The sequence below is a fragment of the Salmo salar genome, chromosome 01 (genome assembly GCF_965601325.2).
Source record: "Salmo salar chromosome 01, fSalSal1, whole genome shotgun sequence".
Classification (NCBI taxonomy): domain Eukaryota; kingdom Metazoa; phylum Chordata; class Actinopteri; order Salmoniformes; family Salmonidae; genus Salmo; species Salmo salar.
The window spans coordinates 123,004,065-123,148,243 of NC_138291.1; positions in this window are offsets into that span (position 1 = coordinate 123,004,065).

Here is a 144,179-nt window from a genome sequence, read left to right on the forward strand (position 1 = left end):
TCAGTAATATTTAGGATCCTTTTATAGTGGGTTGAGGTTACGATTCAGTATTATTTATATACCTTTTATAATGGGTTGAGGTTACCATTCAGTAATATTTAGGATCCTTTTATAGTGGGTTGAGCTTACCATTCAGTAATATTTATATACCTTTTATAGTGGGTTGAGGTTACCATTCAGTAATATTTATATACCTTTTATAGAGGTTTGAGTTTACCTTTCAGTAATATTTATATACCTTTTATTGAGGGTTGAGGATACCATTCAGTAATATTTAGGATCCTTTTATAGTGGGTTGAGGTTACCATTCAGTAATATTTATATACCTTTTATTGGGGGTTGAGGTTACCATTCAGTAATATGTATATACCTTTTATAGTGGGTTGAGGTTACCTTTCAGTAATATTTAGGATCCTTTTATAGTGGGTTGAGGTTATCATTCAGTAATATTTATATACCTTTTATAGTGGGTTGAGGTTACAATTCAGTAATATTTATATACCTTTTATAGTGGGTTGAGGTTACCATTCAGTAATATTTAGGATCCTTTTATTGTGGGTTGAGGTTACCATTCAGTAATATTTATATACCTTTTATAGTTGGTTGAGGTTACCATTCAGTAATATTTATGATCCTTTTATAGTGGTTTGAGGTTTCCATTCAGTATTATTTATATTCCTTTTATAGTGGGTTGAGGTTACCATTCAGTAATATTTATATACCTTTTATAGTGGGTTGAGGTTACCATTCAGTAATATTTTAGGATCCTTTTATAATGGGTTGAGGTTACCATTCAGTAATATTTATCTACCTTTTATAGTTGGTTGAGGTTACCATTCAGTAATATTTATGATCCTTATATAGTGGGTTGAGGTTTCCATTCAGTCTTATTTATATACCTTTTATAGTGGGTTGAGGTTACCATTCAGTAATATTTATATACCTTTTATAGTTGGTTGAGGTTACCATTCAGTAATATTTATATACCTTTTATAGTGGGTTGAGGTTACCATTCAGTAATATTTATTTACCTTTTATAGTGGGCTCAGGTTACCATTCAGTAATATTTAGAATCCTTTTATAGTGGGTTGAGGTTACCATTCAGTAATAGTTATATACCTTTTATAGTGGGTTGAGGTTACCATTCAGTAATATTTATATACCTTTTATAGAGGGTTGCGGTTACCATTCAGTAATATTTATATCCCTTTTATAGTGGGTTGACGTTAATATTCAGTAATATATATATCTACCTTGTATAGTGGGTTGAGGTTACCATTCAGTAATATTTATGATCCTTTTATAGTGAGTTGAGTTTACCATTGAGTAATATTTAGGATCCTTTTATAGAGGGTTGAGGTTACTATTCAGTAATATTTATATACCTTTTATAGTGGGATGAGGTTACCATTCAGTAATATTTATTTACCTTTTATAGTGGGTTGAGGTTACCATTCAGTAATATTTAGGATCATTTTATAGTGGGTTGTGGTTACCATTCAGTAATATTTATATACCTTTTATAGTGGGTTGAGGTTACCATTCAGTAATATTTATATACCTTTTATAGAGGGTTGAGGTTACCATTCAGTAATATGTATATACCTTTTATAGTGGGTTGACGTTAAGATTCAGTAATATATATATCTACCTTGTATAGTGGGTTGAGGTTACCATTCAGTAATATTTTAGGATCCTTTTATAATGGGTTGAGGTTACCATTCAGTAATATTTATTTACCTTTTATAGTGGGTTGAGGTTACCATTCAGTAATATTTAGGATCCTTTTATTGTGGGTTGAGGTTACCATTCAGTAATATATATATACCTTTTATAGTTGGTTGAGGTTACCATTCAGTAATATTTATGATCCTTTTATTGTGGGTTGAGGTTTCCATTCAGTATTATTTATATACCTTTTATAGTGGGTTGAGGTTACCATTCAGTAATATTTATATACCTTTTATAGTGGGTTGAGGTTACCATTCAGTAATATTTATATACCTTTTATAGTGGGTTGAGGTTACCATTCAGTAATATTTATTTACCTTTTATAGTGGGTTGAGGTTACCATTCAGTAATATTTAGGATCCTTTTATAGTGGGTTGTGGTTACCATTCAGTAATATTTATATACCTTTTATAGTGGGTTGAGGTTACCATTCAGTAATATTTATATAACTTTTATAGAGGGTTGAGGTTACCATTCAGTAATATGTATATACCTTTTATAGTGGGTTGACGTTAAAATTCAGTCATATATATATCTACCTTGTATAGTGGGTTGGGGTTACCATTCAGTAATATTTATGATCCTTTTATATTGAGTTTCAGTTTAACATTGAGTAATATTTAGGATCCTTTTATAGAGGGTTGAGGTTACCATTCAGTAATATTTAGGATCCTTTTATAGTGGGTTGAGGTTACCATTCAGTAATATATATATATTTATATACATTTTATAGTGGGTTTAGGTTACAATTCAGTAATATTTAGGATCCTTTTATAGTGGGTTGAGGTTACCATTCAGTAATATTTATATACCTTTTATAGTGGGTTGATGTTACCATTCAGTAATATTAATATATCTTTTATAGAGGGTTGAGGTTACCATTCAGTAATATTTATATACATTTTATAGTGGGTTGAAGTTACCATTCAGTAATATTTATATACCTTTTATAGTGGGTTGAGGTTACCATTCAGTAATATTTAGGATCCTTTTATAGTGCGTTGCGGTTACCATTCAGTAATATTTATAAACCTTTTATAGTGGGTTGAGGTTACCATTCAGAAATATTTAGGATCCTTTTACAGTGGGTTGAGGTTATCATTCAGTAATATTTATATACCTTTTATAGTGGGTTGAGGTTACCATTCAGTAATATTTATATACCTTTTATAGTGGGTTGGGGTTACCATTAGTAATATTTAGGATCCTTTTATAGTGGGTTGAGGTTACCATTCAGGAATATTTTAGGATCCTTTTATAATGGGTTGAGGTTACCATTCAGTAATATTTATTTACCTTTTATAGTGGGTTGAGGTTACCATTCAGTAATATTTAGGATCCTTTTATTGTGGGTTGAGGTTACCATTCAGTAATATTTATATACCTTTTATAGTGGGTTGAGGTTACCATTCAGTAATATTTATATAACTTTTATAGAGGGTTGAGGTTACCATTCAGTAATATGTATATACCTTTTATAGTGGGTTGACGTTAAAATTCAGTCATATATATATCTACCTTGTATAGTGGGTTGGGGTTACCATTCAGTAATATTTATGATCCTTTTATAGTGAGTTGAGTTTAACATTGAGTAATATTTAGGATCCTTTTATAGAGGGTTGAGGTTACCATTCAGTAATATTTAGGATCCTTTTATAGTGGGTTGAGGTTACCATTCAGTAATATATATTTATTTATATACATTTTATAGTGGGTTTAGGTTACAATTCAGTAATATTTAGGATCCTTTTATAGTGGGTTGAGGTTACCATTCAGTAATATTTATATACCTTTTATAGTGGGTTGATGTTACCATTCAGTAATATTTATATATCTTTTATAGAGGGTTGAGGTTACCATTCAGTAATATTTATATACATTTTATAGTGGGTTGAAGTTACCATTCAGTAATATTTATATACCTTTTATAGTGGGTTGAGGTTACCATTCAGTAATATTTAGGATCCTTTTATAGTGCGTTGCGGTTACCATTCAGTAATATTTATAAACCTTTTATAGTGGGTTGAGGTTACCATTCAGAAATATTTAGGATCCTTTTACAGTGGGTTGAGGTTATCATTCAGTAATATTTATATACCTTTTATAGTGGGTTGAGGTTACCATTCAGTAATATTTATATACCTTTTATAGTGGGTTGAGGTTACCATTCAGTAATATTTATATACCTTTTATAGTGGGTTGGGGTTACCATTCAGTAATATTTAGGATCTTTTATAGTGGGTTGAGGTTACCATTCAGTAATATTTTAGGATCCTTTTATAATGGGTTGATGTTACCATTCAGTAATATTTATCTACCTTTTATAGTTGGTTGAGGTTACCATTCAGTAATATTTATGATCCTTATATAGTGGGTTGAGGTTTCCATTCAGTCTTATTTATATACCTTTTATAGTGGGTTGAGGTTACCATTCAGTAATATTTATATACCTTTTATAGTTGGTTGAGGTTACCATTCAGTAATATTTATATACCTTTTATAGTGGGTTGAGGTTACCATTCAGTAATATTTATTTACCTTTTATAGTGGGTTGAGGTTACCATTCAGTAATATTTAGAATCCTTTTATAGTGGGTTGAGGTTACCATTCAGTAATATTTATATACCTTTTATAGTGGGTTGAGGTTACCATTCAGTAATATTTATATACCTTTTATAGAGGGTTGCGGTTACCATTCAGTAATATTTATATCCCTTTTATAGTGGGTTGACGTTAATATTCAGTAATATATATATCTACCTTGTATAGTGGGTTGAGGTTACCATTCTGTAATATTTATGATCCTTTTATAGTGAGTTGAGTTTACCATTGAGTAATATTTAGGATCCTTTTATAGAGGGTTGAGGTTACTATTCAGTAATATTTATATACCTTTTATAGTGGGATGAGGTTACCATTCAGTAATATTTATTTACCTTTTATAGTGGGTTGAGGTTACCATTCAGTAATATTTAGGATCATTTTATAGTGGGTTGTGGTTACCATTCAGTAATATTTATATACCTTTTATAGTGGGTTGAGGTTACCATTCAGTAATATTTATATACCTTTTATAGAGGGTTGAGGTTACCATTCAGTAATATGTATATACCTTTTATAGTGGGTTGACGTTAAGATTCAGTAATATATATATCTACCTTGTATAGTGGGTTGAGGTTACCATTCAGTAATATTTTAGGATCCTTTTATAATGGGTTGAGGTTACCATTCAGTAATATTTATTTACCTTTTATAGTGGGTTGAGGTTACCATTCAGTAATATTTAGGATCCTTTTATTGTGGGTTGAGGTTACCATTCAGTAATATATATTTATTTATATACATTTTATAGTGGGTTTAGGTTACAATTCAGTAATATTTAGGATCCTTTTATAGTGGGTTGAGGTTACCATTCAGTAATATTTATATACCTTTTATAGTGGGTTGATGTTACCATTCAGTAATATTTATATATCTTTTATAGAGGGTTGAGGTTACCATTCAGTAATATTTATATACATTTTATAGTGGGTTGAAGTTACCATTCAGTAATATTTATATACCTTTTATAGTGGGTTGAGGTTACCATTCAGTAATATTTAGGATCCTTTTATAGTGCGTTGCGGTTACCATTCAGTAATATTTATAAACCTTTTATAGTGGGTTGAGGTTACCATTCAGAAATATTTAGGATCCTTTTACAGTGGGTTGAGGTTATCATTCAGTAATATTTATATACCTTTTATAGTGGGTTGAGGTTACCATTCAGTAATATTTATATACCTTTTATAGTGGGTTGAGGTTACCATTCAGTAATATTTATATACCTTTTATAGTGGGTTGGGGTTACCATTCAGTAATATTTAGGATCCTTTTATAGTGGGTTGAGGTTACCATTCAGTAATATTTTAGGATCCTTTTATAATGGGTTGATGTTACCATTCAGTAATATTTATCTACCTTTTATAGTTGGTTGAGGTTACCATTCAGTAATATTTATGATCCTTATATAGTGGGTTGAGGTTTCCATTCAGTCTTATTTATATACCTTTTATAGTGGGTTGAGGTTACCATTCAGTAATATTTATATACCTTTTATAGTTGGTTGAGGTTACCATTCAGTAATATTTATATACCTTTTATAGTGGGTTGAGGTTACCATTCAGTAATATTTATTTACCTTTTATAGTGGGTTGAGGTTACCATTCAGTAATATTTAGAATCCTTTTATAGTGGGTTGAGGTTACCATTCAGTAATATTTATATACCTTTTATAGTGGGTTGAGGTTACCATTCAGTAATATTTATATACCTTTTATAGAGGGTTGCGGTTACCATTCAGTAATATTTATATCCCTTTTATAGTGGGTTGACGTTAATATTCAGTAATATATATATCTACCTTGTATAGTGGGTTGAGGTTACCATTCAGTAATATTTATGATCCTTTTATAGAGAGTTGAGTTTACCATTGAGTAATATTTAGGATCCTTTTATAGAGGGTTGAGGTTACTATTCAGTAATATTTATATACCTTTTATAGTGGGATGAGGTTACCATTCAGTAATATTTATTTACCTTTTATAGTGGGTTGAGGTTACCATTCAGTAATATTTAGGATCATTTTATAGTGGGTTGTGGTTACCATTCAGTAATATTTATATACCTTTTATAGTGGGTTGAGGTTACCATTCAGTAATATTTATATACCTTTTATAGAGGGTTGAGGTTACCATTCAGTAATATGTATATACCTTTTATAGTGGGTTGACGTTAAGATTCAGTAATATATATATCTACCTTGTATAGTGGGTTGAGGTTACCATTCAGTAATATTTTAGGATCCTTTTATAATGGGTTGAGGTTACCATTCAGTAATATTTATTTACCTTTTATAGTGGGTTGAGGTTACCATTCAGTAATATTTAGGATCCTTTTATTGTGGGTTGAGGTTACCATTCAGTAATATATATATACCTTATATAGTTGGTTGAGGTTACCATTCAGTAATATTTATGATCCTTTTATTGTGGGTTGAGGTTTCCATTCAGTATTATTTATATACCTTTTATAGTGGGTTGAGGTTACCATTCAGTAATATTTATATAACTTTTATAGAGGGTTGAGGTTACCATTCAGTAATATGTATATACCTTTTATAGTGGGTTGACGTTAAGATTCAGTAATATATATATCTACCTTGTATAGTGGGTTGAGGTTACCATTCAGTAATATTTTAGGATCCTTTTATAATGGGTTGAGGTTACCATTCAGTAATATTTATTTACCTTTTATAGTGGGTTGAGGTTACCATTCAGTAATATTTAGGATCCTTTTATTGTGGGTTGAGGTTACCATTCAGTAATATATATTTATTTATATACATTTTATAGTGGGTTTAGGTTACAATTCAGTAATATTTAGGATCCTTTTATAGTGGGTTGAGGTTACCATTCAGTAATATTTATATACCTTTTATAGTGGGTTGATGTTACCATTCAGTAATATTTATATATCTTTTATAGAGGGTTGAGGTTACCATTCAGTAATATTTATATACATTTTATAGTGGGTTGAAGTTACCATTCAGTAATATTTATATACCTTTTATAGTGGGTTGAGGTTACCATTCAGTAATATTTAGGATCCTTTTATAGTGCGTTGAGGTTACCATTCAGTAATATTTATAAACCTTTTATAGTGGGTTGAGGTTACCATTCAGAAATATTTAGGATCCTTTTACAGTGGGTTGAGGTTATCATTCAGTAATATTTATATACCTTTTATAGTGGGTTGAGGTTACCATTCAGTAATATTTATATACCTTTTATAGTGGGTTGAGGTTACCATTCAGTAATATTTATATACCTTTTATAGTGGGTTGGGGTTACCATTCAGTAATATTTAGGATCCTTTTATAGTGGGTTGAGGTTACCATTCAGTAATATTTTAGGATCCTTTTATAATGGGTTGATGTTACCATTCAGTAATATTTATCTACCTTTTATAGTTGGTTGAGGTTACCATTCAGTAATATTTATGATCCTTATATAGTGGGTTGAGGTTTCCATTCAGTCTTATTTATATACCTTTTATAGTGGGTTGAGGTTACCATTCAGTAATATTTATATACCTTTTATAGTTGGTTGAGGTTACCATTCAGTAATATTTATATACCTTTTATAGCGGGTTGAGGTTACCATTCAGTAATATTTATTTACCTTTTATAGTGGGTTGAGGTTACCATTCAGTAATATTTAGAATCCTTTTATAGTGGGTTGAGGTTACCATTCAGTAATATTTATATACCTTTTATAGTGGGTTGAGGTTACCATTCAGTAATATTTATATACCTTTTATAGAGGGTTGCGGTTACCATTCAGTAATATTTATATCCCTTTTATAGTGGGTTGACGTTAATATTCAGTAATATATATATCTACCTTGTATAGTGGGTTGAGGTTACCATTCAGTAATATTTATGATCCTTTTATAGTGAGTTGAGTTTACCATTGAGTAATATTTAGGATCCTTTTATAGAGGGTTGAGGTTACTATTCAGTAATATTTATATACCTTTTATAGTGGGATGAGGTTACCATTCAGTAATATTTATTTACCTTTTATAGTGGGTTGAGGTTACCATTCAGTAATATTTAGGATCATTTTATAGTGGGTTGTGGTTACCATTCAGTAATATTTATATACCTTTTATAGTGGGTTGAGGTTACCATTCAGTAATATTTATATACCTTTTATAGAGGGTTGAGGTTACCATTCAGTAATATGTATATACCTTTTATAGTGGGTTGACGTTAAGATTCAGTAATATATATATCTACCTTGTATAGTGGGTTGAGGTTACCATTCAGTAATATTTTAGGATCCTTTTATAATGGGTTGAGGTTACCATTCAGTAATATTTATTTACCTTTTATAGTGGGTTGAGGTTACCATTCAGTAATATTTAGGATCCTTTTATTGTGGGTTGAGGTTACCATTCAGTAATATATATATACCTTTTATAGTTGGTTGAGGTTACCATTCAGTAATATTTATGATCCTTTTATTGTGGGTTGAGGTTTCCATTCAGTATTATTTATATACCTTTTATAGTGGGTTGAGGTTACCATTCAGTAATATTTATATACCTTTTATAGTGGGTTGAGGTTACCATTCAGTAATATTTATATACCTTTTATAGTGGGTTGAGGTTACCATTCAGTAATATTTATATACCTTTTATAGTGGGTTGAGGTTACCATTCAGTAATATTTATTTACCTTTTATAGTGGGTTGAGGTTACCATTCAGTAATATTTAGGATCCTTTTATAGTGGGTTGTGGTTACCATTCAGTAATATTTATATACCTTTTATAGTGGGTTGAGGTTACCATTCAGTAATATTTATATAACTTTTATAGAGGGTTGAGGTTACCATTCAGTAATATGTATATACCTTTTATAGTGGGTTGACGTTAAAATTCAGTCATATATATATCTACCTTGTATAGTGGGTTGGGGTTACCATTCAGTAATATTTATGATCCTTTTATAGTGAGTTGAGTTTAACATTGAGTAATATTTAGGATCCTTTTATAGAGGGTTGAGGTTACCATTCAGTAATATTTAGGATCCTTTTATAGTGGGTTGAGGTTACCATTCAGTAATATATATATATTTATATACATTTTATAGTGGGTTTATGTTACAATTCAGTAATATTTAGGATCCTTTTATAGTGGGTTGAGGTTACCATTCAGTAATATTTATATACCTTTTATAGTGGGTTGATGTTACCATTCAGTAATATTTATATATCTTTTATAGAGGGTTGAGGTTACCATTCAGTAATATTTATATACATTTTATAGTGGGTTGAAGTTACCATTCAGTAATATTTATATACCTTTTATAGTGGGTTGAGGTTACCATTCAGTAATATTTAGGATCCTTTTATAGTGCGTTGCGTTTACCATTCAGTAATATTTATAAACCTTTTATAGTGGGTTGAGGTTACCATTCAGAAATATTTAGGATCCTTTTACAGTGGGTTGAGGTTATCATTCAGTAATATTTATATACCTTTTATAGTGGGTTGAGGTTACCATTCAGTAATATTTATATACCTTTTATAGTGGGTTGGGGTTACCATTAGTAATATTTAGGATCCTTTTATAGTGGGTTGAGGTTACCATTCAGGAATATTTTAGGATCCTTTTATAATGGGTTGAGGTTACCATTCAGTAATATTTATTTACCTTTTATAGTGGGTTGAGGTTACCATTCAGTAATATTTAGGATCCTTTTATTGTGGGTTGAGGTTACCATTCAGTAATATTTATATACCTTTTATAGTTGGTTGAGGTTACCATTCAGTAATATTTATGATCCTTTTATAGTGGGTTGAGGTTTCCATTCAGTATTATTTATATACCTTTTATAGTGGGTTGAGGTTACCATTCAGTAATATTTATATACCTTTTATAGGATGTTGAGGTTACCATTCAGTAATATTTAGGATCCTTTTATAGTGGGTTGAGGTTACCATTCAGTAATATTTATATACCTTTTATTGGGGGTTGAGGTTACCATTCAGTAATATTTATATACCTTTTATAGTGGGTTGAGGTTACCATTCAGTAATATTTATATACCTTTTATAGTGGGTTGAGGTTACCATTCAGTAATATTTATATACCTTTTATAGAGGGTTGCGGTTACCATTCAGTAATATTTATATCCCTTTTATAGTGGGTTGACGTTAATATTCAGTAATATATATATCTACCTTGTATAGTGGGTTGAGGTTACCATTCAGTAATATTTATGATCCTTTTATAGTGAGTTGAGTTTACCATTGAGTAATATTTAGGATCCTTTTATAGAGGGTTGAGGTTACTATTCAGTAATATTTATATACCTTTTATAGTGGGATGAGGTTACCATTCAGTAATATTTATTTACCTTTTATAGTGGGTTGAGGTTACCATTCAGTAATATTTAGGATCATTTTATAGTGGGTTGTGGTTACCATTCAGTAATATTTATATACCTTTTATAGTGGGTTGACGTTAAGATTCAGTAATATATATATCTACCTTGTATAGTGGGTTGAGGTTACCATTCAGTAATATTTTAGGATCCTTTTATAATGGGTTGAGGTTACCATTCAGTAATATTTATTTACCTTTTATAGTGGGTTGAGGTTACCATTCAGTAATATTTAGGATCCTTTTATTGTGGGTTGAGGTTACCATTCAGTAATATATATATACCTTTTATAGTTGGTTGAGGTTACCATTCAGTAATATTTATGATCCTTTTATTGTGGGTTGAGGTTTCCATTCAGTATTATTTATATACCTTTTATAGTGGGTTGAGGTTACCATTCAGTAATATTTATATACCTTTTATAGTGGGTTGAGGTTACCATTCAGTAATATTTATATACCTTTTATAGTGGGTTGAGGTTACCATTCAGTAATATTTATATACCTTTTATAGTGGGTTGAGGTTACCATTCAGTAATATTTATTTACCTTTTATAGTGGGTTGAGGTTACCATTCAGTAATATTTAGGATCCTTTTATAGTGGGTTGTGGTTACCATTCAGTAATATTTATATACCTTTTATAGTGGGTTGAGGTTACCATTCAGTAATATTTATATAACTTTTATAGAGGGTTGAGGTTACCATTCAGTAATATGTATATACCTTTTATAGTGGGTTGACGTTAAAATTCAGTCATATATATATCTACCTTGTATAGTGGGTTGGGGTTACCATTCAGTAATATTTATGATCCTTTTATAGTGAGTTGAGTTTAACATTGAGTAATATTTAGGATCCTTTTATAGAGGGTTGAGGTTACCATTCAGTAATATTTAGGATCCTTTTATAGTGGGTTGAGGTTACCATTCAGTAATATATATATATTTATATACATTTTATAGTGGGTTTAGGTTACAATTCAGTAATATTTAGGATCCTTTTATAGTGGGTTGAGGTTACCATTCAGTAATATTTATATACCTTTTATAGTGGGTTGATGTTACCATTCAGTAATATTTATATATCTTTTATAGAGGGTTGAGGTTACCATTCAGTAATATTTATATACATTTTATAGTGGGTTGAAGTTACCATTCAGTAATATTTATATACCTTTTATAGTGGGTTGAGGTTACCATTCAGTAATATTTAGGATCCTTTTATAGTGCGTTGCGTTTACCATTCAGTAATATTTATAAACCTTTTATAGTGGGTTGAGGTTACCATTCAGAAATATTTAGGATCCTTTTACAGTGGGTTGAGGTTATCATTCAGTAATATTTATATACCTTTTATAGTGGGTTGAGGTTACCATTCAGTAATACTTATATACCTTTTATAGTGGGTTGGGGTTACCATTAGTAATATTTAGGATCCTTTTATAGTGGGTTGAGGTTACCATTCAGGAATATTTTAGGATCCTTTTATAATGGGTTGAGGTTACCATTCAGTAATATTTATTTACCTTTTATAGTGGGTTGAGGTTACCATTCAGTAATATTTAGGATCCTTTTATTGTGGGTTGAGGTTACCATTCAGTAATATTTATATACCTTTTATAGTTGGTTGAGGTTACCATTCAGTAATATTTATGATCCTTTTATAGTGGGTTGAGGTTTCCATTCAGTATTATTTATATACCTTTTATAGTGGGTTGAGGTTACCATTCAGTAATATTTATATACCTTTTATAGGATGTTGAGGTTACCATTCAGTAATATTTAGGATCCTTTTATAGTGGGTTGAGGTTACCATTCAGTAATATTTATATACCTTTTATTGGGGGTTGAGGTTACCATTCAGTAATATTTATATACCTTTTATAGTGGGTTGAGGTTACCATTCAGTAATATTTATATACCTTTTATAGTGGGTTGAGGTTACCATTCAGTAATATTTATATACCTTTTATAGTGGGTTGAGGTTAAAATTCAGTAATATATATATCTAACTTGTATAGTGGGTTGAGGTTACCATTCAGTAATATTTGTGATCATTTTATAGTGAGTTGAGTTTTCCATTTAGTAATATTTAGGATCCTTTTATAGAGGGTTGAGGTTATCATTCGGTAATATTTAGGATCCTTTTATAGTGGGTTGAGGTTACCATTCATTAATATTTATATACCTTTTATAGTTGGTTGAGGTTACCATTCAGTAATATTTATGATCCTTTTATAGTGGGTTGAGGTTTCCATTCAGTATTATTTATATACATTTTATAGTGGGTTGAGGTTACCATTCAGTAATATTTATATACCTTTTATAGTGGGTTGATGTTACCATTCAGTAATATTAATATACCTTTTATAGTGGGTTGAGGTTACCATTCAGTAATATTTATATACCTTTATAGTATGTTGAGGTTACCATTCAGTAATATTTAGGATCCTTTTATAGTGGGTTGAGGTTACCATTCAGTAATATTTAGGATCCTTTTATAATGCGTTGAGGTTACCATTCAGTAATATTTATATACCTTTTATAGTGGGTTGAGGTTACCATTCAGTAATATTTATATACCTTTTATAGTGGGTTGAGGTTACCATTCAGTAATATTTATATACCTTTTATAGTGGGTTGAGATTACCATTCAGTAATATTTATATACCATTTATAATGGGTTGAGGTTACCATTCAGTAATATTTATATACCTTTTATAATGGGTTGAGGTTACCATTCAGTAATATTTATATACCTTTTATAATGGGTTGAGATTACCATTCAGTAATATTTATATACCTTTTATAATGGGTTGAGGCTACCATTCAGTAATATTTAGGATCCTTTTATAGTGGGTTGAGGTTACGATTCAGTATTATTTATATACCTTTTATAATGGGTTGAGGTTACCATTCAGTAATATTTAGGATCCTTTTATAGTGGGTTGAGCTTACCATTCAGTAATATTTATATACCTTTTATAGTGGGTTGAGGTTACCATTCAGTAATATTTATATACCTTTTATAGAGGTTTGAGTTTACCATTCAGTAATATTTATATACCTTTTATTGAGGGTTGAGGATACCATTCAGTAATATTTAGGATCCTTTTATAGTGGGTTGAGGTTACCATTCAGTAATATTTATATACCTTTTATTGGGGGTTGAGGTTACCATTCAGTAATATTTATATACCTTTTATAGTGGGTTGGGGTTACCATTAGTAATATTAAGGATCCTTTTATAGTGGGTTGAGGTTACCATTCAGGAATATTTTAGGATCCTTTTATAATGGGTTGAGGTTACCATTCAGTAATATTTATTTACCTTTTATAGTGGGTTGAGGTTACCATTCAGTAATATTTAGGATCCTTTTATTGTGGGTTGAGGTTACCATTCAGTAATATTTATATACCTTTTATAGTTGGTTGAGGTTACCATTCAGTAATATTTATGATCCTTTTATAGTGGGTTGAGGTTTCCATTCAGTATTATTTATATACCTTTTATAGTGGGTTGAGGTTACCATTCAGTAATATTTATATACCTTTTATAGGATGTTGAGGTTACCATTCAGTAATATTTAGGATCCTTTTATAGTGGGTTGAGGTTACCATTCAGTAATATTTATATACCTTTTATTGGGGGTTGAGGTTACCATTCAGTAATATTTATATACCTTTTATAGTGGGTTGAGGTTACCATTCAGTAATATTTATATACCTTTTATAGTGGGTTGAGGTTACCATTCAGTAATATTTATATACCTTTTATAGTGGGTTGAGGTTAAAATTCAGTAATATATATATCTAACTTGTATAGTGGGTTGAGGTTACCATTCAGTAATATTTGTGATCATTTTATAGTGAGTTGAGTTTTCCATTTAGTAATATTTAGGATCCTTTTATAGAGGGTTGAGGTTATCATTCGGTAATATTTAGGATCCTTTTATAGTGGGTTGAGGTTACCATTCATTAATATTTATATACCTTTTATAGTTGGTTGAGGTTACCATTCAGTAATATTTATGATCCTTTTATAGTGGGTTGAGGTTTCCATTCAGTATTATTTATATACATTTTATAGTGGGTTGAGGTTACCATTCAGTAATATTTATATACCTTTTATAGTGGGTTGATGTTACCATTCAGTAATATTAATATACCTTTTATAGTGGGTTGAGGTTACCATTCAGTAATATTTATATACCTTTATAGTATGTTGAGGTTACCATTCAGTAATATTTAGGATCCTTTTATAGTGGGTTGAGGTTACCATTCAGTAATATTTAGGATCCTTTTATAATGGGTTGAGGTTACCATTCAGTAATATTTATATACCTTTTATAGTGGGTTGAGGTTACCATTCAGTAATATTTATATACCTTTTATAGTGGGTTGAGGTTACCATTCAGTAATATTTATATACCTTTTATAGTGGGTTGAGATTACCATTCAGTAATATTTATATACCATTTATAATGGGTTGAGGTTACCATTCAGTAATATTTATATACCTTTTATAATGGGTTGAGGTTACCATTCAGTAATATTTATATACCTTTTATAATGGGTTGAGATTACCATTCAGTAATATTTATATACCTTTTATAATGGGTTGAGGCTACCATTCAGTAATATTTAGGATCCTTTTATAGTGGGTTGAGGTTACGATTCAGTATTATTTATATACCTTTTATAATGGGTTGAGGTTACCATTCAGTAATATTTAGGATCCTTTTATAGTGGGTTGAGCTTACCATTCAGTAATATTTATATACCTTTTATAGTGGGTTGAGGTTACCATTCAGTAATATTTATATACCTTTTATAGAGGTTTGAGTTTACCATTCAGTAATATTTATATACCTTTTATTGAGGGTTGAGGATACCATTCAGTAATATTTAGGATCCTTTTATAGTGGGTTGAGGTTACCATTCAGTAATATTTATATACCTTTTATTGGGGGTTGAGGTTACCATTCAGTAATATGTATATACCTTTTATAGTGGGTTGAGGTTACCTTTCAGTAATATTTATGATCCTTTTATAGTGGGTTGAGGTTATCATTCAGTAATATTTATATACCTTTTATAGTGGGTTGAGGTTACAATTCAGTAATATTTATATACCTTTTATAGTGGGTTGAGGTTACCATTCAGTAATATTTAGGATCCTTTTATTGTGGGTTGAGGTTACCATTCAGTAATATTTATATACCTTTTATAGTTGGTTGAGGTTACCATTCAGTAATATTTATGATCCTTTTATAGTGGTTTGAGGTTTCCATTCAGTATTATTTATATTCCTTTTATAGTGGGTTGAGGTTACCATTCAGTAATATTTATATACCTTTTATAGTGGGTTGAGGTTACCATTCAGTAATATTTATATACCTTTTATAGTGGGTTGAGGTTACCATTCAGTAATATTTATTTACCTTTTATAGTGGGTTGAGGTTACCATTCAGTAATATTTAGGATCCTATTATAGTGGGTTGAGGTTACCATTCAGTAATATTTATATACCTTTTATAGTGGGTTGAGGTTACCATTCAGTAATATTTATATACCTTTTATAGTGGGTTGAGGTTACCATTCAGTAATATTTAGGATCCTTTTATAGTGGGTTGAGGTTACCATTCAGTAATATTTATATACCTTTTATAGTGGGTTGAGGTTACCATTCAGTAATATTTATATACCTTTTATTGGGGGTTGAGGTTACCATTCAGTAATATTTATATACCTTTTATAGTGGGTTGAGGTTACCATTCAGTAATATTTATATACCTTTTATAGTGGGTTGAGGTTACCATTCAGTAATATTTATATACCTTTTATAGTGGGTTGAGGTTAAAATTCAGTAATATATATATCTAACTTGTATAGTGGGTTGAGGTTACCATTCAGTAATATTTGTGATCATTTTATAGTGAGTTGAGTTTTCCATTTAGTAATATTTAGGATCCTTTTATAGAGGGTTGAGGTTATCATTCGGTAATATTTAGGATCCTTTTATAGTGGGTTGAGGTTACCATTCATTAATATTTATATACCTTTTATAGTTGGTTGAGGTTACCATTCAGTAATATTTATGATCCTTTTATAGTGGGTTGAGGTTTCCATTCAGTATTATTTATATACCTTTTATAGTGGGTTGAGGTTACCATTCAGTAATATTTATATACCTTTTATAGTGGGTTGATGTTACCATTCAGTAATATTAATATACCTTTTATAGTGGGTTGAGGTTACCATTCAGTAATATTTATATACCTTTATAGTATGTTGAGGTTACCATTCAGTAATATTTAGGATCCTTTTATAGTGGGTTGAGGTTACCATTCAGTAATATTTAGGATCCTTTTATAATGGGTTGAGGTTACCATTCAGTAATATTTATATACCTTTTATAGTGGGTTGAGGTTACCATTCAGTAATATTTATATACCTTTTATAGTGGGTTGAGGTTACCATTCAGTAATATTTATATACCTTTTATAGTGGGTTGGGGTTACCATTCAGTAATATTTAGGATCCTTTTATAGTGGGTTGAGGTTACCATTCAGTAATATTTTAGGATCCTTTTATAATGGGTTGAGGTTACCATTCAGTAATATTTATCTACCTTTTATAGTTGGTTGAGGTTACCATTCAGTAATATTTATGATCCTTTTATAGTGGGTTGAGGTTTCCATTCAGTCTTATTTATATACCTTTTATAGTGGGTTGAGGTTACCATTCAGTAATATTTATATACCTTTTATAGTTGGTTGAGGTTACCATTCAGTAATATTTATATACCTTTTATAGTGGGTTGAGGTTACCATTCAGTAATATTTATTTACCTTTTATAGTGGGTTGAGGTTACCATTCAGTAATATTTAGAATCCTTTTATAGTGGGTTGAGGTTACCATTCAGTAATATTTATATACCTTTTATAGTGGGTTGAGGTTACCATTCAGTAATATTTATATACCTTTTATAGAGGGTTGCGGTTACCATTCAGTAATATTTATATCCCTTTTATAGTGGGTTGACGTTAATATTCAGTAATATATATATCTACCTTGTATAGTGGGTTGAGGTTACCATTCAGTAATATTTATGATCCTTTTATAGTGAGTTGAGTTTACCATTGAGTAATATTTAGGATCCTTTTATAGAGGGTTGAGGTTACTATTCAGTAATATTTATATACCTTTTATAGTGGGATGAGGTTACCATTCAGTAATATTTATTTACCTTTTATAGTGGGTTGAGGTTACCATTCAGTAATATTTAGGATCATTTTATAGTGGGTTGTGGTTACCATTCAGTAATATTTATATACCTTTTATAGTGGGTTGAGGTTACCATTCAGTAATATTTATATACCTTTTATAGAGGGTTGAGGTTACAATTCAGTAATATGTATATACCTTTTATAGTGGGTTGACGTTAAGATTCAGTAATATATATATCTACCTTGTATAGTGGGTTGAGGTTACCATTCAGTAATATTTTAGGATCCTTTTATAATGGGTTGAGGTTACCATTCAGTAATATTTATTTACCTTTTATATGGGTTGAGGTTACCATTCAGTAATATTTAGGATCCTTTTATTGTGGGTTGAGGTTACCATTCAGTAATATATATATACCTTTTATAGTTGGTTGAGGTTACCATTCAGTAATATTTATGATCCTTTTATTGTGGGTTGAGGTTTCCATTCAGTATTATTTATATACCTTTTATAGTGGGTTGAGGTTACCATTCAGTAATATTTATATACCTTTTATAGTGGGTTGAGGTTACCATTCAGTAATATTTATATACCTTTTATAGTGGGTTGAGGTTACCATTCAGTAATATTTATATACCTTTTATAGTGGGTTGAGGTTACCATTCAGTAATATTTATTTACCTTTTATAGTGGGTTGAGGTTACCATTCAGTAATATTTAGGATCCTTTTATAGTGGGTTGTGGTTACCATTCAGTAATATTTATATACCTTTTATAGTGGGTTGAGGTTACCATTCAGTAATATTTATATAACTTTTATAGAGGGTTGAGGTTACCATTCAGTAATATGTATATACCTTTTATAGTGGGATGACGTTAAAATTCAGTCATATATATATCTACCTTGTATAGTGGGTTGGGGTTACCATTCAGTAATATTTATGATCCTTTTATAGTGAGTTTCAGTTTAACATTGAGTAATATTTAGGATCCTTTTATAGAGGGTTGAGGTTACCATTCAGTAATATTTAGGATCCTTTTATAGTGGGTTGAGGTTACCATTCAGTAATATATATATATTTATATACATTTTATAGTGGGTTTAGGTTACAATTCAGTAATATTTAGGATCCTTTTATAGTGGGTTGAGGTTACCATTCAGTAATATTTATATACCTTTTATAGTTGGTTGAGGTTACCATTCAGTAATATTTATATACCTTTTATAGTGGGTTGAGGTTACCATTCAGTAATATTTATTTACCTTTTATAGTGGGTTGAGGTTACCATTCAGTAATATTTAGAATCCTTTTATAGTGGGTTGAGGTTACCATTCAGTAATATTTATATACCTTTTATAGTGGGTTGAGGTTACCATTCAGTAATATTTATATACCTTTTATAGAGGGTTGCGGTTACCATTCAGTAATATTTATATCCCTTTTATAGTGGGTTGACGTTAATATTCAGTAATATATATATCTACCTTGTATAGTGGGTTGAGGTTACCATTCAGTAATATTTATGATCCTTTTATAGTGAGTTGAGTTTACCATTGAGTAATATTTAGGATCCTTTTATAGAGGGTTGAGGTTACTATTCAGTAATATTTATATACCTTTTATAGTGGGATGAGGTTACCATTCAGTAATATTTATTTACCTTTTATAGTGGGTTGAGGTTACCATTCAGTAATATTTAGGATCATTTTATAGTGGGTTGTGGTTACCATTCAGTAATATTTATATACCTTTTATAGTGGGTTGAGGTTACCATTCAGTAATATTTATATACCTTTTATAGAGGGTTGAGGTTACCATTCAGTAATATGTATATACCTTTTATAGTGGGTTGACGTTAAGATTCAGTAATATATATATCTACCTTGTATAGTGGGTTGAGGTTACCATTCAGTAATATTTTAGGATCCTTTTATAATGGGTTGAGGTTACCATTCAGTAATATTTATTTACCTTTTATAGTGGGTTGAGGTTACCATTCAGTAATATTTAGGATCCTTTTATTGTGGGTTGAGGTTACCATTCAGTAATATATATATACCTTTTATAGTTGGTTGAGGTTACCATTCAGTAATATTTATGATCCTTTTATTGTGGGTTGAGGTTTCCATTCAGTATTATTTATATACCTTTTATAGTGGGTTGAGGTTACCATTCAGTAATATTTATATACCTTTTATAGTGGGTTGAGGTTACCATTCAGTAATATTTATATACCTTTTATAGTGGGTTGAGGTTACCATTCAGTAATATTTATATACCTTTTATAGTGGGTTGAGGTTACCATTCAGTAATATTTATTTACCTTTTATAGTGGGTTGAGGTTACCATTCAGTAATATTTAGGATCCTTTTATAGTGGGTTGTGGTTACCATTCAGTAATATTTATATACCTTTTATAGTGGGTTGAGGTTACCATTCAGTAATATTTATATAACTTTTATAGAGGGTTGAGGTTACCATTCAGTAATATGTATATACCTTTTATAGTGGGATGACGTTAAAATTCAGTCATATATATATCTACCTTGTATAGTGGGTTGGGGTTACCATTCAGTAATATTTATGATCCTTTTATAGTGAGTTTCAGTTTAACATTGAGTAATATTTAGGATCCTTTTATAGAGGGTTGAGGTTACCATTCAGTAATATTTAGGATCCTTTTATAGTGGGTTGAGGTTACCATTCAGTAATATATATATATTTATATACATTTTATAGTGGGTTTAGGTTACAATTCAGTAATATTTAGGATCCTTTTATAGTGGGTTGAGGTTACCATTCAGTAATATTTATATACCTTTTATAGTGGGTTGATGTTACCATTCAGTAATATTTATATATCTTTTATAGAGGATTGAGGTTACCATTCAGTAATATTTGTACACATTTTATAGTGGGTTGAAGTTACCATTGAGTAATATTTATATACCTTTTATAGTGGGTTGAGGTTACCATTCAGTAATATTTAGGATCCTTTTATAGTGCGTTGCGGTTACCATTCAGTAATATTTATAAACCTTTTATAGTGGATTGAGGTTACCATTCAGAAATATTTAGGATCCTTTTACAGTGGGTTGAGGTTATCATTCAGTAATATTTATATACCTTTTATAGTGGGTTGAGGTTACCATTCAGTAATATTTATATACCTTTTATAGTGGGTTGGGGTTACCATTAGTAATATTTAGGATCCTTTTATAGTGGGTTGAGGTTACCATTCAGGAATATTTTAGGATCCTTTTATAATGGGTTGAGGTTACCATTCAGTAATATTTATTTACCTTTTATAGTGGGTTGAGGTTACCATTCAGTAATATTTAGGATCCTTTTATTGTGGGTTGAGGTTACCATTAAGTAATATTTATATACCTTTTATAGTTGGTTGAGGTTACCATTCAGTAATATTTATGATCCTTTTATAGTGGGTTGAGGTTACCATTCAGTAATATTTAGGATCCTTTTATAGTGCGTTGCGGTTACCATTCAGTAATATTTATAAACCTTTTATAGTGGGTTGAGGTTACCATTCAGAAATATTTAGGATCCTTTTACAGTGGGTTGAGGTTATCATTCAGTAATATTTATATACCTTTTATAGTGGGTTGAGGTTACCATTCAGTAATATTTATATAACTTTTATAGAGGGTTGAGGTTACCATTCAGTAATATGTATATACCTTTTATAGTGGGATGACGTTAAAATTCAGTCATATATATATCTACCTTGTATAGTGGGTTGGGGTTACCATTCAGTAATATTTATGATCCTTTTATAGTGAGTTTCAGTTTAACATTGAGTAATATTTAGGATCCTTTTATAGAGGGTTGAGGTTACCATTCAGTAATATTTAGGATCCTTTTATAGTGGGTTGAGGTTACCATTCAGTAATATTTATATACCTTTTATAGTGGGTTGATGTTACCATTCAGTAATATTTATATATCTTTTATAGAGGATTGAGGTTACCATTCAGTAATATTTGTATACATTTTATAGTGGGTTGAAGTTACCATTCAGTAATATTTATATACCTTTTATAGTGGGTTGAGGTTACCATTCAGTAATATTTAGGATCCTTTTATAGTGCGTTGCGGTTACCATTCAGTAATATATATATACCTTTTATAGTTGGTTGAGGTTACCATTCAGTAATATTTATGATCCTTTTATTGTGGGTTGAGGTTTCCATTCAGTATTATTTATATACCTTTTATAGTGGGTTGAGGTTACCATTCAGTAATATTTATATACCTTTTATAGTGGGTTGAGGTTACCATTCAGTAATATTTATATACCTTTTATAGTGGGTTGAGGTTACCATTCAGTAATATTTATATACCTTTTATAGTGGGTTGAGGTTACCATTCAGTAATATTTATTTACCTTTTATAGTGGGTTGAGGTTACCATTCAGTAATATTTAGGATCCTTTTATAGTGGGTTGTGGTTACCATTCAGTAATATTTATATACCTTTTATAGTGGGTTGAGGTTACCATTCAGTAATATTTATATAACTTTTATAGAGGGTTGAGGTTACCATTCAGTAATATGTATATACCTTTTATAGTGGGATGACGTTAAAATTCAGTCATATATATATCTACCTTGTATAGTGGGTTGGGGTTACCATTCAGTAATATTTATGATCCTTTTATAGTGAGTTTCAGTTTAACATTGAGTAATATTTAGGATCCTTTTATAGAGGGTTGAGGTTACCATTCAGTAATATTTAGGATCCTTTTATAGTGGGTTGAGGTTACCATTCAGTAATATATATATATTTATATACATTTTATAGTGGGTTTAGGTTACAATTCAGTAATATTTAGGATCCTTTTATAGTGGGTTGAGGTTACCATTCAGTAATATTTATATACCTTTTATAGTGGGTTGATGTTACCATTCAGTAATATTTATATATCTTTTATAGAGGATTGAGGTTACCATTCAGTAATATTTGTATACATTTTATAGTGGGTTGAAGTTACCATTGAGTAATATTTATATACCTTTTATAGTGGGTTGAGGTTACCATTCAGTAATATTTAGGATCCTTTTATAGTGCGTTGCGGTTACCATTCAGTAATATTTATAAACCTTTTATAGTGGATTGAGGTTACCATTCAGAAATATTTAGGATCCTTTTACAGTGGGTTGAGGTTATCATTCAGTAATATTTATATACCTTTTATAGTGGGTTGAGGTTACCATTCAGTAATATTTATATACCTTTTATAGTGGGTTGGGGTTACCATTAGTAATATTTAGGATCCTTTTATAGTGGGTTGAGGTTACCATTCAGGAATATTTTAGGATCCTTTTATAATGGGTTGAGGTTACCATTCAGTAATATTTATTTACCTTTTATAGTGGGTTGAGGTTACCATTCAGTAATATTTAGGATCCTTTTATTGTGGGTTGAGGTTACCATTCAGTAATATTTATATACCTTTTATAGTTGGTTGAGGTTACCATTCAGTAATATTTATGATCCTTTTATAGTGGGTTGAGGTTACCATTCAGTAATATTTAGGATCCTTTTATAGTGCGTTGCGGTTACCATTCAGTAATATTTATAAACCTTTTATAGTGGGTTGAGGTTACCATTCAGAAATATTTAGGATCCTTTTACAGTGGGTTGAGGTTATCATTCAGTAATATTTATATACCTTTTATAGTGGGTTGAGGTTACCATTCAGTAATATTTATATAACTTTTATAGAGGGTTGAGGTTACCATTCAGTAATATGTATATACCTTTTATAGTGGGATGACGTTAAAATTCAGTCATATATATATCTACCTTGTATAGTGGGTTGGGGTTACCATTCAGTAATATTTATGATCCTTTTATAGTGAGTTTCAGTTTAACATTGAGTAATATTTAGGATCCTTTTATAGAGGGTTGAGGTTACCATTCAGTAATATTTAGGATCCTTTTATAGTGGGTTGAGGTTACCATTCAGTAATATATATATATTTATATACATTTTATAGTGGGTTTAGGTTACAATTCAGTAATATTTAGGATCCTTTTATAGTGGGTTGAGGTTACCATTCAGTAATATTTATATACCTTTTATAGTGGGTTGATGTTACCATTCAGTAATATTTATATATCTTTTATAGAGGATTGAGGTTACCATTCAGTAATATTTGTATACATTTTATAGTGGGTTGAAGTTACCATTCAGTAATATTTATATACCTTTTATAGTGGGTTGAGGTTACCATTCAGTAATATTTAGGATCCTTTTATAGTGCGTTGCGGTTACCATTCAGTAATATTTATAAACCTTTTATAGTGGGTTGAGGTTACCATTCAGAAATATTTAGGATCCTTTTACAGTGGGTTGAGGTTATCATTCAGTAATATTTATATACCTTTTATAGTGGGTTGAGGTTACCATTCAGTAATATTTATATACCTTTTATAGTGGGTTGGGGTTACCATTAGTAATATTTAGGATCCTTTTATAGTGGGTTGAGGTTACCATTCAGGAATATTTTAGGATCCTTTTATAATGGGTTGAGGTTACCATTCAGTAATATTTATTTACCTTTTATAGTGGGTTGAGGTTACCATTCAGTAATATTTAGGATCCTTTTATTGTGGGTTGAGGTTACCATTCAGTAATATTTATATACCTTTTATAGTTGGTTGAGGTTACCATTCAGTAATATTTATGATCCTTTTATAGTGGGTTGAGGTTACCATTCAGTAATATTTATATACCTTTTATAGGATGTTGAGGTTACCATTCAGCAATATTTAGGATCCTTTTATAGTGGGTTGAGGTTACCATTCAGTAATATTTATATACCTTTTATTGGGGGTTGAGGTTACCATTCAGTAATATTTATATACCTTTTATAGTGGGTTGAGGTTACCATTCAGTAATATTTATATACCTTTTATAGTGGGTTGAGGTTACCATTCAGTAATATTTAGGATCCTTTTATAGTGGGTTGAGGTTACCATTCAGTAATATTTATATACCTTTTATAGTGGGTTGAGGTTACCATTCAGTAATATTTATATACCTTTTATTGGGGGTTGAGGTTACCATTCAGTAATATTTATATACCTTTTACAGTGGGTTGAGGTTACCATTCAGTAATATTTATATACCTTTTATAGTGGGTTGAGGTTACCATTCAGTAATATTTATTTACCTTTTATAGTGGGTTGAGGTTAAAATTCAGTAATATATATATCTAACTTGTATAGTGGGTTGAGGTTACCATTCAGTAATATTTGTGATCATTTTATAGTGAGTTGAGTTTTCCATTTAGTAATATTTAGGATCCTTTTATAGAGGGTTGAGGTTATCATTCGGTAATATTTAGGATCCTTTTATAGTGGGTTGAGGTTACCATTCATTAATATTTATATACCTTTTATAGTTGGTTGAGGTTACCATTCAGTAATATTTATGATCCTTTTATAGTGGGTTGAGGTTTCCATTCAGTATTATTTATATACCTTTTATAGTGGGTTGAGGTTACCATTCAGTAATATTTATATACCTTTTATAGTGGGTTGATGTTACCATTCAGTAATATTAATATACCTTTTATAGTGGGTTGAGGTTACCATTCAGTAATATTTATATACCTTTATAGTATGTTGAGGTTACCATTCAGTAATATTTAGGATCCTTTTATAGTGGGTTGAGGTTACCATTCAGTAATATTTAGGATCCTTTTATAATGGGTTGAGGTTACCATTCAGTAATATTTATATACCTTTTATAGCTGGTTGAGGTTACCATTCAGTAATATTTATATACCTTTTATAGTGGGTTGAGGTTACCATTCAGTAATATTTATATACCTTTTATAGTGGGTTGAGATTACCATTCAGTAATATTTATATACCATTTATAATGGGTTGAGGTTACCATTCAGTAATATTTATATACTTTATAATGGGTTGAGGTTACCATTCAGTAATATTTATATACCTTTTATAATGGGTTGAGATTACCATTCAGTAATATTTATATACCTTTTATAATGGGTTGAGGCTACCATTCAGTAATATTTAGGATCATTTTATAGTGGGTTGAGGTTACGATTCAGTATTATTTATATACCTTTTATAATGGGTTGAGGTTACCATTCAGTAATATTTAGGATCCTTTTATAGTGGGTTGAGCTTACCATTCAGTAATATTTATATACCTTTTATAGTGGGTTGAGGTTACCATTCAGTAATATTTATATACCTTTTATAGAGGTTTGAGTTTACCATTCAGTAATATTTATATACCTTTTATTGAGGGTTGAGGATACCATTCAGTAATATTTAGGATCCTTTTATAGTGGGTTGAGGTTACCATTCAGTAATATTTATATACCTTTTATTGGGGGTTGAGGTTACCATTCAGTAATATGTATATACCTTTTATAGTGGGTTGAGGTTACCTTTCAGTAATATTTAGGATCCTTTTATAGTGGGTTGAGGTTATCATTCAGTAATATTTATATACCTTTTATAGTGGGTTGAGGTTACCATTCAGTAATATTTATATAGCTTTATAGTATGTTGAGGTTACCATTCAGTAATATTTAGGATCCTTTTATAGTGGGTTGAGGTTACCATTCAGTAATATTTAGGATCCTTTTATAATGGGTTGAGGTTACCATTCAGTAATATTTATATACCTTTTATAGTGGGTTGAGGTTACCATTCAGTAATATTTATATACCTTTTATAGTGGGTTGAGGTTACCATTCAGTAATATTTATATACCTTTTATAGTGGGTTGAGATTACCATTCAGTAATATTTATATAACATTTATAATGGGTTGAGGTTACCATTCAGTAATATTTATATACTTTATAATGGGTTGAGGTTACCATTCAGTAATATTTATATACCTTTTATAATGGGTTGAGATTACCATTCAGTAATATTTATATACCTTTTATAATGGGTTGAGGCTACCATTCAGTAATATTTAGGATCATTTTATAGTGGGTTGAGGTTACGATTCAGTATTATTTATATACCTTTTATAATGGGTTGAGGTTACCATTCAGTAATATTTAGGATCCTTTTATAGTGGGTTGAGCTTACCATTCAGTAATATTTATATACCTTTTATAGTGGGTTGAGGTTACCATTCAGTAATATTTATATACCTTTTATAGAGGTTTGAGTTTACCATTCAGTAATATTTATATACCTTTTATTGAGGGTTGAGGATACCATTCAGTAATATTTAGGATCCTTTTATAGTGGGTTGAGGTTACCATTCAGTAATATTTGTATACCTTTTATTGGGGGTTGAGGTTACCATTCAGTAATATGTATATACCTTTTATAGTGGGTTGAGGTTACCTTTCAGTAATATTTAGGATCCTTTTATAGTGGGTTGAGGTTATCATTCAGTAATATTTATATACCTTTTATAGTGGGTTGAGGTTACCATTCAGTAATATTTATATACCTTTTATAATGGGTTGAGGTTACCATTCAGTAATATTTAGGATCCTTTTATTGTGGGTTGAGGTTACCATTCAGTAATATTTATATACCTTTTATAGTTGGTTGAGGTTACCATTCAGTAATATTTATGATCCTTTTATAGTGGTTTGAGGTTTCCATTCAGTATTATTTATATTCCTTTTATAGTGGGTTGAGGTTACCATTCAGTAATATTTATATACCTTTTATAGTGGGTTGAGGTTACCATTCAGTAATATTTATATACCTTTTATAGTGGGTTGAGGTTACCATTCAGTAATATTTATTTACCTTTTATAGTGGGTTGAGGTTACCATTCAGTAATATTTAGGATCCTTTTATAGTGGGTTGAGGTTACCATTCAGTAATATTTATTTACCTTTTATAGTGGGTTGAGGTTAAAATTCAGTAATATATATATCTAACTTGTATAGTGGGTTGAGGTTACCATTCAGTAATATTTGTGATCATTTTATAGTGAGTTGAGTTTTCCATTTAGTAATATTTAGGATCCTTTTATAGAGGGTTGAGGTTATCATTCGGTAATATTTAGGATCCTTTTATAGTGGGTTGAGGTTACCATTCATTAATATTTATATACCTTTTATAGTTGGTTGAGGTTACCATTCAGTAATATTTATGATCCTTTTATAGTGGGTTGAGGTTTCCATTCAGTATTATTTATATACCTTTTATAGTGGGTTGAGGTTACCATTCAGTAATATTTATATACCTTTTATAGTGGGTTGATGTTACCATTCAGTAATATTAATATACCTTTTATAGTGGGTTGAGGTTACCATTCAGTAATATTTATATACCTTTATAGTATGTTGAGGTTACCATTCAGTAATATTTAGGATCCTTTTATAGTGGGTTGAGGTTACCATTCAGTAATATTTAGGATCCTTTTATAATGGGTTGAGGTTACCATTCAGTAATATTTATATACCTTTTATAGTGGGTTGAGGTTACCATTCAGTAATATTTATATACCTTTTATAGTGGGTTGAGGTTACCATTCAGTAATATTTATATACCTTTTATAGTGGGTTGAGATTACCATTCAGTAATATTTATATACCATTTATAATGGGTTGAGGTTACCATTCAGTAATATTTATATACTTTATAATGGGTTGAGGTTACCATTCAGTAATATTTATATACCTTTTATAATGGGTTGAGATTACCATTCAGTAATATTTATATACCTTTTATAATGGGTTGAGGCTACCATTCAGTAATATTTAGGATCATTTTATAGTGGGTTGAGGTTACGATTCAGTATTATTTATATACCTTTTATAATGGGTTGAGGTTACCATTCAGTAATATTTAGGATCCTTTTATAGTGGGTTGAGCTTACCATTCAGTAATATTTATATACCTTTTATAGTGGGTTGAGGTTACCATTCAGTAATATTTATATACCTTTTATAGAGGTTTGAGTTTACCATTCAGTAATATTTATAGACCTTTTATTGAGGGTTGAGGATACCATTCAGTAATATTTAGGATCCTTTTATAGTGGGTTGAGGTTACCATTCAGTAATATTTATATACCTTTTATTGGGGGTTGAGGTTACCATTCAGTAATATGTATATACCTTTTATAGTGGGTTGAGGTTACCTTTCAGTAATATTTAGGATCCTTTTATAGTGGGTTGAGGTTATCATTCAGTAATATTTATATACCTTTTATAGTGGGTTGAGGTTACCATTCAGTAATATTTATATACCTTTATAGTATGTTGAGGTTACCATTCAGTAATATTTAGGATCCTTTTATAGTGGGTTGAGGTTACCATTCAGTAATATTTATATACCTTTTATAGTGGGTTGAGGTTACCATTCAGTAATATTTATATACCTTTTATAGTGGGTTGAGATTACCATTCAGTAATATTTATATACCATTTATAATGGGTTGAGGTTACCATTCAGTAATATTTATATACTTTATAATGGGTTGAGGTTACCATTCAGTAATATTTATATACCTTTTATAATGGGTTGAGATTACCATTCAGTAATATTTATATACCTTTTATAATGGGTTGAGGCTACCATTCAGTAATATTTAGAATCATTTTATAGTGGGTTGAGGTTACGATTCAGTATTATTTATATACCTTTTATAATGGGTTGAGGTTACCATTCAGTAATATTTAGGATCCTTTTATAGTGGGTTGAGCTTACCATTCAGTAATATTTATATACCTTTTATAGTGGGTTGAGGTTACCATTCAGTAATATTTATATACCTTTTATAGAGGTTTGAGTTTACCATTCAGTAATATTTATATACCTTTTATTGAGGGTTGAGGATACCATTCAGTAATATTTAGGATCCTTTTATAGTGGGTTGAGGTTACCATTCAGTAATATTTATATACCTTTTATTGGGGGTTGAGGTTACCATTCAGTAATATGTATATACCTTTTATAGTGGGTTGAGGTTACCTTTCAGTAATATTTAGGATCCTTTTATAGTGGGTTGAGGTTATCATTCAGTAATATTTATATACCTTTTATAGTGGGTTGAGGTTACCATTCAGTAATATTTATATACCTTTTATAATGGGTTGAGGTTACCATTCAGTAATATTTAGGATCCTTTTATTGTGGGTTGAGGTTACCATTCAGTAATATTTATATACCTTTTATAGTTGGTTGAGGTTACCATTCAGTAATATTTATGATCCTTTTATAGTGGTTTGAGGTTTCCATTCAGTATTATTTATATTCCTTTTATAGTGGGTTGAGGTTACCATTCAGTAATATTTATATACCTTTTATAGTGGGTTGAGGTTACCATTCAGTAATATTTATATACCTTTTATAGTGGGTTGAGGTTACCATTCAGTAATATTTATTTACCTTTTATAGTGGGTTGAGGTTACCATTCAGTAATATTTAGGATCCTTTTATAGTGGGTTGAGGTTACCATTCAGTAATATTTATATACCTTTTATAGTGGGTTGAGGTTACCATTCAGTAATATTTATATACCTTTTATAGTGGGTTGAGATTACCATTCAGTAATATTTATATACCATTTATAATGGGTTGAGGATACCATTCAGTAATATTTATATACCTTTTATAATGGGTTGAGATTACCATTCAGTAATATTTATATACCTTTTATAATGGGTTGAGGCTACCATTCAGTAATATTTAGGATCATTTTATAGTGGGTTGAGGTTACGATTCAGTATTATTTATATACCTTTTATAATGGGTTGAGGTTACCATTCAGTAATATTTAGGATCCTTTTATAGTGGGTTGAGCTTACCATTCAGTAATATTTATATACCTTTTATAGTGGGTTGAGGTTACCATTCAGTAATATTTATATACCTTTTATAGAGGTTTGAGTTTACCATTCAGTAATATTTATATACCTTTTATTGAGGGTTGAGGATACCATTCAGTAATATTTAGGATCCTTTTATAGTGGGTTGAGGTTACCATTCAGTAATATTTATATACCTTTTATTGGGGGTTGAGGTTACCATTCAGTAATATGTATATACCTTTTATAGTGGGTTGAGGTTACCTTTCAGTAATATTTAGGATCCTTTTATAGTGGGTTGAGGTTATCATTCAGTAATATTTATATACCTTTTATAGTGGGTTGAGGTTACCATTCAGTAATATTTATATACCTTTTATAATGGGTTGAGGTTACCATTCAGTAATATTTAGGATCCTTTTATTGTGGGTTGAGGTTACCATTCAGTAATATTTATATACCTTTTATAGTTGGTTGAGGTTACCATTCAGTAATATTTATGATCCTTTTATAGTGGTTTGAGGTTTCCATTCAGTATTATTTATATTCCTTTTATAGTGGGTTGAGGTTACCATTCAGTAATATTTATATACCTTTTATAGTGGGTTGAGGTTACCATTCAGTAATATTTAGGATCCTTTTATAGTGGGTTGAGGTTACCATTCAGTAATATTTATTTACCTTTTATAGTGGGTTGAGGTTACCATTCAGTAATATTTAGGATCCTTTTATAGTGGGTTGAGGTTACCATTCAGTAATATTTATATACCTTTTATAGTGTGTTGAGGTTACCATTCAGTAATATTTATATACCTTTTATAGTGGGTTGAGATTACCATTCAGTAATATTTATATACCATTTATAATGGGTTGAGGTTACCATTCAGTAATATTTATATACTTTATAATGGGTTGAGGTTACCATTCAGTAATATTTATATACCTTTTATAATGGGTTGAGATTACCATTCAGTAATATTTATATACCTTTTATAATGGGTTGAGGCTACCATTCAGTAATATATAGGATCATTTTATAGTGGGTTGAGGTTACGATTCAGTATTATTTATATACCTTTTATAATGGGTTGAGGTTACCATTCAGTAATATTTAGGATCCTTTTATAGTGGGTTGAGCTTACCATTCAGTAATATTTATATACCTTTTATAGAGGTTTGAGTTTACCATTCAGTAATATTTATATACCTTTTATTGAGGGTTGAGGATACCATTCAGTAATATTTAGGATCCTTTTATAGTGGGTTGAGGTTACCATTCAGTAATATTTATATACCTTTTATTGGGGGTTGAGGTTACCATTCAGTAATATGTATATACCTTTTATAGTGGGTTGAGGTAACCTTTCAGTAATATTTAGGATCCTTTTATAGTGGGTTGAGGTTATCATTCAGTAATATTTATATACCTTTTATAGTGGGTTGAGGTTACCATTCAGTAATATTTATATACCTTTTATAGTGGGTTGAGGTTACCATTCAGTAATATTTAGGATCCTTTTATTGTGGGTTGAGGTTACCATTCAGTAATATTTATATACCTTTTATAGTTGGTTGAGGTTACCATTCAGTAATATTTATGATCCTTTTATAGTGGTTTGAGGTTTCCATTCAGTATTATTTATATTCCTTTTATAGTGGGTTGAGGTTACCATTCAGTAATATTTATATACCTTTTATAGTGGGTTGAGGTTACCATTCAGTAATATTTATATACCTTTTATAGTGGGTTGAGGTTACCATTCAGTAATATTTATTTACCTTTTATAGTGGGTTGAGGTTACCATTCAGTAATATTTAGGATCCTTTTATAGTGGGTTGAGGTTACCATTCAGTAATATTTATATACCTTTTATAGTGGGTTGAGGTTACCATTCAGTAATATTTATATACCTTTTATAGAGGGTTGAGGTTACCATTCAGTAATATATATATATCCCTTTTATAGTGGGTTGACGTTAGAATTCAGTAATATATATATCTACCTTGTATAGTGGGTTGAGGTTAACATTCAGTAATATTTATGATCCTTTTACAGTGAGTTGAGTTTACCATTGAGTTATATTTAGGATCCTTTTATTATGGGTTGAGGTTACCATTCAGTAATATTTAAATACCTTTTATAGGATGTTGAGGTTACCATTCAGTAATATTTAGGATCCTTTTATAGTGGGTTGAGGTTACCATTCAGTAATATTTATATACCTTTTATTGGGGGTTGAGGTTACCATTCAGTAATATTTATATACCTTTTATAGTGGGTTGAGGTTACCATTCAGTAATATTTAGGATCCTTTTATTATGGGTTGAGGTTACCATTCAGTAATATTTAAATACCTTTTATAGTGGGTTGATTTTACCATTCAGTAATATTTATATACCTTTTATAGTGGGTTGAGGTTACCATTCAGTAATATTTGTGATCATTTTATAGTGAGTTGAGTTTTCCATTTAGTAATATTTAGGATCCTTTTATAGAGGGTTGAGGTTATCATTCGGTAATATTTAGGATCCTTTTATAGTGAGTTAAGGTTACCATTCATTAATATTTATATACCTTTTATAGTGGGTTGAGGTTACCATTCAGTAATATTTATATACCTTTTATAGAGGCTTGAGGTTACCATTCAGTAATATCTATATATACCTTTTATAGTGGGTTGATTTTACCATTCAGTAATAATTATATACCTTTTATAGTGGGTTGAGGTTACCATTCAGTAATATTTAGGATCCTTTTATAGTGGGTTGAGGTTACCATTCAATAATATTTATATACCTTTTATAGTGGGTTGAGGTTACCATTCAGTAATATTTATATACCTTTTATAGAGAGTTGAGGTTACCATTCAGTAATATTTAGGATCCTTTTATAGTGGGTTGAGGTTACCATTCAGTAATATTTATATACTTTTATAGTGGGTTGATGTTACCATTCAGTAATATTTATATACCTTTTATAGTGGGTTGATGTTACCATTCAGTAATTTTTACATACCTTTTATAGTGGGTTGAGGTTACCATTCAGTAATATTTATATACCTTTTATAGTGGGTTGATATTACTATTTAGTAATATTTATATACCTTTTATAGAGGGTTGAGGTTACCATTCAGTAATATTTATATACCTTTTATAGAGGGTTGAGATTACCATTCAGTAATATTTATAATCCTTTTATAGTTGGTTGAGGTTACCATTCAGTAATATTTAGGATCCTTTTATAGTGGGTTGAGGTTACATTCAGTAATATTTATACGCCTTTTATAATTGGTTGAGGTTACCATTCAGTAATATTTATATACATTTTATAGTGGGCTGAGGTTTCCATTCAGAAATATTTATATACCTTTTATAGTTGGTTGAGGTTACCATTCAGTAATATTTAGGATCCTTTTATAGTGGGTTGAGGTTACCATTCAGTAATATTTATATACCTTTTATAGTGGGTTGAGGTTACCATTCAGTAATATTTATATACCTTTTATAGAGGGTTGAGGTTACCATTCAGTAATATTTAGGATCCTTTTATAGTGGGTTGAGGTTACCATTCAGTAATATTTATATACTTTTATAGTGGGTTGATGTTACCATTCAGTAATATTTATATACCTTTTATAGTGGGTTGATGTTACCATTCAGTAATTTTTACATACCTTTTATAGTGGGTTGAGGTTACCATTCAGTAATATTTATATACCTTTTATAGTGGGTTGATATTACTATTTAGTAATATTTATATACCTTTTATAGAGGGTTGAGGTTACCATTCAGTAATATTTATATACCTTTTATACAGGGTTGAGATTACCATTCAGTAATATTTATAATCCTTTTATAGTGGGTTAAGGTTACCATTCAGTAATATTTAGGATCCTTTTATAGTGGGTTGAGGTTACATTCAGTAATATTTATACGCCTTTTATAATTGGTTGAGGTTACCATTCAGTAATATTTATATACATTTTATAGTGGGCTGAGGTTTCCATTCAGAAATATTTATATACCTTTTATAGTTGGTTGAGATTACCATTCAGTAATATTTAGGATCCTTTTATAGTGGGTTGAGGTTACCATTCAGTAATATTGATATACCTTTTATAGTTGGTTGAGGTTACCATTCAGTAATATTTATGATCCTTTTATAGTGGGTTGAGGTTTCCATTCAGTATTATTTATATACGTTTTATAGTGGGTTGAGGTTACCATTCAGTAATATTTATATACCTTTTATAGTATGTTGAGGTTACCATTCAGTAATATTTAGGATCCTTTTATAGTGGGTTGAGGTTACCATTCAGTAATATTTATATACCTTTTATTTGGGGTTGAGGTTACCATTCAGTAATATTTATATACCTTTTATAGTGGGTTGAGGTTACCATTCAGTAATATTTAGGATCCTTTTATAATGGGTTGAGGTTACCATTCAGTAATATTTATATACCTTTTATAGTGGGTTGATTTTACCATTCAGTAATAATGATATACCTTTTATAGTGGGTTGAGGTTACCATTCAGTAATATTTATATACCTTTTATAGTGGGTTGAGGTTACCATTCAGTAATATTTATATACCTTTTATAGAGGCTTGAGGTTACCATTCAGTAATATCTATATATACCTTTTATAGTGGGTTGATTTTACCATTCAGTAATAATTATATACCTTTTATAGTGGGTTGAGGTTACCATTCAGTAATATTTAGGATCCTTTTATAGTGGGTTGAGGTTACCATTCAATAATATTTATATACCTTTTATAGTGGGTTGAGGTTACCATTCAGTAATATTTATATACCTTTTATAGAGAGTTGAGGTTACCATTCAGTAATATTTAGGATCCTTTTATAGTGGGTTGAGGTTACCATTCAGTAATATTTATATACTTTTATAGTGGGTTGATGTTACCATTCAGTAATATTTATATACCTTTTATAGTGGGTTGATGTTACCATTCAGTAATTTTTACATACCTTTTATAGTGGGTTGAGGTTACCATTCAGTAATATTTATATACCTTTTATAGTGGGTTGATATTACTATTTAGTAATATTTATATACCTTTTATAGAGGGTTGAGGTTACCATTCAGTAATATTTATATACCTTTTATAGAGGGTTGAGATTACCATTCAGTAATATTTATAATCCTTTTATAGTGGGTTAAGGTTACCATTCAGTAATATTTAGGATCCTTTTATAGTGGGTTGAGGTTACATTCAGTAATATTTATACGCCTTTTATAATTGGTTGAGGTTACCATTCAGTAATATTTATATACATTTTATAGTGGGCTGAGATTTCCATTCAGAAATATTTATATACCTTTTATAGTTGGTTGAGGTTACCATTCAGTAATATTTAGGATCCTTTTATAGTGGGTTGAGGTTACCATTCAGTAATATTTAGGATCCTTTTATAGTGGGTTGAGGTTACCATTCAGTAATATTTATATACCTTTTATAGTGGGTTGAGGTTACCATTCAGTAATATTTATATACCTTTTATAGAGGGTTGAGGTTACCATTCAGTAATATTTAGGATCCTTTTATAGTGGGTTGAGGTTACCATTCAGTAATATTTATATACTTTTATAGTGGGTTGATGTTACCATTCAGTAATATTTATATACCTTTTATAGTGGGTTGATGTTACCATTCAGTAATTTTTACATACCTTTTATAGTGGGTTGAGGTTACCATTCAGTAATATTTATATACCTTTTATAGTGGGTTGATATTACTATTTAGTAATATTTATATACCTTTTATAGAGGGTTGAGGTTACCATTCAGTAATATTTATATACCTTTTATACAGGGTTGAGATTACCATTCAGTAATATTTATAATCCTTTTATAGTGGGTTAAGGTTACCATTCAGTAATATTTAGGATCCTTTTATAGTGGGTTGAGGTTACATTCATTAATATTTATACGCCTTTTATAATTGGTTGAGGTTACCATTCAGTAATATTTATATACATTTTATAGTGGGCTGAGGTTTCCATTCAGAAATATTTATATACCTTTTATAGTTGGTTGAGGTTACCATTCAGTAATATTTAGGATCCTTTTATAGTGGGTTGAGGTTACCATTCAGTAATATTGATATACCTTTTATAGTTGGTTGAGGTTACCATTCAGTAATATTTATGATACTTTTATAGTGGGTTGAGGTTTCCATTCAGTATTATTTATATACCTTTTATAGTGGGTTGAGGTTACCATTCAGTAATATTTATATACCTTTTATAGAGAGTTGAGGTTACCATTCAGTAATATTTAGGATCCTTTTATAGTGGGTTGAGGTTACCATTCAGTAATATTTATATACTTTTATAGTGGGTTGATGTTACCATTCAGTAATATTTATATACCTTTTATAGTGGGTTGATGTTACCATTCAGTAATTTTTACATACCTTTTATAGTGGGTTGAGGTTACCATTCAGTAATATTTATATACCTTTTATAGTGGGTTGATATTACTATTTAGTAATATTTATATACCTTTTATAGAGGGTTGAGGTTACCATTCAGTAATATTTATATACCTTTTATAGAGGGTTGAGATTACCATTCAGTAATATTTATAATCCTTTTATAGTGGGTTAAGGTTACCATTCAGTAATATTTAGGATCCTTTTATAGTGGGTTGAGGTTACATTCAGTAATATTTATACGCCTTTTATAATTGGTTGAGGTTACCATTCAGTAATATTTATATACATTTTATAGTGGGCTGAGATTTCCATTCAGAAATATTTATATACCTTTTATAGTTGGTTGAGGTTACCATTCAGTAATATTTAGGATCCTTTTATAGTGGGTTGAGGTTACCATTCAGTAATATTTAGGATCCTTTTATAGTGGGTTGAGGTTACCATTCAGTAATATTTATATACCTTTTATAGTGGGTTGAGGTTACCATTCAGTAATATTTATATACCTTTTATAGAGGGTTGAGGTTACCATTCAGTAATATTTAGGATCCTTTTATAGTGGGTTGAGGTTACCATTCAGTAATATTTATATACTTTTATAGTGGGTTGATGTTACCATTCAGTAATATTTATATACCTTTTATAGTGGGTTGATGTTACCATTCAGTAATTTTTACATACCTTTTATAGTGGGTTGAGGTTACCATTCAGTAATATTTATATACCTTTTATAGTGGGTTGATATTACTATTTAGTAATATTTATATACCTTTTATAGAGGGTTGAGGTTACCATTCAGTAATATTTATATACCTTTTATACAGGGTTGAGATTACCATTCAGTAATATTTATAATCCTTTTATAGTGGGTTAAGGTTACCATTCAGTAATATTTAGGATCCTTTTATAGTGGGTTGAGGTTACATTCATTAATATTTATACGCCTTTTATAATTGGTTGAGGTTACCATTCAGTAATATTTATATACATTTTATAGTGGGCTGAGGTTTCCATTCAGAAATATTTATATACCTTTTATAGTTGGTTGAGGTTACCATTCAGTAATATTTAGGATCCTTTTATAGTGGGTTGAGGTTACCATTCAGTAATATTGATATACCTTTTATAGTTGGTTGAGGTTACCATTCAGTAATATTTATGATACTTTTATAGTGGGTTGAGGTTTCCATTCAGTATTATTTATATACCTTTTATAGTGGGTTGAGGTTACCATTCAGTAATATTTATATACCTTTTATAGTATGTTGAGGTTACCATTCAGTAATATTTAGGATCCTTTTATAGTGGGTTGAGGTTACCATTCAGTAATATTTATATACCTTTTATTGGGGGTTGAGGTTACCATTCAGTAATATTTATATACCTTTTATAGTGGGTTGAGGTTATCATTCAGTAATATTTAGGATCCTTTTATAATGGGTTGAGGTTACCATTCAGTAATATTTATATACCTTTTATAGTGGGTTGATTTTACCATTCAGTAATAATGATATACCTTTTATAGTGGGTTGACGTTACCATTCAGTAATATTTAGGATCCTTTTATAGTGGGTTGAGGTTACCATTCAGTAATATTTATATACCTTTTATAGTGGGTTGAGGTTACCATTCAGTAATATTTATATACCTTTTATAGAGGGTTGAGATTACCATTCAGTAATATTTATAATCCTTTTATAGTGGGTTAAGGTTACCATTCAGTAATATTTAGGATCCTTTTATAGTGGGTTGAGGTTACATTCAGTAATATTTATACGCCTTTTATAATGGGTTGAGGTTACCATTCAGTAATATTTATATACATTTTATAGTGGGCTGAGGTTTCCATTCAGAAATATTTATATACCTTTTATAGTTGGTTGAGGTTACCATTCAGTAATATTTATGATCCTTTTATAGTGGGTTGAGGTTACCATTCAGTAATATTGATATACATTTTATAGTTGGTTGAGGTTACCATTCAGTAATATTTATGATCCTTTTATAGTGGGTTGAGGTTTCCATTCAGTATTATTTATATACCTTTTATAGTGGGTTGAGGTTACCATTCAGTAATATTTATATACCTTTTATAGTATGTTGAGGTTACCGTTCAGTAATATTTAGGATCCTTTTATAGTGGGTTGAGGTTACCATTCAGTAATATTTATATACCTTTTATTGGGGGTTGAGGTTACCATTCAGTAATATTTATATACCTTTTATAGTGGGTTGAGGTTACCATTCAGTAATATTTAGGATCCTTTTATAATGGGTTGAGGTTACCATTCAGTAATATTTATATACCTTTTATAGTGGGTTGATTTTACCATTCAGTAATAATGATATACCTTTTATAGTGGGTTGAGGTTACCATTCAGTAATATTTAGGATCCTTTTATAGTGGGTTGAGGTTACCATTCAGTAATATTTATATACCTTTTATAGTGGGTTGAGGTTACCATTCAGTAATATTTATATACCTTTTATAGAGGGTTGAGATTACCATTCAGTAATATTTATAATCCTTTTATGGTGGGTTAAGGTTACCATTCAGTAATATTTAGGATCCTTTTATATTGGGTTGAGGTTACATTCAGTAATATTTATACGCCTTTTATAATGGGTTGAGGTTACCATTCAGTAATATTTATATACATTTTATAGTGGGCTGAGGTTTCCATTCAGAAATATTTATATACCTTTTATAGTTGGTTGAGGTTACCATTCAGTAATATTTAGGATCCTTTTATAGTGGGTTGAGGTTACCATTCAGTAATATTGATATACCTTTTATAGTTGGTTGAGGTTAACATTCAGTAATATTTATGATCCTTTTATAGTGGGTTGAGGTTTCCATTCAGTATTATTTATATACCTTTTATAGTGGGTTGAGGTTACCATTCAGTAATATTTATATACCTTTTATAGTATGTTGAGGTTACCATTCAGTAATATTTATATACCTTTTATTGGGGGTTGAGGTTACCATTCAGTAATATTTATATACCTTTTATAGTGGGTTGAGGTTACCATTCAGTAATATTTAGGATCCTTTTATAATGGGTTGAGGTTACCATTCAGTAATATTTATATACCTTTTATAGTGGGTTGATTTTACCATTCAGTAATAATTATATACCTTTTATAGTGGGTTGAGGTTACCATTCAGTAATATTTATATACCTTTTGTAGTGGGTTGATGTTACCATTCAGTAATATTTATATACCTTTTATAGTGGGTTGAGGTTACCATTCAGTAATATTTGTGATCATTTTATAGTGAGTTGAGTTTTCCATTTAGTAATATTTAGGATCCTTTTATAGTGGGTTGAGGTTACCATTCAGTAATATTTATATACCTTTTATAGTTGGTTGAGGTTACCATTCAGTAATATTTAGGATCCTTTTATAGTGGGTTGAGGTTACCATTCAGTAATATTTATATACCTTTTATAGAGGGTTGAGGTTACCATTCAGTAATATTTATATACCTTTTATAGTGGGTTGATGTTACCATTCAGTAATATTTATATACCTTTTATAGTGGGTTGATGTTACCATTCAGTAATTTTTATATACCTTTTATAGTGGGTTGAGGTTACTATTCAGTAATATTTATATACCTTTTATAGAGGGTTGAAGTTACCATTCAGTAATATTTAGGATCCTTTTATAGTGGGTTGAGGTTACCATTCAGTAATATTTATATACCTTTTATAGTGGGTTGAGGTTACCATTCAGTAATATTTATATACCTTTTATAGTGGGTTGAGGTTACCATTCAGTAATATTTATATACCTTTTATAGAGGGTTGAGATTACCATTCAGTAATATTTAGGATCCTTTTATAGTGGGTTGAGGTTACATTCAGTAATATTTATACGCCTTTTATAATTGGTTGAGGTTACCATTCAGTAATATTTATATACATTTTATAGTGGGCTGAGGTTTCCATTCAGAAATATTTATATACCTTTTATAGTTGGTTGAGGTTACCATTCAGTAATATTTAGGATAGTTTTATAGTGGGTTGAGGTTACCATTCAGTAATATTGATATACCTTTTATAGTTGGTTGAGGTTACCATTCAGTAATATTTATGATCCTTTTATAGTGGGTTGAGGTTTCCATTCAGTATTATTTAAATACCTTTTATAGTGGGTTGAGGTTACCATTCAGTAATATTTATATACCTTTTATAGTATGTTGAGGTTACCATTCAGTAATATTTAGGATCCTTTTATAGTGGGTTGAGGTTACCATTCAGTAATATTTATATACCTTTTATTGGGGGTTGAGGTTACCATTCAGTAATATTTATATACCTTTTATAGTGGGTTGAGGTTACCATTCAGTAATATTTAGGATCCTTTTATAATGGGTTGAGGTTACCATTCAGTAATATTTATATACCTTTTATAGTGGGTTGATTTTACCATTCAGTAATAATTATATACCTTTTATAGTGGGTTGAGGTTACCATTCAGTAATATTTAGGATCCTTTTATAGTGGGTTGAGGTTACCATTCAGTAATATTTAGGATCCTTTTATAGTGGGTTGAGGTTACCATTCAGTAATATTGATATACCTTTTATAGTTGGTTGAGGTTAACATTCAGTAATATTTATGATCCTTTTATAGTGGGTTGAGGTTTCCATTCAGTATTATTTATATACCTTTTATAGTGGGTTGAGGTTACCATTCAGTAATATTTATATACCTTTTATAGTATGTTGAGGTTACCATTCAGTAATATTTATATACCTTTTATTGGGGGTTGAGGTTACCATTCAGTAATATTTATATACCTTTTATAGTGGGTTGAGGTTACCATTCAGTAATATTTAGGATCCTTTTATAATGGGTTGAGGTTACCATTCAGTAATATTTATATACCTTTTATAGTGGGTTGATTTTACCATTCAGTAATAATTATATACCTTTTATAGTGGGTTGAGGTTACCATTCAGTAATATTTATATACCTTTTGTAGTGGGTTGATGTTACCATTCAGTAATATTTATATACCTTTTATAGTGGGTTGAGGTTAAAATTCAGTAACATATATATCTACCTTGTATAGTGGGTTGAGGTTACCATTCAGTAATATTTGTGATCATTTTATAGTGAGTTGAGTTTTCCATTTAGTAATATTTAGGATCCTTTTATAGTGGGTTGTGGTTACCATTCAGTAATATTTATATACCTTTTATAGTTGGTTGAGGTTACCATTCAGTAATATTTAGGATCCTTTTATAGTGGGTTGAGGTTACCATTCAGTAATATTTATATACCTTTTATAGTGGGTTGATGTTACCATTCAGTAATATTTATATACCTTTTATAGTGGGTTGATGTTACCATTCAGTAATTTTTATATACCTTTTATAGTGGGTTGAGGTTACTATTCAGTAATATTTATATACCTTTTATAGAGGGTTGAAGTTACCATTCAGTAATATTTAGGATCCTTTTATAGTGGGTTGAGGTTACCATTCAGTAATATTTATATACCTTTTATAGTGGGTTGAGGTTACCATTCAGTAATATTTATATACCTTTTATAGTGGGTTGAGGTTACCATTCAGTAATATTTATATACCTTTTATAGAGGGTTGAGATTACCATTCAGTAATATTTAGGATCCTTTTATAGTGGGTTGAGGTTACATTCAGTAATATTTATACGCCTTTTATAATTGGTTGAGGTTACCATTCAGTAATATTTATATACATTTTATAGTGGGCTGAGGTTTCCATTCAGAAATATTTATATACCTTTTATAGTTGGTTGAGGTTACCATTCAGTAATATTTAGGATAGTTTTATAGTGGGTTGAGGTTACCATTCAGTAATATTGATATACCTTTTATAGTTGGTTGAGGTTACCATTCAGTAATATTTATGATCCTTTTATAGTGGGTTGAGGTTTCCATTCAGTATTATTTAAATACCTTTTATAGTGGGTTGAGGTTACCATTCAGTAATATTTATATACCTTTTATAGTATGTTGAGGTTACCATTCAGTAATATTTAGGATCCTTTTATAGTGGGTTGAGGTTACCATTCAGTAATATTTATATACCTTTTATTGGGGGTTGAGGTTACCATTCAGTAATATTTATATACCTTTTATAGTGGGTTGAGGTTACCATTCAGTAATATTTAGGATCCTTTTATAATGGGTTGAGGTTACCATTCAGTAATATTTATATACCTTTTATAGTGGGTTGATTTTACCATTCAGTAATAATTATATACCTTTTATAGTGGGTTGAGGTTACCATTCAGTAATATTTAGGATCCTTTTATAGTGGGTTGAGGTTACCATTCAGTAATATTTATATACCTTTTATAGTGGGTTGAGGTTACCATTCAGTAATATTTATATACCTTTTATAGAGGGTTGAGATTACCATTCAGTAATATTTATAATCCTTTTATAGTGGGTTAAGGTTACCATTCAGTAATATTTAGGATCCTTTTATAGTGGGTTGAGGTTACATTCAGTAATATTTATACGCCTTTTATAATGGGTTGAGGTTACCATTCAGTAATATTTATATACATTTTATAGTGGGCTGAGGTTTCCATTCAGAAATATTTATATACCTTTTATAGTTGGTTGAGGTTACCATTCAGTAATATTTAGGATCCTTTTATAGTGGGTTGAGGTTACCATTCAGTAATATTGATATACCTTTTATAGTTGGTTGAGGTTACCATTCAGTAATATTTATGATCCTTTTATAGTGGGTTGAGGTTTCCATTCAGTATTATTTATATACCTTTTATAGTGGGTTGAGGTTACCATTCAGTAATATTTATATACCTTTTATAGTATGTTGAGGTTACCATTCAGTAATATTTATATACCTTTTATTGGGGGTTGAGGTTACCATTCAGTAATATTTATATACCTTTTATAGTGGGTTGAGGTTACCATTCAGTAATATTTAGGATCCTTTTATAATGGGTTGAGGTTACCATTCAGTAATATTTATATACCTTTTATAGTGGGTTGATTTTACCATTCAGTAATAATTATATACCTTTTATAGTGGGTTGAGGTTACCATTCAGTAATATTTATATACCTTTTGTAGTGGGTTGATGTTACCATTCAGTAATATTTATATACCTTTTATAGTGGGTTGATGTTACCATTCAGTAATATTTATATACCTTTTATAGTGGGTTGAGGTTACCATTCAGTAATATTTATATACCTTTTATAGTGGGTTGAGGTTACCATTCAGTAATATTTATATACCTTTTATAGTGGGTTGAGGTTAAAATTCAGTAATATATATATCTACCTTGTATAGTGGGTTGAGGTTACCATTCAGTAATATTTGTGATCATTTTATAGTGAGTTGAGTTTTCCATTTAGTAATATTTAGGATCCTTTTATAGAGGGTTGAGGTTATCATTCAGTAATATTTAGGATCCTTTTATAGTGGGTTGAGGTTACCATTCAGTAATATTTATATACCTTTTATAGTTGGTTGAGGTTACCATTCAGTAATATTTAGGATCCTTTTATAGTGGGTTGAGGTTACCATTCAGTAATATTTATATACCTTTTATAGTTGGTTGAGGTTACCATTCAGTAATATTTATGATCCTTTTATAGTGGGTTGAGGTTTCCATTCAGTATTATTTATATACCTTTTATAGTGGGTTGAGGTTACCATTCAGTAATATTTATATACCTTTTATAGTATGTTGAGGTTACCATTCAGTAATATTTAGGATCCTTTTATAGTGGGTTGAGGTTACCATTCAGTAATATTTATATACCTTTTATTGGGGGTTGAGGTTACCATTCAGTAATATTTATATACCTTTTATAGTGGGTTGAGGTTACCATTCAGTAATATTTAGGATCCTTTTATAATGGGTTGAGGTTACCATTCAGTAATATTTATATACCTTTTATAGTGGGTTGATTTTACCATTCAGTAATATTTATATACCTTTTATAGTGGTTTGAGGTTACCATTCAGTAATATTTATATACCTTTTATAGTGGGTTGATGTTACCATTCAGTAATATTTATATACCTTTTATAGTGGGTTGAGGTTACCATTCAGTAATATTTATATACCTTTTATAGTTGGTTGAGGTTACCATTCAGTAATATTTAGGATCCTTTTATAGTGGGTTGAGGTTACCATTCAGTAATATTTATATACCTTTTATAGTTGGTTGAGGTTACCATTCAGTAATATTTATGATCCTTTTATAGTGGGTTGAGGTTTCCATTCAGTATTATTTATATACCTTTTATAGTGGGTTGAGGTTACCATTCAGTAATATTTATATACCTTTTATAGTATGTTGAGGTTACCATTCAGTAATATTTAGGATCCTTTTATAGTGGGTTGAGGTTACCATTCAGTAATATTTATATACCTTTTATAGTTGGTTGAGGTTACCATTCAGTAATATTTAGGATCCTTTTAAAGTGGGTTGAGGTTACCATTCAGTAATATTTATATACCGTTTATAGTTGGTTGAGGTTACCATTCAGTAATATTTATGATCCTTTTATAGTGGGTTGAGGTTTCCATTCAGTATTATTTATATACCTTTTATAGTGGGTTGAGGTTACCATTCAGTAATATTTATATACCTTTTATAGTATGTTGAGGTTACCATTCAGTAATATTTAGGATCCTTTTATAGTGGGTTGAGGTTACCATTCAGTAATATTTATATACCTTTTATAGTGGGTTGATTTTACCATTCAGTAATATTTATATACCTTTTATAGTGGTTTGAGGTTACCATTCAGTAATATTTATATACCTTTTATAGTGGGTTGATGTTACCATTCAGTAATATTTATATACCTTTTATAGTGGGTTGAGGTTACCATTCAGTAATATTTATATACCTTTTATAGTTGGTTGAGGTTACCATTCAGTAATATTTAGGATCCTTTTATAGTGGGTTGAGGTTACCATTCAGTAATATTTATATACCTTTTATAGTTGGTTGAGGTTACCATTCAGTAATATTTATGATCCTTTTATAGTGGGTTGAGGTTTCCATTCAGTATTATTTATATACCTTTTATAGTGGGTTGAGGTTACCATTCAGTAATATTTATATACCTTTTATAGTATGTTGAGGTTACCATTCAGTAATATTTAGGATCATTTTATAGTGGGTTGAGGTTACCATTCAGTAATATTTATATACCTTTTATAGTTGGTTGAGGTTACCATTCAGTAATATTTAGGATCCTTTTAAAGTGGGTTGAGGTTACCATTCAGTAATATTTACATACCGTTTATAGTTGGTTGAGGTTACCATTCAGTAATATTTATGATCCTTTTATAGTGGGTTGAGGTTTCCATTCAGTATTATTTATATACCTTTTATAGTGGGTTGAGGTTACCATTCAGTAATATTTATATACCTTTTATAGTATGTTGAGGTTACCATTCAGTAATATTTAGGATCCTTTTATAGTGGGTTGAGGTTACCATTCAGTAATATTTATATACCTTTTATTGGGGGTTGAGGTTACCATTCAGTAATATTTATATACCTTTTATAGTGGGTTGAGGTTACCATTCAGTAATATTTAGGATCCTTTTATAATGGGTTGAGGTTACCATTCAGTAATTTTTAGGATCCTTTTATAGTTGGTTGAGGTTACCATTCAGTAATATTTATGATCCTTTTATAGTGGGTTGAGGTTTCCATTCAGTATTATTTATGATCCTTTTATAGTGGGTTGAGGTTTCCATTCAGTATTATTTATATACCTTTTATAGTGGGTTGAGGTTACCATTCAGTAATATTTATATACCTTTTATAGTATGTTGAGGTTACCATTCAGTAATATTTAGGATCCTTTTATAGTGGGTTGAGGTTACCATTCAGTAATATTTATATACCTTTTATAGTTGGTTGAGGTTACCATTCAGTAATATTTAGGATCCTTTTAAAGTGGGTTGAGGTTACCATTCAGTAATATTTATATACCGTTTATAGTTGGTTGAGGTTACCATTCAGTAATATTTATGATCCTTTTATAGTGGGTTGAGGTTTCCATTCAGTATTATTTATATACCTTTTATAGTGGGTTGAGGTTACCATTCAGTAATATTTATATACCTTTTATAGTATGTTGAGGTTACCATTCAGTAATATTTAGGATCCTTTTATAGTGGGTTGAGGTTACCATTCAGTAATATTTATATACCTTTTATAGTGGGTTGATTTTACCATTCAGTAATATTTATATACCTTTTATAGTGGTTTGAGGTTACCATTCAGTAATATTTATATACCTTTTATAGTGGGTTGATGTTACCATTCAGTAATATTTATATACCTTTTATAGTGGGTTGAGGTTACCATTCAGTAATATTTATATACCTTTTATAGTTGGTTGAGGTTACCATTCAGTAATATTTAGGATCCTTTTATAGTGGGTTGAGGTTACCATTCAGTAATATTTATATACCTTTTATAGTTGGTTGAGGTTACCATTCAGTAATATTTATGATCCTTTTATAGTGGGTTGAGGTTTCCATTCAGTATTATTTATATACCTTTTATAGTGGGTTGAGGTTACCATTCAGTAATATTTATATACCTTTTATAGTATGTTGAGGTTACCATTCAGTAATATTTAGGATCCTTTTATAGTGGGTTGAGGTTACCATTCAGTAATATTTATATACCTTTTATAGTTGGTTGAGGTTACCATTCAGTAATATTTAGGATCCTTTTAAAGTGGGTTGAGGTTACCATTCAGTAATATTTATATACCGTTTATAGTTGGTTGAGGTTACCATTCAGTAATATTTATGATCCTTTTATAGTGGGTTGAGGTTTCCATTCAGTATTATTTATATACCTTTTATAGTGGGTTGAGGTTACCATTCAGTAATATTTATATACCTTTTATAGTATGTTGAGGTTACCATTCAGTAATATTTAGGATCCTTTTATAGTGGGTTGAGGTTACCATTCAGTAATATTTATATACCTTTTATTGGGGGTTGAGGTTACCATTCAGTAATATTTATATACCTTTTATAGTGGGTTGAGGTTACCATTCAGTAATATTTAGGATCCTTTTATAATGGGTTGAGGTTACCATTCAGTAATTTTTAGGATCCTTTTATAGTTGGTTGAGGTTACCATTCAGTAATATTTATGATCCTTTTATAGTGGGTTGAGGTTTCCATTCAGTATTATTTATATACCTTTTATAGTGGGTTGAGGTTACCATTCAGTAATATTTATATACCTTTTATAGTGGGTTGACGTTACCATTCAGTAATATTAATATACCTTTTATAGTGAGTTGAGGTTACCATTCAGTAATATTTATATACCTTTTATAGTATGTTGAGGTTACCATTCAGTAATATTTAGGATCCTTTTATAGTGGGTTGAGGTTACCATTCAGTAATATTTATATACCTTTTATTGGGGGTTGAGGTTACCATTCAGTAATATTTATATACCATTTATAGTGGGTTGAGGTTACCATTCAGTAATATTTAGGATCCTTTTATAATGGGTTGCGGTTACCATTCAGTAATATTTATATACCTTTTATAGTGGGTTGATTTTACCATTCAGTAATATTTAGGATCCTTTTATAGTGGGTTGAGGTTACCATTCAGTAATATTTATATACCTTTTATAGTGGATTGAGGTTACCATTCAGTAATATTTATATACCTTTTATAGTGGGTTGAGATTACCATTCAGTAATATTTATATACCATTTATAATGCGTTGAGGTTACCATTCAGTAATATTTATATACCTTTTATAATGGGTTGAGGTTACCATTCAGTAATATTTATATACCTTTTATAATGGGTTGAGATTACCATTCAGTAATATTTATATACCTTTTATAATGGGTTGAGGCTACCATTCAGTAATATTTAGGATCCTTTTATAGTGGGTTGAGGTTACGATTCAGTAATATTTATATACCTTTTATAATGGGTTGATGTTACCATTCAGTAATATTTAGGATCCTTTTATAGTGGGTTGAGGTTACCATTCAGTAATATTTATATACCTTTTATAGTGGGTTGAGGTTACCATTCAGTAATATTTATATACCTTTTATATTGGGTTGAGGTTACCATTCAGTAATATTTAGGATCCTTTTATATGTCACGCCCTGACCAGGTGAACTCTTCTATTTTGGTCAGGGTGTGGCATTTCTATAGTTTATTTTCTATGTTTTTGGTATAGCCTTGCTTTGGGGCGTATTTCTATGTTGGGTTCTGTCGATTCCCAATCAGAGACAGCTGTCACTAGTTGCCTCTGATTGGGGAATCATATTTAAGTTCCTTTTCCCCCCACGATGTTTGTGGGTTGTTGTCTCTTTTTGTTTGAGCAGTAGTGATACGTTTATTCTCTGTTTTGTCCGTGTTATTTCAGTCTGTAATAAATAACATGAGTTCGCTCCCAGCTGCGCCTTGGTCCACTTCTTCCTTCCTGCACGACGATCGTTACATTATAATGGGTTGAGGTTACCATTCAGTAATATTTATATACCTTTTATAATGGGTTGAGGTCACGTTTCTATCTCATGTGGATTAATTAAATCTTCTTCTTCTTCTTCTGTGTTTCTTCTTCTCTAGTTCCACTCCACCAGGAGCCTACCTGATGAACACACTCTATGGTCTGAGGACTGCAGAGATACTGGACTGCATTCCAACCAGAGGTGACATCTAGTGGCAACTTCACTCCCAACATATTAGTAAGTTCCCACATTCTACTACTACTGCAAAGAGTCATTCAGAGGCAGAAAACCAATCTCACAATCCTGAAGGGTTAAGGTCTGGTACTGTAGAGCCATTCAGAGGCAGAATACCAGTCTAACAGTCCTGAAGGGTTAAGGTCTGGTACTGTAGAGTCATTCAGAGGCAGAATACCAGTCTAACAGTCCTGAAGGGTTACGGTCTGGTACTGTAGAGTCATTCAGAGGTAGAATACCAGTCTTCAGTCCTGAAGGGTTAAGGTCTGGTACTGTAGAGTCATTCAGAGGCAGAATACCAGTCTTCAGTCCTGAAGGGTTAAGGTCTGGTACTGTAGAGTCATTCAGAGGCAGAATACCAGTCTTCAGTCCTGAAGGGTTAAGGTCTGGTACTGTAGAGTCATTCAGAGGCAGAATACCAGTCTAACAGTCCTGAAGGGTTACGGTCTGGTACTGTAGAGTCATTCAGAGGCAGAATACCAGTCTAACAGTCCTGAAGGGTTAAGGTCTGGTTCTGTAGAGTCATTCAGAGGCAGAATACCAGTCTTAGTCATTCCTATTGTGTTGCTGAAGGTTGTTCCTGACACTTCCGTCCCCTATCAAGGTGTAGCCTACACTGACACACACACACACACACACACACACACACACACACACTGTGATTCGTGTTCATTACTGTACCTCTAAACTCTTTCTGTGGTGTCTCAGCAACCTATCAGAGGGGGTTTACAATACAGGTGATAATGTACCTTTCACCAGGGCCAAGCACTGCTTTGTCTGCCTCTATTAAAGTCACAGTGCTGTGTATTACTGGGGACTTTACTCTCCACACTGCCTCTATTATTAAAGTCACAGTGCTGTGTATTACTGGGGACTTTACTCTCCACACTGCCTCTATTATTAAAGTCACAGCGCTGTGTATTACTGGGGATGTGAGAAGGGCGTGCGGGGGGGGGGGGGGTGATAAGAGGATGCGAGGGGGGGGGGGTGATGTGGGAGTATTTAAGATACTCTTTGAAGACATTTCAGATGTTTTCAGAAGAGGGGCAGGTACTCTGCTGTCCTAGTTTGGGGGGAGCTGGTTCCACCATTGGGGTGTCAGGACAGAGAAGAACTTGGACCGGGCTGAACGCGGAGCTGCCCTCCTGTAGGGGTGGGAGGGCCAAGAGACCAGAGGTGGCAGAAAGCAGTATTCAGGTTGGGGTGTAGGATTGGATTGTAGCCTGAAAGTAGGAAGGGGGAGCACCTCTTGCTGCTCCGTAGTGTCGTGTCTTTGGGGTACCATTAAACTGAAGACATGTTTATCAATTAACTCCCTGTAATTATTATCACGCGATTAAACTGATTAATCGTTTAATTGTAACTAACTAGGAGATCGGGGCACCAAGGAAAATATTCAGATTACAAAGTTATAATTTTCCTAATATAACTTTCCTATATTATAACATTATATATTATATTCAATTATAGTATAGGCCAATTATCTTCTGGTTTAAATGGTGTATTTTACCTCGCGTCCAGTCTCATTCCAAACGTCGTAAATTGTTGTATCTGCATGAACCCAGTCTTTACTAAGAGTCATCCATACATCAATTGTCTTAAAATAATTTATTTACTAAACTAATTAATTCACAGAAAGTATACAAACAGTAATTATCATCACAAAGAATTGGTAGAGTAATGTGCCCTGGTGGGCTAAAACAGGCATGGCTGGTCTGTTAGACAATGGGTCATAAAGGGCCGCTGAGAAGACCCTACAGAGTTCATTAATATTAACCTGTTAGGGCTAGGGGGCAGTATTGACACGGCTGGATAAAAAACATACCCGATTTAATCTGGTTACCACTCCTACCCAGTAACTAGAATATGCATATACTTATTACATATGGATAGAAAACACCCTAAATTTTCTAAAACTGTTTGTATGGTGTCTGTGAGCATAAGAGAACTCAAATGGCAGGTCAAAACCTGAGAGATTCCTTTACAGGAAGTGGCCTGTCTGACCATTTCTTGAACTTCTTTTCCATCTCTATCATTTACTAAGGATCTCTGCTCTAACGTGACACTTCCCACGTCGTCCATAGGCGCTCAGAGCCCGGGAAAAAACAGAATGTCGTCATTCCAGCCCCAGGCTGAAACACATTATCGCCTTTCTCAAGTGGCCGATCAAGGGACACTGGGCTTAGGCGCGTGACCCGACCGCCCCCGCCTTTGGGATTTTTTCCTCTGTTTGCCGAAAACGAGATTCCCTGTCGGAATATTATCGCTTTTCTACGAGAAAAATGTCGTAAAAATTGATTTTAAACAGCGGTTGACATGCTTCGAAGTACGGTAATGGAATATTTAGAATTTTATTGTCACGAATTGCGCCATGCGCGCGACACTTCTTTACTATTTCGGATAGTGTCTGGAACGCACGAACAAAACGCCGCTATTCGGATATAACGATGGATTATTTTGGACCAAACCAACATTTGTTATTGAAGTAGCAGTCCTGGGTGTGCATTCTGACGAAGACAACAAAAGGTAATCAAACTTTTATAATAGTAAACCTGATATTGGTGAGTGCTAAACTTGCCGGGTGTCTAAATAGCTAGCCCGTGATGCCTGGGCTATGTACTTAGAATATTGCAAAATGTGCTTTCACCAAAAAGCTATTTTAAAATCGGACCTATCGAGTGCATAGAGGAGTTCTGTATCTATAATTCTTAAAATAATTGTTATGCTTTTTGTGAACGTTTATCCTGAGTAATTTAGTAAATTCTTAGTGAATTCGCCGGAAGTTTGCGGGGGGTATGCTAGTTCTGAACGTCACATGCTAATGTAAAAAGCTGGTTTTTGATATAAATATGAACTTGATTGAACAAAACATGCATGTATTGTATAACATAATGTCCTAGGGTTATCATCTGATGAAGATCATCAAAGGTTAGTGCTGCATTTAGCTGTCTTCTGGGTTTTTGTGACATTTATATGCTAGCTTGAAAAATGGGTGTCTGATTATTTCTGGCTTGGTACTCTGCTGACATAATCTAATGTTTTGCTTTTGTTGTAAAGCCTTTTTGAAATCGGACAGTGTGGTTAGATAAAGGAGAGTCTTATCTTTAAAATGCTGTGAAATAGTCATATGTTTGAAAAATTGAAGTTTTTGTATTTTTGAGGAATTTGTAATTCGCGCCACGCCAATCATTGGATATTGGAGCAGGTGTTCCGCTAGCGGAACGTCTAGATGTAAGAGGTTAATCTGTTTTGCTGTGTTGCAGGTCAGCTGTTCCACAGCATCTCCATTATGGTGTAGCTACTATGCCATTGATCTAAGTAATCCTGTTAGTGAACTGAAAAGACTACAGAGAGAACTACAGGACTGATCTCTACTACAAGACTGATCTCTACTACAGGACTGATCTCTAGACTGATCTCTATTACAGGACTGATCTCTATTACAGGACTGATCTCTACTACAGGACTGATCTCTACTACAGGACTGATCTCTATTACAGGACTGATCTCTGCTGCAGGACTGATCTCTGCTACAGGACTGATCTCTATTACAGGACTGATATCTACTGCAGGACTGATCTCTATTACAGGACTGATGTCTACTACAGGACTGATCTCTACTACAGGACTGATGTCTACTACAGGACTGATCTCTACTACAGGACTGATCTCTACTGCAGGACTGATCTCTACTACTGGACTGATCTCTACTACAGGACTGATCTCTACTACAGGACTGATCTCTACTACAGGACTGATCTCTATTACAGGACTGATCTCTATTACAGGACTGATCTCTACTACAGGACTGATCTCTACTACAGGACTTATCTCTACTACAGGACTGATCTCTAGACTGATCTCTATTACAGGACTGATCTCTATTACAGGACTGATCTCTACTACAGGACTGATCTCTACTACAGGACTGATCTCTACTACAGGACTGATCTCTATTACAGGACTGATCTCTGCTACAGGACTGATCTCTGCTACAGGACTGATCTCTATTACAGGACTGATATCTACTGCAGGACTGATCTCTATTACAGGACTGATGTCTACTACAGGACTGATCTCTACTACAGGACTGATGTCTACTACAGGACTGATCTCTACTACAGGACTGATCTCTACTGCAGGACTGATCTCTACTACTGGACTGATCTCTACTACAGGACTGATCTCTACTACAGGACTGATCTCTACTACAGGACTGATCTCTACTACAGGACTGATCTCTATTACAGGACTGATCTCTATTACAGGACTGATCTCTACTACAGGACTGATCTCTACTACAGGACTGATCTCTATTACAGGACTGATCTCTATTACTGGACTGATCTCTATTACAGGACTGATCGCTGCTACAGGACTGATCTCTATTACAGGACTGATGTCTACTACAGGACTGATCTCTACTACAGGACTGATGTCTACTACAGGACTGATCTCTACTACAGGACTGATCTCTACTGCAGGACTGATCTCTACTGCAGGACTGATCTCTACTACTGGACTGATCTCTACTACAGGACTGATCTCTACTACAGGACTGATCTCTACTACAGGACTGATCTCTATTACAGGACTGATCTCTATTACAGGACTGATCTCTACTACAGGACTGATCTCTACTACAGGACTGATCTCTATTACAGGACTGATCTCTATTACTGGACTGATCTCTATTACTGGACTGATCTCTATTACAGGACTGATCGCTGCTACAGGACTGATCTCTATTACAGGACTGATCTCTATTACAGGACTGATCTCTACTACAGGACTGATCTCTACTACAGGACTGATCTCTACTACAGGACTGTTCTCTACTACAGGACTGATCTCTACTACTGATCTCTATTACAGGACTGATCTCTGCTACAGGACTGATCTCTGCTACAGGACTGATCTCTGCTACAGGACTGATCTCTTCTACAGGACTGATCTCTATTGCAGGACTGATCTCTATTACAGGACTGATATCTACTGCAGGACTGATCTCTATTACAGGACTGATCTCTACTACAGGACTGATCTCTACTACAGGACTTATCTCTACTACAGGACTGATCTCTAGACTGATCTCTATTACAGGACTGATCTCTATTACAGGACTGATCTCTACTACAGGACTGATCTCTACTACAGGACTGATCTCTACTACAGGACTGATCTCTATTACAGGACTGATCTCTGCTACAGGACTGATCTCTGCTACAGGACTGATCTCTATTACAGGACTGATATCTACTGCAGGACTGATCTCTATTACAGGACTGATGTCTAATACAGGACTGATCTCTACTACAGGACTGATGTCTACTACAGGACTGATCTCTACTACAGGACTGATCTCTACTGCAGGACTGATCTCTACTACTGGACTGATCTCTACTACAGGACTGATCTCTACTACAGGACTGATCTCTATTACAGGACTGATCTCTATTACAGGACTGATCTCTACTACAGGACTGATCTCTACTACAGGACTGATCTCTATTACAGGACTGATCTCTATTACTGGACTGATCTCTATTACTGGACTGATCTCTATTACAGGACTGATCGCTGCTACAGGACTGATCTCTATTACAGGACTGATGTCTACTACAGGACTGATCTCTACTACTGGACTGATGTCTACTACAGGACTGATCTCTACTACAGGACTGATCTCTACTGCAGGACTGATCTCTACTACTGGACTGATCTCTACTACAGGACTGATCTCTACTACAGGACTGATCTCTACTACAGGACTGATCTCTATTACAGGACTGATCTCTATTACAGGACTGATCTCTACTACAGGACTGATCTCTACTACAGGACTGATCTCTATTACTGGACTGATCTCTATTACTGGACTGATCTCTATTACAGGACTGATCGCTGCTACAGGACTGATCTCTATTACAGGACTGATCTCTATTACAGGACTGATCTCTACTACAGGACTGATCTCTACTACAGGACTGATCTCTACTACAGGACTGATCTCTACTACAGGACTGTTCTCTACTACAGGACTGATCTCTACTACAGATCTCTGCTACAGGACTGATCTCTGCTACAGGACTGATCTCTGCTACAGGACTGATCTCTGCTACAGGACTGATCTCTTCTACAGGACTGATCTCTATTGCAGGACTGATCTCTATTACAGGACTGATATCTACTGCAGGACTGATGTCTACTACAGGACTGATCTCTACTTCAGGAGTGATCTCTACTACAGGACTGAACTCTTCTACAGGACTGATCTCTACTGCAGAACTGATCTCTACAACAGGACTGATCTCTTCTACAGGACTGATCTCTATTACAGGACTGATCTCTACTACAGGACTGATCTCTACTACAGGACTGATCTCTACTACTGGACTGATCTCTACTACAGGACTGATCTCTACTACAGGACTTATCTATACTACAGGACTGATCTCTACTACCGGACTAATCTCCTCTACCGGACTGATCTCTACTACTGACCTCTTCTACAGGACTGATCTCTACTGATCTCTACTACAGGACTGATCTCTAATACTTATCTCTACTACAGGACTGATCTCTTCTACAGGACTGATCTCTACTGCAGAACTGATCTCTACAACAGGACTGATCTCTTCTACAGGACTGATCTCTATTACAGGACTGATCTCTACTACAGGACTGATCTCTACTACAGGACTGATCTCTACTACAGGACTGATCTCTACTACAGGACTGATCTCTGCTGCAGGACTGATCTCTGCTACAGGACTGATCTCTATTACAGGACTGATATCTACTGCAGGACTGATCTCTATTACAGGACTGATGTCTACTACAGGACTGATCTCTACTACAGGACTGATCTCTACTACTGGACTGATCTCTACTACAGGACTGATCTCTACTACAGGACTGATCTCTACTACAGGACTGATCTCTACTACAGGACTGATCTCTATTACAGGACTGATCTCTATTACAGGACTGATCTCTACTACAAGACTGATCTCTACTACAGGACTGATCTCTAGACTGATCTCTATTACAGGACTGATCTCTATTACAGGACTGATCTCTACTACAGGACTGATCTCTACTACAGGACTGATCTCTATTACAGGACTGATCTCTGCTACAGGACTGATCTCTGCTACAGGACTGATCTCTATTACAGGACTGATATCTACTGCAGGACTGATCTCTATTACAGGAATGATGTCTACTACAGGACTGATCTCTACTACAGGACTGATGTCTACTACAGGACTGATCTCTACTACAGGACTGATCTCTACTGCAGGACTGATCTCTACTACTGGACTGATCTCTACTACAGGACTGATCTCTACTACAGGACTGATCTCTACTACAGGACTGATCTCTACTACAGGACTGATCTCTATTACAGGACTGATCTCTATTACAGGACTGATCTCTACTACAGGACTGATCTCTATTACAGGACTGATCTCTATTACTGGACTGATCTCTATTACTGGACTGATCTCTATTACAGGACTGATCGCTGCTACAGGACTGATCTCTATTACAGGACTGATCTCTATTACAGGACTGATCTCTACTACAGGACTGATCTCTACTACAGGACTGATCTCTACTACAGGACTGATCTCTACTACAGGACTGTTCTCTACTACAGGACTGATCTCTACTACTGATCTCTATTACAGGACTGATCTCTGCTACAGGACTGATCCCTGCTACAGGACTGATCTCTGCTACAGGACTGATCTCTTCTACAGGACTGATCTCTATTGCAGGACTGATCTCTATTACAGGACTGATATCTACTGCAGGACTGATCTCTACTACTGGACTGAACTCTTCTACAGGACTGATCTCTACTGCAGGACTGATCTCTACTGCAGGACTGATCTCTACTACTGGACTGATCTCTACTACAGGACTGATCTCTACTACAGGACTTATATGTACTACAGGACTGATCTCTACTACCGGACTAATCTCTTCTACCGGACTGATCTCTACTACTGATCTCTTCTACAGGACTGATCTCTACTGATCTCTACTACAGGACTGATCTCTAATACTGATCTCTACTACAGGACTGATCTCTTCTACAGGACTGATCTCTACTGCAGAACTGATCTCTACAACAGGACTGATCTCTTCTACAGGACTGATCTCTACTGCAGAACTGATCTCTTCTACAGGACTGATCTCTATTACAGGACTGATCTCTACTACAGGACTGATCTCTACTACAGGACTGATCTCTACTACAGGACTGATCTCTACTACAGGACTGATCTCTGCTACAGGACTGATCTCTGCTACAGGACTGATCTCTATTACAGGACTGATCTCTATTACAGGACTGATCTCTATTACAGGACTGATCTCTGCTACAGGACTGATCTCTACTACTGATCTCTTCTACAGGACTGATCTCTATTACAGGACTGATATCTACTGCAGGACTGATGTCTACTACAGGACTGATCTCTACTACAGGACGAATGTCTACTACAGGACTGATCTCTACTACAGGACTGATCTCTACTGCAGGACTGATCTCTACTACTGGACTGATCTCTACTACAGGACTGATCTCTACTACAGGACTGATCTCTACTACAGGACTGATCTCTACTGCAGGACTGATCTCTATTACAGGACTGATCTCTATTACAGGACTGATCTCTACTACAGGACTGATCTCTACTACAGGACTGATCTCTATTACAGGACTGATCTCTATTACTGGACTGATCTCTATTACTGGACTGATCTCTATTACAGGACTGATCGCTGCTACAGGACTGATCTCTATTACAGGACTGATCTCTATTACAGGACTGATCTCTACTACAGGACTGATCTCTACTACAGGACTGATCTCTACTACAGGACTGTTCTCTACTACAGGACTGATCTCTACTACTGATCTCTATTACAGGACTGATCTCTGCTACAGGACTGATCTCTGCTACAGGACTGATCTCTGCTACAGGACTGATCTCTGCTACAGGACTGATCTCTATTGCAGGACTGATCTCTATTACAGGATTGATATCTACTGCAGGACTGATCTCTATTACAGGACTGATGTCTACTACAGGACTGATCTCTACTACAGGACTGATGTCTACTACAGGACTGATCTCTACTACAGGACTGATCTCTACTGCAGGACTGATCTCTACTACTGGACTGATCTCTACTACAGGACTGATCTCTACTACAGGACTGATCTCTACTACAGGACTGATCTCTATTACAGGACTGATCTCTATTACAGGACTGATCTCTACTACAGGACTGATCTCTACTACAGGACTGATCTCTATTTCAGGACTGATCTCTATTACTGGACTGATCTCTATTACTGGACTGATCTCTATTACAGGACTGATCGCTGCTACAGGACTGATCTCTATTACAGGACTGATCTCTATTACAGGACTGATCTCTACTACAGGACTGATCTCTACTACAGGACTGTTCTCTACTACAGGACTGATCTCTACTACTGATCTCTATTACAGGACTGATCTCTGCTACAGGACTGATCTCTGCTACAGGACTGATCTCTGCTACAGGACTGATCTCTGCTACAGGACTGATCTCTATTGCAGGACTGATCTCTATTACAGGACTGATATCTACTGCAGGACTGATGTCTACTACAGGACTGATGTCTACTACAGGACTGATCTCTACTACAGGACTGATCTCTACTGCAGGACTGAACTCTTCTACAGGACTGATCTCTACTGCAGGACTGATCTCTACTGCAGGACTGATCTCTACTACTGGACTGATCTCTACTACAGGACTGATCTCTACTACTGATCTCTTCTACAGGACTGATCTCTACTGATCTCTACTACAGGACTGATCTCTACTACTGATCTCTACTACAGGACTGATCTCTTCTACAGGACTGATCTCTACTGCAGAACTGATCTCTACAACAGGACTGATCTCTTCTACAGGACTGATCTCTACTACAGGACTGATCTCTACTACAGGACTGATCTCTACTACAGGACTGATCTCTATTACAGGACTGATCTCTACTACAGGACTGATCTCTACTACAGGACTGATCTCTACTATAGCACAGATCTCTACTACAGGACTGATCTCTTCTACCGGACTGATCTCTATTACAGGACTGATCTCTTCTACAGGACTGATCTCTACTGATCTCTACTACAGGACTGATCTCTACTACTGATCTCTACTACAGGACTGATCTCTTCTACAGGACTGATCTCTTCTGCAGAACTGATCTCTACTACAGGACTGATCTCTATTGCAGGACTGATCTCTATTACAGGACTGATATCTACTGCAGGACTGATGTCTACTACAGGACTGATCTCTACTACAGGACTGATCTCTACTACAGGACTGAACTCTTCTACAGGACTGATCTCTACTGCAGGACTGATCTCTACTGCAGGACTGATCTCTACTACTGGACTGATCTCTACTACAGGACTGATCTCTACTACAGGACTGATCTCTACTACAGGACTGATCTCTACTGCAGGACTGATCTCTACTACTGGACTGATCTCTTCTACAGAACTGATCTCTACTACAGGACTTATCTATACTACAGGACTGATCTCTTCTACCGGACTGATCTCTATTACAGGACTGATCTCTACTACTGATCTCTTCTACAGGACTGATCTCTACTGATCTCTACTACAGGACTGATCTCTACTACTGATCTCTTCTACAGGACTGATCTCTACTGATCTCTACTACAGGACTGATCTCTGACATGTATTGGAAGTATCTGAATTGTAATTCACCGACGTATCAGGAAGCTCAGAGGCAATTTTTTTTCTTTCTTGTCACTAAAAGGGTTTGCTAGTAGTACCAAGACCATGAACTGCACTGTTGGTTAAGCGCTTGTAAGTATTTCACGGTAAAGTTTACATCTGTTGTATTCGGTGCACTTGACAAATAAAAATTTATTTGATGTGATTTGATTAATGGATTGAGAGGCCCGGTATAGATCTCTAGACCTCTGCTCATTACAGAGGAGAAGGAGAGAGAAAGTACACAGCGGTCCAGAACTCTGCTCATTACAGAGGAGAAGGAGAGAGAGAAGGTACACATGGGTCCAGACCTCTGCTCATTACAGAGGAAAAGGAGCGAGAAGGTACACAGCGGTCCAGAACTCTGCTCATTACAGAGGAGAAGGAGAGAGAGAAGGTTCACAGTGGTCCAGAACTCTGCTCATTACAGAGGAGAAGGAGAGAGAAGGTACACAGTGGTCCAGAACTCTGCTCATAACAGAGAAGAAGGAGAGAAGGTACACAGTGGTCCAGAACTCTGCTCATTACAGAGGAGAAGGGAGAGAAGGTATACAGTGGTCTAGACCGCTGCTCATTACAGAGGAGAAGGAGAGAGAAGGTACACATTGGTCTAGAACTCTGCTCGTTACAGAGGAGAAGGAGAGAGAAGGTACACAGTGGTCCAATCCCTTTGCTCATTACAGAGGAGAAGGAGAGGGAGAAGGTACACAGTGGTCCAATCCCTCTGCTCATTACAGAGGAGAAGGAGGGAGAGAAGGTTCACAGTGGTCCAGAACTCTGCTCATTACAGAGGAGAAGGAGAGAGAAGGTACACAGTGGTCCAGAACTCTGCTCATTACAGAGGAGAATGAGAGAAGGTACACAGTGGTCTAGACCGCTGCTCATTACAGAGGAGAAGAAGGAGAGAGAAGGTACACAGTGGTCCAGAACTCTGCTCATTACAGATGAGAAGGAGAGAGAAGGTACACAGTGGTCCAGAACTCTGCTCATTACAGAGGAGAAGGAGAGAGAAGGTACACAGTGGTAGAACTCTGCTCATTACAGAGGAGAAGGAGAGAGAAGGTACACAGTGGTCCAGAACTCTGCTCATTAAGGAGGAGAAGGTACACAGTGGTCCAGAACTCTGCTCATTACAGAGGAGAAGGAGAGAGAAGGTACACAGTGGTCCAGACCTCTGCTCATTACAGAGGAGAAGGAGAGAGAAGGTACACAGTGGTAGAACTCTGCTCATTACAGAGGAGAAGGAGAGAGAAGGTACACATTGGTCTAGACCTCTGCTTATTACAGAGGAGAAGGAGAGAGAAGGTACACAGTGGTCCAGAACTCTGCTCATTACAGAGAAGAAGGAGGGAGAAGGTACACAGTGGTCCAGAACTCTGCTCATTACAGAGGAGAATGAGAGAGAAGGTACACAGTGGTCTAGACCGCTGCTCATTACAGAGGAGAAGAAGGAGAGAGAAGGTACACAGTGGTCCAGAACTCTGCTCATTACAGAGGAGAAGGAGAGAGAAGGTACACAGTGGTCCAGACCTCTGCTCGTTACAGAGGAGAAGGAGCGAGAAGGTACACAGTGGTCCAATCCCTCTGCTCATTACAGAGGAGAAGGAGGGAGAGAAGGTTCACAGTGGTCCAGAACTCTGCTCATTACAGAGGAGAAGGAGAGAGAAGGTACACAGTGGTCCAGATCTCTGCTCATTACAGAGGAGAATGAGAGAAGGTACACAGTGGTCTAGACCGCTGCTCATTACAGAGGAGAAGAAGGAGAGAGAAGGTACACAGTGGTCCAGAACTCTGCTCATTACAGAGGAGACGGAGAGAGAAGGTACACAGTGGTCCAGAACTCTGCTCATTACAGAGGAGAAGGAGAGAGAAGGTACACAGTGGTAGAACTCTGCTCATTACAGAGGAGAAGGAGAGAGAAGGTACACAGTGGTCCAGAACTCTGCTCATTAAGGAGGAGAAGTTACACAGTGGTCCAGAACTCTGCTCATTACAGAGGAGAAGGAGGGAGAAGGTACACAGTGGTCTAGAACTCTGCTAATTACAGGGGAGAAGGAGAGAGAATGTACACAGTTGTCTAGACCTCTGCTCATTACAGGGGAGAAGAAGGAGAGAGAAGGTACACAGTGGTCTAGACCTCTGCTCATTACAGAGGAGAAGGAGAGAGAAGGTACACAGTGGTCTAGAACTCTGCTCGTTACAGAGGAGAAGGAGAGAGAAGGTACACAGTGGTCCAGAACTCTGCTCATTACAGAGGAGAAGGAGAGAGAAGGTACACAGTGGTCTAGACCTCAGCTCATTACAGAGGAGAAGGAGAGAGAAGGTACTCAGTGGTCCAGAACACTGCTCATTACAGAGGAGATGGAGAGAGAAGGTACACATTGGTCTAGACCTCTGCTTATTACAGAGGAGAAGGAGAGAGAAGGTACACAGTGGTCCAGAACTCTGCTCATTACAGAGAAGAAGGAGGGAGAAGGTACACAGTGGTCCAGAACTCTGCTCATTACAGAGGAGAATGAGAGAGAAGGTACACAGTGGTCTAGAGCGCTGCTCATTACAGAGGAGAAGAAGGAGAGAGAAGGTACACAGTGGTCCAGAACTCTGCTCATTACAGAGGAGAAGGAGAGAGAAAGTACACAGTGGTCCAGACCTCTGCTCATTACAGAGGAGAAGGAGAGAGAAGGTACACAGTGGTAGAACTCTGCTCATTACAGAGGAGAAGGAGAGAGAAGGTACACAGTGGTCCAGAACTCTGCTAATTATGGAGGAGAAGGAGAGAGAAGGTACACAGTGGTCCAGAACTCTGCTCATTACAGAGGAGAAGGAGAGAGAAGGTACTCAGTGGTCCAGAACTCTGCTCATTACAGAGGAGATGGAGAGAGAAGGTACACATTGGTCTAGACCTCTGCTTATTACAGAGGAGAAGGAGAGAGAAGGTACACAGTGGTCCAGAACTCTGCTCATTACAGAGAAGAAGGAGAGAGAAGGTACACAGTGGTCCAGAACTCTGCTCATTACAGAGGAGAATGAGAGAGAAGGTACACCGTGGTCTAGACCGCTGCTCATTACAGAGGAGAAGAAGGAGAGAGAAGGTACACAGTGGTCCAGAACTCTGCTCATTACAGAGGAGAAGGAGAGAGAAGGTACACAGTGGTCCAGAACTCTGCTCATTACAGAGGAGAAGGAGAGAGAAGGTACACAGTGGTAGAACTCTGCTCATTACAGAGGAGAAGGAGAGAGAAGGTACACAGTGGTCCAGAACTCTGCTCATTACGGAGGAGAAGGAGAGAGAAGGTACACAGTGGTCCAGAACTCTGCTCATTACAGAGGAGAAGGAGAGATAAGGTACGCAGTGGTCTAGACCTCTGCTCATTACAGAGGAGAAGGAAAGAGTAGGTACACAGTGTTCCAATCCCTCTGCTCATTACAGAGGAGAAGGAGAGAGAGAAGGTACACAGTGGTCCAGACCTCTGCTCATTACAGAGGAGAAGGAGAGAGAAGGTACACAGTGGTCTAGACCTCTGCTCATTACTGAGGAGAAGGAGAGAGAAGGTTCACAGTGGTCCAATCCCTCTGCTCATTACAGAGGAGAAGGAAAGAGAAGGTACACAGTGTTCCAGTCCTGGATTGGGGATAGAGCATTAACGCTACAATTTCCCCATTTCACACATTCTCTCTCTCTCTCTCTCTGTCTCTCTCTCTCTCTCTCTCTCTCTCTCTCTGTGTCTCTCTCTCTCTCTCTCTCTCTGTCTCTCTCTCTGTCTCTCTCTCTGTCTCGGTCTCTCTGTCTCTCTGTCTCTCTCTCTCTGTCTCGATCTCTGTGTGTGTGTCTCTGTGTCTTGGTCTCTGTTGTGGTCAATGTCCCCTCTAGCTAGGCCTGTGTACTGTGAACACATGGAAATAACTGTTCTATCATTCAGCCTACAGTAGCAGCCAATGTGTGGTGTTCAATGTAGGCCTACATTCCATGAGACTTTTGAAGACAAAACATGCAGGGATTCACATTAACCTGTTGATCCACTTGTCCTTCAGACAAGGAGGTGACTGAAAATGTTGTTGTGTTGTTTGATGCAAGAAACCACTTTACAAATATAAAATCCATCATTATTCCCATACCATTATTACAGAGAATAAGACTAATTATTCTACCCCTCTGCCTATTGGCTGCTGAGCTTATTCAAGCCTGTTTCAAAATACAACACTGCCCCTTTAAGACATAAAAAAGTCTCTTTACCTGACTGGCTTTTCAAAGATGTCTAGAAATGTACACGTTTTGTGGTCTTGTAGGAAGCAATCCCTCCCCTATTGCTGACTACAAATTATCTATAACTGGGATAATAACTCACTAACTAGCAAAGTATATGAACAAAATGTGCACGTCGCTACGTGCAGCTCTCGCTTTCATGGCGAAACAAGCACATCTACTCATGACTGCTCATGCTGTAAACACAGTCCAGTTCAAAGTGAATGGCACAGATCCATCTATGGCAATGGTCTATTTGCATATAGGCCTGCAGCTCTGATTGGTTATGGCGCACCGGTCCATGCAGCCTGAGTCTTGCCTGTCAATGCAATAGAATCCTACAAAGAAAGTAGGACCAAGGCACTCTTCATATAATTAATTAAAATGCCTTTAGTGGAATGTCATGTTCAATGAAAATAATGTTTAAAAACTTTCTGCTTACAACACAATCCCTTGCATAATTCATTTTGTTTTGGTATGTTGCATTAAAAGTGGCTAATATTGTGTTGATTCCCATTACAATATCCACAGTAAAATGGACACGTTGATAGTGTTAACTAACAGGGAAAACTCTGAGTGAAGTCTAATCTCGTTCTTCTCTCTGTGGGCTGGTACAGTATTTCTTTTGCGCGGCAGTCCCGGGGAGCTGAGCGGCAGTCCCGGGGAGCTGAGCGGCAGTCCCGAGGAGCTGGACGGCAGTCCCGAAGAGCTGAGCGGCAGTCCCAGGGAGATGAGCGGCAGTCTTGGGGCTACTGCGTGGCAGTCCCGGGGAGATGAGCGGCAGTCTTGGGGCTACTGCGCGGCAGTCCCAGTGAGCTGAGTGGCGGTCTTGGGGATACTGCGTGGCAGTCCCAGTGAGCTGAGCGGCAGTCTTGGGGCTACTGCGCGGCAGTCCCAGTGAGCTTAGCGGCAGTCTTGGAGCTACTGCGTACCCACACACACACACGTGCAGCGTTGGGGGAACATTGGTCTTATGACCTTCTCTCATACACAATTTCCTAAAAGCTCAGGAGGTGGGGGAGGACAGGCTTGTGGAGTGGAATCAGTAGAATGTTGTCAAATACATCAAACACATGGTTTCCATGGTTTCCATCTGTTTTACGCCGTCCCGTTGACTCCGTTCCAGACGTTATTATGAGCTGTCCTCCCATTCAGCTGCCTCCTCTGTCATACACGCCAGTGTGCACGCGCACACGCACGTAAACACAAACATGGACATCTGTGTTTTGTTCTGAGGCTAGGTTCTGTATCATTAGTTAGGCAGCAGTTATGTAGCATGTCTGATTCCACAGCATAGACAATACCTGTTGTATCCTCACCTATAAACTAGGTTGTTCATAGACAATACCTGTTGTATCCTCACCTACAGACAACAATACCTGTTGTATCTTCACCTGCAGACTACAATACCTGAAGTATCCTCACCTACACACTACAATACCTGTTGTATCCTCATCTATAAACGACAATACCTGTAGTATCCTCACCTACAGACTACAATACCTGTTGTATCATAACCTACAGACTACAATACCTGTTGTATCCTCACCTACACACTACAATACCTGTAGTATCCTCACCTATAAACTACAATACCTGTTGTATCCTCACATATAAACTACAATACCTGTTGTATACTCACCTACAGAATACAATACCTGTTGTATCCTCACCTACAGACTACAATACCTGTTGTATACTCACCTACAGACTACAATACCTGTTGTATCCTCACCAACAAACTACAATACCTGTAGTATCCTCACCTATAAACTACAATACCTGTTGTATCATCACCTACAAACTACAATACCTGTTGTATACTCACCTACAGACTACAATACCTGTTGTATCCTCACCAACAAACTACAATACCTGTAGTATCCTCACCTATAAACTACAATACCTGTTGTATCATCACCTACAAACTACAATACCTGTTGTATCCTCACCTACAAACTACAATACCTGTTGTATCCTCACCTACAAACTACAATACCTGTTGTATCCTCACCTACAGACTACAATACCTGTTGTATCCTCACCTACAAACTACAATACCTGTTGTATCCTCACCTATAAACTACAATACCTGTTGTATCCTCACCTATAAACTACAATACCTGTAGTATCCTCACCTACAGACTACAATACCTGTTGTATCCTCACCTATAAACGACAATACCTGTAGTATCCTCACCTACAGACTACAATACCTGTTGTATCATAACCTACAGACTACAATACCTGTTGTATCCTCACCTACACACTACAATACCTGTAGTATCCTCACCTATAAACAACAATACCTGTTGTATGCTCACCTATAAACTACAATACGTGTTGTATACTCACCTACAGACTACAATACCTGTTGAATCCTCACCTACAGACTACAAGACCTGTTGTATACTCACCTACAGACTACAATACCTGTTGTATCCTCACCAACAAACTACAATACCTGTAGTATCCTCACCTATAAACTACAATACCTGTTGTATCATCACCTACAAACTACAATACCTGTTGTATCCTCACCTACAAACTACAATACCTGTTGTATCCTCACCTACAAACTACAATACATGTTGTATCCTCACCTACAAACTACAATACCTGTTGTATCCTCACCTACAGACTACAATACCTGTTGTATACTCACCTACAGACTACGATACCTGTTGTATCCTCACCTACAAACTACAATACCTGTAGTATCCTCACCTATAAACTACAATACCTGTTGTACCATCACCTACAAACTACAATACCTGTTGTATCCTCACCTACAAACTACAATACCTGTTGTATCCTCACCTACAAACTACAATACCTGTTGTATCCTCACCTACAGACTACAATACCTGTTGTATCCTCACCTACAAACTACAATACCTGTTGTATCCTCACCTATAAACTACAATACCTGTTGTATCCTCACCTATAAACTACAATACCTGTAGTATCCTCACCTACAGACTACAATACCTGTTGTATCCTCACCTACAGACTACAATACCTGTTGTATCCTCACCTATAAACTACAATACCTGTTGTATCATCACTTACAGACTACAATACCTGTTGTATCCTCACCTACAGACTACATTACCTGTTGTATCCTCACCTATAAACTACAATACCTGTTGTATCCTCACCTATAAACTACAATACCTGTTGTATCCTCACCTATAAACTACAATACCTGTTGTATCCTCACCTACAGACTACAATACATGTAGTATCCTCACCTATAAACTACAATACCTGTTGTATCCTCACCTATAAACTACAATACCTGTAGTATCCTCACCTATAAACTACAATATCTGTTGTATCCTCACCTACAGACTACAATACCTGTAGTATCCTCACCTATAAACTAGGTTGTTCATAGACAATACCTGTTGTATCCTCACCTATAAACTACAATACATGTAGAATCCTCACCTACACACTACAATATCTGTTGTATCCTCACCTACAGACTACAATACCTGTTGTATCCTGTCCTACACACTACAATACCTATAGTATCCTCACCTATAAACTACAATACCTGTAGTATCCTCACCTATAAACTACAATACATGTTGTATCCTCACCTAAAAACTACAATACCTGTTGTATCCTCACCTACAGACAACAATTCCTGTTGTATCCTCAACTACAGACTATAATACCTGTTGTATCCTCACCTATAAACTACAATACCTGTTGTATCCTCACCTACAGACTACAATACCTGTTGTATCCTCACCTACAGACGACAATACCTGTTGTATCCTCACCTATAAACTACAATACCTGTTGTATCCTCACCTACAAACTACAATACCTGTTGTATCCTCACCTATAAACTACAATACCTGTTGTATCCTCACCTATAAACTACAATACCTGTTGTATCCTCACCTATAAACTACAATACCTGTAGTATCCTCACCAATAAACTACAATACCTGTTGTATCCTCACCTATAAACTACAATACCTGTTGTATCCTCACCTATAAACTACAATACCTGTTGTATCCTCACCTATAAACTACAATACCTGTTGTATCCTCACTTACAGACTACAATACCTGTTGTATCCTCACCTACAGACTACAATACCTGTTGTATCCTCACCTATAAACTACAATACCTGTTGTATCCTCACCTATAAACTACAATACCTGTAGTATCCTCACCTATAAACTACAATACCTGTTGTATCCTCACCTATAAATTACAATACCTGTTGTTTCCTCACCTACAGACAACAATTCCTGTTGTATCCTCACCTACAGACTATAATACCTGTTGTATCCTCACCTATAAACTACAATACCTGTTGTATCCTCACCTACAGACTACAATACCTGTTGTATCCTCACCTACAGACGACAATACCTGTTGTATCCTCACATATAAACTACAATACCTGTAGTATCCTCACCAATAAACTACAATACCTGTTGTATACTCACCTATAAACTACAATACCTGTTGTATCCTCACCTACAGACTACAATACATGTAGTATCCTCACCTATAAACTACAATACCTGTAGTATCCTCACCTATAAACTACAATACCTGTAGTATCCTCACCTATAAACTACAATACCTGTAGTATCCTCACCTATAAACTACAATACCTGTAGTATCCTCACCTATAAACTACAATATCTGTTGTATCCTCACCTACAGACTACAATACCTGTAGTATCTTCACCTACAAACTACAATACCTGTTGTATACTCACCTACAGACTACAATACCTGTTGTATCCTCACCAACAAACTACAATACCTGTAGTATCCTCACCTATAAACTACAATACCTGTTGTATCATCACCTACAAACTACAATACCTGTTGTATCCTCACCTACAAACTACAATACCTGTTGTATCCTCACCTACAAACTACAATACCTGTTGTATCCTCACCTACAGACTACAATACCTGTTGTATCCTCACCTACAAACTACAATACCTGTTGTATCCTCACCTATAAACTACAATACCTGTTGTATCCTCACCTACAGACTACAATACCTGTTGTATCCTCACCTACAGACGACAATACCTGTTGTATCCTCACATATAAACTACAATACCTGTAGTATCCTCACCAATAAACTACAATACCTGTTGTATACTCACCTATAAACTACAATACCTGTTGTATCCTCACCTACAGACTACAATACCTGTTGTATCATAACCTACAGACTACAATACCTGTTGTATCCTCACCTATACACTACAATACCTGTAGTATCCTCACCTATAAACAACAATACCTGTTGTATCCTCACCTATAAACTACAATACGTGTTGTATACTCACCTACAGACTACAATACCTGTTGAATCCTCACCTACAGACTACAAGACCTGTTGTATACTCACCTACAGACTACAATACCTGTTGTATCCTCACCAACAAACTACAATACCTGTAGTATCCTCACCTATAAACTACAATACCTGTTGTATCATCACCTACAAACTACAATACCTGTTGTATCCTCACCTACAAACTACAATACCTGTTGTATCCTCACCTACAAACTACAATACATGTTGTATCCTCACCTACAAACTACAATACCTGTTGTATCCTCACCTACAGACTACAATACCTGTTGTATACTCACCTATGAGACTACGATACCTGTTGTATCCTCACCTACAAACTACAATACCTGTAGTATCCTCACCTATAAACTACAATACCTGTTGTACCATCACCTACAAACTACAATACCTGTTGTATCCTCACCTACAAACTACAATACCTGTTGTATCCTCACCTACAAACTACAATACCTGTTGTATCCTCACCTACAGACTACAATACCTGTTGTATCCTCACCTACAAACTACAATAACTGTTGTATCCTCACCTATAAACTACAATACCTGTTGTATCCTCACCTATAAACTACAATACCTGTAGTATCCTCACCTACAGACTACAATACCTGTTGTATCCTCACCTACAGACTACAATACCTGTTGTATCCTCACCTATAAACTACAATACCTGTTGTATCATCACTTACAGACTACAATACCTGTTGTATCCTCACCTACAGACTACATTACCTGTTGTATCCTCACCTATAAACTACAATACCTGTTGTATCCTCACCTATAAACTACAATACCTGTTGTATCCTCACCTATAAACTACAATACCTGTTGTATCCTCACCTACAGACTACAATACATGTAGTATCCTCACCTATAAACTACAATACCTGTTGTATCCTCACCTATAAACTACAATACCTGTAGTATCCTCACCTATAAACTACAATATCTGTTGTATCCTCACCTACAGACTACAATATCTGTAGTATCCTCACCTATAAACTAGGTTGTTCATAGACAATACCTGTTGTATCCTCACCTATAAACTACAATACATGTAGAAGCCTCACCTACACACTACAATATCTGTTGTATCCTCACCTACAGACTACAATACCTGTTGTATCCTGTCCTACACACTACAATACCTATAGTATCCTCACCTATAAACTACAATACCTGTAGTATCCTCACCTATAAACTACAATACATGTTGTATCCTCACCTAAAAACTACAATACCTGTTGTATCCTCACCTACAGACAACAATTCCTGTTGTATCCTCAACTACAGACTATAATACCTGTTGTATCCTCACCTATAAACTACAATACCTGTTGTATCCTCACCTACAGACTACAATACCTGTTGTATCCTCACCTACAGACGACAATACCTGTTGTATCCTCACCTATAAACTACAATACCTGTTGTATCCTCACCTATAAACTACAATACCTGTTGTATCCTCACCTATAAACTACAATACCTGTAGTATCCTCACCAATAAACTACAATACCTGTTGTATCCTCACCTATAAACTACAATACCTGTTGTATCCTCACCTATAAACTACAATACCTGTTGTATCCTCACCTACAGACTACAATACATGTAGTATCCTCACCTATAAACTACAATACCTGTTGTATCCTCACCTATAAACTACAATACCTGTTGTATCCTCACTTACAGACTACAATACCTGTTGTATCCTCACCTACAGACTACAATACCTGTTGTATCCTCACCTATAAACTACAATACCTGTTGTATCCTCACCTATAAACTACAATACCTGTAGTATCCTCACCTATAAACTACAATACCTGTTGTATCCTCACCTATAAACTACAATACCTGTTGTTTCCTCACCTACAGACAACAATTCCTGTTGTATCCTCACCTACAGACTATAATACCTGTTGTATCCTCACATATAAACTACAATACCTGTTGTATCCTCACCTACAGACTACAATACCTGTTGTATCCTCACCTACAGACGACAATACCTGTTGTATCCTCACATATAAACTACAATACCTGTAGTATCCTCACCAATAAACTACAATACCTGTTGTATACTCACCTATAAACTACAATACCTGTTGTATCCTCACCTACAGACTACAATACATGTAGTATCCTCACCTATAAACTACAATACCTGTAGTATCCTCACCTATAAACTACAATACCTGTAGTATCCTCACCTATAAACTACAATATCTGTTGTATCCTCACCTACAGACTACAATACCTGTAGTATCTTCACCTATAAACTAGGTTGTTCATAGACAATACCTGTTGTATCCTCACCTATAAACTACAATACCTGTAGAAGCCTCACCTACACACTACAATACCTGTTGTATCCTCACCTACAGACTACAATACCTGTTGTATCCTGTCCTACACACTACAATACCTGTAGTATCCTCACCGATAAACTACAATACCTGTAGTATCCTCACCTATAAACTACAATACATGTTGTATCCTCACCTACAAACTACAATACCTATTGTATCCTCACCTACAGACTACAATTCCTGTTGTATCCTCACCTACAGACTATAATACCTGTTGTATCCTCACCTATTAACTACAATACCTGTTGTATCCTCACCTACAGACTACAATACCTGTTGTATCCTCACCTACAGACTTTAATACCTGTTGTATCCTCACCTATAAACTACAATAGCTGTTGTATCCTCACCTATGAACTACAATACCTGTTGTATCCTCAGCTATAAACTAAAATATCTGTTGTATCCTCACCTACAGTCTACAATACCTGTAGTATCCTCACCTATAAACTACAATACCTGTTGTATCCTCACCTATAAACTACAATACCTGTTGTATCCTCACCTATAAACAACAATACCTGTTGTATTCTCACCTATAAACTACAATACCTGTAGTATCCTCACCTATAAACTACAATACCTGTAGTATCCTCACCTACACACTACAGTACCAGTTGTATACTCACCTACAGACTACAATACCTGTTGTATCCTCACCAACAAACTACAATACCTGTAGTATCCTTACCTATAAACTACAATACCTGTTGTATCATCACCTACAAACTACAATACCTGTAGTATCCTCACCTATAAACTACAATATCTGTTGTATCCTCACCTACAGACTACAATACCTGTAGTATCCTCACCTATAAACTAGGTTGTTCATAGACAATACCTGTTGTATCCTCACCTATAAACTACAATACCTGTAGAAGCCTCACCTACACACTACAATATCTGTTGTATCCTCACCTACAGACTACAATACCTGTTGTATCCTGTCCTACACACTACAATACCTGTAGTATCCTCACTTATAAACTACAATACCTGTAGTATCCTCACCTATAAACTACAATACCTTTTGTATCCTCACCTATAAACTACAATACCTGTTGTATCCTCACCTACAGACTACAATACCTGTTGTATCCTCACCTACAGACGACAATACCTGTTGTATCCTCACCTATAAACTACAATACCTGTTGTATCCTCACCTACAAACTACAATACCTGTTGTATCCTCACCTATAAACTACAATACCTGTTGTATCCTCACCTATAAACTACAATACCTGTAGTATCCTCACCTATAAACTACAATACCTGTAGTATCCTCACCTATAAACTACAATATCTGTTGTATCCTCACCTACAGACTACAATACCTGTAGTATCTTCACCTATAAACTAGGTTGTTCATAGACAATACCTGTTGTATCCTCACCTATAAACTACAATACCTGTAGAAGCCTCACCTACACACTACAATACCTGTTGTATCCTCACCTACAGACTACAATACCTGTTGTATCCTGTCCTACACACTACAATACCTGTAGTATCCTCACCGATAAACTACAATACCTGTAGTATCCTCACCTATAAACTACAATACATGTTGTATCCTCACCTACAAACTACAATACCTATTGTATCCTCACCTACAGACTACAATTCCTGTTGTATCCTCACCTACAGACTATAATACCTGTTGTATCCTCACCTATTAACTACAATACCTGTTGTATCCTCACCTACAGACTACAATACCTGTTGTATCCTCACCTACAGACTTTAATACCTGTTGTATCCTCACCTATAAACTACAATAGCTGTTGTATCCTCACCTATGAACTACAATACCTGTTGTATCCTCAGCTATAAACTAAAATATCTGTTGTATCCTCACCTACAGTCTACAATACCTGTAGTATCCTCACCTATAAACTACAATACCTGTTGTATCCTCACCTATAAACTACAATACCTGTTGTATCCTCACCTATAAACAACAATACCTGTTGTATTCTCACCTATAAACTACAATACCTGTAGTATCCTCACCTATAAACTACAATACCTGTAGTATCCTCACCTACACACTACAGTACCAGTTGTATACTCACCTACAGACTACAATACCTGTTGTATCCTCACCAACAAACTACAATACCTGTAGTATCCTTACCTATAAACTACAATACCTGTTGTATCATCACCTACAAACTACAATACCTGTAGTATCCTCACCTATAAACTACAATATCTGTTGTATCCTCACCTACAGACTACAATACCTGTAGTATCCTCACCTATAAACTAGGTTGTTCATAGACAATACCTGTTGTATCCTCACCTATAAACTACAATACCTGTAGAAGCCTCACCTACACACTACAATATCTGTTGTATCCTCACCTACAGACTACAATACCTGTTGTATCCTGTCCTACACACTACAATACCTGTAGTATCCTCACTTATAAACTACAATACCTGTAGTATCCTCACCTATAAACTACAATACCTTTTGTATCCTCACCTATAAACTACAATACCTGTTGTATCCTCACCTACAGACTACAATACCTGTTGTATCCTCACCTACAGACGACAATACCTGTTGTATCCTCACCTATAAACTACAATACCTGTTGTATCCTCACCTACAAACTACAATACCTGTTGTATCCTCACCTATAAACTACAATACCTGTTGTATCCTCACCTATAAACTACAATACCTGTAGTATCCTCACCAATAAACTACAATACCTGTTGTATCCTCACCTATAAACTACAATACCTGTTGTATCCTCACCTACAAACTACAATACCTATTGTATCCTCACCTACAGACTACAATTCCTGTTGTATCCTCACCTACAGACTATAATACCTGTTGTATCCTCACCTATTAACTACAATACCTGTTGTATCCTCACCTACAGACTACAATACCTGTTGTATCCTCACCTACAGACTTTAATACCTGTTGTATCCTCACCTATAAACTACAATACCTGTTGTATCCTCACCTATGAACTACAATACCTGTTGTATCCTCACCTATAAACTAAAATATCTGTTGTATCCTCACCTACAGTCTACAATACCTGTAGTATCCTCACCTATAAACTACAATACCTGTTGTATCCTCACCTATAAACTACAATACCTGTTGTATCCTCACCTATAAACAACAATACCTGTTGTATTCTCACCTATAAACTACAATACCTGTAGTATCCTCACCTATAAACTACAATACCTGTAGTATCCTCACCTACACACTACAGTACCAGTTGTATACTCACCTACAGACTACAATACCTGTTGTATCCTCACCAACAAACTACAATACCTGTAGTATCCTTACCTATAAACTACAATACCTGTTGTATCATCACCTACAAACTACAATACCTGTAGTATCCTCACCTATAAACTACAATATCTGTTGTATCCTCACCTACAGACTACAATACCTGTAGTATCCTCACCTATAAACTAGGTTGTTCATAGACAATACCTGTTGTATCCTCACCTATAAACTACAATACCTGTAGAAGCCTCACCTACACACTACAATATCTGTTGTATCCTCACCTACAGACTACAATACCTGTTGTATCCTGTCCTACACACTACAATACCTGTAGTATCCTCACTTATAAACTACAATACCTGTAGTATCCTCACCTATAAACTACAATACCTTTTGTATCCTCACCTATAAACTACAATACCTGTTGTATCCTCACCTACAGACTACAATACCTGTTGTATCCTCACCTACAGACGACAATACCTGTTGTATCCTCACCTATAAACTACAATACCTGTTGTATCCTCACCTACAAACTACAATACCTGTTGTATCCTCACCTATAAACTACAATACCTGTTGTATCCTCACCTATAAACTACAATACCTGTAGTATCCTCACCAATAAACTACAATACCTGTTGTATCCTCACCTATAAACTACAATACCTGTTGTATCCTCACCTATAAACTACAATACCTGTTGTATCCTCACCTACAGACTACAATACATGTAGCATCCTCACCTATAAACTACAATACCTGTTGTATCCTCACATATAAACTACAATACCTGTAGTATCCTCACCAATAAACTACAATACCTGTTGTATCCTCACCTATAAACTACAATACCTGTTGTATCCTCACCTATAAACTACAATACATGTTGTATCCTCACCTACAAACTACAAAACCTATTGTATCCTCACCTACAGACTACAATTCCTGTTGTATCCTCACCTACAGACTATAATACCTGTTGTATCCTCACCTATTAACTACAATACCTGTTGTATCCTCACCTACAGACTATAATACCTGTTGTATCCTCACCTATAAACTAAAATATCTGTTGTATCCTCACCTACAGTCTACAATACCTGTAGTATCCTCACCTATAAACTACAATACCTGTTGTATCCTCACCTATAAACTACAATACCTGTTGTATCCTCACCTATAAACTACAATACCTGTTGTATTCTCACCTTTAAACTACAATACCTGTAGTATCCTCACCTATAAACTACAATACCTGTAGTATCCTCACCTAAACACTACAATACCAGTTGTATACTCACCTACAGACTACAATACCTGTTGTATCCTCACCAACAAACTACAATACCTGTAGTATCCTCACTTATAAACTACAATACCTGTTGTATCATCACCTACAAACTACAATACCTGTAGTATCCTCACCTATAAACTACAATATCTGTTGTATCCTCACCTACAGACTACAATACCTGTAGTATCCTCACCTATAAACTAGGTTGTTCATAGACAATACCTGTTGTATCCTCACCTATAAACTACAATACCTGTAGAAGCCTCACCTACACACTACAATATCTGTTGTATCCTCACCTACAGATTACAATACCTGTTGTATCCTCACCTATAAACTACAATACCTGTTGTATCCTCACCTACAGACTACAATACATGTAGTATCCTCACCTATAAACTACAATACCTGTTGTATCCTCACCTATAAACTACAATACCTGTTGTATCCTCACCTACAGACTACAATACATGTAGTATCCTCACCTATAAACTACAATACCTGTTGTATCCTCACATATAAACTACAATACCTGTAGTATCCTCACCAATAAACTACAATACCTGTTGTATCCTCACCTATAAACTACAATACCTGTTGTATCCTCACTTACAGACTACAATACCTGTTGTATCCTCACCTACAGACTACAATACCTGTTGTATCCTCACCTATAAACTACAATACCTGTTGTATCCTCACCTATAAACTACAATACCTGTAGTATCCTCACCTATAAACTACAATACCTGTTGTATCCTCACCTACAGACAACAATACCTGTTGTATCTTCACCTGCAGACTACAATACCTGAAGTATCCTCACCTACACACTACAATACCTGTTGTATCCTCACCTATAAACGACAATACCTGTAGTATCCTCACCTACAGACTACAATACCTGTTGTATCATAACCTACAGACTACAATACCTGTTGTATCCTCACCTACACACTACAATACCTGTAGTATCCTCACCTATAAACTACAATACCTGTTGTATCCTCACCTATAAACTACAATACCTGTTGTATACTCACCTACAGACTACAATACCTGTTGTATCCTCACCTACAGACTACAATACCTGTTGTATACTCACCTACAGACTACAATACCTGTTGTATCCTCACCAACAAACTACAATACCTGTAGTATCCTCACCTATAAACTACAATACCTGTTGTATCATCACCTACAAACTACAATACCTGTTGTATACTCACCTACAGACTACAATACCTGTTGTATCCTCACCAACAAACTACAATACCTGTAGTATCCTCACCTATAAACTACAATACCTGTTGTATCATCACCTACAAACTACAATACCTGTTGTATCCTCACCTACAAACTACAATACCTGTTGTATCCTCACCTACAAACTACAATACCTGTTGTATCCTCACCTACAGACTACAATACCTGTTGTATCCTCACCTACAAACTACAATACCTGTTGTATCCTCACCTATAAACTACAATACCTGTTGTATCCTCACCTATGAACTACAATACCTGTAGTATCCTCACCTACAGACTACAATACCTGTTGTATCCTCACCTATAAACGACAATACCTGTAGTATCCTCACCTTAGACTACAATACCTGTTGTATCATAACCTACAGACTACAATACCTGTTGTATCCTCACCTACACACTACAATACCTGTAGTATCCTCACCTATAAACAACAATACCTGTTGTATCCTCACCTATAAACTACAATACGTGTTGTATACTCACCTACAGACTACAATACCTGTTGAATCCTCACCTACAGACTACAAGACCTGTTGTATACTCACCTACAGACTACAATACCTGTTGTATCCTCACCAACAAACTACAATACCTGTAGTATCCTCACCTATAAACTACAATACCTGTTGTATCATCACCTACAAACTACAATACCTGTTGTATCCTCACCTACAAACTACAATACCTGTTGTATCCTCACCTACAAACTACAATACATGTTGTATCCTCACCTACAAACTACAATACCTGTTGTATCCTCACCTACAGACTACAATACCTGTTGTATACTCACCTACAGACTACGATACCTGTTGTATCCTCACCTACAAACTACAATCCCTGTAGTATCCTCACCTATAAACTACAATACCTGTTGTACCATCACCTACAAACTACAATACCTGTTGTATCCTCACCTACAAACTACAATACCTGTTGTATCCTCACCTACAAACTACAATACATGTTGTATCCTCACCTACAAACTACAATACCTGTTGTATCCTCACCTACAGACTACAATACCTGTTGTATACTCACCTACAGACTACGATACCTGTTGTATCCTCACCTACAAACTACAATCCCTGTAGTATCCTCACCTATAAACTACAATACCTGTTGTACCATCACCTACAAACTACAATACCTGTTGTATCCTCACCTACAAACTACAATACCTGTTGTATCCTCACCTACAAACTACAATACCTGTTGTATCCTTACCTACAGACTACAATACCTGTTGTATCCTCACCTACAAACTACAATACCTGTTGTATCCTCACCTATAAACTACAATACCTGTTGTATCCTCACCTATAAACTACAATACCTGTAGTATCCTCACCTACAGACTACAATACCTGTTGTATCCTCACCTACAGACTACAATACCTGTTGTATCCTCACCTATAAACTACAATACCTGTTGTATCATCACTTACAGACTACAATACCTGTTGTATCCTCACCTACAGACTACATTACCTGTTGTATCCTCACCTATAAACTACAATACCTGTTGTATCCTCACCTATAAACTACAATACCTGTTGTATCCTCACCTATAAACTACAATACCTGTTGTATCCTCACCTACAGAATACAATACATGTAGTATCCTCACCTATAAACTACAATACCTGTTGTATCCTCACCTATAAACTACAATACCTGTAGTATCCTCACCTATAAACTACAATATCTGTTGTATCCTCACCTACAGACTACAATACCTGTAGTATCCTCACCTATAAACTAGGTTGTTCATAGACAATACCTGTTGTATCCTCACCTATAAACTACAATACATGTAGAAGCCTCACCTACACACTACAATATCTGTTGTATCCTCACCTACAGACTACAATACCTGTTGTATCCTGTCCTACACACTACAATACCTATAGTATCCTCACCTATAAACTACAATACCTGTAGTATCCTCACCTATAAACTACAATACATGTTGTATCCTCACCTAAAAACTACAATACCTGTTGTATCCTCACCTACAGACAACAATTCCTGTTGTATCCTCAACTACAGACTATAATACCTGTTGTATCCTCACCTATAAACTACAATACCTGTTGTATCCTCACCTACAGACTACAATACCTGTTGTATCCTCACCTACAGACGACAATACCTGTTGTATCCTCACCTATAAACTACAATACCTGTTGTATCCTCACCTACAAACTACAATACCTGTTGTATCCTCACCTATAAACTACAATACCTGTTGTATCCTCACCTATAAACTACAATACCTGTTGTATCCTCACCTATAAACTACAATACCTGTAGTATCCTCACCAATAAACTACAATACCTGTTGTATCCTCACCTATAAACTACAATACCTGTTGTATCCTCACCTATAAACTACAATACCTGTTGTATCCTCACCTACAGACTACAATACATGTAGTATCCTCACCTATAAACTACAATACCTGTTGTATCCTCACCTATAAACTACAATACCTGTTGTATCCTCACTTACAGACTACAATACCTGTTGTATCCTCACCTACAGACTACAATACCTGTTGTATCCTCACCTATAAACTACAATACCTGTTGTATCCTCACCTATAAACTACAATACCTGTTGTATCCTCACCTATAAACTACAATACCTGTAGTATCCTCACCTATAAACTACAATATCTGTTGTATCCTCACCTACAGACTACAATACCTGTAGTATCCTCACCTATAAACTAGGTTGTTCATAGACAATACCTGTTGTATCCTCACCTATAAACTACAATACATGTAGAAGCCTCACCTACACACTACAATATCTGTTGTATCCTCACCTACAGACTACAATACCTGTTGTATCCTGTCCTACACACTACAATACCTATAGTATCCTCACCTATAAACTACAATACCTGTAGTATCCTCACCTATAAACTACAATACATGTTGTATCCTCACCTAAAAACTACAATACCTGTTGTATCCTCACCTACAGACAACAATTCCTGTTGTATCCTCAACTACAGACTATAATACCTGTTGTATCCTCACCTATAAACTACAATACCTGTTGTATCCTCACCTACAGACTACAATACCTGTTGTATCCTCACCTACAGACGACAATACCTGTTGTATCCTCACCTATAAACTACAATACCTGTTGTATCCTCACCTACAAACTACAATACCTGTTGTATCCTCACCTATAAACTACAATACCTGTTGTATCCTCACCTATAAACTACAATACCTGTTGTATCCTCACCTATAAACTACAATACCTGTAGTATCCTCACCAATAAACTACAATACCTGTTGTATCCTCACCTATAAACTACAATACCTGTTGTATCCTCACCTATAAACTACAATACCTGTTGTATCCTCACCTACAGACTACAATACATGTAGTATCCTCACCTATAAACTACAATACCTGTTGTATCCTCACCTATAAACTACAATACCTGTTGTATCCTCACTTACAGACTACAATACCTGTTGTATCCTCACCTACAGACTACAATACCTGTTGTATCCTCACCTATAAACTACAATACCTGTTGTATCCTCACCTATAAACTACAATACCTGTAGTATCCTCACCTATAAACTACAATACCTGTTGTATCCTCACCTATAAACTACAATACCTGTTGTTTCCTCACCTACAGACAACAATTCCTGTTGTATCCTCACCTACAGACTACAATACCTGTTGTATCCTCACCTATAAACTACAATACCTGTTGTATCATCACTTACAGACTACAATACCTGTTGTATCCTCACCTACAGACTACATTACCTGTTGTATCCTCACCTATAAACTACAATACCTGTTGTATCCTCACCTATAAACTACAATACCTGTTGTATCCTCACCTATAAACTACAATACCTGTTGTATCCTCACCTACAGACTACAATACATGTAGTATCCTCACCTATAAACTACAATACCTGTTGTATCCTCACCTATAAACTACAATACCTGTAGTATCCTCACCTATAAACTAGGTTGTTCATAGACAATACCTGTTGTATCCTCACCTATAAACTACAATACATGTAGAAGCCTCACCTACACACTACAATATCTGTTGTATCCTCACCTACAGACTACAATACCTGTTGTATCCTGTCCTACACACTACAATACCTATAGTATCCTCACCTATAAACTACAATACCTGTAGTATCCTCACCTATAAACTACAATACCTGTTGTATCCTCACCTACAGACTACAATACCTGTTGTATCCTCACCTATAAACTACAATACCTGTTGTATCCTCACCTATAAACTACAATACCTGTAGTATCCTCACCTATAAACTACAATACCTGTTGTATCCTCACCTATAAACTACAATACCTGTTGTTTCCTCACCTACAGACAACAATTCCTGTTGTATCCTCACCTACAGACTACAATACCTGTTGTATCCTCACCTATAAACTACAATACCTGTTGTATCATCACTTACAGACTACAATACCTGTTGTATCCTCACCTACAGACTACATTACCTGTTGTATCCTCACCTATAAACTACAATACCTGTTGTATCCTCACCTATAAACTACAATACCTGTTGTATCCTCACCTATAAACTACAATACCTGTTGTATCCTCACCTACAGACTACAATACATGTAGTATCCTCACCTATAAACTACAATACCTGTTGTATCCTCACCTATAAACTACAATACCTGTAGTATCCTCACCTATAAACTAGGTTGTTCATAGACAATACCTGTTGTATCCTCACCTATAAACTACAATACATGTAGAAGCCTCACCTACACACTACAATATCTGTTGTATCCTCACCTACAGACTACAATACCTGTTGTATCCTGTCCTACACACTACAATACCTATAGTATCCTCACCTATAAACTACAATACCTGTAGTATCCTCACCTATAAACTACAATACATGTTGTATCCTCACCTAAAAACTACAATACCTGTTGTATCCTCACCTACAGACAACAATTCCTGTTGTATCCTCAACTACAGACTATAATACCTGTTGTATCCTCACCTATAAACTACAATACCTGTTGTATCCTCACCTACAGACTACAATACCTGTTGTATCCTCACCTACAGACGACAATACCTGTTGTATCCTCACCTATAAACTACAATACCTGTTGTATCCTCACCTACAAACTACAATACCTGTTGTATCCTCACCTATAAACTACAATACCTGTTGTATCCTCACCTATAAACTACAATACCTGTTGTATCCTCACCTATAAACTACAATACCTGTAGTATCCTCACCAATAAACTACAATACCTGTTGTATCCTCACCTATAAACTACAATACCTGTTGTATCCTCACCTATAAACTACAATACCTGTTGTATCCTCACCTACAGACTACAATACATGTAGTATCCTCACCTATAAACTACAATACCTGTTGTATCCTCACCTATAAACTACAATACCTGTTGTATCCTCACTTACAGACTACAATACCTGTTGTATCCTCACCTACAGACTACAATACCTGTTGTATCCTCACCTATAAACTACAATACCTGTTGTATCCTCACCTATAAACTACAATACCTGTAGTATCCTCACCTATAAACTACAATACCTGTTGTATCCTCACCTATAAACTACAATACCTGTTGTTTCCTCACCTACAGACAACAATTCCTGTTTTATCCTCACCTACAGACTATAATACCTGTTGTATCCTCACCTATAAACTACAATACCTGTTGTATCCTCACCTACAGACTACAATACCTGTTGTATCCTCACCTACAGACGACAATACCTGTTGTATCCTCACCTATAAACTACAATACCTGTTGTATCCTCACCTACAAACTACAATACCTGTTGTATCCTCACCTATAAACTACAATACCTGTTGTATCCTCACCTATAAACTACAATACCTGTAGTATCCTCACCAATAAACTACAATACCTGTTGTATCCTCACCTATAAACTACAATACCTGTTGTATCCTCACCTATAAACTACAATACCTGTTGTATCCTCACCTACAGACTACAATACATGTAGCATCCTCACCTATAAACTACAATACCTGTTGTATCCTCACATATAAACTACAATACCTGTAGTATCCTCACCAATAAACTACAATACCTGTTGTATACTCACCTATAAACTACAATACCTGTTGTATCCTCACCTACAGACTACAATACATGTAGTATCCTCACCTATAAACTACAATACCTGTAGTATCCTCACCTATAAACTACAATACCTGTAGTATCCTCACCTATAAACTACAATATCTGTTGTATCCTCACCTACAGACTACAATACCTGTAGTATCCTCACCTATAAACTAGGTTGTTCATAGACAATACCTGTTGTATCCTCACCTATAAACTACAATACCTATAGTATCCTCACCTATAAACTACAATACCTGTAGTATCCTCACCTATAAACTACAATACATGTTGTATCCTCACCTAAAAACTACAATACCTGTTGTATCCTCACCTACAGACAACAATTCCTGTTGTATCCTCAACTACAGACTATAATACCTGTTGTATCCTCACCTATAAACTACAATACCTGTTGTATCCTCACCTACAGACTACAATACCTGTTGTATCCTCACCTACAGACGACAATACTTGTTGTATCCTCACCTATAAACTACAATACCTGTTGTATCCTCACCTACAAACTACAATACCTGTTGTATCCTCACCTATAAACTACAATACCTGTTGTATCCTCACCTATAAACTACAATACCTGTTGTATCCTCACCTATAAACTACAATACCTGTAGTATCCTCACCAATAAACTACAATACCTGTTGTATCCTCACCTATAAACTACAATACCTGTTGTATCCTCACCTATAAACTACAATACCTGTTGTATCCTCACCTACAGACTACAATACATGTAGTATCCTCACCTATAAACTACAATACCTGTTGTATCCTCACCTATAAACTACAATACCTGTTGTATCCTCAAATACAGACTACAATACCTGTTGTATCCTCACCTACAGACTACAATACCTGTTGTATCCTCACCTATAAACTACAATACCTGTTGTATCCTCACCTATAAACTACAATACCTGTAGTATCCTCACCTATAAACTACAATACCTGTTGTATCCTCACCTATAAACTACAATACCTGTTGTTTCCTCACCTACAGACAACAATTCCTGTTGTATCCTCACCTACAGACTATAATACCTGTTGTATCCTCACCTATAAACTACAATACCTGTTGTATCCTCACCTACAGACTACAATACCTGTTGTATCCTCACCTACAGACGACAATACCTGTTGTATCCTCACCTATAAACTACAATACCTGTTGTATCCTCACCTACAAACTACAATACCTGTTGTATCCTCACCTATAAACTACAATACCTGTTGTATCCTCACCTATAAACTGCAATACCTGTAGTATCCTCACCAATAAACTACAATACCTGTTGTATCCTCACCTATAAACTACAATACCTGTTGTATCCTCACCAATAAACTACAATACCTGTTGTATCCTCACCTACAGACTACAATACATGTAGTATCCTCACCTATAAACTACAATACCTGTTGTATCCTCACCTATAAACTACAATACCTGTAGTATCCTCACCTATAAACTACAATATCTGTTGTATCCTCACCTACAGACTACAATACCTGTAGTATCCTCACCTATAAACTAGGTTGTTCATAGACAATACCTGTTGTATCCTCACCTATAAACTACAATACATGTAGAAGCCTCACCTACACACTACAATATCTGTTGTATCCTCACCTACAGACTACAATACCTGTTGTATCCTGTCCTACACACTACAATACCTATAGTATCCTCACCTATAAACTACAATACCTGTAGTATCCTCACCTATAAACTACAATACATGTTGTATCCTCACATAAAAACTACAATACCTGTTGTATCCTCACCTACAGACAACAATTCCTGTTGTATCCTCAACTACAGACTATAATACCTGTTGTATCCTCACCTATAAACTACAATACCTGTTGTATCCTCACCTACAGACTACAATACCTGTTGTATCCTCACCTACAGACGACAATACCTGTTGTATCCTCACCTATAAACTACAATACCTGTTGTATCCTCACCTACAAACTACAATACCTGTTGTATCCTCACCTATAAACTACAATACCTGTTGTATCCTCACCTATAAACTACAATACCTGTTGTATCCTCACCTATAAACTACAATACCTGTAGTATCCTCACCAATAAACTACAATACCTGTTGTATCCTCACCTATAAACTACAATACCTGTTGTATCCTCACCTATAAACTACAATACCTGTTGTATCCTCACCTACAGACTACAATACATGTAGTATCCTCACCTATAAACTACAATACCTGTTGTATCCTCACCTATAAACTACAATACCTGTAGTATCCTCACCTATAAACTACAATATCTGTTGTATCCTCACCTACAGACTACAATACCTGTAGTATCCTCACCTATAAACTAGGTTGTTCATAGACAATACCTGTTGTATCCTCACCTATAAACTACAATACATGTAGAAGCCTCACCTACACACTACAATATCTGTTGTATCCTCACCTACAGACTACAATACCTGTTGTATCCTGTCCTACACACTACAATACCTATAGTATCCTCACCTATAAACTACAATACCTGTAGTATCCTCACCTATAAACTACAATACATGTTGTATCCTCACATAAAAACTACAATACCTGTTGTATCCTCACCTACAGACATCAATTCCTGTTGTATCCTCAACTACAGACTATAATACCTGTTGTATCCTCACCTATAAACTACAATACCTGTTGTATCCTCACCTACAGACTACAATACCTGTTGTATCCTCACCTACAGACGACAATACCTGTTGTATCCTCACCTATAAACTACAATACCTGTTGTATCCTCACCTACAAACTACAATACCTGTTGTATCCTCACCTATAAACTACAATACCTGTTGTATCCTCACCTATAAACTACAATACCTGTTGTATCCTCACCTATAAACTACAATACCTGTAGTATCCTCACCAATAAACTACAATACCTGTTGTATCCTCACCTATAAACTACAATACCTGTTGTATCCTCACCTATAAACTACAATACCTGTTGTATCCTCACCTACAGACTACAATACATGTAGTATCCTCACCTATAAACTACAATACCTGTTGTATCCTCACCTATAAACTACAATACCTGTTGTATCCTCACTTACAGACTACAATACCTGTTGTATCCTCACCTACAGACTACAATACCTGTTGTATCCTCACCTATAAACTACAATACCTGTTGTATCCTCACCTATAAACTACAATACCTGTAGTATCCTCACCTATAAACTACAATACCTGTTGTATCCTCACCTATAAACTACAATACCTGTTGTTTCCTCACCTACAGACAACAATTCCTGTTGTATCCTCACCTACAGACTATAATACCTGTTGTATCCTCACATATAAACTACAATACCTGTTGTATCCTCACTTACAGACTACAATACCTGTTGTATCCTCACCTACAGACGACAATACCTGTTGTATCCTCACCTATAAACTACAATACCTGTTGTATCCTCACCTACAAACTACAATACCTGTTGTATCCTCACCTATAAACTACAATACCTGTTGTATCCTCACCTATAAACTGCAATACCTGTAGTATCCTCACCAATAAACTACAATACCTGTTGTATCCTCACCTATAAACTACAATACCTGTTGTATCCTCACCAATAAACTACAATACCTGTTGTATCCTCACCTACAGACTACAATACATGTAGCATCCTCACCTATAAACTACAATACCTGTTGTATCCTCACATATAAACTACAATACCTGTAGTATCCTCACCAATAAACTACAATACCTGTTGTATACTCACCTATAAACTACAATACCTGTTGTATCCTCACCTACAGACTACAATACATGTAGTATCCTCACCTATAAACTACAATACCTGTAGAATCCTCACCTATAAACTACAATACCTGTTGTATCCTCACCTACAGACTACAATATCTGTTGTATCCTCACCTACAGACTACAATACCTGTAGTATCCTCACCTATAAACTAGGTTGTTCATAGACAATACCTGTTGTATCCTCACCTATAAACTACAATACCTGTAGAAGCCTCACCTACACACTACAATACCTGTTGTATCCTCACCTACAGACTACAATACATGTTGTATCCTGTCCTACACCCTACAATACCTGTAGTATCCTCACCTATAAACTACAATACCTGTAGTATCCTCACCTATAAACTACAATACCTGTTGTATCCTCACCTATGAACTACAATACCTGTTGTATCCTCACCTATAAACTAAAATATCTGTTGTATCCTCACCTACAGTCTACAATACCTGTAGTATCCTCACCTATAAACTACAATACCTGTTGTATCCTCACCTATAAACTACAATACCTGTTGTATCCTCACCTATAAACTACAATACCTGTTGTATTCTCACCTATAAACTACAATACCTGTAGTATCCTCACCTATAAACTACAATACCTGTAGTATCCTCACCTACACACTACAGTACCAGTTGTATACTCACCTACAGACTACAATACCTGTTGTATCCTCACCAACAAACTACAATACCTGTAGTATCCTTACCTATAAACTACAATACCTGTTGTATCATCACCTACAAACTACAATACCTGTAGTATCCTCACCTATAAACTACAATATCTGTTGTATCCTCACCTACAGACTACAATACCTGTTGTATCCTGTCCTACACACTACAATACCTGTAGTATCCTCACCTATAATCTACAATACCTGTAGTATCCTCACCTATAAACTACAATACCTTTTGTATCCTCACCTATAAACTACAATACCTGTTGTATCCTCACCTACAGACTACAATACCTGTTGTATCCTCACCTATAAACTACAATACCTGTTGTATCCTCACCTATAAACTACAATACCTGTAGTATCCTCACCTATAAACTACAATACCTGTTGTATCCTCACCTATAAACTACAATACCTGTTGTTGTCACGTCCTGACCAGCAGATGGAGCTGTTGTTGTAGTTTTGGGGTCAGGACGTGGCAGTCTTGTGTGTGTGATTGTTCTGTGTTGGTCTTGTGACTCCTGATCAGGAACAGCTGGGGATCGTTGTTCCTGATTGGGAGTCATATATGTAGGAGTATGTTTGTCACTTGGTTTTGTGGGTAGTTGTTTTTGCACTGCGTATTGTGTGCCTGCAAAACTGTTCCTGTCTTATATATTGTTTGAATTGTGAAGTGGATGCTCTACTCCTTTATTTTTATTAAAGATGAGTATTCACATACCTGCTGCGCCTTGGTCCATTTTTACAGAAGACAGCCGTTACAGAACTACCCACCACCAAAGGACCAAGCAGCAGAAGAGGAGGAAGCCACAGGAGAGAAAAAGGGAACAATGGACATGGGAGGACGTCCTGGACGGCAAGGGAGCCTACACCTGGGAAGAGATCCTGGCCGGAAGGGATCGCCTCCCATGGGAACAGGTGGAGGCACTCAGGAGAGTGGAGGCAGCTGGACAGTGGAACCATCGGGAAAGTTACGCTGGAACACGGTTGGCTAGGAAACCCGAGAGGCAGCCCCAAGATTTTTTTGGGGGGGGGCACACGGGTAGCTTGGCCAGGCCAGGGAAGAGCCGTAAGCCAGCTACCCGTGACTACAGGGAGGGGCGTACGAGGTGGAGGGCGCCATGTTACGCTGAGGTGCGCACCATCTCGCCTATACGGACGCACAGCCCAGTGCGCCCAGTACCAGCGCCCCGCAGGTGCCAGGGCAAGGGGAGCATCGAGCCGGAAGGGGTGATGCCAACCCTGCACTCAAGACCGCCAGTGCGCCCTTTCGGTCCGGTGTTTCCCGCCAGACGCACTAGCATGGAGGTGCGTGTCTCCGGGCTGGCACGTCCTATACCAGCCCCGCGCATCAGGAGTCTAGTGTGTCAACCCAGCCTCGCCAGTCAACAGTCGTCAGAGCTGCCTGCCAGTCAACAGTCGTCAGAGCTGCCTGCCAGTCAACAGTCGTCAGAGCTGCCCGCCAGTCAACAGTCGTCAGAGCTGCCCGCCAGTCAACAGTCGTCAGAGCTGCCCGCCAGTCAACAGTCGTCAGAGCTGCCCGCCAGTCAACAGTCGTCAGAGCTGCCCGCCAGTCAACAGTCGTCAGAGCTGCCCGCCAGTCAACAGTCGTCAGAGCTGCCCGCCAGTCAACAGTCGTCAGAGCTGCCCGCCAGTCAACAGTCGTCAGAGCTGCCCGCCAGTCAACAGTCGTCAGAGCTGCCCGCCAGTCAACAGTCGTCAGAGAGGTCAGACTGCCCTGAACTGCCGGAGTGGCCGGACTGCCCTGAACTGCCGGAGTGGCCGGACTGCCCTGAACTGCCGGAGTGGCCGGACTGCCCTGAACTGCCGGAGTGGCCGGACTGCCCTGAACTGCCGGAGTGGCCGGACTGCCCTGAACTGCCGGAGTGGCCGGACTGCCCTGAACTGCCGGAGTGGCCGGACTGCCCTGAACTGCCGGAGTGGCCGGACTGCCCTGAACTGCCGGAGTGGCCGGACTGCCCTGAACTGCCGGAGTGGCCGGACTGCCCTGAACTGCCGGAGTGGCCGGACTGCCCTGAACTGCCGGAGTGGCCGGACTGCCCTGAACTGCCGGAGTGGCCGGACTGCCCTGTTCTGCCGGAGTGGCCGGACTGCCCTGTTCTGCCGGAGTGGCCGGACTGCCCTGTTCTGCCGGAGTGGCCGGACTGCCCTGTTCTGCCGGAGTGGCCGGACTGCCCTGTTCTGCCGGAGTGGCCGGACTGCCCTGTTCTGCCGGAGTGGCCGGACTGCCCTGTTCTGCCGGAGTGGCCGGACTGCCCTGTTCTGCCGGAGTGGCCGGACTGCCCTGTTCTGCCGGAGTGGCCGGACTGCCCTGTTCTGCCGGAGTGGCCGGACTGCCCTGTTCTGCCGGAGTGGCCGGACTGCCCTGTTCTGCCGGAGTGGCCGGACTGCCCTGTTCTGCCGGAGTGGCCGGACTGCCCTGTTCTGCCAGAGTGGCCGGACTGCCCTGTTCTGCCAGAGTGGCCGGACTGCCCTGTTCTGCCAGAGTGGCCGGACTGCCCTGTTCTGCCAGAGTGGCCGGACTGCCCTGTTCTGCCAGAGTGGCCGGACTGCCCTGTTCTGCCAGAGTGACCGGACTGCCCTGTTCTGCCAGAGTGGCCGCACTGCCCTGTTCTGCCAGAGTGGCCGGACTGCCCGGTTCTGCCAGAGGTGCCCGCCTGCCCTGATCTGCCAGGGTGCCTGGCCTGTCCTCCGGTCCAGCCCGAGTGGTCCTCCTGCCCCCCGGCCCAGCCCGAGGGGCCCTCCTGCCCCCCGGCCCAGCCCGAGGGGTCCTCCTGCCCCCCGGCCCAGCCCGAGGGGCCCTCCTGTCCTCCGGCCCGGCTCGAGGGGTCCGTCTGCCTGGCGCAGCTATCGGCTCCACCGAAGTGGGCGACGCCGAGGGTGGAGCAGGGTCCACGTCCTGCACCGGAGCCACCTCCAGGATAGGTGGGTTGGGGAGGGAGGGTGTAGCACAGTGCCGTCGTTGACGGCAGCCACCCTCCCTTCCCTCCCTTATTGTTTAGGGGTTATTGTTTATGGGTTTTGTTGGGGATTTTGTTTGTTGGTGTTTTTTCGTTGTTAGGTGCATTCCGGGGTCTGCACCTTGAGGGGGGGGTACTGTCACGTCCTGACCAGCAGATGGAGCTGTTGTTGTAGTTTTGGGGTCAGGACGTGGCAGTCTTGTGTGTGTGATTGTTCTGTGTTGGTCTTGTGACTCCTGATCAGGAACAGCTGGGGATCGTTGTTCCTGATTGGGAGTCATATATGTAGGAGTATGTTTGTCACTTGGTTTTGTGGGTAGTTGTTTTTGCACTGCGTATTGTGTGCCTGCAAAACTGTTCCTGTCTTATATATTGTTTGAATTGTGAAGTGGATGCTCTACTCCTTTATTTTTATTAAAGATGAGTATTCACATACCTGCTGCACCTTGGTCCATTTTTACAGAAGACAGCCGTTACAGTTGTTTCCTCACCTACAGACAACAATTCCTGTTTTATCCTCACCTACAGACTATAATACCTGTTGTATCCTCACCTATAAACTACAATACCTGTTGTATCCTCACCTACAGACTACAATACCTGTTGTATCCTCACCTACAGACGACAATACCTGTTGTATCCTCACCTATAAACTACAATACCTGTTGTATCCTCACCTACAAACTACAATACCTGTTGTATCCTCACCTATAAACTACAATACCTGTTGTATCCTCACCTATAAACTACAATACCTGTAGTATCCTCACCAATAAACTACAATACCTGTTGTATCCTCACCTATAAACTACAATACCTGTTGTATCCTCACCTATAAAATACAATACCTGTTGTATCCTCACCTACAGACTACAATACATGTAGCATCCTCACCTATAAACTACAATACCTGTTGTATCCTCACATATAAACTACAATACCTGTAGTATCCTCACCAATAAACTACAATACCTGTTGTATACTCACCTATAAACTACAATACCTGTTGTATCCTCACCTACAGACTACAATACATGTAGTATCCTCACCTATAAACTACAATACCTGTAGTATCCTCACCTATAAACTACAATACCTGTAGTATCCTCACCTATAAACTACAATATCTGTTGTATCCTCACCTACAGACTACAATACCTGTAGTATCCTCACCTATAAACTAGGTTGTTCATAGACAATACCTGTTGTATCCTCACCTATAAACTACAATACCTATAGTATCCTCACCTATAAACTACAATACCTGTAGTATCCTCACCTATAAACTACAATACATGTTGTATCCTCACCTAAAAACTACAATACCTGTTGTATCCTCACCTACAGACAACAATTCCTGTTGTATCCTCAACTACAGACTATAATACCTGTTGTATCCTCACCTATAAACTACAATACCTGTTGTATCCTCACCTACAGACTACAATACCTGTTGTATCCTCACCTACAGACGACAATACCTGTTGTATCCTCACCTATAAACTACAATACCTGTTGTATCCTCACCTACAAACTACAATACCTGTTGTATCCTCACCTATAAACTACAATACCTGTTGTATCCTCACCTATAAACTACAATACCTGTTGTATCCTCACCTATAAACTACAATACCTGTAGTATCCTCACCAATAAACTACAATACCTGTTGTATCCTCACCTATAAACTACAATACCTGTTGTATCCTCACCTATAAACTACAATACCTGTTGTATCCTCACGTACAGACTACAATACATGTAGTATCCTCACCTATAAACTACAATACCTGTTGTATCCTCACCTATAAACTACAATACCTGTTGTATCCTCAAATACAGACTACAATACCTGTTGTATCCTCACCTACAGACTACAATACCTGTTGTATCCTCACCTATAAACTACAATACCTGTTGTATCCTCACCTATAAACTACAATACCTGTAGTATCCTCACCTATAAACTACAATACCTGTTGTATCCTCACCTATAAACTACAATACCTGTTGTTTCCTCACCTACAGACAACAATTCCTGTTGTATCCTCACCTACAGACTATAATACCTGTTGTATCCTCACCTATAAACTACAATACCTGTTGTATCCTCACCTACAAACTACAATACCTGTTGTATCCTCACCTATAAACTACAATACCTGTTGTATCCTCACCTATAAACTGCAATACCTGTAGTATCCTCACCAATAAACTACAATACCTGTTGTATCCTCACCTATAAACTACAATACCTGTTGTATCCTCACCAATAAACTACAATACCTGTTGTATCCTCACCTACAGACTACAATACATGTAGTATCCTCACCTATAAACTACAATACCTGTTGTATCCTCACCTATAAACTACAATACCTGTAGTATCCTCACCTATAAACTACAATATCTGTTGTATCCTCACCTACAGACTACAATACCTGTAGTATCCTCACCTATAAACTAGGTTGTTCATAGACAATACCTGTTGTATCCTCACCTATAAACTACAATACATGTAGAAGCCTCACCTACACACTACAATATCTGTTGTATCCTCACCTACAGACTACAATACCTGTTGTATCCTGTCCTACACACTACAATACCTATAGTATCCTCACCTATAAACTACAATACCTGTAGTATCCTCACCTATAAACTACAATACATGTTGTATCCTCACATAAAAACTACAATACCTGTTGTATCCTCACCTACAGACAACAATTCCTGTTGTATCCTCAACTACAGACTATAATACCTGTTGTATCCTAACCTATAAACTACAATACCTGTTGTATCCTCACCTACAGACTACAATACCTGTTGTATCCTCACCTACAGACGACAATACCTGTTGTATCCTCACCTATAAACTACAATACCTGTTGTATCCTCACCTACAAACTACAATACCTGTTGTATCCTCACCTATAAACTACAATACCTGTTGTATCCTCACCTATAAACTACAATACCTGTTGTATCCTCACCTATAAACTACAATACCTGTAGTATCCTCACCAATAAACTACAATACCTGTTGTATCCTCACCTATAAACTACAATACCTGTTGTATCCTCACCTATAAACTACAATACCTGTTGTATCCTCACCTACAGACTACAATACATGTAGTATCCTCACCTATAAACTACAATACCTGTTGTATCCTCACCTATAAACTACAATACCTGTTGTATCCTCACTTACAGACTACAATACCTGTTGTATCCTCACCTACAGACTACAATACCTGTTGTATCCTCACCTATAAACTACAATACCTGTTGTATCCTCACCTATAAACTACAATACCTGTAGTATCCTCACCTATAAACTACAATACCTGTTGTATCCTCACCTATAAACTACAATACCTGTTGTTTCCTCACCTACAGACAACAATTCCTGTTGTATCCTCACCTACAGACTATAATACCTGTTGTATCCTCACCTATAAACTACAATACCTGTTGTATCCTCACCTACAGACTACAATACCTGTTGTATCCTCACCTACAGACGACAATACCTGTTGTATCCTCACCTATAAACTACAATACCTGTTGTATCCTCACCTACAAACTACAATACCTGTTGTATCCTCACCTATAAACTACAATACCTGTTGTATCCTCACCTATAAACTGCAATACCTGTAGTATCCTCACCAATAAACTACAATACCTGTTGTATCCTCACCTATAAACTACAATACCTGTTGTATCCTCACCAATAAACTACAATACCTGTTGTATCCTCACCTACAGACTACAATACATGTAGCATCCTCACCTATAAACTACAATACCTGTTGTATCCTCACATATAAACTACAATACCTGTAGTATCCTCACCAATAAACTACAATACCTGTTGTATACTCACCTATAAACTACAATACCTGTTGTATCCTCACCTACAGACTACAATACATGTAGTATCCTCACCTATAAACTACAATACCTGTAGAATCCTCACCTATAAACTACAATACCTGTTGTATCCTCACCTACAGACTACAATATCTGTTGTATCCTCACCTACAGACTACAATACCTGTAGTATCCTCACCTATAAACTAGGTTGTTCATAGACAATACCTGTTGTATCCTCACCTATAAACTACAATACCTGTAGAAGCCTCACCTACACACTACAATACCTGTTGTATCCTCACCTACAGACTACAATACATGTTGTATCCTGTCCTACACCCTACAATACCTGTAGTATCCTCACCTATAAACTACAATACCTGTAGTATCCTCACCTATAAACTACAATACCTGTTGTATCCTCACCTATGAACTACAATACCTGTTGTATCCTCACCTATAAACTAAAATATCTGTTGTATCCTCACCTACAGTCTACAATACCTGTAGTATCCTCACCTATAAACTACAATACCTGTTGTATCCTCACCTATAAACTACAATACCTGTTGTATCCTCACCTATAAACTACAATACCTGTTGTATTCTCACCTATAAACTACAATACCTGTAGTATCCTCACCTATAAACTACAATACCTGTAGTATCCTCACCTACACACTACAGTACCAGTTGTATACTCACCTACAGACTACAATACCTGTTGTATCCTCACCAACAAACTACAATACCTGTAGTATCCTTACCTATAAACTACAATACCTGTTGTATCATCACCTACAAACTACAATACCTGTAGTATCCTCACCTATAAACTACAATATCTGTTGTATCCTCACCTACAGACTACAATACCTGTAGTATCCTCACCTATAAACTAGGTTGTTCATAGACAATACCTTTTGTATCCTCACCTATAAACTACAATACCTGTAGAAGCCTCACCTACACACTACAATATCTGTTGTATCCTCACCTACAGACTACAATACCTGTTGTATCCTGTCCTACACACTACAATACCTGTAGTATCCTCACCTATAATCTACAATACCTGTAGTATCCTCACCTATAAACTACAATACCTTTTGTATCCTCACCTATAAACTACAATACCTGTTGTATCCTCACCTACAGACTACAATACCTGTTGTATCCTCACCTACAGACGACAATACCTGTTGTATCCTCACCTATAAACTACAATACCTGTTGTATCCTCACCTACAAACTACAATACCTGTTGTATCCTCACCTATAAACTACAATACCTGTTGTATCCTCACCTATAAACTACAATACCTGTAGTATCCTCACCAATAAACTACAATACCTGTTGTATCCTCACCTATAAACTACAATACCTGTTGTATCCTCACCTATAAACTACAATACCTGTTGTATCCTCACCTACAGACTACAATACATGTAGCATCCTCACCTATAAACTACAATACCTGTTGTATCCTCACATATAAACTACAATACCTGTAGTATCCTCACCAATAAACTACAATACCTGTTGTATCCTCACCTATAAACTACAATACCTGTTGTATCCTCACCTACAACCTACAATACATGTAGTATCCTCACCTATAAACTACAATACCTGTTGTATCCTCACCTATAAACTACAATACCTTTAGTATCCTCACCTATAAACTACAATACCTGTAGTATCCTCACCTATAAACTACAATATCTGTTGTATCCTCACCTACAGACTACAATACCTGTAGTATCCTCACCTATAAACTAGATTGTTCATAGACAATACCTGTTGTATCCTCACCTATAAACTACAATACCTGTAGAAGCCTCACATACACACTACAATACCTGTTGTATCCTCACCTACAGACTACAATACCTGTTGTATCCTGTCCTACACACTACAATACCTGTAGTATCCTCACCTATAAACTACAATACCTGTAGTATCCTCACCTATAAACTACAATACATGTTGTATCCTCACCTACAAACTACAAAACCAATTGTATCCTCACCTACAGACTACAATTCCTGTTGTATCCTCACCTACAGACTATAATACCTGTTGTATCCTCACCTATTAACTACAATACCTGTTGTATCCTCACCTACAGACTACAATACCTGTTGTATCCTCACCTACAGACTATAATACCTGTTGTATCCTCACCTATAAACTACAATACCTGTTGTATCCTCACCTATGAACTACAATACCTGTTGTATCCTCACCTATAAACTAAAATATCTGTTGTATCCTCACCTACAGTCTACAATACCTGTAGTATCCTCACCTATAAACTACAATACCTGTTGTATCCTCACCTATAAACTACAATACCTGTTGTATCCTCACCTATAAACTACAATACCTGTTGTATTCTCACCTTTAAACTACAATACCTGTAGTATCCTCACCTATAAACTACAATACCTGTAGTATCCTCACCTAAACACTACAATACCAGTTGTATACTCACCTACAGACTACAATACCTGTTGTATCCTCACCAACAAACTACAATACCTGTAGTATCCTCACTTATAAACTACAATACCTGTTGTATCATCACCTACAAACTACAATACCTGTAGTATCCTCACCTATAAACTACAATATCTGTTGTATCCTCACCTACAGACTACAATACCTGTAGTATCCTCACCTATAAACTAGGTTGTTCATAGACAATATCTGTTGTATCCTCACCTATAAACTACAATACCTGTAGAAGCCTCACCTACACACTACAATATCTGTTGTATCCTCACCTACAGACTACAATACCTTTTGTATCCTGTCCTACACACTACAATACCTGTAGTATCCTCACCTATAAACTACAATACCTGTAGTATCCTCACCTATAAACTACAATACATGTTGTATCCTCACCTACAAACTACAATACCTGTTGTATCCTCACCTACAGACAACAATTGCTGTTGTATCCTCAACTACAGACTATAATACCTGTTCTATCCTCACCTATAAACTACAATACCTGTTGTATCCTCACCTACAGACTACAATACCTGTTGTATCCTCACCTACAGACGACAATACCTGTTGTATCCTCAACTATAAACTACAATACCTGTTGTATCCTCACCTACAAACTGCAATACCTGTTGTATCCTCACCTATAAACTACAATACCTGTTGTATCCTGACCTATAAACTACAATACCTGTTGTATCCTCACCTATAAACTACAATACCTGTAGTATCCTCACCAATAAACTACAATACCTGTTGTATCCTCACCTATAAACTACAATACCTGTTGTATCCTCACCTACAGACTACAATACATGTAGTATCCTCACCTATAAACTACAATACCTGTTGTATCCTCACATATAAACTACAATACCTGTAGTATCCTCACCAATAAACTACAATACCTGTTGTATCCTCACCTATAAACTACAATACCTGTAGGATCCTCACCTATAAACTACAATACCTGTTGTATCCTCACCTATAAACTACAATACCTTTAGTATCCTCACCTATAAACTACAATACCTGTAGTATCCTCACCTATAAACTACAATATCTGTTGTATCCTCACCTACAGACTACAATACCTGTAGTATCCTCACCTATAAACTAGATTGTTCATAGACAATACCTGTTGTATCCTCACCTATAAACTACAATACCTGTAGAAGCCTCACATACACACTACAATACCTGTTGTATCCTCACCTACAGACTACAATACCTGTTGTATCCTGTCCTACACACTACAATACCTGTAGTATCCTCACCTATAAACTACAATACCTGTAGTATCCTCACCTATAAACTACAATACATGTTGTATCCTCACCTACAAACTACAAAACCAATTGTATCCTCACCTACAGACTACAATTCCTGTTGTATCCTCACCTACAGACTATAATACCTGTTGTATCCTCACCTATTAACTACAATACCTGTTGTATCCTCACCTACAGACTACAATACCTGTTGTATCCTCACCTACAGACTATAATACCTGTTGTATCCTCACCTATAAACTACAATACCTGTTGTATCCTCACCTATGAACTACAATACCTGTTGTATCCTCACCTATAAACTAAAATATCTGTTGTATCCTCACCTACAGTCTACAATACCTGTAGTATCCTCACCTATAAACTACAATACCTGTTGTATCCTCACCTATAAACTACAATACCTGTTGTATCCTCACCTATAAACTACAATACCTGTTGTATTCTCACCTTTAAACTACAATACCTGTAGTATCCTCACCTATAAACTACAATACCTGTAGTATCCTCACCTAAACACTACAATACCAGTTGTATACTCACCTACAGACTACAATACCTGTTGTATCCTCACCAACAAACTACAATACCTGTAGTATCCTCACTTATAAACTACAATACCTGTTGTATCATCACCTACAAACTACAATACCTGTAGTATCCTCACCTATAAACTACAATATCTGTTGTATCCTCACCTACAGACTACAATACCTGTAGTATCCTCACCTATAAACTAGGTTGTTCATAGACAATATCTGTTGTATCCTCACCTATAAACTACAATACCTGTAGAAGCCTCACCTACACACTACAATATCTGTTGTATCCTCACCTACAGACTACAATACCTTTTGTATCCTGTCCTACACACTACAATACCTGTAGTATCCTCACCTATAAACTACAATACCTGTAGTATCCTCACCTATAAACTACAATACATGTTGTATCCTCACCTACAAACTACAATACCTGTTGTATCCTCACCTACAGACAACAATTGCTGTTGTATCCTCAACTACAGACTATAATACCTGTTCTATCCTCACCTATAAACTACAATACCTGTTGTATCCTCACCTACAGACTACAATACCTGTTGTATCCTCACCTACAGACGACAATACCTGTTGTATCCTCAACTATAAACTACAATACCTGTTGTATCCTCACCTACAAACTGCAATACCTGTTGTATCCTCACCTATAAACTACAATACCTGTTGTATCCTGACCTATAAACTACAATACCTGTTGTATCCTCACCTATAAACTACAATACCTGTAGTATCCTCACCAATAAACTACAATACCTGTTGTATCCTCACCTATAAACTACAATACCTGTTGTATCCTCACCTACAGACTACAATACATGTAGTATCCTCACCTATAAACTACAATACCTGTTGTATCCTCACATATAAACTACAATACCTGTAGTATCCTCACCAATAAACTACAATACCTGTTGTATCCTCACCTATAAACTACAATACCTGTAGGATCCTCACCTATAAACTACAATACCTGTAGTATCCTCACCTACACACTACAATACCTGTTGTATACTCACCTACAGACTACAATACCTGTTGTATCCTCACCAACAAACTACAATACCTGTAGTATCCTCACCTATAAACTACAATACCTGTTGTATCATCACCTACAAACTACAATACCTGTTGTATCCTCACCTACAAACTACAATACCTGTTGTATCCTCACCTACAGACTACAATACCTGTTGTATCCTCACCTATAAACTACAATACCTGTTGTATCTTCACTTACAGACTACAATACCTGTTGTATCCTCACCTACAGACTACAATACCTGTAGTATCCTCACCTATAAACTACAATACCTGTTGTATCCTCACCTATAAACTACAATACCTGTTGTATCCTCACCTATAAACTACAATACCTGTTGTATTCTCACCTTTAAACTACAATACCTGTAGTATCCTCACCTATAAACTACAATACCTGTAGTATCCTCACCTAAACACTACAATACCAGTTGTATACTCACCTACAGACTACAATACCTGTTGTATCCTCACCAACAAACTACAATACCTGTAGTATCCTCACTTATAAACTACAATACCTGTTGTATCATCACCTACAAACTACAATACCTGTAGTATCCTCACCTATAAACTACAATATCTGTTGTATCCTCACTTACAGACTACAATACCTGTTGTATCCTCACCTACAGACTACAATACCTGTTGTATCCTCACCTATAAACTACAATACCCGTTGTATCCTCACCTATAAACTACAATACCTGTAGTATCCTCACCTATAAACTACAATACCTGTTGTATCCTCACCTATAAACTACAATACCTGTTGTTTCCTCACCTACAGACAACAATTCCTGTTGTATCCTCACCTACAGACTATAATACCTGTTGTATCCTCACCTATAAACTACAATACCTGTTGTATCCTCACCTACAGACTACAATACCTGTTGTATCCTCACCTACAGACGACAATACCTGTTGTATCCTCACCTATAAACTACAATACCTGTTGTATCCTCACCTACAAACTACAATACCTGTTGTATCCTCACCTATAAACTACAATACCTGTTGTATCCTCACCTATAAACTGCAATACCTGTAGTATCCTCACCAATAAACTACAATACCTGTTGTATCCTCACCTATAAACTACAATACCTGTTGTATCCTCACCAATAAACTACAATACCTGTTGTATCCTCACCTACAGACTACAATACATGTAGCATCCTCACCTATAAACTACAATACCTGTTGTATCCTCACATATAAACTACAATACCTGTAGTATCCTCACCAATAAACTACAATACCTGTTGTATACTCACCTATAAACTACAATACCTGTTGTATCCTCACCTACAGACTACAATACATGTAGTATCCTCACCTATAAACTACAATACCTGTAGAATCCTCACCTATAAACTACAATACCTGTTGTATCCTCACCTACAGACTACAATATCTGTTGTATCCTCACCTACAGACTACAATACCTGTAGTATCCTCACCTATAAACTAGGTTGTTCATAGACAATACCTGTTGTATCCTCACCTATAAACTACAATACCTGTAGAAGCCTCACCTACACACTACAATACCTGTTGTATCCTCACCTACAGACTACAATACATGTTGTATCCTGTCCTACACCCTACAATACCTGTAGTATCCTCACCTATAAACTACAATACCTGTAGTATCCTCACCTATAAACTACAATACCTGTTGTATCCTCACCTATGAACTACAATACCTGTTGTATCCTCACCTATAAACTAAAATATCTGTTGTATCCTCACCTACAGTCTACAATACCTGTAGTATCCTCACCTATAAACTACAATACCTGTTGTATCCTCACCTATAAACTACAATACCTGTTGTATCCTCACCTATAAACTACAATACCTGTTGTATTCTCACCTATAAACTACAATACCTGTAGTATCCTCACCTATAAACTACAATACCTGTAGTATCCTCACCTACACACTACAGTACCAGTTGTATACTCACCTACAGACTACAATACCTGTTGTATCCTCACCAACAAACTACAATACCTGTAGTATCCTTACCTATAAACTACAATACCTGTTGTATCATCACCTACAAACTACAATACCTGTAGTATCCTCACCTATAAACTACAATATCTGTTGTATCCTCACCTACAGACTACAATACCTGTAGTATCCTCACCTATAAACTAGGTTGTTCATAGACAATACCTTTTGTATCCTCACCTATAAACTACAATACCTGTAGAAGCCTCACCTACACACTACAATATCTGTTGTATCCTCACCTACAGACTACAATACCTGTTGTATCCTGTCCTACACACTACAATACCTGTAGTATCCTCACCTATAATCTACAATACCTGTAGTATCCTCACCTATAAACTACAATACCTTTTGTATCCTCACCTATAAACTACAATACCTGTTGTATCCTCACCTACAGACTACAATACCTGTTGTATCCTCACCTACAGACGACAATACCTGTTGTATCCTCACCTATAAACTACAATACCTGTTGTATCCTCACCTACAAACTACAATACCTGTTGTATCCTCACCTATAAACTACAATACCTGTTGTATCCTCACCTATAAACTACAATACCTGTAGTATCCTCACCAATAAACTACAATACCTGTTGTATCCTCACCTATAAACTACAATACCTGTTGTATCCTCACCTATAAACTACAATACCTGTTGTATCCTCACCTACAGACTACAATACATGTAGCATCCTCACCTATAAACTACAATACCTGTTGTATCCTCACATATAAACTACAATACCTGTAGTATCCTCACCAATAAACTACAATACCTGTTGTATCCTCACCTATAAACTACAATACCTGTTGTATCCTCACCTACAACCTACAATACATGTAGTATCCTCACCTATAAACTACAATACCTGTTGTATCCTCACCTATAAACTACAATACCTTTAGTATCCTCACCTATAAACTACAATACCTGTAGTATCCTCACCTATAAACTACAATATCTGTTGTATCCTCACCTACAGACTACAATACCTGTAGTATCCTCACCTATAAACTAGATTGTTCATAGACAATACCTGTTGTATCCTCACCTATAAACTACAATACCTGTAGAAGCCTCACATACACACTACAATACCTGTTGTATCCTCACCTACAGACTACAATACCTGTTGTATCCTGTCCTACACACTACAATACCTGTAGTATCCTCACCTATAAACTACAATACCTGTAGTATCCTCACCTATAAACTACAATACATGTTGTATCCTCACCTACAAACTACAAAACCAATTGTATCCTCACCTACAGACTACAATTCCTGTTGTATCCTCACCTACAGACTATAATACCTGTTGTATCCTCACCTATTAACTACAATACCTGTTGTATCCTCACCTACAGACTACAATACCTGTTGTATCCTCACCTACAGACTATAATACCTGTTGTATCCTCACCTATAAACTACAATACCTGTTGTATCCTCACCTATGAACTACAATACCTGTTGTATCCTCACCTATAAACTAAAATATCTGTTGTATCCTCACCTACAGTCTACAATACCTGTAGTATCCTCACCTATAAACTACAATACCTGTTGTATCCTCACCTATAAACTACAATACCTGTTGTATCCTCACCTATAAACTACAATACCTGTTGTATTCTCACCTTTAAACTACAATACCTGTAGTATCCTCACCTATAAACTACAATACCTGTAGTATCCTCACCTAAACACTACAATACCAGTTGTATACTCACCTACAGACTACAATACCTGTTGTATCCTCACCAACAAACTACAATACCTGTAGTATCCTCACTTATAAACTACAATACCTGTTGTATCATCACCTACAAACTACAATACCTGTAGTATCCTCACCTATAAACTACAATATCTGTTGTATCCTCACCTACAGACTACAATACCTGTAGTATCCTCACCTATAAACTAGGTTGTTCATAGACAATATCTGTTGTATCCTCACCTATAAACTACAATACCTGTAGAAGCCTCACCTACACACTACAATATCTGTTGTATCCTCACCTACAGACTACAATACCTTTTGTATCCTGTCCTACACACTACAATACCTGTAGTATCCTCACCTATAAACTACAATACCTGTAGTATCCTCACCTATAAACTACAATACATGTTGTATCCTCACCTACAAACTACAATACCTGTTGTATCCTCACCTACAGACAACAATTGCTGTTGTATCCTCAACTACAGACTATAATACCTGTTCTATCCTCACCTATAAACTACAATACCTGTTGTATCCTCACCTACAGACTACAATACCTGTTGTATCCTCACCTACAGACGACAATACCTGTTGTATCCTCAACTATAAACTACAATACCTGTTGTATCCTCACCTACAAACTGCAATACCTGTTGTATCCTCACCTATAAACTACAATACCTGTTGTATCCTGACCTATAAACTACAATACCTGTTGTATCCTCACCTATAAACTACAATACCTGTAGTATCCTCACCAATAAACTACAATACCTGTTGTATCCTCACCTATAAACTACAATACCTGTTGTATCCTCACCTACAGACTACAATACATGTAGTATCCTCACCTATAAACTACAATACCTGTTGTATCCTCACATATAAACTACAATACCTGTAGTATCCTCACCAATAAACTACAATACCTGTTGTATCCTCACCTATAAACTACAATACCTGTAGGATCCTCACCTATAAACTACAATACCTGTTGTATCCTCACCTATAAACTACAATACCTTTAGTATCCTCACCTATAAACTACAATACCTGTAGTATCCTCACCTATAAACTACAATATCTGTTGTATCCTCACCTACAGACTACAATACCTGTAGTATCCTCACCTATAAACTAGATTGTTCATAGACAATACCTGTTGTATCCTCACCTATAAACTACAATACCTGTAGAAGCCTCACATACACACTACAATACCTGTTGTATCCTCACCTACAGACTACAATACCTGTTGTATCCTGTCCTACACACTACAATACCTGTAGTATCCTCACCTATAAACTACAATACCTGTAGTATCCTCACCTATAAACTACAATACATGTTGTATCCTCACCTACAAACTACAAAACCAATTGTATCCTCACCTACAGACTACAATTCCTGTTGTATCCTCACCTACAGACTATAATACCTGTTGTATCCTCACCTATTAACTACAATACCTGTTGTATCCTCACCTACAGACTACAATACCTGTTGTATCCTCACCTACAGACTATAATACCTGTTGTATCCTCACCTATAAACTACAATACCTGTTGTATCCTCACCTATGAACTACAATACCTGTTGTATCCTCACCTATAAACTAAAATATCTGTTGTATCCTCACCTACAGTCTACAATACCTGTAGTATCCTCACCTATAAACTACAATACCTGTTGTATCCTCACCTATAAACTACAATACCTGTTGTATCCTCACCTATAAACTACAATACCTGTTGTATTCTCACCTTTAAACTACAATACCTGTAGTATCCTCACCTATAAACTACAATACCTGTAGTATCCTCACCTAAACACTACAATACCAGTTGTATACTCACCTACAGACTACAATACCTGTTGTATCCTCACCAACAAACTACAATACCTGTAGTATCCTCACTTATAAACTACAATACCTGTTGTATCATCACCTACAAACTACAATACCTGTAGTATCCTCACCTATAAACTACAATATCTGTTGTATCCTCACCTACAGACTACAATACCTGTAGTATCCTCACCTATAAACTAGGTTGTTCATAGACAATATCTGTTGTATCCTCACCTATAAACTACAATACCTGTAGAAGCCTCACCTACACACTACAATATCTGTTGTATCCTCACCTACAGACTACAATACCTTTTGTATCCTGTCCTACACACTACAATACCTGTAGTATCCTCACCTATAAACTACAATACCTGTAGTATCCTCACCTATAAACTACAATACATGTTGTATCCTCACCTACAAACTACAATACCTGTTGTATCCTCACCTACAGACAACAATTGCTGTTGTATCCTCAACTACAGACTATAATACCTGTTCTATCCTCACCTATAAACTACAATACCTGTTGTATCCTCACCTACAGACTACAATACCTGTTGTATCCTCACCTACAGACGACAATACCTGTTGTATCCTCAACTATAAACTACAATACCTGTTGTATCCTCACCTACAAACTGCAATACCTGTTGTATCCTCACCTATAAACTACAATACCTGTTGTATCCTGACCTATAAACTACAATACCTGTTGTATCCTCACCTATAAACTACAATACCTGTAGTATCCTCACCAATAAACTACAATACCTGTTGTATCCTCACCTATAAACTACAATACCTGTTGTATCCTCACCTACAGACTACAATACATGTAGTATCCTCACCTATAAACTACAATACCTGTTGTATCCTCATATATAAACTACAATACCTGTAGTATCCTCACCAATAAACTACAATACCTGTTGTATCCTCACCTATAAACTACAATACCTGTAGGATCCTCACCTATAAACTACAATACCTGTAGTATCCTCACCTACACACTACAATACCTGTTGTATACTCACCTACAGACTACAATACCTGTTGTATCCTCACCAACAAACTACAATACCTGTAGTATCCTCACCTATAAACTACAATACCTGTTGTATCATCACCTACAAACTACAATACCTGTTGTATCCTCACCTACAAACTACAATACCTGTTGTATCCTCACCTACAGACTACAATACCTGTTGTATCCTCACCTATAAACTACAATACCTGTTGTATCCTCACTTACAGACTACAATAACTGTTGTATCCTCACCTACAGACTACAATACCTGTAGTATCCTCACCTATAAACTACAATACCTGTTGTATCCTCACCTATAAACTACAATACCTGTTGTATCCTCACCTACAGACAATTCCTGTTGTATCCTCACCTACAGACTATAATACCTGTTGTATCCTCACCTATAAACTACAATACCTGTTGTATCCTCACATATAAACTACAATACCTGTAGTATCCTCACCAATAAACTACAATACCTGTTGTATCCTCACCTACAGACAACAATTCCTGTTGTATCCTCACCTACAGACTATAATACCTGTTGTATCCTCACCTATAAACTACAATACCTGTTGTATCCTCACCTACAGACTACAATACCTGTTGTATCCTCACCTACAGATGACAATACCTGTTGTATCCTCACCTATAAACTACAATACCTGTTGTATCCTCACCTACAAACTACAATACCTGTTGTATCCTCACCTATAAACTACAATACCTGTTGTATCCTCACCTATAAACTACAATACCTGTAGTATCCTCACCAATAAACTACAATACCTGTTGTATCCTCACCTATAAACTACAATACCTGTTGTATCCTCACCTATAAACTACAATACCTGTTGTATCCTCACCTACAGACTACAATACATGTAGCATCCTCACCTATAAACTACAATACCTGTTGTATCCTCACATATAAACTACAATACCTGTAGTATCCTCACCAATAAACTACAATACCTGTTGTATCCTCACCTATAAACTACAATACCTGTTGTATCCTCACCTACAGACTACAATACACTTAGTATCCTCACCTATAAACTACAATACCTGTTGTATCCTCACTTATAAACTACAATAACTTTAGTATCCTCACCTATAAACTACAATACCTGTAGTATCCTCACCTATAAACTACAATATCTGTTGTATCCTCACCTACAGACTACAATACCTGCAGTATCCTCACCTATAAACTAGGTTGTTCATAGACAATACCTGTTGTATCCTCACCTATAAACTACAATACCTGTAGAAGCCTCACCTACACACTACAATACCTGTTGTATCCTCACCTACAGACTACAATACCTGTTGTATCCTGTCCTACACACTACAATACCTGTAGTATCCTCACCTATAAACTACAATACCTGTAGTATCCTCACCTATAAACTACAATACATGTTGTATCCTCACCTACAAACTACAATACCTATTGTATCCTCACCTACAGACTACAATTCCTGTTGTATCCTCACCTACAGACTATAATACCTGTTGTATCCTCACCTATAAACTACAATACCTGTAGTATCCTCACCTACACACTACAATACCTGTTGTATACTCACCTACAGACTACAATACCTGTTGTATCCTCACCAACAAACTACAATACCTGTAGTATCCTCACCTATAAACTACAATACCTGTTGTATCATCACCTACAAACTACAATACCTGTTGTATCCTCACCTACAAACTACAATACCTGTTGTATCCTCACCTACAGACTACAATACCTGGTGTATCCTCACCTATACACTACAATACCTGTTGTATCCTCACTTACAGACTACAATACCTGTTGTATCCTCACCTACAGACTACAATACCTGTTGTATCCTCACCTATAAAATACAATACCTGCTGTATCCTCACCTATAAACTACAATACCTGTCGTATCCTCACCTATAAACTACAATACCTGTTGTATCCTCACCTATAAACTACAATACCTGTTGTATCCTCACCTACAGACAATTCCTGTTGTATCCTCACCTACAGACTATAATACCTGTTGTATCCTCACCTATAAACTACAATACCTGTTGTATCCTCACTTATAAACTACAATACCTGTAGTATCCTCACCAATAAACTACAATACCTGTTGTATCCTCACCTACAGACAACAATTCCTGTTGTATCCTCACCTACAGACTATAATACCTGTTGTATCCTCACCTATAAACTACAATACCTGTTGTATCCTCACCTACAGACTACAATACCTGTTGTATCCTCACCTACAGACGACAATACCTGTTGTATCCTCACCTATAAACTACAATACCTGTTGTATCCTCACCTACAAACTAAAATACCTGTTGTATCCTCACCTATAAACTACAATACCTGTTGTATCCTCACCTATAAACTACAATACCTGTAGTATCCTCACCAATAAACTACAATACCTGTAGTATCCTCACCTATAAACTACAATACCTGTTGTATCCTCACCTATAAACTACAATACCTGTTGTATCCTCACCTACAGACTACAATACATGTAGCATCCTCACCTATAAACTACAATACCTGTTGTATCCTCACATATAAACTACAATACCTGTTGTATCCTCACCTACAGACTACAATACACTTAGTATCCTCACCTATAAACTACAATACCTGTGGTATCCTCACCTATAAACTACAATAACTTTAGTATCCTTACCTATAAACTACAATACCTGTAGTATCCTCACCTATAAACTACAATATCTGTTGTATCCTCACCTACAGACTACAATACCTGCAGTATCCTCACCTATAAACTAGGTTGTTCATAGACAATACCTGTTGTATCCTCACCTATAAACTACAATACCTGTAGAAGCCTCACCTACACACTACAATACCTGTTGTATCCTCACCTACAGACTACAATACCTGTTGTATCCTGTCCTACACACTACAATACCTGTAGTATCCTCACCTATAAACTACAATACCTGTAGTATCCTCACCTATAAACTACAATACATGTTGTATCCTCACCTACAAACTACAATACCTATTGTATCCTCACCTACAGACTACAATTCCTGTTGTATCCTCACCTACAGACTATAATACCTGTTGTATCCTCACCTATAAACTACAATACCTGTTGTATCCTCACCTACAGACTACAATACCTGTTGTATCCTCACCTACAGACGACAATACCTGTTGTATCCTCACCTATAAACTACAATACCTGTTGTATCCTCACCTACAAACTACAATACCTGTTGTATCCTCACCTATAAACTACAATACCTGTTGTATCCTCACCTATAAACTACAATACCTGTAGTATCCTCACCAATAAACTAAAATACCTGTTGTATCCTCACCTATAAACTACAATACCTGTTGTATCCTCACCTATAAACTACAATACCTGTTGTATCCTCACCTACAGACTACAATACATGTAGCATCCTCACCTATAAACTACAATACCTGTTGTATCCTCACCTATAAACTACAATACCTGTTGTATCCTCACCTACAGACTACAATACATGTAGCATCCTCACCTATAAACTACAATACCTGTTGTATCCTCACATATAAACTACAATACCTGTAGTATCCTCACCAATAAACTACAATACCGGTTGTATCCTCACCGACAAACTACAATACATGTTGTATCCTCACCTATAAACTACTATACCTGTTGTAACCTCACCTACAGACTACAATACCTGTTGTATCCTCACCTATAAACTACAATACCTGTTGTATCCTCACCTACAAACTACAATATCTGTTGTATCCTCACCTATAAACTACAATCCCTGTTGTATCCTCACCTATAAACTACAATACCTGTTGTATCCTCACCTAAAACTACAATACCTGTTGTATCCTCACCTATAAACTACAATACCTGTTGTATCCTCACCTAAAACTACAATACCTGTTGTATCCTCACCTACAGAATACAATACCGGTTGTATCCTCACCTACAAACTACAATACCTGTTGTATCCTCACCTATAAACTACAATACCTGTTGTAACCTCACCTACAGACTACAATACCTGTTGTATCCTCACCTATAAAATACAATACCTGCTGTATCCTCACCTATAAACTACAATACCTGTAGTATCCTCACCTATAAACTACAATACCTGTTGTATCCTCACCTATAAACTACAATACCTGTTGTATCCTCACCTACAGACAATTCCTGTTGTATCCTCACCTACAGACTATAATACCTGTTGTATCCTCACCTATAAACTACAATATCTGTTGTATCCTCACATATAAACTACAATACCTGTTGTATCCTCACCTACAGACTACAATACCTGTTGTATCCTCACCTACAGACGACAATACCTGTTGTATCCTCACCTATAAACTACAATACCTGTTGTATCCTCACCTACAAACTACAATACCTGTTGTATCCTCACCTATAAACTACAATACCTGTTGTATCCTCACCTATAAACTACAATACCTGTAGTATCCTCACCAATAAACTACAATACCTGTAGTATCCTCACCTATAAACTACAATACCTGTTGTATCCTCACCTATAAACTACAATACCTGTTGTATCCTCACCTACAGACTACAATACATGTAGCATCCTCACCTATAAACTACAATACCTATTATATCCTCACATATAAACTACAATACCTGTTGTATCCTCACCTACAGACTACAATACACTTAGTATCCTCACCTATAAACTACAATACCTGTTGTATCCTCACCTATAAACTACAATAACTTTAGTATCCTCACCTATAAACTACAATACCTGTAGTATCCTCACCTATAAACTACAATATCTGTTGTATCCTCACCTACAGACTACAATACCTGCAGTATCCTCACCTATAAACTAGGTTGTTCATAGACAATACCTGTTGTATCCTCACCTATAAACTACAATACCTGTAGAAGCCTCACCTACACACTACAATACCTGTTGTATCCTCACCTACAGACTACAATACCTGTTGTATCCTGTCCTACACACTACAATACCTGTAGTATCCTCAACTATAAACTACAATACCTGTAGTATCCTCACCTATAAACTACAATACATGTTGTATCCTCACCTACAAACTACAATACCTATTGTATCCTCACCTACAGACTACAATTCCTGTTGTATCCTCACCTACAGACTATAATACCTGTTGTATCCTCACCTATAAACTACAATACCTGTTGTATCCTCACCTACAGACTACAATACCTGTTGTATCCTCACCTACAGACGACAATACCTGTTGTATCCTCACCTATAAACTACAATACCTGTTGTATCCTCACCTACACACTACAATACCTGTTGTATCCTCACCTACAGACTACAATACCTGTTGTATCCTGTCCTACACACTACAATACCTGTAGTATCCTCAACTATAAACTACAATACCTGTAGTATCCTCACCTATAAACTACAATACATGTTGTATCCTCACCTACAAACTACAATACCTATTGTATCCTCACCTACAGACTACAATTCCTGTTGTATCCTCACCTACAGACTATATTACCTGTTGTATCCTCACCTATAAACTACAATACCTGTTGTATCCTCACCTACAGACTACAATACCTGTTGTATCCTCACCTACAGACGACAATACCTGTTGTATCCTCACCTATAAACTACAATACCTGTTGTATCCTCACCTACAAACTACAATACCTGTAGTATCCTCACCAATAAACTAAAATACCTGTTGTATCCTCACCTATAAACTACAATACCTGTTGTATCCTCACCTATAAACTACAATACCTGTTGTATCCTCACCTACAGACTACAATACATGTAGCATCTTCACCTATAAACTACAATACCTGTTGTATCCTCACCTATAAACTACAATACCTGTTGTATCCTCACCTACAGACTACAATACATGTAGCATCCTCACCTATAAACTACAATACCTGTTGTATCCTCACATATAAACTACAATACCTGTAGTATCCTCACCAATAAATTTCAATACCGGTTGTATCCTCACCGACAAACTACAATACATGTTGTATCCTCACCTATAAACTACAATACCTGTTGTAACCTCACCTACAGACTACAATACCTGTTGTATCCTCACCTATAAACTACAATACCTGTTGTATCCTCACCTACAAACTACAATATCTGTTGTATCCTCACCTATAAACTACAATACCTGTTGTATCCTCACCTATAAACTACAATACCTGTTGTATCCTCACCTAAATCTACAATACCTGTTGTATCCTCACCTACAGAATACAATACCGGTTGTATCCTCACCTACAAACTACAATACCTGTTGTATCCTCACCTATAAACTACAATACCTGTTGTAACCTCACCTACAGACTACAATACCTGTTGTATCCGCACCTACAAACTACAATACCTGTTGTATCCTCACCTACAGACTACAATACCTGTTGTATCCTCACCTATAAACTACAATACCTGTTGTATCCTCACCTATAAACTACAATACCTGTTGTATCCTCACCTATAAAATACAATACCTGTTGTATCCTCACCTATAAACTACAATACCTGTGGTATCCTCACCTACAAACTACAATACCTGTTGTATCCTCACCGACAAACTACAATACATGTTGTATCCTCACCTATAAACTACTATACCTGTTGTAACCTCACCTACAGACTACAATACCTGTTGTATCCTCACCTATAAACTACAATACCTGTTGTATCCTCACCTACAAACTACAATATCTGTTGTATCCTCACCTATAAACTACAATCCCTGTTGTATCCTCACCTATAAACTACAATACCTGTTGTATCCTCACCTAAAACTACAATACCTGTTGTATCCTCACCTACAGAATACAATACCGGTTGTATCCTCACCTACAAACTACAATACCTGTTGTATCCTCACCTATAAACTACAATACCTGTTGTAACCTCACCTACAGACTACAATACCTGTTGTATCCTCACCTATAAAATACAATACCTGCTGTATCCTCACCTATAAACTACAATACCTGTAGTATCCTCACCTATAAACTACAATACCTGTTGTATCCTCACCTATAAACTACAATACCTGTTGTATCCTCACCTACAGACAATTCCTGTTGTATCCTCACCTACAGACTATAATACCTGTTGTATCCTCACCTATAAACTACAATATCTGTTGTATCCTCACATATAAACTACAATACCTGTTGTATCCTCACCTACAGACTACAATACCTGTTGTATCCTCACCTACAGACGACAATACCTGTTGTATCCTCACCTATAAACTACAATACCTGTTGTATCCTCACCTACAAACTACAATACCTGTTGTATCCTCACCTATAAACTACAATACCTGTTGTATCCTCACCTATAAACTACAATACCTGTAGTATCCTCACCAATAAACTACAATACCTGTAGTATCCTCACCTATAAACTACAATACCTGTTGTATCCTCACCTATAAACTACAATACCTGTTGTATCCTCACCTACAGACTACAATACATGTAGCATCCTCACCTATAAACTACAATACCTGTTATATCCTCACATATAAACTACAATACCTGTTGTATCCTCACCTACAGACTACAATACACTTAGTATCCTCACCTATAAACTACAATACCTGTTGTATCCTCACCTATAAACTACAATAACTTTAGTATCCTCACCTATAAACTACAATACCTGTAGTATCCTCACCTATAAACTACAATATCTGTTGTATCCTCACCTACAGACTACAATACCTGCAGTATCCTCACCTATAAACTAGGTTGTTCATAGACAATACCTGTTGTATCCTCACCTATAAACTACAATACCTGTAGAAGCCTCACCTACACACTACAATACCTGTTGTATCCTCACCTACAGACTACAATACCTGTTGTATCCTGTCCTACACACTACAATACCTGTAGTATCCTCAACTATAAACTACAATACCTGTAGTATCCTCACCTATAAACTACAATACATGTTGTATCCTCACCTACAAACTACAATACCTATTGTATCCTCACCTACAGACTACAATTCCTGTTGTATCCTCACCTACAGACTATAATACCTGTTGTATCCTCACCTATAAACTACAATACCTGTTGTATCCTCACCTACAGACTACAATACCTGTTGTATCCTCACCTACAGACGACAATACCTGTTGTATCCTCACCTATAAACTACAATACCTGTTGTATCCTCACCTACACACTACAATACCTGTTGTATCCTCACCTACAGACTACAATACCTGTTGTATCCTGTCCTACACATTACAATACCTGTAGTATCCTCAACTATAAACTACAATACCTGTAGTATCCTCACCTATAAACTACAATACATGTTGTATCCTCACCTACAAACTACAATACCTATTGTATCCTCACCTACAGACTACAATTCCTGTTGTATCCTCACCTACAGACTATATTACCTGTTGTATCCTCACCTATAAACTACAATACCTGTTGTATCCTCACCTACAGACTACAATACCTGTTGTATCCTCACCTACAGACGACAATACCTGTTGTATCCTCACCTATAAACTACAATACCTGTTGTATCCTCACCTACAAACTACAATACCTGTAGTATCCTCACCAATAAACTAAAATACCTGTTGTATCCTCACATATAAACTACAATACCTGTTGTATCCTCACCTATAAACTACAATACCTGTTGTATCCTCACCTACAGACTACAATACATGTAGCATCTTCACCTATAAACTACAATACCTGTTGTATCCTCACCTATAAACTACAATACCTGTTGTATCCTCACCTACAGACTACAATACATGTAGCATCCTCACCTATAAACTACAATACCTGTTGTATCCTCACATATAAACTACAATACCTGTAGTATCCTCACCAATAAATTTCAATACCGGTTGTATCCTCACCGACAAACTACAATACATGTTGTATCCTCACCTATAAACTACAATACCTGTTGTAACCTCACCTACAGACTACAATACCTGTTGTATCCTCACCTATAAACTACAATACCTGTTGTATCCTCACCTACAAACTACAATATCTGTTGTATCCTCACCTATAAACTACAATACCTGTTGTATCCTCACCTATAAACTACAATACCTGTTGTATCCTCACCTAAATCTACAATACCTGTTGTATCCTCACCTACAGAATACAATACCGGTTGTATCCTCACCTACAAACTACAATACCTGTTGTATCCTCACCTATAAACTACAATACCTGTTGTAACCTCACCTACAGACTACAATACCTGTTGTATCCGCACCTACAAACTACAATACCTGTTGTATCCTCACCTACAGACTACAATACCTGTTGTATCCTCACCTATAAACTACAATACCTGTTGTATCCTCACCTATAAACTACAATACCTGTTGTATCCTCACCTATAAAATACAATACCTGTTGTATCCTCACCTATAAACTACAATACCTGTGGTATCCTCACCTACAAACTACAATACCTGTAGTATCCTCACCTATAAACTACAATACCTGTTGTATCCTCACCTATAAACTACAATACCTGTTGTATCCTCACCTATGAACTACAATACCTGTAGTATCCTCAGCTATAAACTACAATACATGTTGTATCCTCACCTACAAACTTCAATACCTGTTGTATCCTCACCTACAGACAACAATTCCTGTTGTATCCTTACCTACAGACTATAATACCTGTTGTATCCTCACCTATAAACTACAATACCTGTTGTATCCTCACCTAAATCTACAATACCTGTTGTATCCTCACCTACAGAATACAATACCGGTTGTATCCTCACCTACAAACTACAATACCTGTTGTATCCTCACCTATAAACTACAATACCTGTTGTAACCTCACCTACAGACTACAATACCTGTTGTATCCGCACCTACAAACTACAATACCTGTTGTATCCTCACCTACAGACTACAATACCTGTTGTATCCTCACCTATAAACTACAATACCTGTTGTATCCTCACCTATAAACTACAATACCTGTTGTATCCTCACCTATAAAATACAATACCTGTTGTATCCTCACCTATAAACTACAATACCTGTGGTATCCTCACCTACAAACTACAATACCTGTTGTATCCTCACCTATAAACTACAATACCTGTTGTATCCTCACCTATAAACTACAATACCTGTTGTATCCTCACCTATGAACTACAATACCTGTAGTATCCTCAGCTATAAACTACAATACATGTTGTATCCTCACCTACAAACTTCAATACCTGTTGTATCCTCACCTACAGACAACAATTCCTGTTGTATCCTTACCTACAGACTATAATACCTGTTGTATCCTCACCTATAAACTACAATACCTGTTGTATCCTAACCTACAGACTACAATACCTGTTGTATCCTCACCTACAGACTACAATACCTGTTGTATCCTCACCTATAAACTACAATACCTGTTGTATCCTCACCTACAAACTACAATACCTGTTGTATCCTCACCTATAAACTACAATACCTGTTGTATCCTCACCTATAAACTACAATACCTGTTGTATCCTCACCTATGAACTACAATACCTGTAGTATCCTCAGCTATAAACTACAATACATGTTGTATCCTCACCTACAAACTTCAATACCTGTTGTATCCTCACCTACAGACAACAATTCCTGTTGTATCCTTACCTACAGACTATAATACCTGTTGTATCCTCACCTATAAACTACAATACCTGTTGTATCCTAACCTACAGACTACAATACCTGTTGTATCCTCACCTACAGACTACAATACCTGTTGTATCCTCACCTATAAACTACAATACCTGTTGTATCCTCACCTACAAACTACAATACCTGTTGTATCCTCACCTATAAAGTACAATACCTGTTGTAACCTCACCTACAAACTACAATACCTGTTGTATCCTAACCTATAAACTACAATACCTGTTGTATCCTCACCTACAAACTACAATACCTGTTGTATCCTCACCTATAAACTACAATACCTGTTGTATCCTCACCTACAAACTACAATACCTGTTGTATCCTCACCTATAAACTACAATACCTGTTGTATCCTCACCTACAGAATACAATACCGGTTGTATCCTCACCTACAAACTACAATACATGTTGTATCCTCACCTATAAACTACAATACCTGTTGTAACCTCACCTACAGACTACAATACCTGTTGTATCCTCACCTATAAACTACAATACCTGTTGTATCCTCACCTACAAACTACAATATCTGTTGTATCCTCACCTATAAACTACAATACCTGTTGTATCCTCACCTATATACTACAATACCTGTTGTATCCTCACCTAAAACTACAATACCTGTTGTATCCTCACCTACAGAATACAATACCGGTTGTATCCTCACCTACAAACTACAATACCTGTTGTATCCTCACCTATAAACTACAATACCTGTTGTAACCTCACCTACAGACTACAATACCTGTTGTATCCGCACCCACAAACTACAATACCTGTTGTATCCTCACCTACAGACTACAATACCTGTTGTATCCTCACCTATAAACTACAATACCTGTTGTATCCTTACCTATAAACTACAATACCTGTTGTATCCTCACCTATAAACTACAATACCTGTTGTATCCTCACCTATAAACTACAATACCTGTTGTATCCTCACCTACAAACTACAATACCTGTTGTATCCTCACCTATAAACTACAATACCTGTTGTATCCTCACCTATAAACTACAATACCTGTTGTATCCTCACCTATAAACTACAATACCTGTAGTATCCTCAGCTATAAACTACAATACATGTTGTATCCTCACCTACAAACTTCAATACCTGTTGTATCCTCACCTACAGACAACAATTCCTGTTGTATCCTTACCTACAGACTATAATACCTGTTGTATCCTCACCTATAAACTACAATACCTGTTGTATCCTAACCTACAGACTACAATACCTGTTGTATCCTCACCTACAGACTACAATACCTGTTGTATCATCACCTATAAACTACAATACCTGTTGTATCCTCACCTACAAACTACAATACCTGTTGTATCCTCACCTATAAACTACAATACCTGTTGTATCCTAACCTATAAACTACAATACCTGTTGTATCCTCACCTATAAACTACAATACCTGTTGTATCCTCACCTACAGAATACAATACCGGTTGTATCCTCACCTACAAACTACAATACCTGTTGTATCCTCACCTATAAAGTACAATACCTGTTGTAACCTCACCTACAAACTACAATACCGGTTGTATCCTCACCTATAAACTACAATACCTGTTGTATCCTCACCTACAAACTACAATACCTGTTGTATCCTCACCTATAAACTACAATACCTGTTGTATCCTCACCTATAAACTACAATACCTGTTGTATCCTCACCTATAAACTACAATACCTGTTGTATCCTCACCTACAGAATACAATACCGGTTGTATCCTCACCTACAAACTACAATACCTGTTGTATCCTCACCTATAAACTACAATACCTGTTGTAACCTCACCTACAGACTACAATACCTGTTGTATCCGCACCTACAAACTACAATACCTGTTGTATCCTCACCTATAAACTACAATACCTGTAGAAGCCTCACCTACACACTACAATATCTGTTGTATCCTCACCTACAGACTACAATACCTGTTGTATCCTGTCCTACACACTACAATACCTGTAGTATCCTCACCTATAAACTACAATACCTGTAGTATCCTCACCTATAAACTACAATACATGTTGTATCCTCACCTACAAACTACAATACCTGTTGTATCCTCACCTACAGACAACAATTCCTGTTGTATCCTCACCTATAAACTACAATACCTGTTGAATCCTCACCTACAAACTACAATACCTGTTGTATCCTCACCTATAAACTACAATACCTGTTGTATCCTCACCTATAAACTACAATACCTGTTGTATCCTCACCTATAAACTACAATACCTGTTGTATCCTCACCTACAGAATACAATACCGGTTGTATCCTCACCTACAAACTACAATACATGTTGTATCCTCACCTATAAACTACAATACATGTTGTATCCTCACCTATAAACTACAATACCTGTTGTAACCTCACCTACAGACTACAATACCTGTTGTATCCTCACCTATAAACTACAATACCTGTTGTATCCTAACCTACAAACTACAATATCTGTTGTATCCTCACCTATAAACTACAATACCTGTTGTATCCTCACCTATAAACTACAATACCTGTTGTATCCTCACCTAAAACTACAATACCTGTTGTATCCTCACCTACAGAATACAATACCGGTTGTATCCTCACCTACAAACTACAATACCTGTTGTATCCTCACCTATAAACTACAATACTTGTTGTAACCTCACCTACAGACTACAATACCTGTTGTATCCTCACCTATAAACTACAATACCTGTTGTATCCTCACCTATAAACTACAATACCTGTTGTATCCTCACCTATAAACTACAATACCTGTTGTATCCTCACCTATAAACTACAATACCTGTTGTATCCTCACCTACAAACTGCAATACCTGTTGTATCCTCACCTATAAACTACAATACCTGTTGTATCCTCACCTATAAACTACAATACCTGTTGTATCCTCACCTATAAACTACAATACCTGTAGTATCCTCAGCTATAAACTACAATACATGTTGTATCCTCACCTACAAACTTCAATACCTGTTGTATCCTCACCTACAGACAACAATTCCTGTTGTATCCTTACCTACAGACTATAATACCTGTTGTATCCTCACCTATAAACTACAATACCTGTTGTATCCTAACCTACAGACTACAATACCTGTTGTATCCTCACCTACAGACTACAATACCTGTTGTATCCTCACCTATAAACTACAATACCTGTTGTATCCTCACCTACAAACTACAATACCTGTTGTATCCTCACCTATAAACTACAATACCTGTTGTATCCTCACCTATAAACTACAATACCTGTTGTATCCTCACCTATAAACTACAATACCTGTTGTATCCTCACCTACAGAATACAATACCGGTTGTATCCTCACCTACAAACTACAATACCTGTTGTATTCTCACCTATAAAGTACAATACCTGTTGTAACCTCACCTACAAACTACAATACCTGTTGTATCCTCACCTATAAACTACAATACCTGTTGTATCCTCACCTACAAACTACAATACCTGTTGTATCCTCACCTATAAACTACAATACCTGTTGTATCCTCACCTATAAACTACAATACCTGTTGTATCCTCACCTATAAACTACAATACCTGTTGTATCCTCATCTACAGAATACAATACCCGTTGTATCCTCACCTACAAACTACAATACCTGTTGTATCCTCACCTATAAACTACAATACCTGTTGTAACCTCACCTACAGACTACAATACCTGTTGTATCCGCACCTACAAACTACAATACCTGTTGTATCCTCACCTATAAACTACAATACCTGTAGAAGCCTCACCTACACACTACAATATCTGTTGTATCCTCACCTACAGACTACAATACCTGTTGTATCCTGTCCTACACACTACAATACCTGTAGTATCCTCACCTATAAACTACAATACCTGTAGTATCCTCACCTATAAACTACAATACATGTTGTATCCTCACCTACAAACTACAATACCTGTTGTATCCTCACCTACAGACAACAATTCCTGTTGTATCCTCACCTACAGACTATAATACCTGTTGTATCCTCACCGATAAACTACAATACCTGTTGTATCCTCACCTTCAGACTACAATACCTGTTGTATCCTCACCTACAGACAACAATACCTGTTGTATCCTCACCTATAAACTACAATACCTGTTGTATCCTCACCTACAAACTACAATACCTGTTGTATCCTGACCTATAAACTACAATACCTGTTGTATCCTCACCTACAGACTACAATACCTGTAGTATCCTCACCTATAAACTAGGTTGTTCATAGACAATACCTGTTGTATCCTCACCTATAAACTACAATACCTGTAGAAGCCTCACCTACACACTACAATACCTGTTGTATCCTCACCTACAGACTACAATACCTGTTGTATCCTGTCCTACACACTACAATACCTGTAGTATCCTCACCTATAAACTGCAATACCTGTAGTATCCTCACCTATAAACTACAATACATGTTGTATCCTCACCTACAAACTACAATATCTATTGTATCCTCACCTACAGACTACAATTCCTGTTGTATCCTCACCAACAGACTATAATACCTGTTGTATCCTCACCTATTAACTACAATACCTGTTGTATCCTCACTTACAGACTACAATACCTGTTGTATCCTCACCTACAAACTACAATACCTGTTCTATCCTCACCTATAAACTACAATACCTGTTGTATCCTCACCTATAAACTACAATACCTGTAGTATCCTCACCTACAGACTACAATACCTGTTGTATCCTCACCTACAGACTACAATACCTGTTGTATCCTCACCTATAAACTACAATACCTGTTTATCCTCACTTACAGACTACAATACCTGTTGTATCCTCACCTACAGACTACAATACCTGTTGTATCCTCACCTATAAACTACAATACCTCTTGTATCCTCACCTATAAACTACAATACCTGTTGTATCCTCACCTATAAACTACAATACCTGTTGTATCCTCACCTACAGACTACAATACCTGTTGTATCCTCACCTACAAACTACAATACCTGTTCTATCCTCACCTATAAACTACAATACCTGTTGTATCCTCACCTATAAACTACAATACCTGTAGTATCCTCACCTACAGACTACAATACCTGTTGTATCCTCACCTACAGACTACAATACCTGTTGTATCCTCACCGATAAACTACAATACCTGTTGTATCCTCACCTTCAGACTACAATACCTGTTGTATCCTCACCTACAGACAACAATACCTGTTGTATCCTCACCTATAAACTACAATACCTGTTGTATCCTCACCTACAAACTACAATACCTGTTGTATCCTGACCTATAAACTACAATACCTGTTGTATCCTCACCTATAAACTACAATACCTGTTGTATCCTCACCTATAAACTACAATACCTGTTCTATCCTCACCTATAAACTACAATACCTGTTGTATCCTCACCTATAAACTACAATACCTGTAGTATCCTCACCTACAGACTACAATACCTGTTGTATCCTCACCTACAGACTACAATACCTGTTGTATCCTCACCTATAAACTACAATACCTGTTGTATCCTCACTTACAGACTACAATACCTGTTGTATCCTCACTTACAGACTACAATACCTGTTGTATCCTCACCTACAGACTACAATACCTGTTGTATCCTCACCTATAAACTACAATACCTGTTGTATCCTCACCTATAAACTACAATACCTGTTGTATCCTCACCTATAAACTACAATACCTGTTGTATCCTCACCTATAAACTACAATACCTGTAGTATCCTCACCAATAAACTACAATACCTGTTGTATCCTCACCTATAAACTACAATACCTGTTGTATCCTCACCTACAGACTACAATACATGTAGTATCCTCACTTATAAACTACAATACCTGTTGTATCCTCACCTATAAACTACAATACCTGTAGTATCCTCACCTATAAACTACAATACATGTACTACCCTCACCTATAAACTACAATATCTGTTGTATGCTCACCTACAGACTGCAATACCTGTAGTATCCTCACCTATAAACTAGGTTGTTCATAGACAATACCTGTTGTATCCTCACCTATAAACTACAATACCTGTAGAAGCCTCACCTACACACTACAATATCTGTTGTATCCTCACCTTCAGACTACAATACCTGTTGTATCCTGTCCTACACACTACAATACCTGTAGTATCCTCACCTATAAACTACAATACCTGTAGTATCCTCACCTATAAACTACAATACATGTTGTATCCTCACCTACAAACTACAATACCTGTTGTATCCTCACCTACAGACTGCAATACCTGTAGTATCCTCACCTATAAACTAGGTTGTTCATAGACAATACCTGTTGTATCCTCAGCTACAAACTACAATACCTGTTGTATCCTCACCTATAAACTACAATACCTGTTGTATCCTCACCTATAAACTACAATACCTGTAGTATCCTCACCTACAGACTACAATACCTGTTGTATCCTTACCTACAGACTACAATACCTGTTGTATCCTCACCGATAAACTACAATACCTGTTGTATCCTCACCTTCAGACTACAATACCTGTTGTATCCTCACCTACAGACAACAATACCTGTTGTATCCTCACCTATAAACTACAATACCTGTTGTATCCTCACCTACAAACTACAATACCTGTTGTATCCTGACCTATAAACTACAATACCTGTTGTATCCTCACCTATAAACTACAATACCTGTTGTATCATAACCTATAAACTACAATACCTGTTCTATCCTCACCTATAAACTACAATACCTGTTGTATCCTCACCTATAAACTACAATACCTGTAGTATCCTCACCTACAGACTACAATACCTGTTGTATCCTCACCTACAGACTACAATACCTGTTGTATCCTCACCTATAAACTACAATACCTGTTGTATCCTCACTTACAGACTACAATACCTGTTGTATCGTCACTTACAGACTACAATACCTGTTGTATCCTCACCTACAGACTACAATACCTGTTGTATCCTCACCTATAAACTACAATACCTGTTGTATCCTCACCTATAAACTACAATACCTGTTGTATCCTCACCTATAAACTACAATACCTGTTGTATCCTCACCTATAAACTACAATACCTGTAGTATCCTCACCAATAAACTACAATACCTGTTGTATCCTCACCTATAAACTACAATACCTGTTGTATCCTCACCTACAGACTACAATACATGTAGTATCCTCACTTATAAACTACAATACCTGTTGTATCCTCACCTATAAACTACAATACCTGTAGTATCCTCACCTATAAACTACAATACATGTAGTACCCTCACCTATAAACTACAATATCTGTTGTATGCTCACCTACAGACTGCAATACCTGTAGTATCCTCACCTATAAACTAGGTTGTTCATAGACAATACCTGTTGTATCCTCACCTATAAACTACAATACCTGTAGTATCCTCACCTACAGACTACAATACCTGTTGTATCCTCACCTATAAACTACAATACCTGTAGTATCCTCACCTACAAACTACAATACTTGTAGTATCCTCACCTATAAACTACAATACCTGTTGTATCCTCACCTATCAACTAGGTTCTTCATAGACAATACCTGTAGTATCCTCACCTACAGACTACAATACCTGTTGTATCCTCACTTACAGACTACAATACCTGTTGTATCCTCACCTACAAACTACAATACCTGTTCTATCCTCACCTATAAACTACAATACCTGTTGTATCCTCACCTATAAACTACAATACCTGTAGTATCCTCACCTACAGACTACAATACCTGTTGTATCCTCACCTACAGACTACAATACCTGTTGTATCCTCACCTATAAACTACAATACCTGTTGTATCCTCACCTACAAACTACAATACCTGTTGTATCCTGACCTATAAACTACAATACCTGTTGTATCCTCACCTATAAACTACAATACCTGTTGTATCCTCACCTATAAACTACAATACCTGTAGTATCCTCACCAATAAACTACAATACCTGTTGTATCTTCACGTATAAACTACAATACCTGTTGTATCCTCACATATAAACTACAATACCTGTTGTATCCTCACCTACAGACTACAATACATGTAGTATCCTCACCTATAAACTACAATACCTGTTGTATCCTCACATATAAACTACAATACCTGTAGTATCCTCACCTATAAACTACAATATCTGTTGTATCCTCACCTACAGACTACAACACCTGTAGTATCCTCACCTATAAACTAGGTTGTTCATAGACAATACCTGTTGTATCCTCACCTATAAACTACAATACCTGTAGAAGCCTCACCTACACACTACAATACCTGTTGTATCTTCACCTACAGACTACAATACCTGTTGTATCCTGTCCTACACACTACAATACCTGTAGTATCCTCACCTATAAACTGCAATACCTGTAGTATCCTCACCTATAAACTACAATACATGTTGTATCCTCACCTACAAACTACAATACCTATTGTATCCTCACCTACAGACTACAATTCCTGTTGTATCCTCACCAACAGACTATAATACCTGTTGTATCCTCACCTATTAACTACAATACCTGTTGTATCCTCACTTACAGACTACAATACCTGTTGTATCCTCACCTACAAACTACAATACCTGTTCTATCCTCACCTATAAACTACAATACCTGTTGTATCCTCACCTATAAACTACAATACCTGTTGTATCCTCACTTACAGACTACAATACCTGTTGTATCCTCACCTACAAACTACAATACCTGTAGTATCCTCACCTACAGACTACAATACCTGTTGTATCCTCACCTACAGACTACAATACCTGTTGTATCCTCACCTATAAACTACAATACCTGTTTATCCTCACTTACAGACCACAATACCTGTTGTATCCTCACCTACAGACTACAATACCTGTTGTATCCTCACCTATAAACTACAATACCTGTTGTATCCTCACCTATAAACTACAATACCTGTTGTATCCTCACCTATAAACTACAATACCTGTTGTATCCTCACCTACAGACTACAATACCTGTTGTATCCTCACCTACAAACTACAATACCTGTTCTATCCTCACCTATAAACTACAATACCTGTTGTATCCTCACCTATAAACTACAATACCTGTAGTATCCTCACCTACAGACTACAATACCTGTTGTATCCTCACCTACAGACTACAATACCTGTTGTATCCTCACCTATAAACTACAATACCTGTTGTATCCTCACTTACAGACTACAATACCTGTTGTATCCTCACTTACAGACTACAATACCTGTTGTATCCTCACCTACAGACTACAATACCTGTTGTATCCTCACCTATAAACTACAATACCTGTTGTATCCTCACCTATAAACTACAATACCTGTTGTATCCTCACCTATAAACTACAATACCTGTTGTATCCTCACCTATAAACTACAATACCTGTAGTATCCTCACCAATAAACTACAATACCTGTTGTATCCTCACATATAAACTACAATACCTGTTGTATCCTCACCTACAGACTACAATACATGTAGTATCCTCACTTATAAACTACAATACCTGTTGTATCCTCACCTATAAACTACAATACCTGTAGTATCCTCACCTATAAACTACAATACATGTAGTACCCTCACCTATAAACTACAATATCTGTTGTATGCTCACCTACAGACTGCAATACCTGTAGTATCCTCACCTATAAACTAGGTTGTTCATAGACAATACCTGTTGTATCCTCACCTATAAACTACAATACCTGTAGAAGCCTCACCTACACACTACAATATCTGTTGTATCCTCACCTTCAGACTACAATACCTGTTGTATCCTGTCCTACACACTACAATACCTGTAGTATCCTCACCTATAAACTACAATACCTGTAGTATCCTCACCTATAAACTACAATACATGTTGTATCCTCACCTACAAACTACAATACCTGTTGTATCCTCACCTACAGCCTGCAATACCTGTAGTATCCTCACCTATAAACTAGGTTGTTCATAGACAATACCTGTTGTATCCTCAGCTACAAACTACAATACCTGTTGTATCCTCACCTATAAACTACAATACCTGTTGTATCTTCACCTATAAATTACAATACCTGTAGTATCCTCACTTACAAACTACAATACCAGTTGTATCCTCACCTACAAACTACAATACCTGTTGTATCCTCACCTATAAACTACAATACCTGTAGTATCCTCACCTACAAACTACAATACTTGTAGTATCCTCACCTATAAACTACAATACCTGTTGTATCCTCACCTATCAACTAGGTTCTTCATAGACAATACCTGTAGTATCCTCACCTACAGACTACAATACCTGTTGTATCCTCACCTATAAACTACAATACCTGTTGCATCCTGTCTTATAAACTACAATACCTGTTTTATCCTCACCTTTAAACAACAATTCCTGTTGTATCCTCACCTACACACTACAATACCTGTTGTATCCTCACCTATAAACTACAATACCTGTTGTATCCTCACCTACAGACTACAATACCTGTAGTATCCTCACCTATAAACTACAATACCTGTTGTATCCTCATCTACACACTACAATACCTGTTGTATCCTCACCTATAAACTACAATACCTGTTGTATCCTCACCTATAAACTACAATACCTGTTGTATCCTCACCTACAATCTACAATACCTGTTGTATCCTGTTCTATAAACTACAATACCTGTTGTATCCTCATCTATAAACTACAATACCTGTTGTATCCTCACCTATAAACTACAATACCTGTTGTATCCTCACCTATAAACTACAATACCTGTTGTATCCTCACCTATAAACTACAATACCTGTTGTATCCTCACCTATAAATTACAATACCTGTAGTATCCTCACTTACGTACTACAATACCTGTTGTATCCTCACCTACAAACTACAATACCTGTTGTATCCTCACCTATAAACTACAATACCTGTAGTATCCTCACCTACAAACTACAATACCTGTAGTATCCTCACCTATATACTACAATACCTGTTGTATCCTCACCTATCAACTAGGTTGGTCATAGACAATACCTGTAGTATCCTCACCTATAAACTACAATACCTGTAGTATCCTCACCTACAGACTACAATACCTGTTGTATCCTCACCTATAAACTACAATACCTGTTTTATCCTGTTCTATAAACTACAATACCTGTTGTATCCTCACCTATAAACTACAATACCTGTTGTATCCTCACCTACAGACTACATTACCTGTAGTATCCTCACCTACAAACTACAATACCTGCTGTATCTTCACCTACAGTCTACAATACCTGTTGTATCCTCACCTACAGACTACAATACATGTAGTATCCTCACCTATAAACTACAATACCTGTTGTATCCTCACCTATAAACTACAATACCTGTAGTATCCTCACCTATAAACTACAATACCTGTTGTATCCTCACCTATAAACTACAATACCTGTTGTATCCTCACCTACAGACTACAATACTTGTTGTATCCTCACCTATAAACTACAAGAGCTGTTCTATCCTCACCTATAAACTACAATACCTGTTGTATCCTCACCTATAAACTACAATACCTGTTGTATACTCACCTATAAACTACAATACCTGTTGTATCCTCACCTATAAATTACAATATCTGTAGTATCCTCACTTACAAACTACAATACCTGTTGTATCCGCACCTACAAACTACAATACCTGTTGTATCCTCACCTATAAACTACAATACCTGTAGTATCCTCACCTACAAACTACAATACCTCTTGTATCATCACCTATAAACTACAATACCTGTTGTATCCTCACCTATCAAGTAGGTTGTTCATAGACAATACCTGTAGTATCCTCACCTATAAACTACAATACCTGTAGTATCCTCACCTACAGACTACAATACCTGTTGTATCCTCACCTATAAAGTACAATACCTGTTGTATCCTGTCTTATAAACTACATTACCTGTTTTATCCTCACCTATAAACTACAATTCCTGTTGTATCCTCACCTATAAACTACAATACCTGTTGTATCCTGTCCTACACACTACAATACCTGTAGTATCCTCACCTATAAACTGCAATACCTGTAGTATCCTCACCTATAAACTACAATACATGTTGTATCCTCACCTACAAACTACAATACCTATTGTATCCTCACCTACAGACTACAATTCCTGTTGTATCCTCACCAACAGACTATAATACCTGTTGTATCCTCACCTATTAACTACAATACCTGTTGTATCCTCACTTACAGACTACAATACCTGTTGTATCCTCACCTACAAACTACAATACCTGTTCTATCCTCACCTATAAACTACAATACCTGTTGTATCCTCACCTATAAACTACAATACCTGTTGTATCCTCAATTACAGACTACAATACCTGTTGTATCCTCACCTACAAACTACAATACCTGTAGTATCCTCACCTACAGACTACAATACCTGTTGTATCCTCACCTACAGACTACAATACCTGTTGTATCCTCACCTATAAACTACAATACCTGTTTATCCTCACTTACAGACTACAATACCTGTTGTATCCTCACCTACAGACTACAATACCTGTTGTATCCTCACCTATAAACTACAATACCTGTTGTATCCTCACCTATAAACTACAATACCTGTTGTATCCTCACCTATAAACTACAATACCTGTTGTATCCTCACCTACAGACTACAATACCTGTTGTATCCTCACCTACAAACTACAATACCTGTTCTATCCTCACCTATAAACTACAATACCTGTTGTATCCTCACCTATAAACTACAATACCTGTAGTATCCTCACCTACAGACTACAATACCTGTTGTATCCTCACCTACAGACTACAATACCTGTTGTATCCTCACCTATAAACTACAATACCTGTTGTATCCTCACTTACAGACTACAATACCTGTTGTATCCTCACTTACAGACTACAATACCTGTTGTATCCTCACCTACAGACTACAATACCTGTTGTATCCTCACCTATAAACTACAATACCTGTTGTATCCTCACCTATAAACTACAATACCTGTTGTATCCTCACCTATAAACTACAATACCTGTTGTATCCTCACCTATAAACTACAATACCTGTAGTATCCTCACCAATAAACTACAATACCTGTTGTATCCTCACCTATAAACTACAATACCTGTTGTATCCTCACCTACAGACTACAATACATGTAGTATCCTCACTTATAAACTACAATACCTGTTGTATCCTCACCTATAAACTACAATACCTGTAGTATCCTCACCTATAAACTACAATACATGTAGTACCCTCACCTATAAACTACAATATCTGTTGTATGCTCACCTACAGACTGCAATACCTGTAGTATCCTCACCTATAAACTAGGTTGTTCATAGACAATACCTGTTGTATCCTCACCTATAAACTACAATACCTGTAGAAGCCTCACCTACACACTACAATATCTGTTGTATCCTCACCTTCAGACTACAATACCTGTTGTATCCTGTCCTACACACTACAATACCTGTAGTATCCTCACCTATAAACTACAATACCTGTAGTATCCTCACCTATAAACTACAATACATGTTGTATCCTCACCTACAAACTACAATACCTGTTGTATCCTCACCTACAGACTGCAATACCTGTAGTATCCTCACCTATAAACTAGTTTGTTCATAGACAATACCTGTTGTATCCTCAGCTACAAACTACAATACCTGTTGTATCCTCACCTATAAACTACAATACCTGTTGTATCTTCACCTATAAATTACAATACCTGTAGTATCCTCACTTACAAACTACAATACCAGTTGTATCCTCACCTACAAACTACAATACCTGTTGTATCCTCACCTATAAACTACAATACCTGTAGTATCCTCACCTACAAACTACAATACTTGTAGTATCCTCACCTATAAACTACAATACCTGTTGTATCCTCACCTATCAACTAGGTTCTTCATAGACAATACCTGTAGTATCCTCACCTACAGACTACAATACCTGTTGTATCCTCACCTATAAACTACAATACCTGTTGCATCCTGTCTTATAAACTACAATACCTGTTTTATCCTCACCTATAAACCACAATTCCTGTTGTATCCTCACCTACACACTACAATACCTGTTGTATCCTCACCTATAAACTACAATACCTGTTGTATCCTCACCTACAGACTAAAATACCTGTAGTATCCTCACCTATAAACTACAATACCTGTTGTATCCTCATCTACACACTACAATACCTGTTGTATCCTCACCTATAAACTACAATACCTGTTGTATCCTCACCTATAAACTACAATACCTGTTGTATCCTCACCTACAATCTACAATACCTGTTGTATCCTGTTCTATAAACTACAATACCTGTTGTATCCTCATCTATAAACTACAATACCTGTTGTATCCTCACCTATAAACTACAATACCTGTTGTATCCTCACCTATAAACTACAATACCTGTTGTATCCTCACCTATAAACTACAATACCTGTTGTATCCTCACCTATAAATTACAATACCTGTAGTATCCTCACTTACGTACTACAATACCTGTTGTATCCTCACCTACAAACTACAATACCTGTTGTATCCTCACCTATAAACTACAATACCTGTAGTATCCTCACCTACAAACTACAATACCTGTAGTATCCTCACCTATAAACTACAATACCTGTTGTATCCTCACCTATCAACTAGGTTGGTCATAGACAATACCTGTAGTATCCTCACCTATAAACTACAATACCTGTAGTATCCTCACCTACAGACTACAATACCTGTTGTATCCTCACCTATAAACTACAATACCTGTTTTATCCTGTTCTATAAACTACAATACCTGTTGTATCCTCACCTATAAACTACAATACCTGTTGTATCCTCACCTACAGACTACATTACCTGTAGTATCCTCACCTACAAACTACAATACCTGCTGTATCTTCACCTACAGTCTACAATACCTGTTGTATCCTCACCTACAGACTACAATACATGTAGTATCCTCACCTATAAACTACAATACCTGTTGTATCCTCACCTATAAACTACAATACCTGTTGTATCCTCACCTATAAACTACAATACCTGTAGTATCCTCACCTACAAACTACAATACCTCTTGTATCATCACCTATAAACTACAATACCTGTTGTATCCTCACCTATCAACTAGGTTGTTCATAGACAATACCTGTAGTATCCTCACCTATAAACTACAATACCTGTAGTATCCTCACCTACAGACTACAATACCTGTTGTATCCTCACCTATAAACTACAATACCTGTTGTATCCTGTCTTATAAACTACATTACCTGTTTTATCCTCACCTATAAACTACAATTCCTGTTGTATCCTCACCTATAAACTACAATACCTGTTGTATCCTCACCTACAAACTACAATACCTGTTGTATCCTGTTCTATAAACTACAATACCTGTAGTATCCTCACCTATAAACTACAATACCTGTTGTATACTCACCTACAGACTACAATACCTGTTGTATCCTCACCTATAAACTACAATACCTGTTGTATCCTCAACTATAAACTACAAGAGCTGTTCTATCCTCACCTATAAACTACAATACCTGTTGTATCCTCACCTATAAACTACAATACCTGTTGTATACTCACCTACAAACTACAATACCTGTTGTATCCTCACCTATAAACTACAATACCTGTAGTATCCTCACCTACAAACTACAATACCTGTTGTATCCGCACCTACAAACTACAATACCTGTTGTATCCTCACCTATAAACTACAATACCTGTAGTATCCTCACCTACAAACTACAATACCTCTTGTATCATCACCTATAAACTAAAATACCTGTTGTATCCTCACCTATCAACTAGGTTGTTCATAGACAATACCTGTAGTATCCTCACCTATAAACTACAATACCTGTTGTATCCTCACCTATAAACTACAATACCTGTTGTATCCTCACCTATAAACTACAATACCTGTTGTATCCTCACCTATAAATTACAATACCTGTAGTATCCTCACTTACAAACAACAATACCTGTTGTATCCTCACCTACAAACTACAATACCTGTTGTATCCTCACCTATAAACTACAATACCTGTAGTATCCTCACTTACAAACTACAATACCTGTTGTATCTTCACCTATAAACTACAATACCTGTAGTATCCTCACCTACATACTACAATACCTGTAGTATCCTCACCTATAAACTACAATACCTGTTGTATCCTCACCTATCAACTAGGTTGTTCATAGACAATACCTGTAGTATCCTCACCTATGAACTACAATACCTGTAGTATCCTCACCTACAGACTACAATACCTGTAGTATCCTCACCTATAAACTACATTACCTGTTGTATCCTGTCTTATAAACTACAATACCTGCTGTATCTTGTTCTATAAACTACAATACCTGTTGTATCCGCACCTACAAACTACAATACCTGTTGTATCCTCACCTATAAACTACAATACCTGTAGTATCCTCACCTACAAACTACAATACCTCTTGTATCATCACCTATAAACTACAATACCTGTTGTATCCTCACCTATCAACTAGGTTGTTCATAGACAATACCTGTAGTATCCTCACCTATAAACTACAATACCTGTAGTATCCTCACCTACAGACTACAATACCTGTTGTATCCTCACCTATAAACTACAATACCTGTTGTATCCTGTCTTATAAACTACATTACCTGTTTTATCCTGACCTATAAACTACAATTCCTGTTGTATCCTCACCTATAAACTACAATACCTGTTGTATCCTCACCTACAAACTACAATACCTGTTGTATCCTGTTCTATAAACTACAATACCTGTAGTATCTTCACCTATAAACTACAATACCTGTTGTATACTCACCTACAGACTACAATACCTGTTGTATCCTCACCTATAAACTACAATACCTGTTGTATCCTCAACTATAAACTACAAGAGCTGTTCTATCCTCACCTATAAACTACAATACCTGTTGTATCCTCACCTATAAACTACAATACCTGTTGTATACTCACCTACAAACTACAATACCTGTTGTATCCTCACCTATAAACTACAATACCTGTAGTATCCTCACCTACAAACTACAATACCTGTTGTATCCGCACCTACAAACTACAATACCTGTTGTATACTCACCTATAAACTACAATACCTGTAGTATCCTCACCTACAAACTACAATACCTCTTGTATCATCACCTATAAACTACAAAGCTGTTGTATCCTCACCTATCAACTAGGTTGTTCATAGACAATACCTGTAGTATCCTCACCTATAAACTACAATACCTGTTGTATCCTCACCTATAAACTACAATACCTGTTGTATCCTCACCTATAAACTACAATACCTGTTGTATCCTCACCTATAAATTACAATACCTGTAGTATCCTCACTTACAACCAACAATACCTGTTGTATCCTCACCTACAAACTACAATACCTGTTGTATCCTCACCTATAAACTACAATACCTGTAGTATCCTCACTTACAAACTACAATACCTGTTGTATCTTCACCTATAAACTACAATACCTGTAGTATCCTCACCTACAAACTACAATACCTGTAGTATCCTCACCTATAAACTACAATACCTGTTGTATCCTCACCTATCAACTAGGTTGTTCATAGACAATACCTGTAGTATCCTCACCTATGAACTACAATACCTGTAGTATCCTCACCTACAGACTACAATACCTGTAGTATCCTCACCTATAAACTACATTACCTGTTGTATCCTGTCTTATAAACTACAATACCTGCTGTATCTTGTTCTATAAACTACAATACCTGTTGTATCCTCACCTATAAACTACAATACCTGTTGTATCCTCACCTATAAACTACATTACCTGTTGTATCCTCACCTATAAACTACAATACCTGTTGTATCCTCACCTATAAACTACAATACCTGTTGTATCCTCACCTATAAACTACAATACCTGTTGTATCCTCACCTATAAATTACAATACCTGTAGTATCCTCACTTACGTACTACAATACCTGTTGTATCCTCACCTACAAACTACAATACCTGTTGTATCCTCACCTATAAACTACAATACCTGTAGTATCCTCACCTACAAACTACAATACCTGTAGTATCCTCACCTATAAACTACAATACCTGTTGTATCCTCACCTATCAACTAGGTTGGTCATAGACAATACCTGTAGTATCCTCACCTATAAACTACAATACCAGTAGTATCCTCACCTACAGACTACAATACCTGTTGTATCCTCACCTATAAACTACAATACCTGTTGTATCCTCACCTACAAACTACAATACATATGTATTCTGTTCTATAAACTACAATACCTGTTGTATCCTCACCTAAAAACTACAATACCTGTTGTATCCTCACCTACAGACTACATTACCTGTAGTATCCTCACCTACAAACTACAATACCTGTTGTATCTTCACCTACAGACTACAATACATGTAGTATCCTCACCTATAAACTACAATACCTGTTGTATCCTCACCTATAAACTACAATACCTGTAGTATCCTCACCTATAAACTACAATACCTGTTGTATCCTCACCTATAAACTACAATACCTGTTGTATCCTCACCTATAAACTACAATACCTGTTGTATCCTCACCTACAGACTACAATACTTGTTGTATCCTCACCTATAAACTACAAGAGCTGTTGTATCCTCACCTATAAACTACAATACCTGTAGTATCCTCACCTACAAACTACAATACCTCTTGTATCATCACCTATAAACTACAATACCTGTTGTATCCTCACCTATCAACTAGGTTGTTCATAGACAATACCTGTAGTATCCTCACCTATAAACTACAATACCTGTAGTATCCTCACCTACAGACTACAATACCTGTTGTATCCTCACCTATAAACTACAATACCTGTTGTATCCTGTCTTATAAACTACAATACCTGTTTTATCCTCACCTATAAACTACAATACCTGTAGTATCCTCACCTATAAACTACAATACCTGTTGTATACTCACCTACAGACTACAATACCTGTTGTATCCTCACCTATAAACTACAATACCTGTTGTATCCTAACCTATAAACTACAAGAGCTGTTCTATCCTCACCTATAAACTACAATACCTGTTGTATCCTCACCTATAAACTACAATACCTGTTGTATACTCACCTACAAACTACAATACCTGTTGTATCCTCACCTATAAACTACAATACCTGTTGTATCCTCACCTATAAACAACAATACCTGTAGTATCCTCACCTACAAACTACAATACCTCTTGTATCATCACCTATAAACTACAATACCTGTTGTATCCTCACCTATCAACTAGGTTGTTCATAGACAATACCTGTAGTATCCTCACATATAAACTACAATACCTGTTGTATCCTCACCTATAAACTACAATACCTGTTGTATCCTCACCTATAAACTACAATACCTGTAGTATCCTCACCTACAAACTACAATACCTGTTGTATCCGCACCTACAAACTACAATACCTGTTGTATCCTCACCTATAAACTACAATACCTGTAGTATCCTCACCTACAAACTACAATACCTCTTGTATCATCACCTATAAACTACAATACCTGTTGTATCCTCACCTATCAACTAGGTTGTTCATAGACAATACCTGTAGTATCCTCACCTATAAATTACAATTCCTGTTGTATCCTCACCTACAGACTATAATACCTGTTGTATCCTCACCTATAAACTACAATACCTGTTGTATCCTGTCTTATAAACTACAATACCTGTTTTATCCTCACCTATAAACTACAATTCCTGTTGTATCCTCACCTATAAACTACAATACCTGTTGTATCCTCACCTACAAACTACAATACCTGTTGTATCCTGTTCTATAAACTACAATACCTGTAGTATCCTCACCTATAAACTACAATACCTGTTGTATACTCACCTACAGACTACAATACCTGTTGTATCCTCACCTATAAACTACAATACCTGTTGTATCCTCACCTATAAACTACAATACCTGTTGTATCCTCACCTACAGACTACAATACTTGTTGTATCCTCACCTATAAACTACAAGAGCTGTTGTATCCTCACCTATAAACTACAATACCTGTTGTATCCTCACCTATAAACTACAATACCTGTTGTATCCTCACCTATAAACTACAATACCTGTTGTATCCTCACCTATAAATTACAATACCTGTAGTATCCTCACTTACAAACAACAATACCTGTTGTATCCTCACCTACAAACTACAATACCTGTTGTATCCTCACCTATAAACTACAATACCTGTTGTAACCTCACCTATAAACTACAATACCTGTTGTATCCTCACCTACAGAATACAATACCTGTTGTATCCTCACCTACAAACTACAATACCTGTTGTATCCTCACCTATAAACTACAATACCTGTTGTAACCTCACCTACAGACTACAATACCTTTTGTATCCGCACCTACAAACTACAATACCTGTTGTATCCTCACCTACAGACTACAATACCTGTTGTATCCTCACCTACAGACTACAATACCTGTTGTATCCTCACCTATAAACTACAATACCTGTTGTATTCTCACCTATAGACTACAATACCTGTTGTATCCTCAGCTACAAACTACAATACCTGTTGTATCCTCAGCTACAAACTACAATACCTGTTGTATCCTCACCTATAAACTACAAAACCTGTTGTATCCTCACCTATAAACTACAATACCTGTTGTATCCTCACCTATAAACTACAATACCTGTTGTATCCTGTCTTATAAACTACAATACCTCTTGTATCATCACCTATAAACTACAAAGCTGTTGTATCCTCACCTATCAACTAGGTTGTTCATAGACAATACCTGTAGTATCCTCACCTATAAACTACAATACCTGTTGTATCCTCACCTATAAACTACAATACCTGTTGTATCCTCACCTATAAACTACAATACCTGTTGTATCCTCACCTATAAATTACAATACCTGTAGTATCCTCACTTACAACCAACAATACCTGTTGTATCCTCACCTACAAACTACAATACCTGTTGTATCCTCACCTATAAACTACAATACCTGTAGTATCCTCACTTACAAACTACAATACCTGTTGTATCTTCACCTATAAACTACAATACCTGTAGTATCCTCACCTACAAACTACAATACCTGTAGTATCATCACCTATAAACTACAATACCTGTTGTATCCTCACCTATCAACTAGGTTGTTCATAGACAATACCTGTAGTATCCTCACCTATGAACTACAATACCTGTAGTATCCTCACCTACAGACTACAATACCTGTAGTATCCTCACCTATAAACTACATTACCTGTTGTATCCTGTCTTATAAACTACAATACCTGCTGTATCTTGTTCTATAAACTACAATACCTGTTGTATCCTCACCTATAAACTACAATACCTGTTGTATCCTCACCTATAAACTACATTACCTGTTGTATCCTCACCTATAAACTACAATACCTGTTGTATCCTCACCTATAAACTACAATACCTGTTGTATCCTCACCTATAAACTACAATACCTGTTGTATCCTCACCTATAAATTACAATACCTGTAGTATCCTCACTTACGTACTACAATACCTGTTGTATCCTCACCTACAAACTACAATACCTGTTGTATCCTCACCTATAAACTACAATACCTGTAGTATCCTCACCTACAAACTACAATACCTGTAGTATCCTCACCTATAAACTACAATACCTGTTGTATCCTCACCTATCAACTAGGTTGGTCATAGACAATACCTGTAGTATCCTCACCTATAAACTACAATACCAGTAGTATCCTCACCTACAGACTACAATACCTGTTGTATCCTCACCTATAAACTACAATACCTGTTGTATCCTCACCTACAAACTACAATACATATGTATCCTGTTCTATAAACTACAATACCTGTTGTATCCTCACCTAAAAACTACAATACCTGTTGTATCCTCACCTACAGACTACATTACCTGTAGTATCCTCACCTACAAACTACAATACCTGTTGTATCTTCACCTACAGACTACAATACATGTAGTATCCTCACCTATAAACTACAATACCTGTTGTATCCTCACCTATAAACTACAATACCTGTAGTATCCTCACCTATAAACTACAATACCTGTTGTATCCTCACCTATAAACTACAATACCTGTTGTATCCTCACCTATAAACTACAATACCTGTTGTATCCTCACCTACAGACTACAATACTTGTTGTATCCTCACCTATAAACTACAAGAGCTGTTGTATCCTCACCTATAAACTACAATACCTGTAGTATCCTCACCTACAAACTACAATACCTCTTGTATCATCACCTATAAACTACAATACCTGTTGTATCCTCACCTATCAACTAGGTTGTTCATAGACAATACCTGTAGTATCCTCACCTATAAACTACAATACCTGTAGTATCCTCACCTACAGACTACAATACCTGTTGTATCCTCACCTATAAACTACAATACCTGTTGTATCCTGTCTTATAAACTACAATACCTGTTTTATCCTCACCTATAAACTACAATACCTGTAGTATCCTCACCTATAAACTACAATACCTGTTGTATACTCACCTACAGACTACAATACCTGTTGTATCCTCACCTATAAACTACAATACCTGTTGTATCCTAACCTATAAACTACAAGAGCTGTTCTATCCTCACCTATAAACTACAATACCTGTTGTATCCTCACCTATAAACTACAATACCTGTTGTATACTCACCTACAAACTACAATACCTGTTGTATCCTCACCTATAAACTACAATACCTGTTGTATCCTCACCTATAAACTACAATACCTGTAGTATCCTCACCTACAAACTACAATACCTCTTGTATCATCACCTATAAACTACAATACCTGTTGTATCCTCACCTATCAACTAGGTTGTTCATAGACAATACCTGTAGTATCCTCACATATAAACTACAATACCTGTTGTATCCTCACCTATAAACTACAATACCTGTTGTATCCTCACCTATAAACTACAATACCTGTAGTATCCTCACCTACAAACTACAATACCTGTTGTATCCGCACCTACAAACTACAATACCTGTTGTATCCTCACCTATAAACTACAATACCTGTAGTATCCTCACCTACAAACTACAATACCTCTTGTATCATCACCTATAAACTACAATACCTGTTGTATCCTCACCTATCAACTAGGTTGTTCATAGACAATACCTGTAGTATCCTCACCTATAAATTACAATTCCTGTTGTATCCTCACCTACAGACTACAATACCTGTTGTATCCTCACCTATAAACTACAATACCTGTTGTATCCTGTCTTATAAACTACAATACCTGTTTTATCCTCACCTATAAACTACAATTCCTGTTGTATCCTCACCTATAAACTACAATACCTGTTGTATCCTCACCTACAAACTACAATACCTGTTGTATCCTGTTCTATAAACTACAATACCTGTAGTATCCTCACCTATAAACTACAATACCTGTTGTATACTCACCTACAGACTACAATACCTGTTGTATCCTCACCTATAAACTACAATACCTGTTGTATCCTCACCTATAAACTACAATACCTGTTGTATCCTCACCTACAGACTACAATACTTGTTGTATCCTCACCTATAAACTACAAGAGCTGTTGTATCCTCACCTATAAACTACAATACCTGTTGTATCCTCACCTATAAACTACAATACCTGTTGTATCCTCACCTATAAACTACAATACCTGTTGTATCCTCACCTATAAATTACAATACCTGTAGTATCCTCACTTACAAACAACAATACCTGTTGTATCCTCACCTACAAACTACAATACCTGTTGTATCCTCACCTATAAACTACAATACCTGTTGTAACCTCACCTATAAACTACAATACCTGTTGTATCCTCACCTACAGAATACAATACCTGTTGTATCCTCACCTACAAACTACAATACCTGTTGTATCCTCACCTATAAACTACAATACCTGTTGTAACCTCACCTACAGACTACAATACCTTTTGTATCCGCACCTACAAACTACAATACCTGTTGTATCCTCACCTACAGACTACAATACCTGTTGTATCCTCACCTACAGACTACAATACCTGTTGTATCCTCACCTATAAACTACAATACCTGTTGTATTCTCACCTATAGACTACAATACCTGTTGTATCCTCAGCTACAAACTACAATACCTGTTGTATCCTCAGCTACAAACTACAATACCTGTTGTATCCTCACCTATAAACTACAAAACCTGTTGTATCCTCACCTATAAACTACAATACCTGTTGTATCCTCACCTATAAACTACAATACCTGTTGTATCCTGTCTTATAAACTACAATACCTGTTTTATCCTCACCTATAAACTACAATACCTGTAGTATCCTCACCTATAAACTACAATTCCTGTTGTATCCTCACCTACAGACTACAATACCTGTTGTATCCTCACCTATAAACTACAATACCTGTTGTATCCTGTCTTATAAACTACAATACCTGTTTTATCCTCACCTATAAACTACAATTCCTGTTGTATCCTCACCTATAAACTACAATACCTGTTGTATCCTCACCTACAAACTACAATACCTGTTGTATCCTGTTCTATAAACTACAATACCTCTAGTATCCTCACCTATAAACTACAATACCTGTTGTATACTCACTTACAGACTACAATACCTGTTGTATCCTCACCTATAAACTACAATACCTGTTGTATCCTCACCTATAAACTACAATACCTGTTGTATCCTCACCTACAGACTACAATACTTGCTGTATCCTCACCTATAAACTACAAGAGCTGTTGTATCCTCACCTATAAACTACAATACCTGTTGTATCCTCAGCTACAAACTACAATACCTGTTGTATCCTCACCTATAAACTACAATACCTGTTGTAT